This window comes from Hippoglossus stenolepis, chromosome 5 (assembly GCF_022539355.2).
Source record: "Hippoglossus stenolepis isolate QCI-W04-F060 chromosome 5, HSTE1.2, whole genome shotgun sequence".
Taxonomy (NCBI): Eukaryota; Metazoa; Chordata; class Actinopteri; order Pleuronectiformes; family Pleuronectidae; genus Hippoglossus; species Hippoglossus stenolepis.
The window spans coordinates 2,067,149-2,211,327 of NC_061487.1; the positions used below are offsets into that span (position 1 = coordinate 2,067,149).

Genomic DNA, 144,179 nt, shown 5'->3' on the forward strand with positions numbered 1-144,179 from the left:
CAACTCAGGAATATCATTACTGTTTACACCAAAACTAAAAATCGTAATACATTTTATCAAAAGATTTACCACATTCAGGAATGAGTTCAACATTCCTAATTTCATTTATCACTATGGAAAATCGTTTGCGATTAACCTTTAACCCTCTTTTAAAATATCTTTTGGTATTAAATGTCTTTTCCCCTCCAGTAGTATTTTAATCAAAAGTTGATATTTTAACAAATCTTTTAGCCAATGAGTCTATCAAAACTACTAAGACAACACAGTGTTTACTATCTCAATACAACCAACTTACTTTATCCTTTCTTTACTTCACATCCTCTATAACCTTCTTAAACTTAGATTGCTCTTACTTAAAAGTCCGCTTCTCTGAGTAAATAACATCTATGTTCACATTTGTCTGAAGTCTCTCTGCCTTTGCCTTTCGCAAGAGGGTGTTACTTCCAGAGAGTAGAAAAGAGTCTAGACCTCCCATTGATATGCTAGTGTCAAATCCCCCTTTCTCTATCTAACAAATGCAGATGTTATTTAGACTCCAGTTACCTCTAATGCCCTGCGGTGTTTAAATTTAACATACCACTCAATGAACACATCAAATCTTTACCCATAAGATTTATCAGGCAGTGTGGTGACAACAAAAATGAATCTTAAAAAATCTCCTTCAACCACATCATGAAAAATAGCAATTGTACAGTGCATCTCTCTATCACTGTTGATAGACCTGTTGCTCCAATCATTATGAGATATCCAACATTCATTTTAGGAGTAATATCACACTCTTCACATCTATTAACTGATTCCGGTTCCTGAATCTACAAATATATGTGATGTCTCTACCACTCACTGTGATTTGTGTGTTCGGGCATTAGTTTATACACATCATTTTGAAAATATTTAGCATAAGGCACAATAGGCCTCTCTCTACTGATCTTCTGATCAAGCTCACAATGGTCAATAGCAATCTTAATCATCTGTTCTATGTCTAACATTAATTCACATGGTGTGTGTGTAACCGTGTTCTACTTTAGTGACGTGTGAAATCTCTCCATCTCAGTGTCCTCACCAGATGAATTCCTTCCTGTCCCAGCTCACGCTAATCAATGCCTGTGCCTGCTCCAGGCATTTCTTGCCCCCTCTTGGTGGAGCTGCAGATCAGAATCTAGTGAAACACTGAGACTGGAGATTATTTCAGTTCCATATTCACTTCAGTTAAACAACATCCATACCTCTTCAATCAGCACAAATATCCTCTTTCATTTCCTTTTCTTGTCTCTATTCTTATTCTTTTTATTTTCTTTCACCGAGTTTATTTACCAAGATAATTTAAACTCAAACTATGCTCCAAAAAGTCATCCTCTTTTTAAACCTATTTTCAAATAGGTTGTCTCAGCAATTGAACCCACTTTATTTTATAAATTTAACTCTGGTTTGTTCAGCAGAATAAATTTGGAAAATAAAGTTCTGCTTATATGGGAAAAGAACTTAAAAGTCTCTTAATTTAATTTTTAACCAAATCGTTTCTATCTCTTAAAAATTTATTTTAAGATTTGTTATGAGGTTGTTTATTTTTCCTTTTACTATTAGCCTTTAAAACGCAATTATACCCCAAATATATTTAAACATATACTCACCTTTTTCTCCAGTTCGAGGATTCTCACACTCCTCTCTTTTTCTTTTCTCCTCTGCTTTCTCAGCTGAAATCCTCAGCTTAAATACTCAGTTTAGTTTCATCAAATTCTACATGTTTCTTCTTTCACAGTCACACATATCCATCAACAAAATTTGTTAAGTTTAGTTTATTAGTGTTTTAGTGTTAGTAACCTTAAACCTTCAACCAACACCAAAATGCTTTTAACCTTCAACCAACCTTCAAAAAATGCTTTTGTAAGGAACAATAAAACCCATCTCCAATATAATGTTGTCAATTGTAATTACCTCTTGTAATTCCTGATCACTTGGCAAATTTCTCCATTATTGTTCCTACGTTTTTGATTCCTTAATACATTTTAAATACTCTGCCTGATATAATGCCTTAGAGAAATCTCATTTCACACTTCTCTTTAGCACCTCGCATGCAGGTATAAAATGTACTGGAATTATCAGATTTTCAACAGATTGCTGTACTGAGACGATCCGGACCTGGCCTTGGTCCTTCTGTCCCAGCTACACCTCTATTGCAAAATAATAATAATATTACTATATATTAATAATAACTACTAGTCATGAGCCCGACATCAGAGCCCAATCTTATTTATAATATTTGACCTTTTCCTAAAGATCGAAACGAAGCTTCATGGATCCTACACCGATTTCCAAAACCTTGCCATGCAGACACGTCTGTCCCTCAATACAATGAATGAGTGAATCTCTTTTTCCTGGACCTTTTCCTAAAGGTCATAACAAATGTGGATCTTTTCCTAATAGATCACAACATTGGACCTTTTCCTAAAGATCGAAACGTTTTAATTTTACTTACCCGAGAGACAATGCTTGTTTTCCAAACCAGGTCCGTTGGATCACCTCAGTGAGTGCACTCCTGGCTCTCAAGCATTCGGCCCTCATTTGTTGAGGTATGAGTCCCAGACTTTCCCCAGCATTGAGATCCAGAGTGTCTGCTCACACGAGTGATCCTGCCGACAACGCCAAAATTGTGGTGGCAGTTTCAGTTTAATAATGATACTCTATTGTATAATAATACACACATAACATTGTCTCTAGGAAAGTTCAACTAAAACACCTGCAGGTGGGCTCACCCCACACAGCCACCTAGTGTGACGTGTACAGAATGAGCACAGAGCACAGGAGAATCACTTCACTTATACAATCAGAAGCCCTCCCCGCGAGGAGCAAAAGGTATTCTTCAGTCTCTTGATGTCTGACCAGGTTGGGCAGAGTTCCTGTCTCAGATCTCCGTCCCTCACCCCCTGGTGTGCCTTTCTGGTGTGAGACAATCTGTCTCGAGATCCCCTATCTAGATTTACAACATCAAAAGACCCCAGTCCTGTATACAATGCAGAGTCCCCTCACCCATCTCTATCAGACACACTAAGTAACCCCTGCAGTGAAGCATTTGCTAAGACACACATGTGGGGGCCATAAACACTTATAGTCCCCTCTGCAACTTTTGTAAGTCACAGAAACACATTTGTTATCTACTTCTTCTAAATACATATCTGTTCTTCTATTAAACATTACACAAATGCAAAATCTGCCATTACATACCACATTGGTGTTACATCCAGATTGGTGTTGGAGAATCTACCCCCTCCTGCTTTCATGAATCCATTTACTAACATCCTCATCACACCTTACAGTGCCCCTTACCCTGAAACTCCTTCCTGACTTTTGGTTTTAAGCTCTGTGCATGTAAATCACAATGTCTGTACCTTTTGATCACGGTTACAATTTACATGCAAGCTGCTCCCCCTCTCCCCCCCATTATAACTGTCCCTGTATCTTTCACTCTGCTTAGTCTGCTGTCTCAGGTTCACTCTGTGCAGCAGGCTCATCGTATTCTAGAATACCAATAAAACTCACAACACTACAACACTTTGAGACTGGACTCTGGTTGAATATTTTTTCAACACTAGTAATAAGAAGCAATACTGGGCCCTGAGCTTTTATGATTCATGGGCTTGTAGGGATTCAATTTTGTCAGCAAAAGAAAGAAAAAAGAAGATTAGGAAGTTCGCCAGTTGCTAGAGAAATAGACAAACAATAATTTTTGTTGAAGTAAGATACAAATCAATGTTGGGGGGATGGGGGGTGTAGTCACAGGGATGACTGCTGCTGACACTGATTTGACCCTCTTGTTTGGATTTAAAGCTTTTAAAAGTAATGTTGTTTGATGTTTGTAGTTTCTTGATGTGTATCCTTATTGTCACATGCTTTGTTTAACCTGATGAAATAAAACCAAGACAAATTTCTAACATTATGGACAATGTTAAAGCTCCTGCCTTCAGGAGTTGTACAGGCAACTGTGCTTGTTTGAGCTTCTTAAAGCTCCTTTTGTCTTTACTCAACCAGGTGAGTAAGAGCATTTCATGGACATTATATTAGCAACTGTATCTAAATGTGTGAATTGAAATCAGCACACACACATTCGAAGTTATGGTCTCACGACAGTCCCACGTGACAAAAGACAAGGGTAGATTCTGAAGTAGCCACACAGCTACAAGCATCGTCTGTGTTGATGTGCTGCCATCTAGGCTTAAATACTAGCTACTACAGTTGACTCATGTCTGTGTGATAACAAAGCCATTAGAGGTACTAATAATAAATAATACTATTTTAACATTATTATTTGATTCTGTGTTTGTGTAGTATAATCAGTATGGCATCCAATGAAAGATACAATAAATGGTAGAAGGTCTATTTATTTATCTCGCTTTTCAAGTCCTGATGACTACTCAAAGCGCTGCACAGTACTGTTCTACATTCACCCATTTAGACAAACACATTTATACAGTGCATCTATGTGCAGCACTTTCTTTATGAGAATACAAACAAAGCTGTGTCTTCAGAAGTTGTATAAGTGTACGTATAGGCAACTGGACTTGCTTGTGTTTCTTGAAGACATTTCACCTCTCATCCAAGAGGCTTATTCAGTTGTAACTGACTAATGGGAGGTTTTGGGTATAATGAGTGGCTATGTTAAAGAGGCAGGTTGTTGACCTCCCACCAGCTAGTGGGTTGTTGGTGTCCTCTGAGTCAATGTTGATACCTGTACGTTTTAGAACCACCCGGCTTTTATGTGAGTCATTAGGGTCACTGGAGTTGGAAATCTGTTCTGTATGTTGCTGTCTGTCAGTTTTGTTTCTTTTGGAGGTTTGGATAAAAGCCCATTTTGGGTAGCCACAGGTTTTTAAGAGCTCCCTTGATGTGTTGTTCCTTCACTATGCGCTCAGTCCTTGTGGGTATGTTTTGTGCTTTGTGATGTGAAGTTCTGATGAACCCCAGCTTGTATTGTGAGTGATGAGTCAAAGAGTGAATACTGATCTGAGTTTTGATTTCCTATATATTTAGATGTTGAGGCTTCTGTCCTCATCAAGGTGCACTGCACAATCCCAAAAGGCCAGACTGTTTCTTTCCAGGTGAACTTTTTCAACACAGTGGATAAATAGGTGATTACCCATAATTCCTTGTTTTTAAAAAATGGCTGTAAAATAAGGTTTTGGTGGATTTGGAGGCTTTTGTTTGGAATAGAGAGAAAGTAAATACATCTCTTGAATCGGGGGGAGGGGTGGCTTCTCTTCAACGGGGTTATAAACCATGATGAGATCTTCCAAAGATCGCTGTCCCAAGAGGCACCATACCAAGTGTTTTTCTATACGATACTCTTACCTTTTCTCTTAGTGAAAAAACTCTGTCTTATCACCACCTGTGGATGTTGGTGGAGTTTTGCCTTCTGTCGTGTTTTTCATGACAAGGATCTCTACAAAGGTGGTGTGGGTTGAGGCTCTTGACCTTGCGGAGGAACTGTTTGTCTGAAGGCTCTGGCTGGGTTATGGAAAGGGGTATTGGGGTATATATCACTAAGATAGATAGATAGATAAATAGATAGATAGATAGATAGATAGATAGATAGATAGTAAATGTAATGGAAATGTACTTAATAACTACTTACTTTACTTAATAATTACTTAGGTTATGCTTATGGCTGACATTTCCATCTAGGGTACAGCTCGACATAAACTTTATGACAGTATGTGCACCCACTGTATAGCCTCTCCAACACCTTTAGGATTCAGCCTATAAGTCACACCTTTACAGAATATGCTCCAGACACAGAACAACCCATTCACCCCCCTGCCCTGCGTGTTTGGGGTCAGGAGGTAACCCGCACAGAGACACTTAAATATGAGCACAGACAACTTACAAAAACTACTGTTCTCAGAACCTCGTTTGTTGACCAATTTCCTGCACAATAGATAAATAGATGGTGTAGTGGAAAATTCAACTGACCAGTGTCTAAGGTATTGGAAATCCCCCTATCCAGGTGTTAACTGCTGTGATACTGTCTACCTGACAGGATGGAACCCTTATTTGGCGGTGTCTCACTGCTATGACCTTGATCAACAGGGTGCATGCCCTTATTTGGTGATGTTTTCCTTCCAACTGCTACAGCGGACGGACAGACACAGATGATCTCATGTCTTTCATGTTTTTTTTCATATTATGTTTTATGAAACGCCTCTTTGTATAAGTTCTGGCTTTTGTGAACTTGCGGCCAGTTCCATTTTGAGCACCCGTGCTTGTTGTGTAACCTCTGCAGAGTTTACTATTATAAAGACTCAAAGGCAACTCCAGTCTGAGAATTTCATTATTTCAAATCTCAAGATGAATTTCCATCACAATGGATAGGTGGATGATATATATAGATAAATATATATATAGATAGATAGATAGGTGGATGCTATATATATCTATATATAGATATATATATAGATATACTGTATATATATATAGATATACTGTATATATGGATAGATAGATAGATAGATAGATAGATAGATAGATAGATAGATAGATAGATAGATAGATAGATAGATAGATAGTGAAAAACTAGTCCACGCCTTTGTTACATCCAGACTTGATTATTGTAATTCCTTATTATCAGGCTCCAGCAGTAAGTCGTTAAAGACTCTGCAGCTTGTCCAAAATGCTGCAGCACGTGTCCTGACAAGAACCAGGAAAAGAGACCACATTTCTCCTGTATTAGCTTCACTACACTGGCTTCCAGTTAAATCTAAATAGCATTTAAATTCTCCTCCTCACCTTCAAGGCCCTTAACAATATGGCACCATTATACCTCAAAGAGCTGATAGTACCTTATCAACCCACTAGAGCACTGCGCTCCCAGAATTCAGGCTTACTTGTCGTCCCTAAAGTCTCTGGAAGTAGAGTAGGAGCCAGAGCTTTCAGCTATCAAGCTCCTCTCCTGTGGAATCATCTCCCACTTTCAGTTCGGGAGGCAGACACCATCTGTACGTTTAAGAGTAGGCTTAAAATGACACACAGAGCTTCTCTTTCCAGCTTCTCCTTCCTCTTCTCACTCCTTATCACATCAAAGAAATGAATATCTCATCAATACATGTTACTGACTTGACTTCTTCCCCGGAGTCCCTTTGCCTTATCGTCCGCAGATCCAGGGCTGCAGCTGTGGCCACATTGTGGCTTATGATCTGTGGATCGCGAATATCAGAGGTCGTGATCGTAATGGTGGATCCTGTATCGTGTTGGCATCTGATAATGGTGGTGGACCACGATCGAGGTGGCAGCTGATGGTGGATCCTGATGCCGGCAGTGGACAATGACTGTGGACTATAGTGGCATCCGATCTTGATGGTGGATCATGATCTTGGTGGCTGCTGACCATGGACTATGATTACAACAAGACTGCTTGATATACAATATTTCTCCTCAGATACTCGACCATTACTGACAATAATCCATCAGTTCATTGACCTTCAGTTATGCTTCAAAATGTTTACCCTTATCAATGCTGCTAAAACCCTTATCTCTCTGATGTTCTCCATTACACGTGGCATCTATTGCACTTCTGTCCGTCCTGGGAGAGGGATCCCTCACATGTGGCTCTCTGAGGTTTCTACCTTCTTTTTACCTTGTTAAAAGTTTTTTTTTGTAGTTTTTCCTTTTTCGGGTTAAGGGCAGATGATGTCACACCTTGTTAAATCCCTATGAGACAAATTGTGATTTGTGAATATGGGCTATACAAATAAAATTTGACTGATTGATAGATAGATAGATAGATAGATAGATAGATAGATAGATAGATAGGTGTGTGCCTGCGTATGTGCGCGTGCGTGTGGGGGAGGTCAGAAGGGGGGGCAGCACAGCAGTGATGGATAGAGTCATAGGGACCTGAATAGCATCTACTAGCTTGTGGTACCAGAGTCCTGTTGACGTGACTGGTAGATCCTGAGCGTTGGGTTTCGTTTGTGTTATTGTCTCCTGTCCGCAGCGTCATGTCCTCACCCTCCGTGTGCGGCTCGCAGAAAGACGCAGGCTGCTGCCTGCACCAGCGGCGGAGGCTCACAGCAGCAGCAGCAGCATCAGCATCATGTCTCCGCATCCAGCCCGCCGCCTCCCGCTGACGGCCAGAACACGGAGAAGAGGAAAGTGAGGTAAGGCCAGTGGCCTCTGTCTGCGGTGTGTGGGGACTGGGGAGAATGACGGCTCCACAACAGGCTAGAGGAGAGGCAGCGTGCTCTCCTATTCACCGAGTGAGGAGAGATCAGCGGTGTGATGCAGGGGCACAGTGGTTAGCTCCTGCGATGTTGTGCTAATATGTAGCCCTCCCTGATGGATGGATGGATGGATAGATATTTGGTGGTGGAGGTTTTGGAGTGTGTGTGTGTGTGTGTGTGAGAAGCATCGTTTTTATGAAGTGAGAAAGTGATAACATTTTGCTTGTTTGTGGGTTAATAATTATTGGGTTAGTGTTAGAATTAGGTTTTTGGCAAGGTTTAGAATGAGGTTTGGGTTCGTATTAGAATTAGGTTTTGGCGAGGGTTGGAATGAGGTTTGGGTGAGGGTTAGATTAAGGCTTGGGTGAGGGTTAGATTAAGGTTTGGGTGAGGGTTAGAATTAGAATTGGAGGTTTGGGTGAGGGTTAGATTAAGGTTTGGGTGAGGGTTAGAATTAGGTTTGGGTGAGGGTTAGATTAAGGTTTGGGTGAGGGTTAGATTAAGGTTTGGGTGAGGGTTAGATTAAGGTTTGGGTGAGGGTTAGATTAAGGTTTGGGTGAGGGTTAGATTAAGGTTTGGGTGAGGGTTAGATTAAGGTTTGGGTGAGGGTTAGATTAAGGTTTGGGTGAGGGTTAGATTAAGGTTTGGGTGAGGGTTAGAGTAAGGTTTGGGTGAGGGTTAGATTAAGGTTTGGGTGAGGGTTGGAATAAGGTTTGGGTGTGGGTTGGAATAAGGTTTGGGTGAGGGTTAGAATAAGGTTTGGGTGAGGGTTACAAAGGTTAGATTTGGGTGAGGCGTTGGAATGAGGTTTGGGTGAGGGTTGTTAGAATGAGGTTTGGGTGAGGGTTAGATTAGGTTTGGGTGTGGGTTGGAATAAGGTTTGGGTGAGGGTTAGAATAAGGTTTGGGTGAGGGTTAGAATGAGATTTGGGTGAGGTTTACTGTTAGAATGAGGTTTGGGTGAGGGTTACTGTTAAAATTAGGTTTGGGTGAGGTTACTGTTAGAATTAGGTTTGGTTAAGGTTTGGGTGAGGGTTAGTGTTAGAATGAGGTTTGGGTGAGGGTTAGTGTTAGATTTAGGTTTGGGTGAGGGTTAGTGTTAGAATGAGTTTGAGGTTAGTGTTAGAATGAGGTTTGGGTGAGGTTAGTGTGAGGTTTGGGTGAGGTTAGTGTTAGATTTAGGTTTGGGTGAGGGTTAGTGTTAGAATGAGGTTTGGGTGAGGGTGAGTGTTAGATTAGGTTTGAGTGAGGGTTAGTGTTAGAATGAGGTTTGGGTGAGGTAATGAGGTGGTGGGTTAGTGTTATAATGAGGTTTGGGTGAGGGTTAGTGTTAGAATGAGGTTTGGGTGAGGTTTACTGTTAGAATGAGGTTTGGGTGAGGGTTAGTGTTAGAATAAGGTTTGGGTGAGAGTTACAGAGAGGTTTAGGGTTAGAATGGGGCTTTGGTGAGGGTGAGGGTTGGAATGAGGTTTGGGTTAGGGTTGGTGTTATAATGAGGTTTGGGTGCGGGCTAGTGTTATAATGAGGTTCGGGTGGGGGTTAGTGTTAGAATGAGGTTTGGGTGAGATTTGGAAATATGTTTTGGGTTAGAATGAGGTTTTGGTGAGGTTTAGGGTTAGAACGAGGTTTGGGTTAGGGTTAGTGCTAGAGTTATTTTTGTTTTCTAAGAATAAAACAATAACAGCAGTCTTAATAGTATTTACTTTCCTCCTCATGTCTGTCTGTGTCTGACAGAGAGCGCTGTGGCTCACTGATCCATCGGTTTAGCCATCATGCAGTGTTCGTGGAAATCCATGGTCCTGCTAGCATTAGCCTCCATAGCTATCCAGTACACGGCCATCCGCACTTTCTCCACCAAGCCCTTAAGCCTACTGTGCTCTGTGGGTCTGGCATCCACTGGCCAAGCTGTCAACTGCAGCCTCAAAGATCTGACACTGGAGGGCTCGGACCCAGAGTGTGATGAGGTCCTCTCCAACACCCCATCTTCCCCTACCTCCTCTCCCCCCACGTATGATGCCAACAAGAGAACCCACATCCTCATCCTGGCGACCACACGGAGCGGATCCTCCTTTGTGGGTCAGCTGTTCAACCAGCATCCAGAGGTCAGAATGTAATATACATTTATTATCATCAACAATAAAAGAATACAATCATACTAGGGCTGCACGATATATCGAAAATCCAATCATTGCGATATCAACGTGCGCAATAGGCCTATTGCAAAAGACGGCAAAAACTGCATAAATGTTTTTTCATGCGCCACGCATTCACGCTCTGCATGTCAATATATTTTGCCAATCAGATGGAGACATGTGGATGACTATTTATCCCGGAACCTGACGGAAAAGTAACAGCACCCAGACACCCATTCCGCTGCTGTGTGTGTGTGTGTGTGTCTCTCTCTCTCTCTCTTTCTCTCCATCTCAGCTGACGTCTCTGACTCGCTACAGTTCAAAAGTTGATTTGTTTGTCTCCACAATATTAATACTAATCATCACATAATGGTCAATACTTTTATTAATAGGATAAACTTTCTTCAGAGCAGCGCATTCATCAGCCGCTTGCTTGCTCTTTTCCTCTCGCACACACACACACACACACACACACACACACACACACACACACACACACACACACACACACACACACACACACACACACACACAGATCGGACCCACGTGTAAACTAACTCTGATTAAAAACAGCAGACTTTACAAACTTAGTAAATGTATGGAGCTGGAGGAGATGGTGTCGTACTGGGTTTGGTTTTGACGCAGTCGGCGCAGCGCACAGCATGAATGATAGAACACAGAGGATCAGTAAAGGACTGACAGAGAACCTAAAAACTGTAAAAAAAATACTTTTCACCGTCCAAACGTGTCTGATAATACCCAAATTAACACTGTAAGTGGAATCAGTGGAGCTGTGTATGGCTCCCTGGTGTCTGCCCCCGACTTGGTGGCACTGCGGCCGGCCTGTGCGCCTTCTCCCGGCTGTGGAGCTGTCCTTGGTCTCTGTGTCCGTAGCCAGGGACTGTTTATGTTTATGTATCGCAAGTCATATCGTCATTGCGATATTAAACAACGTTATTTCATATCGCATGTTTTCCTGATATCGTGCAGCTCTAAATCATACACTCATTCAAAGATGCTTAACTTGAACATGTTTTTTCTATTACTTGCTAATGAATTCTGGTTTAAGTAATCAATGTATTTATAACGAGTAAATAAACTGAAATATTCCATATTTGAACTGAATAGTATAGAAAAGACTGCCTTTGTATGTCATTGTACTGCTATGCAACACAGTTTAGTGCATCTCCGTGGTGCAGACACAGAACAAATACTAAGTAAATATGAAAGATAAAAAAATCAACACGTAGCATTCTACACATAAATAATGTGCACAACAAAACCAAATGCATTAGAAGCCATGGGGGAGAGGGGGACTGGCTGAATGCCGCTAGCTTATATAGGACAGCCAGGCAATTTCCCTGATGACCAAACTCCTCCCATCAGGCTTACGCAGCAAGAGGCCTGCTTTGATAGGGTCGTCCCATCCCCCCTCATAAAAAAAGTGGTTCCACCATGAACCCTAAACATAAAACAATGTCCATTCCCATTTTAAACAGGCATTCTTTGTTGATATGGTTGTTGTGTCTTTCTCCCTTTGGAGTCAAGGGATTGAAATGTTCACCATCTCATCACTCTCTGAAACAAACACTGCACTGCCTATTTATTTGGCTCAGCAACCACTGAAGCAGTGGGTTACTGGCATTGATCAGTGAGACATGGGAAAGCGATACCCAATGGAATATAATTGTGTCCGAGGAGGCACTAAAATCTTATTGATTGCACCTAGAAAATTCTATTCTTCACTTCCACAGACTATTATATATTATTATCTTTGATTTTTTTTTATATACATCCCAGGTCTTCTACCTGTTTGAACCCCTGTTCCATGTCCAGTCGGCACTGCTTCCTCGGCTTGTGCAGAGTCGGAACCTGGCTGAGAGGAGGGTAATGATGGGTGCAGCCAGAGACCTGTTGAGGTCTCTGTACCACTGTCATCTCAACAGTTTGGAGAATTACATCCGACCTCATCCTACCAACCACTCCACTGACAAGCTGTTCCGAAGAGGAGCTAGTAAGGGACATGCATCTTTACATCTCCATTCACACCGGGCATTAATATATGCCTCATAACTAGATTGTATTTAGATGTTCTTTTATCCTGATTACATTTAAAATTGGTATTAATGTGTCTCCAGTGTCCACATTGAGATCTAATTTAGATCTGATTGCTCTGTCTAGCACAAGTTAACATCTTCCTCATTGTTGTTGCAGGTTTATGAAAAAAGAAACAAAAAGGATAGAAGAAGATGGTAGCCATCTTTGACACTGTTTTATTGTGTTTCACTATCCCTCCTCATGGTGCATCTATACCTGTGCTTTCATTTGGTCAAGCTCTTTCTGATTATAATCCATAATCCAAAACATATTTTATTGCAGGTTTAAATAGAGTATTTGTCTTTGCACTTTGTCACCTTGTCCTGCTTCTATTCACATATTTGAGCTACAGTAATATTTGATTGATGTTGCTGGGGTTTTATTTATTTTAAACATTTGTTGTTAGAGTTGGTTGTATTGTTTGCGTCCTTTCTTTAGGCCGGTCTCTGTGCTCCCCTCCTGTATGTGAGGTTCCTCTGGGCCCGGATGAGCAGAGCCTGGTTCTGACTGATGAGGGGGAGTGTGGGAAGAGATGTGGGCCGCTTAACGTGTCACTGGCTGCTGATGCCTGCAGGGGGAAGCGCCACATAGCCATCAAGACAGTGCGCATTCCCCAAATCAGTGACCTTAGAGCACTGATTGAAGACCCGAGACTCAACCTGAAGGTAGAGAAATAGTAATAACTTTGTAATAAAAAATGTATGTCAATATTACAGTATTTGTCCATTCACATTACAGCTGTATTCTTGAGACTTAGACTTGAGTAAGACTTTATAGAAAGTAGTAGTTACAGGTTCGGACCTAGGTTTTTGTTTTCGAGAGTGGGTGTCATGGGTGCGTAAAAAAAGCAGACGTCTGGACTGCAGTTTTGGTTTTGGTTTGATAATCATTATGGCCCTGGTCAGCACTACTTTTTTGAGATTCTCCAATTTGTTTAGTAATATTTTTTTTTATCTCTTTATAATTATTAACTAGTGCAGTGCTCATTCTAAGACTGCTTGTGTGGAATCGTCTGTTTGCTTTGCCTGTGGTCAGGGGCTGACTGGGACAATAATTCAGGTCTGGAATTTGACTCATCTCCAGGCCACCCTTTTCACGCAAAGCACTAGACCTCTAATTTTATAGGCTAACCCTATTTGTAGATGTAACGTTTATCAGACTAACAAACAAGTAGGTGGTGCAGTAACTCACTGCCCATTGCCATCTTTTCAATGAAGTCATCTTTGCCAAGTGCCGTAAGAATCTCATTCTCTGTTGCCACAACCAAAACAGTAAAAATATGATATTTCCAAGGGCTGTTACTTTGAAATCTTAGATCAGATTGTCCTGATATTTACTGGGGGACAATCTGAGGTGGGGTACCTGTCATTGTGAAGTAAAATTAGTCTGGGGAAACAGGTAGTTTCTCAATGACAGCCTTGTATTTTGTTGCTTAAATTTAAGTTTTTCTTCATTATAAAGATCGACTAATTATTCACACAGTGGTAATAAAAAATCATTCATTTTTTAATTCTAAATTTTGCCTGAAATAGTTTCACACGCAGTCGTGATTTTTTATCATTAATTTGATCTATTATTCATCATACTTCATTCAGTTCAATTAATTTGTGTAATTTAATTAATTACTTAATTTATTGCCTCATCAATTGTGAAAATCTGGTCATGCCAGCCGCACTTTGAAAATTGGTGCGTGTCTAATTGTGGTCTTACGGTAAAGGTCCTTGGAGCAAAAAAAAGGCCAAAGACAAACGTTGACAGTTTAATGACACTTATTATGGACATTTTATTTGATTTCCACACAAGACATAACAACTATAATGAAATGGAATATTCCTTATATCATTTTTATGAAAATTAAAGGCAAAGTTGACTACTTTTTCATTATGGCATTCATAACTTGCTCATTTTGAATATAATTTTTGGGGCCTTTTTTAATGGCATTAGAGGATGTCCCTGAAAAATATTGGGAAATAGGATTTATATAATCATAATCAAGTAGCCAACTTTCCATTCAATCATCTCTGTTGATTGACCATTCTACTGTAAAATCTTCTAAACCTTGACATACTGACGGTGGCGGTCACCAGGAACAGGAGTGAGGTGAAATATTTGTGTCACTTCTCAAGGATTGTTTCTTGATAATGTTTAATATGAGCAAGTAATGAGAACCCTGAAGCTGCACCCCCGCTGCTGCACAAGGAGCTGTTGACCTGTTTATTCAAAGTTCAGTGAAGCTGGACTCAGTACGCAGAACCTGAAATGAGATGTCAGCATATTATTTCTCTGTGAATGTATTGACTGGTCCGCCTGGTACTATTGAGTCTGGAGGTTGCATTTAACAACTCTTTACTAGTTCAAAACATAGTGGACTAGATGATGGAAGGTTAGATAACCAATCAATGCAACTCTGAATTGGTATGGATTGAAAATGTGGTAAAAACAACTGCAGCCCCTTAGAGATACTCCGGGCACATGTACATAGACACATGGACGTGGAATATGCCCGACACAGGCTCGCAGAGCAGAGGTAGTGTTGGGCCAGTAGCCTTTGCTACTCTCACTCTGATGTGACAGACAGAATTATGTAATGAGTGCGACTGCATTTGCCTGGCTAACTGAGCATCAAAGAAGGGGCTGTATATTAAGGAGACAGCTTATATCAATAAATGAAGGCCAACAAACTGAAGCAGGTAAAGGCAGGAAGGCAGGCCACCAACTGGTAGCAGGTCAAAACAAGGGGGGGCAGGTCACAAAAGCACAGGATGGTATGAGCGTAAGATATGAAAATGTCTTGCATTTGTTGTAACTCTTTGTCGAAGACACAATGTGAGCCATTTATCTGGTATGACAGCAGGTTTGGTTCACCTTTGTTTAATCACGTTTTGTATTTTTTTTGTTGCAATAATGATACAAACAGGGTTTTGAGACATGATGAAATGAGCAAGGTGTACTCAACAAGTTTAATGTAAGGCTGTGCAATGGGGTCATTTCACATTCAGATTGTTACTCGTTACCATGCTCAAATTGTGTCCATGTCTTTACAGATGTTTGTAACAGCAGCTCTTGTCTCCTTCCATCTTTATGATTCTTTGTCAAATGTTCTGCACAAGTAAAAGCTTATTGTAACATCTGAGTCTGCATAATATGAAATATTCTCATGTAATGGCAAAAGTTAAGAAATAAGCTAACAAATGAGTCAAGAACATGCAAGCAAAAGAACATCAAGATGCCTTAGCACAAATGGGAGAAGAAAGTTAATGTAACAGCAGGCATATTAAAGATTCCTTGATTGATATAGATTTTCTAAAACAATGGAATTGGAAATGGCAAATATTACATAAAATTTAACACTTTAGTTTTGGAATAACGGGACTAAAAGTCTCTTTTTGAATCCCCCATGTCCTTTATTTAGATGGAGCCAACATTCAGAGGAAGCTTAAAACAACTGGTTTCAGCTCAAAAAGTAAAATCTAATAGAGCAGCTGTGGCTGGGGGGGTAAAGCAGTCCTCTTCTAACCAGAAGGTCGGTGGTTCAATCCCAGTCTTCCCCAGGCCAAAGTTGCAAGATACTGAACCCCAAATTGGTTCTGTTTTCTCAACTGGAATGTCCCTCAATTGAAACCTTCTTATTACTTTTGTCACTGTAGCACTACTGCTGCTATTTCCTCTGCCACTGCTGTCACTATTAGTAACACACTCAAACCTCTAATCACATGCTGTTATATCATCCTCATCAGGTGGTCCAGCTTGTGCGAGATCCGCGAGGTATCCTGGCATCTCGTGTCGAGACGTTTCGAGATACTTACCGGCTGTGGCGTCTGTGGAGAGCGACTGGACGCCGACCCCACAATCTGGACCTGGGACAGATTAACACAGTGTGTGAAGACTTTCTCAGGTCTGTGTCCATGGGCCTGGCAAAACCCGCCTGGCTCAGAGGGAGGTACATGCTGCTCAGGTGAGAAGGACAGGAATAACCTCTAAAGCAGAAGGCACTGAAGCAAAATTCTTAAACAGATCTTTTGCTTTGTTTTTATTTTCTTAGCCATCTCGGAAAAAATATGACAGAATGATCTTCAAAATTGATGCATTAGATATTTGGATTAACTCTAAAATTTTGTTTTTATGCTTGTGGTTGTAGCGTCATGACAGAATTTAATACGTACTTCTTAAATGGGGCCCCAGCTAGATTGGAGCAAATATAGATAATTTCATTAAGTCAATCAGAAGATTATTTATGACAGAGAATGAACTATTTCAATAGATCTTAATTCTCAGCTTCAAAGCAACACACAGGCAAAAACTGGATCCATATAAAGGCAATAATGGTGTCAGATACAATGCTCATGCAGGGTGGTATATAATGCTAACAGATGCTTATGTCTATGAATGCAATGATATCAACCCAGTCATTAATAGCAGGATGAGAATAATTGGACTTAACCTACTTAATTTATTGCTGATGTGCTGTTGACTTTCTTAGCTTGAACCCAATTTACCCGATAAGGAAGTATAAGCAGCGAAAAGCAGTCGTGGCTAAAAGCAGTGAGTTCTTTTAAACATATGAAAACTATAAGTTGCCACTCCAGAAAAAGAAAACCGGATCAGTACCAAGTTATAACTTCTATTATAAAATTAGATTGTTATAACAAGTTATTCATGTTATGACGATATACTAACTTATCAATAAAAATCCTTAAATTTTTTTAACATTAAGGTTATGTTTGAATGCAGAGAACAGATTAATCAATCACTATGGCTCATTAACTCATTCTGATTGAATTCAATTTCATTTTTGGTCAGAGACATGGCACCATTCTGCTGATACTGAGTATGTTGGATATCATTGTGATAAGCAGGAAGAATGAGTCCGACCCTCTGGAGGTTTTGTCATTTCTCACACATCAGCTGGAGGGGACTCACATGTTTAAATTAAAAAAACGTACTAATTCAGGGTTATATGAACCAAGAAATACCAAAGATATTGGTCATTAAAGACAAAATACATACTTTCTGTTTAACCAAACAGTTTCTCTCCTCCTGTGATTCCAACACAACAACAATCTCACCAAGCAGTCATCTCTCCATCATTACACCATTCAATGACCTAATTAGGATGAGGAGAGATCTGCCCAATTTTCACATTTTATTTCTGAATTGTTATTTTGCAAATAAGTTCAAATCATCACCTTGAACTATTATATAATAGATTTCAATCAAATGAAAACACACTGAATATAAACCATGTTGCGCCCATGACCCGATACCTTCTGAGCTCCAGCTGACACCATTTCCACAAATATGTCCTAACATGGCAGTAATACTTGCTCATAGTTCATCATAGTTAATGGCTCCAAAATATGAAGAACTCCAACTTTAGTTCAACTCACAATAATGATATGAAAGACCTAAATAACCTGGGGAAATCATCATTGGGGCTTGGGAGTGCAATTTGACATTTGCAATATTCTGTAACTACAATATATATAGATAATTACTTTTTTAAAGGTTGTAAAGTTATTTATTTTCACTCAAAATGATACTGAAAATGTACTTGATTAAATATTTTGTAAAAAATGTTTTTCTCTGTATGCGGCAAATGTGACTGTAGGGAGATTTTTTTGAACAACTATGAAACGTTGGACACTGCTGTGAGTCGTGTGTGAATGTTAAAGGGATAGTTCATCCAAAAATGAAAATTCACTCATTATCTACTCACCCCTATGCCGATGGAGGGGTGGGTGAAGTGTTTGAGTCCACAAAACACTTCTGGAGTCTCAGGGGTAAACTTGGTTAGAGCAGAATCCAATAAAATTAAAGTCAATGGTGAGTCCTTCTACAGACGTAATTAAACAACAGAAAAACCTTAACATGCCTCCAGAGGTGGTGTCCTGTGGTGTCATCCAAGTGTCCACAAGCCCCGACATTCAAATTCGACTCAAAACGAGGTCATTTACACCAAGTTTTTAGCCTAAAAGTCTGCGGATATCTTCCAACGAAGTGCTTTCAGGCACCATCGGAAATGCTAACGTCTGCTAGCTTAGCCCCTTCTGTTGGATTTTAAGGCTTAAGCTACAGTGGAAATGAATGTCGGGGCTTCCGGACACTTTGATGACACCACACGAGCAGTATGGAGGCATGTTATGGTTTTTATGTTGTTTTATTACGTCTGAAGATAGGTCACTAATCAGCAACACTGTTTACCCCTGAAACTCCAAAAGTGTTTTGTGGACTCAAACACTTCACCCACCCCTCCATCGGTATAGTGGTGAATAGATAATGAGTGAATTTAAATTTCTGGGTGAACTATCCCTTTAAGTTGTTTTCTTGTTAACCTCAACAATATTTTAGCTGCCTTCAGCATGCATTTTCAGTTGTCTAAACCCTGTGAGTCTTATTTATATAATGGTCATAGGTATTGATAAACAACTCAATGATCCTTCCTCTCTACCTCCCCCTGGGTCAGGTATGAAGATATTGCCAGGTTTCCTGTACAGAAGACCAGAGAGCTCTACAGTTTCCTTGGTATGGTTCTGGACCAGAGTGTGGAGGATTGGATCATCAACAATACTCGGGGTAGCAGTGATCTGTCGTCCCGGCATAAGTTCACCACAGTTCGGGACTCTGCTGCTAATGCAGAGAACTGGAGGGTGAAGCTATCCTTCGAAATGGTAGTTTACACCCAGACGGTGTGTCAACCACTTCTGGACATCCTTGGATACAAGAAAGTCTTCCACCCAAAAGAACTGAGGAACTTCTCTCACTCGTTGGTGGAGGACAGGATGTTCCTCCCATTTTTCTAAACAGCTGAAGACAGGCATACACTACATCCAATGAGTGTTCAAGAAACCATGAAAACAAGACAGAACTGAAGTCAATGGAGCTGAGATGACGTGGTCCAAACTGTTTTGCTGATCTGAATATCCTCACTATGTCTGGTGGAGGATGAGAATAAGATGCGTCCTTTCCAGTGTTATCAGTGTTACTTGGAGATCTGGGCCGCTCTGTCAACCTTTACTATTTATTTATTTATTTATTTTACCCTCTGAGCAATCAACTACCTCAGTTTGTGCCATTTTCCCCTTAAAGAACCATTTGACATATTCAAGCCATTTCATGGTAAATCAAATGTTACAGCTAATCATGTTTAAAATTCTGTATTTAGAATAACTGATGAGCCAAAACATTAGGACCACAGATAGAGGAAGCAAGTAAAGTTGATTATCTTGGAACAATGGCAGACATCAGGGTAAAGAAAATATTCGAGAGTAAGTGAACAATTGGTTGTCGTAGTCAACATGTTGGATGTGGAAGAAATGTGCAGCTGACCTGAGCAACCTTGTTAAGGGCCAAATCAACTTGGCAAGACCACCGGATCGGACATTCTCTAAAATTGCCAGGCTTGCGGCGTGCTCCAGGTCAGCAGTGGTGACAGTGATCTGAAGAAGAGGGAGGGAAAAACCACAAACCTGCCTATCAACGATGAGTGAAGTCAGCAAAGGCTGCCCTGTCAGGGCGACTGTGGCACAAGTCCCAGAAAGTTTCAGTGAAGGTTATGGAAGAGATGTGTTGCTAAAAATAAATAATTTTCTAATAATTGGCTCCTGAAAGGGATAGTTCACCGAAAAGTTTAAATTCACTCATTATCTACACCCCCCCCCCCTATGCGGATGGAGGGGTGGGTGAAGTGTTTGAGTCCACAAAACACTTCTGGAGTTTCAGGGATAAACTTTGTTGCAACAGAATACAATACATTATAAGTCAATGGTGAGTCCTTCTTCAGACGTAATAGAACCACAGAAAAAACCTAACATGCCTCCATACTGCTCCTGTGGTATCACCCAAGTGTCTGCAAGCCCCGACATTCATATTCGACTCGAAACGAGGTCATTTACACCGTGTTTTAAGCCCACTGGAAGTGGCTAAGCTAGCGGCCATAGCCAAACAATGGTGTGTCCGAGGGTCTGTGAACGCACCTTGTAGGAAGATATCAGAGGAAATTTAGGCCTAAAACATGGTGTAAATGACGCCGTTTCGAGTCGAAGATGAATGTCGGGGATTGGATGACACCACATGAGCAGTATGGAGGCATGTTAGGTTTTTTCTACATAGTGGTGAGTAGATAATGAGGGAATTTTCATTTTTAAGTGAACTATCCCTTTAAGTGTGGGTTCTAGATTGATCATGCTTTACCATTGACAGACATGTATGACAGTGTGTTGGTGCCACCATGACTGTACACCATTTTCTCAGTTTGTTGTTATAGTAAGGAGAGAAAAGCTAATTAAATATAATTTTCATAATATGATGGTTTATCCATTATTTTCTCATTAAAAGATAGAAAGATAAAAGATATTGTTATTACAAGCAATGTTTATACATATCACTTTCATACTCACTTTATTACACAATATCAGATAAAAGAACCATTTGCAGCAGCAGTTTGTCCCAAACAGAGAATCGAATTTCCTCAGAATGGGACGTATAGTTTACAGGACTGGACCAGAGGGAGGTAGGTACTCGACTGTTTTGCAGTTCAATAATTTCATGTTGTAGATCATCAGGTTGCATCAAAGCACATCAGGGGGCGACTGTGCTCAGGAGAAACAGAAGGTGGATGGTTCGATCCCCGGCCCCTCCAGTCAGCATTCTGAAGTGTATCTGTATCAATGCATGTGTGAATGGGTGAGTGTGTCTTATACTGTAAAGTGCCATATAAACAGTCCATTTACCATCAGCTGGTTTCACATTGAACAGCTTAAGTAAATATTTTAATTCCAATAAATTGTCTCTTCTGTCAAACTCAGGAGTAATCACACACATAGAAATATCTAGTTGGTCTTTACTTGTTAATCAGTTGTTTCATGACAGGCCAGAGAGAAAAACCCAAAATGTTATGTAATGTCCTTCAATTATTTTCACTCTATTGTACCACCTCAGTTATTAGTCTGGTTCCAGCAGCTCCACAACAACAAACAAAGCTCCTTTATAAATTATCCTTATAAGTGAGAGAACTATTAGCTCACTCACCACAGAACTTGTGTAACATTGTCTCTGTCAGAATGTGGTATTGTGGGAGCTGCTTGTTGGGCACCTTTCACAGTCTTGCTTGTAAGGCCTTGACAATAGCAAGACTCAAGCAGGACTTGTTTGTGGGTAGTGTCAATGAACTCCACCAAACGGTGTTTTCAGTCTTTATCCAAGTGATTGGATTGCAATTTGTCTTTGCAACGCATCCAAAAGCTTCATGTTTCCAGCCATAATGATGATCAAGCATCACTGTTACTGGGCCTGTGTAAACTTGACACACTAGCTTGTCTTGACAGTCACCATCATCGTTTGTAGTAATGATAGGTAACAAAATCTGCGTTTACTTCACCCTGACCTGAAGGGCATACAGCCCAAGGCCCCACCATGAAGGACATTTTAGACGACTGCTTTATGTAAATTTTCTTTTATCACATGAAGAAATTTAAAAAACATCTATTTTTGTCATGAGAGTTTTTCGTGTGTATTAACTCATCTGCTAGACCTAACCAAGGCTGGGGCCTGTACTATAAAGCAAGTTAACATACCCAGGATATCTTTCCGAGATCCAGCTGAACTTAACAATTAACAATTGCAGTCAGGCTAAGTGGTCACATGAAGCTGCTTATTAACTCCATAAGTCAACCAAGGTTTTCCTCATCAGGATCTGAACGCGTGCACATAAAAGAGGCGTGTTTACTGCAAATGACCAATCACAGACATGGACAAGTTTGACTGACAGCAGAGCAGCACATTTCACAACAAGGATAACTGTTATTTTACAAAAATTACAAGTACAAACACATTATCCAGACTAAAAGAAACCGTTACAGCTGCTAAATGCAGGAAGAACAGCTGGTAAAACATCTGATTGTGTGAATGTGTAAGTTACGGAGCCACTGATAATATATTATGTGACAACGATAAAATAATGTGTGGGAACGAGTTAAATAACTCTGGCCACGAGATGTGAATCAGTTCTTTACTAAAAACACGTGTGGAACTGAGATGAAGAAGCCTCTTGGATGAGAGATGAAACGTTCCACTGAATCACATGATGTACGTAGCCTCTATAATGTGCTTTAGTTTGTCACACACTGTCTGCACTGACTCTGAGGACACACTGTGGTGGACACGTCTACAATTACTCAAACATCTGGTATTTTGGGATGCCCCTGGCACATCTGAGACAGGAAGAGATTGAGATGTACTGGGTGTGTTTGCGGCGAAGATTATAACCAACCAGACATTGATTTAAACTTTCCTTATCCTTCCCTTTAAGGAGAGTGCAACATGAAGTTACGAGCGTGTCGAAGTGATTCCAAAAGGACTGCGGTTGTGGTCCGTCGTTTGTGAAAACCCAGTTCCACCAGCTGTACTACTAAAAAATGGATGGGCGTCGAATTGTGGTGTTACGGTAAATGTCATTGGTGTGGAAACAAAGGTTCAAAGTTTAATGACACTTAATATGGACGTTTTATTTGATTTCCACACAAGACGATAACAAGTATAATGAAATGGAATATTATGTTAATGATTTTTATGAAAATGAAAGGCAAATTTGACAACTTTTTCAATATGGCATTTATTAACTTGCTCATATTAAATATTATTAAAAAAAATTCTTGAAAGTTAACAGATATTTCACCTCACTCTTCTTCATGGTGACCCCCACTGTCAGTATGTCAAGTTTCAAGTGATATTACTCTAGAATGTTGTGGAAAGTTGGCTACCTTTTGATTATGTAAATCGTATTTACCTTCACAAGTGAAAACCCAGGGCATGGGCATTGAGATCGTTGGGGATTCCAGATACCTGGGTGTATAACAACAGACTGGGCTGGTCCACTAACACAGACGTCCTGTACAGGAGGGGCTGTCAGACTCTACAACAGCATCCAGATTGTAAAATAAATGCTGCACTGTTTTTTCTCAGGTCAAGACTACTTAGAATTACATACACTATTTTTCATCTTCTTCGTCTTTTTAGTTTTCCTAAGAGCTGTACAGACTAAAAATCCCCTTGATACAACTTTGTGATTTCTGGCATTGGGCTATGCAATATAAATAAAATGGACTTGACGTTACTTGAAAGAAAACACTGCTGTTTTTATTTGACAGAATACAGTCTTATCACATCTGCAAAAATAATTCTATAATACATAAAATTGCTTGGTCTGAAAAGTCGCAGGGTTACAAACCATCAGAAAGAGGAAGGGAGGAGTCAGGCTAAAAGTAAAAGAGAGAACAGACGATTGTGTAAAACACTGTTTTTAGGCATGCAGCAAATGTAAAAGGATTTTCACTCACTTATAAAAATGTAGCTTCACAGTAACAGTGCAATTACAAAATTCAAACAAATGCCAACAGTTCGTTCTTCATACTTAATTCTGCAGATGTGGTATGTCTTCTTCATAACTCCTCTGTTGACTAAATGGGACATATGTTTCAGATTGTTTGACCTATAGGTGGCAGACAGACAAAACAAAATAGCAAAAATACAGCTGTGATATTCTGTGAGCTCATTAAACTGTTGAGGCTCTAGTGTAAACAAACACCCAGAAGATACAGAGCCACATCAACACACCGAAGTGTTGCTTCAAGCCAACTGACCAATAGTAGTTCAACATTCACTTGTCTCTCAGTGCTGGAAGCAGTGCTTCAGTTTGTTTTCTGTATTCTGGAAAGTAAATATAGGGAAATAGTAATGTCCAGGAAAGACATAATTTCAAACCTAAACAAATATTAATTATTCATTTACAACTGAAATGCTTTCCCCCTACATGAAGAATCGTTGTACTGACAAGTTTCTGTTTTGCATGTTCAGTGGAGCCGCTATGTATTCGTTTTAAGATTTTCAGTTACACAAACAAATGGAATTAATGAATTGGGGCTTTATGAAATGAGCACTGACTCATAACTGACACTAACTAATCAAAGCTCCAGAAAACCACGGACACATAAATGAAGTGTTATTGCTCAGGTCCACAAAGTCCACACAAATTTACATTTCAAATGTACATATTGCATTTACACTTTGAGATGTGATATTGCTGTTTTTTTCGGGCAAATATTATTAATTATTATTGTTGTTTGCATTACAAAATTACATTTATAATGTGGAGAGCAACAAAATGGTTAAACATATTCAGCAGTAGCATGTTTTTTTCAGATTCAGTAGTAAACTGTAGCATACAATTCACCTGAAGCCAGTTTCATTACATTTGCAAGCTGATATTTCTGTGTTCTCTTTCTGTAGATACTTTTCACTAATTAACTGTAAAGGCAATTTACCAAATGTGATTGAAACATTTGTAATCTCCCTGTAAGAATAAGGAAACATAAATGTTGTGAAATTGGCTCCAGTCAACCCATAGGATGGCAACAAAGACAATGTTGAAGAAATATGCTGTAAAAATACACATCATGGAAATAAATACTGTCAATACTAAATATGAACATAAAGTCACTTTGAAAAACAAAAACTTACAGTTGAGGTAAGAAAATGTTCATCAGCAGACAATGGCTCCTGAAAATAAGGTCCATGTACATGTAATGTTCTGCAATGGAAAGTGACACAAACTTCTTCCATTATCTGCTTTGTCTGTATTCGTCACTGATAGTCCTCCAAGTGAGAGACTGCTGGCTGCATGTTACACTGCAAACAGTGAAAACAAAGGGTGGAAGCCAAACAGTAAGCTAGGCCGAAATTACCCTGACACTCAAGAGCAGAGTTTTAGTTTTAACATTGGTGGGGGTATTTTTTATTAAATAAGTACGTGTGCGTGTGTGTGTGTGCGTGCACTTATCAAAAACACAACAACATTGCTACATTGTGCAACATACATTTGATTTTATATTTAGCCCAAATGATGCTTTATCTTTTTACCACCACCAGGTAGTTTCGATTTTCATCAGCATTTGTTTGTGGAGGGGTGGGGCATGAACCAAGGAAGAACCCAGTACATTTTGGTGTGGATCCAGATATACAAATTTAATTAAAAAACATTTTTTGTCTATGACTTAAAATGTACTTCTGATATAGAGTCTAACTTTACTTCATGGTATTCTGTTATAACTAAGTGTCTGCTGTTGGATACTTTCAAACCTCATTTTAAAAAGTGTTGCTGTTCTTTTTTTCAGTTTGTTGATGTAATGACACAACTCAAGAGTTTCCAGCAGATAACGTTATTCTTCAATCTATCTTTAAAGGTGCTAAATATAAGAGCTTCAGCCAGAATTGTGTTGACAGGACAAAATGTTATGGTACGCCCTCAGAGTAGAGCTACTTCTTCAAAGCAGACTGGATGTTTTGTTTGTTTGCCTGTTTGTTAGCAGGATTATAACAAAACTACATAACCGATTTCCATGAAACTTGGTAGAAGGATGGGACATTGGCCAAGAAAAAAATCTATTACATTTTGTTGCAAACACAGACTAAGAGGCAGATTTTTTTCTTCACTTTCTGTAACATTGTGAGACTGCGATATGGACTCTACTGAGTGCCACTCTTGTTGCTCCAGTATTATTTACCCATCAAACTGTCCCTGATGAACCATGTATTTTCAAAAGACATATGCTAACTGGATGCTGGCAAGTCAAAATACATTTCTAAAGGGAACATAAACAGGATTCATCAGATTCAACAAAGAAAATTGAAAATTAAAAAATATATAATTTATTTAAACACCGATAAAAACTCAAAATAGAAGTGAAACATTTAAGGAATTGGTCCATTTGTTAGGATTTAGACTCAAGTTGATTTTCTTTGTAAATCATTAAATAAATCTCCGAAGTTATACCTGTCTCTAATTCTCAGGGGCCCTGTTCACACCTGATATTAACATCGGTTTCTGGTGGTTTCAATCACAAGTGGACAGCTCTATATTTCCGTTCAGTTCACATCTTGAATGTGTCTCCTGTGATCAGATCTCACTTCACCGCTCTATATGCAAGTAAACACTAAATGCTTAATTTGCGAATACCTAATTGTGTTGTAATCAGCCAGTCTGACGATGACAGGAAGATCGGTTGTCAGTGTCCTTATATTTGTGGGAGAGAGAGATGGAGAAAAGCGACGAGCAAGGAGGCGCTGAGAAAATCAGTGAGCAATGAAATGAGTCATGCATTGTGAAACTTTAGTGGGTCAAATGACGCCCGCTGAGCAGGCAGTCTTTCAATTTGGCCTCCACACATTTGCGTACATACTGCTCAAACAATGTGGCCACCTTCGAATGAGGTCTGAGTGATCAATTTAAAATGCGTCCTCAGTGAGTGTTGGGTGTTTTGACACTTGTACTCACAGCTGTCCACTTTGATTGTCAGAGGGTTAGGGTTAGGGTAGTGATGTTAATACCAGTCCTGAACAGGGTCATTATGTCTGATTAATGGATGATGGTAACACTCCCCCCCCCCCTTTTTTTTTTTTTTACATGTTTGTGCTCTTGGTTGTGCACAGTATAGGTAAATGTGTTCAGACCATGTAACAGCAAGTAAAAGCAAAGTAAAACTGAGCTGTACTCAAACTCCTTAGTAACATACGTGCAACACTGTACTTGGATCCTATCGAGTTGAGGGAAAATGTTACGGCTGTGTGAGGCCTCTCACTTAATCATGTGTCGATGTCATGCACTATGGCACATTTACATGAAGTTATACCTTTCCCTACTCTCCAGTATTGAATACTTGTTTCACTTGATTTGTATCTTTGTAGCAGCATGTATGAATGCACAGCTTAAATACGTAATTTGATTATTTGTAACTGCTCTTGTCATCCTACCTAAAGCTAACTTGTCCTCTGCTTGTTGCCAGGGTTGTCTGTCGTTTGTGTTGGTATTTGTTGAAGTTGTATCACTGTATTCATGTTTTGTGGTTTTGTACAGTTGTGGATGAGTTGTATCTTGTCAAATCTCACTTTGTGCTATTTCTGTCATTTATGGCGTTTTTTGTTGTTGTTGTCTTTGTTATTTGGATTCATCACCAAAGTAGCACTCGTGGCAACATCTGGACAAAGAAGGTACTGGTTATCCGAACATCTGCAGTCAAAACCACATTTGAAAATTTGTCAAAATTTGAAAACTGGCAAATACTGGTATATTTACACTAATATGGATTAATGTGTGTTGTCCTCATGAATAAATAAATGAAATGAGAAAATGAATGATGACATGAAGATCCATTCAAAGCTTCCGAGGTATTTTGTTTGCATTATACACACACACACACACACACACACACACACAACCCATCACACATCAGTCAGCTTTGTCCTTCTTCCTTGGTGTGACTTTACTTGCAACCGCAGATCCCACTGCTCCAACACCTCCTGTAACCACAGAGACACTTCCTTTGACCAGTCCTACACTGGCTGCTGGCACACTGGTCACAGCTGTCTTGGTGATCTCAAAACTTTTAGTTCCTACCCATGCAACACCCCCCAGGGTTGCACCAACAACGTTTCGAGTCATGCTGAACAATCCGCCGCCCACTCTCCAAATGACTCCTGCCTCTGGCCTGGGGTGGTCCTTATCTGGGTCTGAGATAGATGAAGACAAAGACAGAGATGAGCGAGACGGACAGAGGATGTCTTATAAAACTGGTGTACTTCTAGCAGATCAGATAAAGATCATTGTATCTAGCTGTCACTACATAAGACATACAGGGTTGTTCCTACATAGAGAATTGCCAGGCAGCAGCCTCAGCCTCCCGGCAAAAAAATGTTCACTGAAAACATTACAGTGGAAATCAGATATAGGGACCACAGATATAGTTATCAACCATTCATATGAATCAAAAAGCTTGGGGCAGAATTGTTGCTAAACAAATGCAAATACTGCCAACCCAATCGAGCCAAACTGAGCGCCCCTCCATCTCCTCATTCATTGTCTAAGTTTACAAATTCTGTGGTTTTTACCTACTCTGAGTTTACACCGATAACACTTTGTGTGTGTGTGTGTGTGTGTGTGTGTGTGTGTGTGTGTGTGTGTGTGTGTGTGTGTGTGTGTGTGTGTGTGTGTGTGTGTCAGCATGAGAAAAGACAGAAAGAGAGCGAGCAGAGTCAGGACGAGCTGAATTAGGAATGAATGAGCGCAGCTAAGAAGAAAGATTTTACTAATTTAATAAAAGTATCAATCATGATGTGGTGATCAGTGTTGATATTGTGGCATCATTTCAAACCATTCAACATTTAAACTGTAGCAGGTCAGAGACATCAGCTGAGTCGGAGATAGAGAGAGAGAGAGAAAGACAGAGATAGAGAGAGAGAAGTGAGTGTGTTTGTGTGTGTTTACACGAGTGCGCAATGTGATATCGCCCTTATCTCTAAAAACCTTTTCGGTTATAGTAATCAACTGCTTATTCATATTTTTCATATTGTATATAATTTTGGCCCAGACAAACGTGATCACTGTTAATGGTTTCCACTTCATTAGAAAAACTTTAATGATGTTTGTTGTGTTTTAAAGAATACACCATGAAGTGTCTGTACTAGTTTGTTTGATAATTGTTGTTTGACGGCTCAGCACAACCCCACCCTAATTTTCGTCCAGGAAGAACCCTGACATAGCACTGCAACTGGCATTACTGGACCTTTTCAATCCAGTTAAACCACCATTGAAACAGCAAAATTACAGAGCAACATCAAGTCATTTGAAGAGAATTATCATGACCCCTGATCTGCTCACAAAGGCAAAGTAAACTTGCAGTTAATATCTTGTGTCAAGCCTGCATGTTTGGCGAACTGGCCTAGCATGGAATTTCTCGTTTGCACATAAATGGATTTTCATAAAAGATTGACCCAATCCTAAAAGGAACCTGAGGTCAATCAGACCTCAGAGACACAACATATGTTAGACCTCATCCAGAAAGCAGTGAACCTGGACTGAGAGAGAGCAGCAACACTGTCAGCAGCATGTTGCTGATTCACTTAACAAAAAGAGCAGCAATAAAGATCATTCGTCCTGTACTTAGCAGTTCACATTTTCATCTTCCCCAGAAAGCATGTTCATCAGCCAGTGATGATGATGAAAACAACGCATTGTGTGTTAAGAGCTGATATTGACTCAATTGGATTCATTGGTATTAGACATTTTGAAACACAACTCAACCTGAGATCAGCTATACTATGGGACAACTGTAATTTGGAGCCAGTGCGACTCTGTTCCCTGACCGGACTGAAACCTGTGAGTGTGACTGGACACATGATGTGGTTCCTCACCATGTGTATGTTCCTCTTTGAGATTGGGGAGAACTTCCTCCTGCTCTCTGTCCTCCCAGCTGTGATGGTTGTTGGATTCAACAGAAGGCGAGCAGCTCTCCTCATCTACCTCCTGCTGTGAAGTCAGCACCTGAAAGACAGCATGAACTGTTGATATTACAGAGCAAATAGCTCTACAGAAATGAGCAGAACACCAAAGCAGATATGGCCATAAAGTATTGTCCTGACAAGCTCATCCAAACACGGGAACAAATACCCTCACTCAATGTACATCATAGAGTATGACACACATGAATAATATCTGGAATAGAATAGATTATAAATAAATCCTAAAACCAATATTAAAAATAAATAAAACCAATGTTAAAACAAATAAAACATCAACCCTTAAGTGTATGATAAGAAAATACCATCTGTAGACCAGAGGAGGGAAGTAATATACTGCAGTATAAATAATTCACTGTACTTAAGTACATTTTTCTGTTATCTGTACTTTACTCTACTTACATTCCTAAATTTTACCACAAATATCTGTACTTTGTACTCCTTTTATTTTTTTAAACAGACTTGTACCTTTTGTTTTAATGCATTTGGGGGGAATTATCCGTTATCTATTTTGAATCACAGAGCGTTGCCTTCAACATCCACACAGATTTCAACCTAAATGGACCATAGCATTGCCAAGACGATTCTATGTTGCATATCTATAGCTGCTTTCAGACATACACTAAACTCCTGAGATTCTCCAAAGTTTCCCTGGAGGAGGTGTATGTGTAAAAGCAAATGTCCAAGTGAGAGCCTCCAGTTTCTGTGGACTTTCTCTGCCTGTGTACCTTATATAGACCCTTGTGTGAACGCTTATGTTTAACACTGGTATATACTGTGTATATACAGACATTGTGATAGTAATGGCCGATCCTGTATCGTGGTGGCTGCTGACCATGGACTATGATTACAACAAGACTGCTTGATATACAATATTTCTCCTCAGATACTCGAACATTACTGACAATAATCCATAAATTAATTGACCTTCCATTATGCTACAATGTGTTTATTCTAATCAATGCTGCAAATACCCTTATCTTTCTGATGTTCTCCATCACACGTGGCATCTATTGCACTTCTGTCCGCCCTGGGAGAGGGATCCCTCACATGTGGCTCTCTCTGAGGTTTCTACCTTCTTTTTACCCTGTTAAAAGGGTTTTTTAGTAGTTTTTCCTTACTCTTGTTGAAGGTTAAGAGCAGAGGATGTCACACCATGTTAAAGCACTATGAGACAAATTGTGATTTGTGAATATGGGCTATACAAATAAAATTTGATTGATTGATGTTTAATTATTGATATATTTTTAGAAAGTGGAGATTAATTTTATTATTAGACTATTTGTCTAATGAACCGTATGCTTTCAGTTAACCTGTTTTATGATTCTATACGGCGCAGCCATACTGCATCACAATATCACACACATCTGTTTGTCACATAACCAGAGATATGAGCAGGGAGTCTGGAGCCTGGCAGTTTGTTCTGCATGAATTTGAATGCGTAACACACACACACACACACACACACACACACACACACACACACACACACACACACACACACACACACACACACAGAGAGAGAGAGAGAGAGAGAGAGAGAGAGAGAATATAAACAATAATGAATACATAAATAAGCAGTTGACAAAGACACGGAGGTGCGTTGTGTGCAGAACACACTGTGACAGCTGCTGCGTTGACCTGACGCACTGTTACGTTGCTGAGCATCGGTGGCTCTCCAGCTCCAGCTGTGGCCTGTAGCTCCAGCTGTGGCCTGTAGCTCCAGCTGTGGCCTGTAGCTCCAGCTGTGGCTCACATCAAACCAGGCGCTCTCTCTTACCTTCATCCCGTCCCCGTGGCTGCTGCTGTTCACAGACGTGTCTCCGCTGTGCGCCTTGGACGATGCTTCTTCTGTTGTTGTGCTGTCAACCTCAGAGCGGAAGTGACGTCGTGTTGTTTACTAAGTGCTGGCAGCTGTAAGGACGGCCCACGGCCACACAGCGTCAGTAGTGAGTTACATTGGGTGGCTACTTGGTTATATTGTTACAACGATAGACCGTATAAAATGTTACTGTGCTGAATATTAGAGGCTTCAGTTATGAGTGTGTATGAAAAGCGTCATCAAGCTGCTCAGGAACCCGTTCAATAAATGAACAGCCATCTGCTTATATTCTGAAAGTACATGGTTTAAGAATTCAGATTCTTTCTTCCGCGTGAGCAGAGGTGGCAAAAGCACTCACATTCTTCACTCAAGAAGAAGTACAGAAATTCGTGTTGAAAACGATTCAAGTAAAAGTATTAGTACTGATTCAACCTCTTTGCTCAAGTAAATGTATAAAAGTACAGGCTCTGAAATGTAGTAGAAGTAGAAGTGTCAAAGTAAAAGGTTCCCCTCTGAGGGCTGTCCTTGAGCAAAGCAAAATACGACTCATGTCACAATACTAAAAGACTATGTAACTTAAACCACTTTTACTTAAAAATATACTAAAAACAGAAAAAAGCTGTTAAAGCAAGAAAATATTTTTTGAGCATTAAACACTGTCCAAGATGACATGTGTAAAATGTATTGAATGAATTATTCTTCGTTTAAATAAGGCCATGGATGGGGAATGTTTAGTTTTTCTGCATCATTGTTGACTTTGTCGACGTCAGATATGTTGGCTGATTCTTCTCTTTCTTCCATGTTCAATAATTTCCCAAATTGGGATCAGTAAAGTACATCTATCTATCTATGTTGTTACTCCTTGTCATGAACATATGTCCTGCTCCTCTTCTCAGTGGTTGAGCCTCCCTCTCTTGGCTGTTTCATCCTGATATGTCTCATCTTGGCTGTTTTACCTTTACTTGTATGTATTCAAAGGGACAGCGTACATTAATTAATATGAGCACAATGGTTCATATAAATGTACCAGAGTTGGTCTCTTAGACACATTTTCATCTGCAGTTCTTGGCAGGTTGATGTTACAATTTTCTTTTTGAAACAAAACAACAAACACAAGCTGAGGCAAAGGCCACAATATACAACAGTTAGTAAAATGTCATCCTGATATGAATTATCTTGGCTGTGTTCTTGTCAAAACTGTACTGTAAAATGTTTGAGTCAGGCAGCTAGTCTGGCCCAGGGGTTACTTTGTCACACATAATTCATTCAACAAAAAGTGACAAAACTGTATATACATATACTGTAAATACTTTGCCTACTGAGGGAGAGCCAAACAAGACAAGACAATACTCAAACACTTGCTTGCTAAAAGTTTGGCTACAGAAGGGCTGAACTGGCCAGCAAAATGTTCCCCCTGTCCTTGAGAGGGCCCATTGACAGCCTTGACTCCCACTCTGAGGATCCATGGCCCAAGACGGGCCCTCAAATTTACACCTGCCAACTGGGACATTGACAAAACGCCTCTCCTTTCCATATGAGGACAAAGAAGAAAAACAAACACAAAGTGAGTTCAACCTACCCAGGATATAATTTATCTGGCTGAACTTAACCTAACAAATCCAATCAGGCTAAGCAGTGACACATCTTTGGTTACAAAGTTGGTAAATCATTGGTAAGTCAACCCAGGTTTTCCTAATCAAGATATTACCCCGCGCACATAAAAGGGGTCACCGACATGGACCAGTTTACTGGCAGCAGAGCCACATATTTCATAACAAGGAGCAAATTATAATATTATAATTATAATATTATTATATAGTACAAACATATTATCCAGACTAAAATAAAGACAGTTACAGCTGCTATATGCAGGGGGGCAGCTGAAAAAAAAAAATCACTGATTGTGTGATTGTGTAAGTCAATATTTTTAAAGTAAAACTGTCGTCTCATTTGGGCAAGAGAAGATCTGACTATAATTTCACATATCCATCACATTAGAGTGTAACTAACATGTATTCTCATTGTGTATGACAGTTTTAGCCTTATTCCTTCAGCTGTAACCCTGGTGGGTTCAAGCTGAACTGGGAGTCAATACTGTAAAAAGTATTTTTAATATTAATATAATTAATATACATAAAAAGATACCTCAAAGCGGTAAGTGAGCTGATGTTCATATCTTTAGAATACAACAGTTACAGCATTTTTGTTCAATTCCTACTGTAGATTGATATCAGCATATACATGTACAATGATGTTTGTAAACAAGTCAGATATTAAAGGACCAATATTTTACACCTTTCTGGGATTTAATTTGAGGTATTGGTCCCCCTAAGATGATATATCAGTGGTTTAAAGTCGAAATAACTGCTGCAATGTGTATTTCCATGTCCTCATTTTCGTTCATTGTTTTTGCTGAGCTTCTATGCAGCACATGTGAACAGGTAACAAGCAAAGAAACGACACAGGGCCAACCCTGGCAATGTTGGAGCCCTAGGCGAGATTTGGCGCGCAAACCAGCAAGCACCCCAACAGCATTCCTTCCTTCACTCCAGAGGTTACATTCATTAGTTAATAAAACAAGTTAACAAAACAATTATTTTAAAAATGAAATATTGGATGTGTAGAAAATGCACATCAGAATCCATTTGTTGTCTGCATTTTAATGCAATATGAACAAGGTTTGACATATGGATATGTAAAACATGAGGAAATGCTATACATTATTTATTTCACATGCTCTCAAATAGCCTGTCATAAATCAGCCACTTGTGGCGGCCTATCGGCATTTTGCGCCTTAGGCAACCGCCTATGTCGCCTATGCCAGGGATCGCCCCTGATATGACGTAATGCATTTAGTCTGTGGTACTTTGAGCGCATTGCTTCTATGTGTCGGGTTGCTTATGTTCGACTCCAGCAGCTGACAGGTTTATCATTCCTTCCAATGAGAATCTATATCTTTCATAACTCATCAGAGTTGGCAAAATAATTTTGTCGGTCTCTGAAGACCCTTGCCCTTCTCAGAGACCCTCTAACAACAATCCACGCTCCATGGGATCTAGCTAAGCTAACTGCAGCTAAACTGCATGTCTGGATGGACATTATTTTGGTTTTGTAATGACAACATATTAAATCCAGACTATAATGTGAATGTAACTACACAGTTAGTCAAGAATGGTCTCCATGATAAAAGTGGACACATTTCTTTATCCATGATCAAGAGAAGGGTGGAAAAGGTTCACCTCCCTTAATTCCTTCGTCATATAAAAATGACCAGGTTTACTCTTTTTTTTTAATATTCAAGATATAGTAGTGTATGAAACGGCTGTTCTTCAAATACCCAGGTGTAAATGATATCAGCTTCTGAGGAATGAGGACACCACTAATTATCAGAGAAAAGCTACTCATGTGGAAAAAATGAAATGATAGAGTTTAGGTAAGGTCAAAGAAGAGTAGTAGACTTAGTAGTTGACTATCATTTCGACCCAAAGCAGGATGAGTGATCGATTTTATAAAAATGAATGTACTACAAAGACCACTCAGCCTCAAGGTCTTGAGTCTTGAAGGCCAGCTCAGATTTATTGACTCACAGTAAATCCTGTATATTGCTTTGAATTCACAAAACAGTTTTGTTTATTTAAGGATCTGTGCTTATTTTCCCCAGTTAGTGATTCCAGCTTGTATTCCTGATATAGCCTGCAACAGCAGAGCAGTACTGAAACCAAACACCTCAGCTGGAGAGGGGTACATAGAGTAAACATGAAATTGAGTATCATGATCATTGGTAGTAAACAACTCAGTATGCCAAGCTTGTGATTACTGGCCTCCACCTTCTTTTGTGGCCAAGCACTGAACATACAAGGGTGAGTCTCATACCTGTTAAATTGGCAAGCAACAGATACACGTAAGGTAATGAAATGTTGTTGGGACATGGGTGTGCCTGAACATGCACGTATGTGGGTGTGTTAGGGACAAACCAATTAAAGTAATTATGGAACATGACCTCGTAGGTCTATGGGGGGGGGCTTTCACATGTAAATGACAGAACTGTGATCTTTACAAATGCAAATCAGGATAGTTTCACTCAGTGGTGCAGAGGTTACACCTTTTTCTAAAAGGTACTAACTCCCTTTTAAGAAAATCTCTCCTATAATTACATCAGGCTTAGTATAATTATAGAATCATAAGTTGTAGCTTGAATAGATTTGCCTTATATAAGTAATTATGCTATAATGAGTGTAATCAGTGATACAATTTTCAGGGTACATCTGATGATACATCTAAGAGAAGTCTTTCTGCACTGTGCTTCACATAAAGCATATCAGCTGTGTCATCGCGTGACAAAGTCCCAAACATTTGTCCTCCCAAACTACTGGGAAAAACTCAGCACCATATTCACATGTCCATTACTCTACCTTAAACGTGGTACCATTCCTTTGGGTATTCAATAAATGTGGCTATCAGAAAAATATTTAATATTACTATGAAAGAATAACTTTAATTGACATCAAAGTTACCTCGGGCACCACGCTTCAAAGAAAGGGAAAAGATTTTTAGAATTACTAACCACAAAGTGCTGACCTCACTTATTACTAAGTTCTAATTGTTCCCTAGAATTTCCGTAGTGCGGTTGTATTCCTCCGCCAACCAGTTTCCGTGTTCATATACACACATGAATTATTCAAGTTGAAAATCTTTACTGATGTACATTGTATAATTTGTTGAGAACAAAATGACATCACAACGGTCAATGGAAATCAAAATCATAAACCCACTGAGGGCTGGATTCAAAACCACAGTGAAAACCACAGTAAAAATGTTTAATCACAGGCTGATCCAACTTGCATGAATTTCATCACAGCAACACATAATGTGACTCAGTAGTGTGTATGGACTCTGTGTGCCTGTATTCACGTTGCTACACTGATACATAACGTCCCATAGGTGCTCAATTGGATTGAGGTCAGGGGAACCAGAGGACCAGTCAATGGCATCAAGGCCTTCATCATGTAGGATCTGCCTACACACTCTGGCCACATGAGGCCAGAAATTGTCCAGCACCAGGAGGAATCCAGGGCCCACTGCACCAGCATAAGGTCTCACAATCGCTCTGAGGATTTGATCCTGGTACTTAACAGCACTCAGGTACATTTGGCTATGACATGGAGGTCTGTGTGACCCTCCAAGCATATGCCTCCCCAGACCATCACTGACCCACTGCCAAACCGATCATGCTGGATGATGTTACAGGCAACATAACTTTCACCACGGTGTCTCCAGACTCTTTCACACGCCAGTGATGGACCTGCCAATTCTGGTGTTCCCTGGCGAATGCCATGCGAGCTGCAGTGCTGGGCTGTGAGCACAGGTTCCACCAGAGGACGATGTGCCATCCTGGTGGAGCTGTACTACCTGTGCAACCTGCCACAGGTACCGCCTCATGCCACCAATAGTCAATCAATCAATCAATCAAATTTTATTTGTATTGCCCATATTCACAAATCACAATTTGTCTCATAGGGCTTTAACAAGGTGTGACATCCTCTGCCCTTAACCCTCAACAAGAGTAAGGAAAAACTACTAAAAAACCCTTTTAACAAGGTAAAAAGAAGGTAGAAACCTCAGAGAGAGCCACATGTGAGGGATCCCTCTCCCTCAATAGTGACAAGGACACGAGCAGAACACAAAACTAGAAAAGATTCAGACAGGAATCATAAGGAGAGGGTAACTGTCTGTGGCCACCACATATATAACTGTTCTTTTTTTAGGGGTTGACTTGATTTTGCTTCTCCATTGCACCTGTTGTTACTTTTATTTGTGTCAAAGAACTGAAATTGATTAACAATCACTCGTGCTTCCTAAATGGACAGATTGATGTTCCTGAAGTTTAACTCACTTGGTGTTATACTGTGACGATTAAGTGTTCCCTCAATTTTTTTGAACAGTGTGTATTATATATATATATATTTTACCAGATTAATATAAGGTCACTGTGACCTTTGACCACTGAAATGTAATCACTTTATCTTTGAGTCCAAGTGACAACTGATGAAAGGTTGAAGAAATTCCCTCAAGCAGTCTGAAGATATCACATTCAAGAAGCAAAAAACATGGTTCTTGAGGCCACCATGACCTTGACGATAACTAAAATTGACTAACGAAATTGAGCCGCCTAACGTTAAGACCAGCTGCGGGATCACCTGTTTATTCAATGTTCAGAGAAGCTCAATTCAGTACGCAGAACCCCAAAGAGAAGAATCAGATGTCTTGCTGTTGTCGTGAAAGTGCCCATTGTTGTGAACCAGACCATTGTTGTCAATGCACTGTTGTCGTAACTGACGTTTTTGTGATGAGGACCAGCCACCACTACTAATGAGCCCCAGCCTGCACTGCTTACAGAGTGCTGGTCGCCTCTTTAAAAGATTTTAGTATTGAACATAGTTCCTGTAGATTTATTCCGCACAACATCAGGAGAATACGCCCCCTTCTCACTCAGAAGGCGGTGCAGGTTCTGGTCCAGGCTCTGGTCATCTCACGCCTAAACTATTGTAACTCCCTCCTGGCAGGTCTACCTGCTAGTGCCATCCGACCTCTGCAGCTCATACAGAATGCAGCAGCTCGACTGGTCTTTAACCTACCTATAATTCACTCACACTGCTCCGCTCCTCCGCTCCCTTCACTGGTTACCAGTGGCTGCCCGCATCCGTTTCAAAACATTAGTACTTGCGCACTAGTAAGTCGCTTTGGATAAAAGCATCAGCTAAATGAAATGTAATGTAATATAATAATGCAAGTCCAAATTGCCATATTCGATACTTCCTTGGGCCCATGACAATACACTTGCCAATTTAAAAGTGGTAACTTCAAATATTTTCTGAAAATGCCTTCCACATACAGACAGACAAGCAGACAGGTGTTATTTATAGTAAGTAAAAACCTGTTTCTTTAGGCTATTTGAGTCCGAAGAAGAGGGCGAGTTAAACTCAGTCCACAGCCTGACCTTTAAGGCAAGCTGCCCTGCACCCTCTACTGCACAGACAACAAGGTGCTGTTTGCCTGTTAATTCAACCTGCATCAGGCATCATAGTGGTTGAGATGAGCAGACACATTACTGAAAGGGCTGAAATGTATCTGTAGTAACTCCAGAGGAGCAGTTACCAAAGAGTGTAAGATCACACAGACCAACCTGTACACCACCTGTATTGACAACAAGAAATCTTATGACTTGATGCCACACGCAGATGGATACTGGAATGCTTGAAACTGTACATGATGTGGAGCAACCATCACTCATCTCCTCACCACTGATGAGAGTGGTGATGGGTTTGCTTTTATTACATTTATTATTATTATTATTGTTATTGTTATTGTTTGTGAGTTTCAAATTGTTTGTTGTAAAGCACTTGTGAATTGTATTGAAAAGTGCTTTGTAAATAAAGTTATTATTGTTGTTATATGAATGTAACTGCTCATGTTTTGGGGTGCTTGTGTTTGCTCAGTCAGAGATCTTCTCTTCTTGTTGAAGATTTAAAATGTATGAAATGAGCAGTTCATTTTCTATTTATTATTCTTGTAAAAATAGGCTACGTTTATGGCACATTTGTAGTTGCAGCCAAAGTTTGAATTGCATAATTTAAATTCACTGAATGTTTTACCATGACACGTCGGAATAGTGTGTGCAGAGGCTGCTGTGATGACAAAGAAAAGCCACAGCTGCCTGCTGTATCACTTCCATTGTACATTTCAGTAATTGCCCGCAACAAGGAAGAGAACATTGTTAGAATGGCTGTAAGATTACACCATAGATTACAATCTGGGTGTGTACTTAAACACCAACTATAAAATGTGTGGGTGTTTAATTATTGTCTTGAACATATATATATCCCCATTTCTCATTGGGACCAAAAGGGAATCGCAGCGTAAGATTATTTTCTACTGACAACAATGGTGAGTGCCTTGCGTTCTTTAGCATCTTGATGTCACTCAACTTAATTTTTTGAAATAATGTATTATTCTTCAAATCTATCAATCAAAGTACATTTTAAATTCAATTAAGCAGTTATGTTACATTCAAAAAACAAGAGGAAGAATATACATTTTTTATTTAATACTTACATGTCAGTAGTGTGCAAAATTTTGTTGTATTCTGCTTCTTATTTGTTTACATTAATAATAAATTACATCCTTGCAGGTTGAGTGATTCAGCCTGCACTCCAACAATGATGAACAGGGTATTGTACTTCTTTCTTTTCAAAATTATCAATATAAATTATTTACTGTGTTGATAATGGAAATGCTGATAGTTTAGCATTGTCTTCTTATACTGAGTTTGTGTTTTATTAACTTCAACAGTTAAGTATTACCCTGATTGCTGTCCTGCTTTGTGGTAAGTTTATTTCCAGATAAGGAGTGATGATGATTAGAAGTATTATCTTCTATCACTAACTTCATCATTAGCAAAATTACTTTCTTTTGACAAAATAATCTGAACTCAAGGTTTGTGGTTTCCAATACACTGCAGTCCTCCTTTGAGACAAGGTTGGGGTCTTTAGGGTGGACCAGCAGAGCTCTAAATCAATGGTAAATGGTAAATTTCTAGCTCCACTCAAAGCACTTTACATTACAGTTTGCCATTCACCCAATCACACACACATTCATACAGCAGCACTTTTTTTGTATGAGGGGCAATTCGGGGTTCAGCATCTTGCCCAAGGACACTTCGGCATGCAGATGGGGATGGGGAAGACTGGGATCGAACTGCCGACCTTCTGGGTGGAGGACGACCACTCTACCCCTCAGCCACAGCTACCCGTTTGTAGCCGGTGTAGCTCCTTGTGTCAAAGAGCTTTGTATAGATGTCCTGACAGTCCAGCCTATAAAGAGAGCTCTCCTGGGAGGTGCCTGGTCCACATTTAAATTCACTAGATCCCCATTTTTATTTGGATCTGCACCAATTTACACACACATATATATCAGTCCCGAAAACATGCCAGATTTTTTTTTGGTAAAGATTCATCGCCAATTCCCTGAGAACTCTATGTTGAAAATGCCCTATGTCAAAGAAAGTAAAGAAAAATATGTGGATCTACCCCCTGATCTGTATCTATCCTTGTGTAATCCTGCTAACAAACAAACAAACAAACAGACCAAAAACAAACTCCATGTTCTTCCCTTGGATGTACTGTTTCATGCTATAAGACCACCCTAGCTCTAGTACGTTTTTGGTATTATTTTCCTTTCGTACCTAAAAGTTTATAGCATCTATGTCACATAGTGTCACAATGATGTACGGAATTCGTGTGAACCTTTCTGTAATAAGCTATTTATAGAGGTCCTAATCAACTGGTGATATCCGAGATAGCTCCTGTGAGTGTTGTATGAGAAATGTGGAATTCTACACCACCAGGATTTATGTCTGATGATGTCAAGTCTTAACTGACGGTATTGACAGATATTGAGAACTGAAACTGCCAAAATTAAATATGAATAAAGACAGAATAATTAATTTATGTAACATTAAATAAAAATAAATGTAGATATTAACACCAAAAAACAACTTATGGCCTGGGGGATGAAACTGTCTCTGAGCCTGGTGGTGTGGGCCCGGATGCTGCGGTACCGTCGGCCAGATGGCAGCAGGCAAAACAATTTATGGCTGGGGGGATAGGGGTCTTTAATGATCCGGTTGGTCTTCTTCCTACACCGCTGGGTGTAGAGGTCCTCCATGGATGGCAGCTCCATCCTGGTGATGTGCTGGGCAGACTTCACCACCCTCTATAAAGCCTTACGGTTCAGGGCGGTGCAGCTGGCATACCAGGCGGTGATGCAGCCAGTCAGATACTCTCTACGGTGCACCTGTAGAAATTGCAGAGAATCCTGGAATCCATGTTGAGCCTCTGCAGCCTGCGGAGGAAGAAGAGCCTCTGTCTGGCCGTCTTCCTGATGGAGTCTGTGTGGTGAGTCCAGGTCAGGTCATCATTGATTCGAACACTGAGGAACCTGAAGCTGCTGACTCTCTCCACCGTAGTCCCATTGATGGAGAGGGGGGCGTGTTCTACTCCTTGTCTCTTCCTGTAGTCCACGATCAGCTCCTTTGTTTTGCCGATGTTGAGATAGAGGTTGTTGTCCTGGCACCAAGATGTCAGGGCTCTGACCTCCTCTCTGTAGGCCTTCTCATCGTCGCCGGTGATCAGGCCTATGACGGTCGTGTCATCAGCAAATTTGATGATGGTGTTAGAGCTGTGGGTGGCCACGCAGTCATGCGTGAACAGGGAGTACAGGAGAGGAGTGAGCACGCAGCCCTGGGGGGCACCGGTGTTGAGAGTCAGGGTGGAGGATGTGGTGCTGCACCACATCCTCCAACACTCTCAACACAGAGGGCGATGTTGAGCCCAAGGTCTCTGAGCTTGGTGACGAACTTCAGGGGCACGATGGTATTGAACGCTGAACTGTAGTCAATGAACAGCATTCTCACATATGTTTCCCTCTGGTCCAGGTGGGAGAAGGCAGTGTGTAGGGTGAGGGAGATGGCATCTGCAGTCGACCTATTTGGCCTGTAGGCAAACTGAAGTGGGTCCAGTGAGTCAGGGAGGGAGGAGGTGATGAAGGATTTGACTAACCGCTCAAAACACTTCATGATGGTGGAGGTGATTGCTACTGGGCGGTAGTCATTCAGGCAGAGGGTTTTTGTTTTCTTGGGAACAGGGACAATGATGGTCTCCTTGAAACATGTGGGGACTACAGACTGGAGCAGTGACAGGTTGAAAATGTCTGTGAACACATCTGCCAGCTGATCTGCACACACCTTGAGAGCTCTACCAGGGATGCCATCAGGTCCAGGTGCCTTGCGTGTGTTAATCCACTTAAGTGATCTCCACACATCTGCCCTGGATATTACAGGGGGGCAGCGGCCCTCCTGGGCCTCTTGTATCTCCACAGCCGGGGAGTTGCTCTCAAAGTGAGCATAAAAGGTGTTCAGATTCTCTGGGAGAGATGCAGACACTACATCAGCACTGCTGGTCTTTACTTTGTAGTCTGAGATGGTTTTTAGTCCAGCCCACATGTTCCTTGTGTTGGAGCCCTGGTAGTGAGACTCCACCTTGTCCCTGTAATGTCTCTTGGCACTGCTAATAGCACTCCGGAGCGCGTACCTGGACTTCCTGTACTCCTCCAGATCACCTGAGATGTAGGCATCAGTCCGAGCTTTGAGTTTGGCATGGACGTCACTATTAATCCAGGCCTTCTGGTTTGGGAATGTTCGTACAGTAATCCTCGGTATGACGTCATTGATGCATTTGCTAATGTAGCAGATGACCGTGTATGTGTTGATGTTGTCATCCTGGAACACACACCACTCCATAATGCTGAAGCAGTCCCGTAGAGCCGAGTCTGATAGGTCGGACCACCGCTGAATGGTCCGAGTCACCGGTCTGTCACGTTTGAGTTTCTGCCAATAGGAAGGCAGCAGCAGAACTGAGACGTGATCTGATTTGCTGAATGGGGGACAAGGGAGGGCCTTATATACATCCCGGAAGGGAGTGTAAACATGGTCGAGTGTGTTCTCACCACAGGTAGGATAGCTGATGTGTTGATGATAAGATGATAATAAGTGTGCAAGGAAGGGAAAACCAAGGTTTATTGATAAACTCTGAAAACCAAGACAGAAAAATGTAAATTGTCCAAGTTATTAGTGGTATGGTTAGGTCATAGCCCATTAATCCCTCCTTTTCTTGAGAGAACTGAGGGTTGCACATTATCTTGATGTCGCAGCTTACAATTCATTGAGTTCACAGAAACAATGGCTGCCACAATAGAAATCTGCAAGAGAGGCTAAATATATGGTGCTCCCTTTCCAGTAAATGACCTGTAATCAATATGGACACCTGATAAGAGGCTTTAGTCCATTATGAAAACAGTCAACAAAAACATCAGGTGACTGTTGTCTGTTTCTGATGTTCATTCAGTCTCATATAGAGTGTCCTTGCAGTTTGATTGGCGTTAGTAAACCTTGAATTCATATTGTTTTGTCAAAATAGTATTCCCAAGGTCAATAATTAGCTTTCATAGATAGTTTGATCATGCATATAATAATTTGATTCTTTGTGACCCTATAGAGACCCATGTACTGGTCGCACAGCGACATACACTTAGAGGAGCTCGTAAGTATGCTACAATATGTTTTCATCATATTTGCATTGTGTCTTTGTGTTTAAACATACAAATCACCACTGAACACAATTCTCTGTTTCAAAAGAGTATTGCTGGCAACTGGCTGCCCATGCTCTCTGGATAAAGTAATATCAGATCACGTTTGCAAAAGAATTTGTATTGTGGTCCAACCTGCGGTCCTCTGCAGAAATGGGGAAACCTGCTGAATGAATTAGCATCTCGGCAGTACAATAATCAGACCTGTAGGATAGAGTGTTGAGACATAAACCTCTTTGAGTTAAAGGTATTTGACAGCTAGTTTGCAAAACAGTTCTAAAAGCACTCAAAGAGCATGCGGAAAGAGATTCTTAGATCTGATGAGAATTTTTTTTGCACTTTAGGCATAAAGAATAAAGTATGTCTGGCAACAATCAGGCACTGCTGCTCATCACCTGGCTAATACCATGGCTATGGTAAACCATGGTGGTGGAAGCAGCATAAAGCTGTTTGGGGCTTCTCATAGGCAGTTACTGCTCCAATGTGTACCTGGCCTCCCACTGCCATAATGCTTCACTTATCAGCACATCAATGACCCAAGGCAAACAACCAAAACAGCACTGTAATGTTTGCAAGACAAGTCTGTGACGGTCCTTGAATAGACCAGCCCACCCAGACAAAATTAAGAGAGAACGAGTCAAATTTATTTTTCATTAGTATTTGTATCTACTTTATTGTACTCAAATGGAATACCATAATTAAGGATTTTCTTATCTGATCTTCACATACATGTACCTTTCTGGATGATAGCTCCAAAATGCTTGACACCATGGTTGGATCGAGATAACCCCTCTGGAACCGGAGACTGGGAGACCCTCACTGATCTGCGAAGAGAAAACCCAGGAAAGATCTGCAAAAATCCACTTCAAATCCAGGTCCAAACTACATCTGGGGCCAGTGTAGCTTCTACAGGAAATGTTATTGCTGTGTAAGTTTTATACTTAAATTTAAAGCACACACAAACACAGGAGCAGAGATAGTGTTTTTAAATTTGTCACAGGAATTTTGAATATGTTGACAATGAGATAATTCAGTTTCTAAAATCCAAATAAATGTCCAAAGATCACAGTCCAGGAGTCCAACAGGCTTTTAACTGAGGGTAAGATATGATGGCGTGGTATTGTGTGCTGGCTGAGTAATGCAGACCAGAGAACATGTAGATAATCCCTATGAAGAACAATAACTGAGCAGCATAGTTGAAGGGGTGGTGCAAAGAAATAGAACCAGTCATTATTAAGAGTTAGGAGAAGGTGGCATTTCGATGATGAGTTAAAGGTGCATGGATGAATGGGTAAGAGAGGAGTCAACCACAAGCCATGGCCAGCCAGCAACAATATGGTCAGGAAGAGGACCCAAATGAGGACAGGCAGCAGCAAACAAAGATCGCAAAAGACAATAAAGTAGATTACAGGGCGACAAACCCAATTCTTAGATTAAGCACAGGATATGCCCTTAAAATATGCCATGATTACTGACAATGTATCTGATGAATCAATGCTCATTGTTTGGATGTTGTTCACCTGGAAGGTTTGATGTCTCTCACTCATCACCATCTACCTCTTCCTTACATTATAACTATTACTAACTAATATAACTAACAAAACATTTATATCAGTGTGAGTTGTCCTGATTGAACGTCTATGTCTCCTTGTGCAGATCTGACACAAACACTGGATTCGTCTGTAAGAATAAAGACCAGACTAAGGGCAGTTGCAAAGATTTCCGTGTTCGTTTCCTGTGCCCTGACACATTCTGTACAGTGACACGTAAGTGTTGACCCATCCTGTAACTTTACAACATACGTCTTAAGAATCTGTACCTGTATCCTCTCTTTCTGATTGTTGTCATTATTGAATTTGACCTAATATCCCTTTAAGTTGAAGGGATATTAGGTCAAATGTCCTTTTCCTTAGCATTTCTATCTACTGTATTGTAAGTATTTTCTCAAATGGCACATCTTCACTTATGTGCTCCTTCCTGGATGATAGCTCCAAAATGCTGGACACCATGGTTGGATCGAGATAACCCCTCTGGAACCGGAGACTGGGAGACCCTCACTGATCTGCGAAGAGAAAACCCAGGAAAGATCTGCAAAAATCCACTTCAAATCCAGGTCCAAACTACATCTGGGGCCAGTGTAGCTTCTACAGGAAATGTTATTGCTGTGTAAGTTGTTATGATAAAACACAGCAACAGAGACATAAATGGTTTTCTTATGTTTTCTGCTAAATTTGTGACAGGAATTCTGAATGTGTTGACAACGAGATAATTCACAGTTTCTAGAATCCAAAGAAATGTCCAAAGATCCAGGTCTAGAGTCCAACAGGCTTTTAACAGCAGGTCAGATATGGTTGCATGTTATTGTGTGCTGACTGAGAGATGCAGACCAGAGACCATGTAGATAATCCCCTATGAAGAACGACAGTATAGCATTTTCTAGATGAATGAACCAGTCATTATTAAGAGTTAGGAGAAGGTGGCATTTCGATGATGAGTTAAAGGTGCATGGATGAATGGGTAAGAGAGGAGTCAACCACAAGCCATGGCCAGCCAGCAACAATATGGTCAGGAAGAGGACCCAAATGAGGACAGGCAGCAGCAAACAAAGATCGCAAAAGACAATAAAGTAGATTACAGGGCGACAAACCCAATTCTTATATTAAGCACAGGATATGCCCTTAAAATATGCCATGATTACTGACAATGTATCTGATGAATCAATGCTCATTGTTTGGATGTTGTTCACCTGGAAGGTTTGATGTCTCTCACTCATCACCATCTACCTCTTCCTTACATTATAACTATTACTAACTAATATAACTAACAAAACATTTATATCAGTGTGAGTTGTCCTGATTGAACGTCTATGTCTCCTTGTGCAGATCTGACACAAACACTGGATTTCTGTAAGAATAAAGACCAGACTAAGGGCAGTTGCAAAGATTTCCGTGTTCGTTTCCTGTGCCCTGACACATTCTGTACAGTGACACGTAAGTGTTGACCCATCCTGTAACTTTACAACATACGTCTTAAGAATCTGTACCTGTATCCCTGTTTCTGATTGTTGTCATTATTGGGAATTTGACCTAATATCCCTTTAAGTTTAAGGGATATTAGGTCAAATGTCCTTTTCCTTAGCATTTCTATCTACTGTATTGTAAGTATTTTCTCAAATGGCACATCTTCACTTATGTGCTTCTTGGATGATAGCTCCAAAATGCTGGACACCATGGTTGGATCGAGATAACCCCTCTGGAACCGGAGACTGGGAGACCCTCACTGATCTGCGAAGAGAAAACCCAGGAAAGATCTGCAAAAATCCACTTCAAATCCAGGTCCAAACTACATCTGGGGCCAGTGTAGCTTCTACAGGAAATGTTATTGCTGTGTAAGTTGTTATGGTAGAACACAGGAGCAGAGACATAAATGGTTTTCTTATGTTTTCTGCTAAATTTGTGACAGGAATTTTGAATATGTTGACAATGAGATAATTCCAGTTTCTAAAATCCAAAGAAATGTCCAAAGATCCAGGTCCAGAGTCCAACAGGCTTTTAACAGAAGGTCAGATATGATTGCATGTTATTGTGTGCTGACTAGAGATGCAGACCAGAGAACATGTAGATAATCCCTATGAAGAATAACTGAGCAGCTTATAGATGAAGGTGAACCGGTCCTAATTATTAGAGTTAGGAGAAGGTGGCATTTGATGATGAGTTAAAGGTGCATGGATGAATGGGTAAGAGAGGAGTCAACCACAAGCCATGGCCAGCCAGCAACAATATGGTCAGGAAGAGGACCCAAATGAGGACAGGCAGCAGCAAACAAAGATCGCAAAAGACAATAAAGTAGATTACAGGGAGACAAACCCAATTCTTAGATTAAGCACAGGATATGCCCTTAAAATATGCCATGATTACTGACAATGTATCTGATGAATCAATGCTCATTGTTTGGATGTTGTTCACCTGGAAGGTTTGATGTCTCTCACTCATCACCATCTACCTCTTCCTTACATTATAACTATTACTAACTAATATAACTAACAAAACATTTATATCAGTGTGAGTTGTCCTGATTGAACGTCTATGTCTCCTTGTGCAGATCTGACACAAACACTGGATTCGTCTGTAAGAATAAAGACCAGACTAAGGGCAGTTGCAAAGATTTCCGTGTTCGTTTCCTGTGCCCTGACACATTCTGTACAGTGACACGTAAGTGTTGACCCATCCTGTAACTTTACAACATACGTCTTAAGAATCTGTACCTGTATCCCCTGTTTCTGATTGTTGTCATTATTGGGAATTTGACCTAATATCCCTTTAAGTTGAAGGGATATTAGGTCAAATGTCCTTTTCCTTAGCATTTCTATCTACTGTATTGTAAGTATTTTCTCAAATGGCACATCTTCACTTATGTGCTCCTTCTTGGATGATAGCTCCAAAATGCTGGACACCATGGTTGGATCGAGATAATCCCTCTGGAACCGGAGACTGGGAGACCCTCACTGATCTGCGAAGAGAAAACCCAGGAAAGATCTGCAAAAATCCACTTCAAATCCAGGTCCAAACTACATCTGGGGCCAGTGTAGCTTCTACAGGAAATGTTATTGCTGTGTAAGTTGTTATGATAAAACACAGCAACAGAGACATAAATGGTTTTCTTATGTTTTCTGCTAAATTTGTGACAGGAATTCTGAATGTGTTGACAACGAGATAATTCACAGTTTCTAGAATCCAAAGAAATGTCCAAAGATCCAGGTCTAGAGTCCAACAGGCTTTTAACAGCAGGTCAGATATGGTTGCATGTTATTGTGTGCTGACTGAGAGATGCAGACCAGAGACCATGTAGATAATCCCCTATGAAGAACGACAATATAGCATTTTCTAGATGAATGAACCAGTCGTTATTAAGAGTTAGGAGAAGGTGGCATTTCGATGATGAGTTAAAGGTGCATGGATGAATGGGTAAGAGAGGAGTCAACCACAAGCCATGGCCAGCCAGCAACAATATGGTCAGGAAGAGGACCCAAATGAGGACAGGCAGCAGCAAACAAAGATCGCGAAAAGACAATAAAGTAGATTACAGGGCAACAAACCCAATTCTTAGATTAAGCACAGGATATGCCCTTAAAATATGCCATGATTACTGACAATGTATCTGATGAATCAATGCTCATTGTTTGGATGTTGTTCACTTGGAAGGTTTGATGTCTCTCACTCATCACCATCTACCTCTTCCTTACATTATAACTATTACTAACTAATATAACTAACAAAACATTTATATCAGTGTGAGTTGTCCTGATTAAACGTCTATGTCTCCTTGTGCAGATCTGACACAAACACTGGATTCGTCTGTAAGAATAAAGACCAGACTAAGGGCAGTTGCAAAGATTTCCGTGTTCTTCCTGTGCCCTGACACATTCTGTACAGTGACACGTAAGTGTTGACCCATCCTGTAACTTTACAACATACGTCTTAAGAATCTGTACCTGTATCCTCTCTTTCTGATTGTTGTCATTATTGGGAATTTGACCTAATATCCCTTTAAGTTGAAGGGATATTAGGTCAAATGTCCTTTTCCTTAGCATTTCTATCTACTGTATTGTAAGTATTTTCTCAAATGGCACATCTTCACTTATGTGCTCCTTCCTGGATGATAGCTCCAAAATGCTGGACACCATGGTTGGATCGAGATAACCCCTCTGGAACCGGAGACTGGGAGACCCTCACTGATCTGCGAAGAGAAAACCCAGGAAAGATCTGCAAAAATCCACTTCAAATCCAGGTCCAAACTACATCTGGGGCCAGCGTAGCTTCTACAGGAAATGTTATTGCTGTGTAAGTTGTTATGATAAAACACAGCAACAGAGACATAAATGGTTTTCTTATGTTTTCTGCTAAATTTGTCACAGGAATTCTGAATGTGTTGACAACGAGATAATTCACAGTTTCTAGAATCCAAAGAAATGTCCAAAGATCCAGGTCCAGAGTCCAACAGGCTTTTAACAGCAGGTCAGATATGGTTGCGTGGTATTGTGTGCTGACTGAGAGATGCAGACCAGAGACCATGTAGATAATCCCCTATGAAGAACGACAATATAGCATTTTCTAGATGAATGAACCAGTCGTTATTAAGAGTTAGGAGAAGGTGGCATTTCGATGATGAGTTAAAGGTGCATGGATGAATGGGTAAGAGAGGAGTCAACCACAAGCCATGGCCAGCCAGCAACAATATGGTCAGGAAGAGGACCCAAATGAGGACAGGCAGCAGCAAACAAAGATCGCAAAAGACAATAAAGTAGATTACAGGGCGACAAACCCAATTCTTAGATTAAGCACAGGATATGCCCTTAAAATATGCCATGATTACTGACAATGTATCTGATGAATCAATGCTCATTGTTTGGATGTTGTTCACCTGGAAGGTTTGATGTCTCTCACTCATCACCATCTACCTCTTCCTTACATTATAACTATTACTAACTAATATAACTAACAAAACATTTATATCAGTGTGAGTTGTCCTGATTGAATGTCTATGTCTCCTTGTGCAGATCTGACACAAACACTGGATTCGTCTGTAAGAATAAAGACCAGACTAAGGGCAGTTGCAAAGATTTCCGTGTTCGTTTCCTGTGCCCTGACACATTCTGTACAGTGACACGTAAGTGTTGACCCATCCTGTAACTTTACAACATACGTCTTAAGAATCTGTACCTGTATCCCCTGTTTCTGATTGTTGTCATTATTGGGAATTTGACCTAATATCCCTTTAAGTTTAAGGGATATTAGGTCAAATGTCCTTTTCCTTAGCATTTCTATCTACTGTATTGTAAGTATTTTCTCAAATGGCACATCTTCACTTATGTGCTCCTTCCTGGATGATAGCTCCAAAATGCTGGACACCATGGTTGGATCGAGATAACCCCTCTGGAACCGGAGACTGGGAGACCCTCACTGATCTGCGAAGAGAAAACCCAGGAAAGATCTGCAAAAATCCACTTCAAATCCAGGTCCAAACTACATCTGGGGCCAGTGTAGCTTCTACAGGAAATGTTATTGCTGTGTAAGTTGTTATGATAAAACACAGCAACAGAGACATAAATGGTTTTCTTATGTTTTCTGCTAAATTTGTGACAGGAATTCTGAATGTGTTGACAACGAGATAATTCACAGTTTCTAGAATCCAAAGAAATGTCCAAAGATCCAGGTCTAGAGTCCAACAGGCTTTTAACAGCAGGTCAGATATGGTTGCATGTTATTGTGTGCTGACTGAGAGATGCAGACCAGAGACCATGTAGATAATCCCCTATGAAGAACGACAATATAGCATTTTCTAGATGAATGAACCAGTCGTTATTAAGAGTTAGGAGAAGGTGGCATTTCGATGATGAGTTAAAGGTGCATGGATGAATGGGTAAGAGAGGAGTCAACCACAAGCCATGGCCAGCCAGCAACAATATGGTCAGGAAGAGGACCCAAATGAGGACAGGCAGCAGCAAACAAAGATCGCAAAAGACAATAAAGTAGATTACAGGGCGACAAACCCAATTCTTATATTAAGCACAGGATATGCCCTTAAAATATGCCATGATTACTGACAATGTATCTGATGAATCAATGCTCATTGTTTGGATGTTGTTCACCTGGAAGGTTTGATGTCTCTCACTCATCACCATCTACCTCTTCCTTACATTATAACTATTACTAACTAATATAACTAACAAAACATTTATATCAGTGTGAGTTGTCCTGATTGAACGTCTATGTCTCCTTGTGCAGATCTGACACAAACACTGGATTCGTCTGTAAGAATAAAGACCAGACTAAGGGCAGTTGCAAAGATTTCCGTGTTCGTTTCCTGTGCCCTGACACATTCTGTACAGTGACACGTAAGTGTTGACCCATCCTGTAACTTTACAACATACGTCTTAAGAATCTGTACCTGTATCCCCTGTTTCTGATTGTTGTCATTATTGGGAATTTGACCTAATATCCCTTTAAGTTTAAGGGATATTAGGTCAAATGTCCTTTTCCTTAGCATTTCTATCTACTGTATTGTAAGTATTTTCTCAAATGGCACATCTTCACTTATGTGCTCCTTCTTGGATGATAGCTCCAAAATGCTGGACACCATGGTTGGATCGAGATAATCCCTCTGGAACCGGAGACTGGGAGACCCTCACTGATCTGCGAAGAGAAAACCCAGGAAAGATCTGCAAAAATCCACTTCAAATCCAGGTCCAAACTACATCTGGGGCCAGTGTAGCTTCTACAGGAAATGTTATTGCTGTGTAAGTTGTTATGATAAAACACAGCAACAGAGACATAAATGGTTTTCTTATGTTTTCTGCTAAATTTGTGACAGGAATTCTGAATGTGTTGACAACGAGATAATTCACAGTTTCTAGAATCCAAAGAAATGTCCAAAGATCCAGGTCTAGAGTCCAACAGGCTTTTAACAGCAGGTCAGATATGGTTGCATGTTATTGTGTGCTGACTGAGAGATGCAGACCAGAGACCATGTAGATAATCCCCTATGAAGAACGACAATATAGCATTTTCTAGATGAATGAACCAGTCGTTATTAAGAGTTAGGAGAAGGTGGCATTTCGATGATGAGTTAAAGGTGCATGGATGAATGGGTAAGAGAGGAGTCAACCACAAGCCATGGCCAGCCAGCAACAATATGGTCAGGAAGAGGACCCAAATGAGGACAGGCAGCAGCAAACAAAGATCGCAAAAGACAATAAAGTAGATTACAGGGCGACAAACCCAATTCTTAGATTAAGCACAGGATATGCCCTTAAAATATGCCATGATTACTGACAATGTATCTGATGAATCAATGCTCATTGTTTGGATGTTGTTCACCTGGAAGGTTTGATGTCTCTCACTCATCACCATCTACCTCTTCCTTACATTATAACTATTACTAACTAATATAACTAACAAAACATTTATATCAGTGTGAGTTGTCCTGATTGAACGTCTATGTCTCCTTGTGCAGATCTGACACAAACACTGGATTCGTCTGTAAGAATAAAGACCAGACTAAGGGCAGTTGCAAAGATTTCCGTGTTCGTTTCCTGTGCCCTGACACATTCTGTACAGTGACACGTAAGTGTTGACCCATCCTGTAACTTTACAACATACGTCTTAAGAATCTGTACCTGTATCCCCTGTTTCTGATTGTTGTCATTATTGGGAATTTGACCTAATATCCCTTTAAGTTTAAGGGATATTAGGTCAAATGTCCTTTTCCTTAGCATTTCTATCTACTGTATTGTAAGTATTTTCTCAAATGGCACATCTTCACTTATGTGCTCCTTCTTGGATGATAGCTCCAAAATGCTGGACACCATGGTTGGATCGAGATAATCCCTCTGGAACCGGAGACTGGGAGACCCTCACTGATCTGCGAAGAGAAAACCCAGGAAAGATCTGCAAAAATCCACTTCAAATCCAGGTCCAAACTACATCTGGGGCCAGTGTAGCTTCTACAGGAAATGTTATTGCTGTGTAAGTTTTATACTTAAATTTAAATGGGCACACATAGGTAGAACACAGGAGCAGAGACAATGTTTTTTTTAAGAGAAATTTGTCACAGGAATTTTGAATATGTTGACAATGAGATAATTCAGTTTCTAAAATCCAAATAAATGTCCAAAGATCACAGTCCAGGGTCCAACAGGCTTCTAACTGAGGGTAAGATATGATGGCGTGGTATTGTGTGCTGGCTGAGTAATGCAGACCAGAGAACATGTAGATAATCCCCTATGAAGAACAATAACTGAGCAGCGTATAGATGAAGGGGGTGGCAGGCAGAGGAGATTCGAAGGTGCTGGCAAGCTGAGGCCGGAGCAGATGAAGGTGAACAAACAGGTGAATGCTGTGCAGCTGGTTCTGTGACAAAAAAGGCAGCACAGGGTAAATATGCAGCAAAAAGCAAGTGACCAAAAACTTAGTCAGAAGTTAAATCACTAAACTGATGATATGTTAGCACACTGGTGAATGGACGATCTGGCGAAGACAGGAGAGATTAGCTGGGGTTTTGTAGACTGAGAAGAGGTGGAGTTGATGAGGACATGAAACTCAGCTGCACAGCCAGGCTGAAAACAGGAGGCCCCGACCAGCTCAAGGTAGACACACAGGGAAAGAAAAGGGAGGTACAAAACCGGGTCCTAATAGAACCAGTCATTATTAAGAGTTAGGAGAAGGTGGCATTTCGATGATGAGTTAAAGGTGCATGGATGAATGGGTAAGAGAGGAGTCAACCACAAGCCATGGCCAGCCAGCAACAATATGGTCAGGAAGAGGACCCAAATGAGGACAGGCAGCAGCAAACAAAGATCGCAAAAGACAATAAAGTAGATTACAGGGAGACAAACCCAATTCTTAGATTAAGCACAGGATATGCCCTTAAAATATGCCATGATTACTGACAATGTATCTGATGAATCAATGCTCATTGTTTGGATGTTGTTCACCTGGAAGGTTTGATGTCTCTCACTCATCACCATCTACCTCTTCCTTACATTATAACTATTACTAACTAATATAACGAACAAAACATTTATATCAGTGTGAGTTGTCCTGATTGAATGTCTATGTCTCCTTGTGCAGATCTGACACAAACACTGGATTCGTCTGTAAGAATAAAGACCAGACTAAGGGCAGTTGCAAAGATTTCCGTGTTCGTTTCCTGTGCCCTGACACATTCTGTACAGTGACACGTAAGTGTTGACCCATCCTGTAACTTTACAACATACGTCTTAAGAATCTGTACCTGTATCCTCTCTTTCTGATTGTTGTCATTATTGGGAATTTGACCTAATATCCCTTTAAGTTGAAGGGATATTAGGTCAAATGTCCTTTTCCTTAGCATTTCTATCTACTGTATTGTAAGTATTTTCTCAAATGGCACATCTTCACTTATGTGCTCCTTCCTGGATGATAGCTCCAAAATGCTGGACACCATGGTTGGATCGAGATAACCCCTCTGGAACCGGAGACTGGGAGACCCTAACTGATCTGCGAAGAGAAAACCCAGGAAAGATCTGCAAAAATCCACTTCAAATCCAGGTCCAAACTACATCTGGGGCCAGTGTAGCTTCTACAGGAAATGTTATTGCTGTGTGAGTACTCGATTCACCCATTCTTTATGCAATTTTTTCCGAACAATATATTTGATTAATTTGGACTTCTCTTTTATTTTTTTGTTGTACACCTGGTAGATTATATTGTCTTTCACTCATGTCCATCCAACTCCAACACATAATCTTCTACATTTAGTCGCAAGCTATAAAAGTAAATTGGCTTCTATTGGCATATCCTAATCAACATAAACATTGTATCAGGGTGTGAGTTGTCCTAAATGAACACCCATGTCTCTTGTGTAGATCTGACACAAACACTGGATTCATCTGTAAGAACTCAGACCAGGCTGGAGGCAGTTGTAAAGATTATCGTGTTCGCTTCCAGTGCCCCTCAGACTTCTGCACTCAAACAGGTTTGAAAAATGCTGTAATGCTTGTATAAATCTTTAAACTTCTTTTCTTTAACTGGTCCACTGGCTGGTGCAATAGTTGATTTTGTCATCTTCTCTTTCGTGGTGTCTTTGCCAGTTTGCTGGACGAAGTGGTATGATCGCGACAATCCCTGTGGAACTGGGGACTGGGAATATCTGAGTGACATGAGAAAACAGGATCCAAAAGGAATCTGTGACAACCCACTCTACATAGATGTTGTTACAACTGACACAAATACCCCATTTACCTCTACAGGCCAGACCCACTATGTGTAAGTTGACTTGAGGAAAACTATAACTTCTGACTAAGACACTGAGGTACAGTGCTTTGAGTGGTGAGCACTGTTGCTTCTTGGTGCAAACCTGCTGTATATGACTCACACACACTCACAAACGCACAATGACCTGTCTTTAACCATCAGAACGACCATCAGCAGCACAAAAGAGTAGGTGTTTCATTAAAACATCCATAAAAAGTCTTGAGCAGAATTTGGCCTGAACTTGGTAGATACTGCTGTTGTTGTGCATGTTCACGCGGTAAGCATTCTGTCCTCAGGATTCCTGCTGGTTACAATTTTATAAGACTTTTTTTAAGACCATAATTAATGAAATTTAAGACCCATGTCTAGATTTGGGTACTTTCGAATTTTATTGATTCTGATTCTGCTTATCACTTCCAGTTTTGATTGACTCTGATTTTCGATTCCAATATGGTGAAGATTGGTAAAATGCCTAGATAATAAAGCATCTAAATACTTTTACAATTGCTGCATCAGGGACTTTGAAGGAGCAGAAATTGCGACTGTTTCTTAGAGGTTCATTACCACCTCAACATTCAAATATAGTTTTTGCAACAAATTGAATTAACATTTAACTTAAAAAATATCGTTCCACACATGTTGTATTTCTTTGAACACATTATCCAGTGGTCTCACTGATCACTAAGAAGAAATCAGTGATATGACGTCAGTTCAGATAAGCAATGATATCTCAGCAACAAATCAAAAACCAAAGATCAAACTTTCTGAAGGGCTCGGTGACATTATAAACTAATTTCAAAATCAAATTTAATATACAGGTATTTTTGCTATTGACTTTTAATTGATATAAACCCATATAATGTTGTTATTTTTTATATTGATATTAATGATTATACTGTTACGATAAATAAGGAGCTGGAAAAGACCTTTAAAACAATATGAAAACCTTTTCTCAGATAGTCCCCCCAAACATTTAAAACTTTCTAAGACCATATCTTCCTAGGATCACAGATACAGTACAGGACATTTGTGTTCCATGGGATTCTTATGTGTAACTGCTGTCTTATGACTCACTTTCCTGGCTCTACTTGACTGGAGGTGCTTGCATGGTCTCAGCATCTTTCAGACCCTGTTTTGTGTATTGACAATGGTTAAAATGAGGCCCTGAGAGATACCCTCCCAAGTTATAGTGTCACCAAGTTTGGTGAAAATGTGTTGAAGTGTTATTTGGCACACACATGCACGAGTGCACACTCACACACACACTCTCACACACACACACACACACACACACACACACACTCACACACACACGCACACACACACACACACACACGCTCACGCACACACACACACGCACACACACACACACACACACACACACACACACACACACACACACACACACACACACACACAGGGAAGACAACAAACTGAATTTCCCTTTGAGCACTGCAAGTGTATATCTTCATTAGTTTTGAGTAACTTACTGATTTACTAACTGCCTTGATTAATTTTTCAGCTACAGTCCAACTCAAGGATTTGTCTGTCGCAATCAAGACCAGGCAGGATATCGGTGCCACGACTACAAAGTTCGCTTTGGATGCCCCTGCAACGGTTTCTCGCCATAAACTACATGATAGAAGCAAAATATAGTGCATTTACTCAGGATTATTTTTGCTGTCATCATGTTCATTTAAAAGCATACACGTTAGGGTTATGGGTTTCATGTAAGGGTACCTTTCCAAAACGAGCAGTTCTTGAGGTTATCACTGGAAGTATTGTGAGTTTTTCTTTTAACCTTAATTGTTGCACTTCCAACTGGCTTTGTTTCAGAACCTTTCTTGGAATATATGCATTTATTCTTCTATATTCACCTAAGCTCCTTTTGATTGTAAATGTGAATGTGTAGTTCCTCAGAAACAATATACATTGTTGTGTACTGTCACTAGCATAGAGCATTTAGTGACTGTACTCAAGATCTTACACGACATGTATGCGCAACATCTACAACCTTTGAGTGTCAAATTTCTTCACAATTCAGGCTGCTTTTGCTGAAGTTTGGAAAATAAATGCCTGAGGGACAAGTATGTCTATTCTTTCTTCATATCATAACATACACAGTTAGAGCCATTAAAAGATGGAGGGAAGGAATGGAGCGAATAAAATAATGTCAATAAAAATATGAATTTATCATGATATCTCTTTATGTTTCTTTGTATTATGCTGTGTTATTAGTTAAAATGCTATTCATACTATATATATATATAGTTATAGTTATCCAAAATTTTGGAATGAACTCCTACTTTTTTAAAAACTGCTTAAAACGTATTTGACCTTGCTTGTATTTATATCAACCATGTTTATTTTATTGTAATCTTAGTACTAACTCTGCCGTCAACCCAATGTTCAATCCAATATTACGCCCCTGGCATTTGCTGATATTAAAGTAGTGTGTGCAGCGGAATATCCTGAAATTTATATGTAATTTCATCCCTAAACTTTAGCTGAAGTGCCTCTCCCTCTATACCAGAGGTCTTCAACAGGGGGTCAAATTTTTGTCAGGATAGCTTAGTATTGAATGCACAATAACAGGGTAGCTATGTTTATACATGGCACTAGGCCCAGTTTAATATAAAACACTATTTTATACAACATATATAGTAGGGGGTCCCTGCTCCATCTCTCCATCAGTTTGGGGGTCCTTGGCCTCAAAAACGTTGAAGACCCCTGCTCTATACACACACAAACACACACACACATACAAAATGCATTTTGGCTTTATTATCTAGCTATGAGTGACTCCATTAGCAGCTGTCTCAGTCAGCTCATGCTTTTAATGTCATAAAAAAGAAATGATACAGAGCTATCTGATATCACATGTCAGCACATCCATGTTTTCTATTCTGAATTTGAATTGGGTAAACAGCGCAGGTATGTTGGAGTTATACAGTCGATGAGTTGCTTGTTATCTGTCTCCACCTTGTGAGCTGCCCCATGTAGTGTGTTTCCAGAGCTGGGTTAGGGTTTCCTGACTTGACTTATTCAATCAACCTCACATAAGGCTGCAGTGTTTAAGGAAAAGCTTGGACACCACCACTCTGCTAGATTGTTGTCCATCACTTTGGTGGTTACACTTTGGTCTTTGGATCAGATTTTTTGTTACATGCCTGCCTACCTGAACTGAACTGTCACCTCTTTGTGTCTGTCAGCCACTCTCAGCCAGCTGAGAAGTGTTCTTAGTCAACACACTTAATAAACTCTTACATGTGCCTCAGCTCATGCGTTCTACAACTTGTGTCCTGTCTAAAAATGCAAACAAAGTGTTGCTTAAAATAGATGAAATGGTGAGTAATTTGGTGCAATTAGTGTCTATTGGCCCTGACTGGATCCAATTCAAAGATGATGTTGCTGTTGGATATGTTTATTCACTGCTAGTGAAGAGGTATATTATTTGAGTCGGCTTCCACTGCAGAGCTTTTAATTACTTCAGTGACCAGTTCTGCCAAAATCAGTAAGAAATATTTTCAGAATATTAAATACATTTCAATTCAAATTCAGTCGTCCAGAGAGAACATGTCTTCAATCAAAGGTCCAGAACATCATGATGACTTACTAGCGCAATGATTGAGTGCAACATATGTTTAAATATCAGATGTTATGTCTGTATCTAGTCAACAACTGACCGTCACAGCAAAAATAGTATAAGGCAATGTTGGGACATGGTTATTTGTGGACTACACTTCGGCCTACATGGGTCGTCAAAAGCCTGAAGCCGCATGTCCTTTGTTCCAGAGAAAACCAGAGCAAGGAACTCAGTCTCCCAGGGGCCTCAACGTCACACAGAGGTGTGAAAAAAAACCCAGGGACACAGGTTTCAACTCCTATTGGTCACTCTGGGCCCCATGACCTGTGAGGTCACCGGGCCAATATAAGGCCTGTTCCCCCTTTCTTCTATCTCTTTCTACAATCCTTCGAGAGGAGAAGGGTGCTCAGCCTCTTTTCCTGCATCGCCGAGGGGAGAAGCCTGGCTTCTCCAGCTCACATCTTCTCTTTCCATCCAACTCTTCGAGAGGAGCTCCAGCTCATCTCACCAAGGAAACCTCCTCGCAATCCAAGCTCTACCAACCTCCTAGCAGCAACGCGATGTCCTGCAGGAGAACTTCAACCAGCAACTGAGCTGCACAGCCCAACAGAACTACGAAGGCAGTAGCCACACAACAAGCAAGACAACATCACCGAACTGCGAACTGCACAGCAACCTCTTTTCCCTTTCCACGGATGGGTAACACTACTGGGCTTAATAATTATACTAGGCTAAGCAAAGACTGTTTATTCGATTCCTTGTGATGTTTATAAGTTTGATTTGTGGTGTTGTGATATTTTGGTTATAAGTTCTTTGAAAGTTAATGCTAGTTTGTTATGCTCTTCACAGTCTTTCGTTGCATTCACTCTACACTCTTTCTCTAACTTGGCACCAACACACACAGACACACGCATATCTCTTCACCTAATTACCTCTGAACCCCGCTACATGTCGTAAACATTCCAAAAAGGGGGGAGGGTGTTATCTTCAAAGTGGCCAGCCGCCATTTTGGAAGCACACAGACACACACATGCATACTCACATACCTAAGTACACCGTTAGTAATTTGTGTTTTTACACTTTATTATATTCATAATAAATGTTTTTCTTTCACAAATGTTTTTTTATTAATGTTGCATAAGTGAATTTTGCCAACCTCTACACTGTCAAGAACTCTATATCCTTCAACTTAGCTAACTATCTATACGGTAATTTTGGTCATAGTTATTAATTTAATTGTTAATCAGAGTTCCAAATTTGTAGTTAGTACTTTTATGAGACTTAATCAATAAATTGGCTATCTTTTCCTTTCCTTTGAAGGGTGGTGCCCCGAGGTAACTTTAATCAATTAAAGTTATTATATAATATTAATATTTTTAATATTAATATTCAATATTTAATATAATATATATAATATATATATATATATATATTCAATATTTTGATAACCAAATTTATTGAATGCCGAAAGGCACACCATTTTATGGTATCACGTTTAATGCATTATTGCACAACACAACTAAACACAAGGAAACAAAAGATGTGGTCACTGTTGGACAGGTGAGGTTAAGATGCAAACCACTAAATTAAATCAGGGGCATTTACTTAATTCAAATGAACAATTCTGCCTTTCGGTGACGTAAATTATATCTCAGGATTAAAGATACTCTGAGGAAAATGAGACAGGTGAAATCTTACTGCCCAATATGTATCAACACACACACACACACAGTGTTTGATAGTTTTTAACAGAAAATCTGAGTCTTGCTGCCAATTGTTTGCCAACAGAAAACTAAAATTGAATTTGCAAGTAAAAACTCGGTGGCTGCTTGTCAGTTATATGATGATGCTTTCACTTATGTTGGGGGGAGGGGTAAATTATGAACAGATAAAGATAAGGGATTATGCACTAACCATGATGTACGTTTTAACTTGGGGTTCACACAAATCTATATGGTAATCACTAAAGCAGCTTTCGGACATTCACTCCAGAGAACCCCCTCGTAAAATATCTGCAGGAAGTCAAGACACAGCAGGAGAGCCTCCGCAGGATTTACTGCGAGCAAGTGGAAGGGTTGATGACGTGACAAATGCAAAAAAACTAAAACTAACAAAAGGAATACAAATATCTCACAGACAAAGAAAAAGATGTCAAGACAATTTGTGATGATAAGGGCTGATGCCGGTGTTGATATGTTTTAAACCAACACATCATGATCTCTGCAGCAGAATTAATATGTTACTTCCTGGATCTTCCTGCAGCACCACCCCTCACCTGAATGCTCTGTTGTGAACACGTTTGATTCCTCTGCTGTGTTGTTCATGTGTGTAAGGCAAACTCTGGAGAAAATCTGCACCCAATCACTAAGTGGTTGGTAAAGTAATTCATAGGTAAGTAAGTCATTAGTCTAGTGCTGTTAACTCAACGATCATGAAGAAAGTCAGTTTGTTGACAATTATTTATGAACTAATCATTACCGTATTATTCCTAAATCATTAGTCTGTTCTTATCTGCTCAACTCATGATTATCTAATATATCATACACGATATAAATATTAAATAGTCAATATATATTAGGACCTTCCTGATTACATCCTCACTTGCTCCTTGGTCACTACTCACATTCCTGAGTACTCTGTAGTTAAGTGTACCCACTTCTCTATAGACAGTTTCATTGTGAGGCTCAGTGAACAGCTGAAGTGGTGAAAGCCACGATTAGTCGAAACTCATGTTGACTGATGTCTAAGGTTTAAGCCATTGCATTGGAAATCTGAATCACAGCATGTGAACACAAACACCACTTCCTTCTATTTCCTGTGAGAACTGACCTTTAACCCCTACATCTTGCTCCCATGCATCCAGTCAGACACATGCTGTCCCCTGGGAGCCTCTGCTCAAGGTCCCTGCTTTCCTTTGCTTGATTCTCTGTATATTTTTTAACTCTTAAAATCTAAAAATATCCTTGAGTGCGGATGTTGCTGCCGTGTTACATAAGCTTGTAGGATTGAAGTGTCAGGAATGAGAGGTTGTACAGAAAGTTTCTGGATCTCAGTTCTCACAAAGTAAACAATTGAGGAAGAAAGAACAGTTTCCTGGAGTGGCTTCACAGAGAAAAATCTACACAGAATTAACTTCAAGCTCAATGTTTTGGACAGTTTTTATTGCTTGAGGAAAAACGTCACAGGTTTCCTAAGCTCCACTTTAAAACCAAATACTAACAGTAATGAAGTCAATTACTCAAACTATATTTAGTCTATATTCCAGAGTTATATGAACAAAAGCAGTATGACCATGCCTACTTTCAAAAAGAATGTCCCCTCATCCCCAGAAATGTATCATGGATCATGTCAGCTTCATTTTTTTACACACAATATTCTCTTTGCAACTGTTGTGACTGAGGTGTCATTTATTGAAGTATTTCTTCAGCTAATTAAAATACTGTAGATAATACATGTATTTTTTCTAGTAAAAGGAATTACAAGTTAAAGAATTCACCATCTTTTTAGAAAAAACTGCTCAGGATTATTTGTGTTTTTAAACAGACTTATTCAGTAACTTTTTTTTCTGTCCTGCGGCCTCATTTCTACAACTTACTGTAGGATTGCTTCCAAAAAATATCTACACACAATAGACAAAAATAGCCCCAAGTCAAAACAGAATCAGATTTATGAAACTGTGCACATGGACATTTGTGTCCAAATGTCTCTTCATAGATCACAATCAACTTGAAAGTGTGCACAGTTGTAATCTCAAAAATACCGACACTGTGAAGGTGAAAGTGGCTGCAGGCTGTATGCATTACTTTTCATGTTCAATCAATAACATTTTTGTAGAGCCAATATTCACATTTCACAGTTTGTCTCATGGTTCTTAAGAAGGTGCAACATCCTCTGTCCTTAACCCTTAAAAAGAGTAAGAAAAAAACTACCAAAAAACTCTTTTAACAAGGGGTAAAAAACATAGAAACCTCAGAGAGCCACATGTAAGGGATCCCACTACCAGCATGGACAGAAGTGTAATAGATGCTGAGTAACAGAGCACATCAACAAAGAAACAATATTTACAAGAGACAGTGTCTAACATAAATGGAGAGGTGTATCAATGTTTAAAGTATTTGTACGTAAGAAAATGTCTGACAGAGATGAAGGAAGCAGAAATGACAGTTGAAATGATAGAGGTGACAGTAATGCTAGAATATGTGAGGAGGTTATATTGTACAAGGAATATAGTTGTTATCATAATCTATGATCAGGTGCCACCACGATGGGGTGGCTGTGGCTGAGGGGTAGAGCGGTCGTCCTCCAACCTGAAGGTCAGCAGTTCGATCCCCAGTCTTCCCCATCTGCATGCCGAAGTGTCCTTGGGCAAGATGCTGAACCCCGAATTGCCCCTCATAGAACAACAAAGTGCTGCTAATAGATGCACTGTGTGAATGTGTGTGTGAATGGGTGAATGTAAAACTGTACTGTAAAGAGCTTTGAGTGGTCATCAAGAATAGAAAAGCGCTATATAACTACAAAACCATTTACGATCACGATCCAGTGATCAGTACTGGCGACTGAACAAACCAATTAATATCTGCAACAATTACCTTCATAACTTTGTGTTTTTACTGGACACATACATATGCTCAATGAAAGAGCTCTGACATCTGTTTGTCTGCCTTTAGCTAGTTTAAATCACGTAAGCTGTGTTTCTTATTAATTTGTACTTTACAGTTTTTCAGAACTCTTGTCTATCAAATCCTTCAGACAACAAGCTAGCCAGAGTAATGTTAGCAGTTTGTTTATTTTAACCTCACGCTATATTTATTTGTTCTGGCTCAAGATACACTGCATCAAGGACTTGTGCATTGGTTTGTCGGTGGTGGTCAGAGTTTGTGACTTTGCAGTGTGTGTCAAAGAATGACACATGGGGAGGTTGAATGTATTATATTGATTGTTTTTTCAGCAGCGGATGCAGTAAACAGAATGTCCAAGACAAATTTCCTTTGGGAGGAATGTTGTTATCTTTTGACTGCATTAATCTGTTACTCAAGCTGCACTTCCTGGATTTTATTTCAAGTCTCATTAGCACCTAAAATATTGATATTTAAACCTGTGTTTCAGCAACCTGAAGCAACACATTTAACATATTTTCAGTCTGCATAACTGCAAACAGCTTCTTCAACACCTGGCTTTCTTTTTCTTTCTCCTGTTGTTTTGTATTTGAAATGGTTTTGCACCTGTTTTCTTTTGTTTTGACCTCAGATATTGTACCTTGTGCCTTATGTGTTTTTTGCTCCTTGACTGCTTTCTCTGTACTGCTTAAATGTTAAATGTAACAACATTGTTCCTTGATAAATGAATTGACTCTTTACTGCATAGTTATGGTGCATTCTATTTGAAACTGGTTCTGTCCATATAACTTCATAATGTTCTCTTGAAGCTATTAATGTCACTCAGTTGTGTTTATTTTAATGACCCAAACAGAAAACATAACTGATTATCTTTTCACTCAACTGTAATGTGAGCTGATGTGGGAGACCATGATAACAAATTTCTATTTTCACACATCGTGCCAAAAAGGAAACCTGGCCACTAGAAGGAAATGTCAGTAGTTCACTAGTGCAAACCTAGAATCTTTTTTAATGCTGACATTTTTAATATCCTTTTTCAACTCATAGACACAGTTAGTGCCAAACGAGTAGAGGTAGGTTACTGCTGCAAACTTAGACACAAAAGTGACTTCAAGGTATGTTTACATTTAAAATTATGTCTTTACTTATTTTATTTTGTTGAAAAAGTTGCCCAAAGTGCGGATGTGAGCTCCAAACCTTGTAACTGTGACCTACTACATATTGCATCTGCTATTACAAAATAAGATACTGTAAAATACAAACAATAACAATATTTATGAGAAGGATTCAACAGGTCCAGTTTCCATTAATATGCCCAAAATTGCTATGTGTCCCACATTATCCTGGCCAACTTAAAGGAACATAAACACTTAGACTTAAACACACCATGCATTGTACTGTATTTAAGTGATTAGGGACATTAGTCTAGCCTTAAATAGTTAAATATGAAAAATGGTTACACCTCAAAACTCAACATATAGTATGTATTTTGTTTAGGTGTTTATGATGGTGGAAACCCATGGAGACGACTCTCATGCCACTGTCAGGATTCCCTCTGTTCATGCCAATTTTGGTGCATTATGCTGTTGTGACCCTGTTTAACACAGGTAAGGCACAACCCATAGAAGATTGGAAGCTTAAAGGGATACTTCACTGATGGAGGGGTGGGTGAGGTGTTTGAGTCCACAAAACACTTTTGGAGTCTCAGGGTTAAACAGTGTTGCAGCCAAAGCCAATACAACCGAAGTCGATGGTGACCTAAACCTCAGACGTAATAAAACAACAGAAAAAACATAACATGCCTCCATACTGGTCGTGTGGTGCATTCCAAGTGTTCACAAGCCCCGACATTCATATTCGACTCGAAACAGGGTCATTTAGGTCACAAGGTCATCAAGTGACTTATAGGCTCAAAACACGGTGTAAATGACCTCGTTTCGAGTCACATATGAATGTCTGGGCTTGCGAACAATTGGGGGACACCACACAAGCAGTATGGAGGCATGTTATGTTTTGAATCAGTGCCTACGTTTTGAATCAGCACCCTAATGTCGCATGGTCCTTTTCTTTTAGACTCAGACTACTGTTGTCCCAGGATTGTCAGGTGTAACTAAAGCTGCCTGTTCTTCAGCACATACAGGTTTCTTTTCAGTCTTTCCTTTTCTTAAAACGTGCTGTCACCACATTTATGACAGATGTAGTAATATTTAAATTTTGAGCATTAATCAACTGTTTGCTAGATATACAAATGAAGTCATACAGAGTATGTGTAGCTACACGCAAGCTGCTGAGTGGAGAGAGAGGTGAATGCAAGTTGCACCACTTGCCGATCCACTGAACACTGGGGCACATTAACTGGTGGTGGTCCAGCGGTCTTGTCCCCTTCTTTGTCAAACTGTGATGTGTTCTACAGGGTGTCCACTGTAGCAGAGGCTAAAGTTGTTGTCGTTAAAGTTGTAGTACTACCGCTGCTACTGCATTCACGTCATGACCATTAATTGATTCAGTCTGCGGCACACACACACACACACACACACACACACACACACACACACACACACACACACACACACACACACACACACACACACACACACACACACACACACTCAAATACACATATAAAAGCTCCTGTTGACTTATGAATGTTGTTTGGACATGTTTTTAGGTTGTGAGCCATGTAATGCATGACATTTGACCTTGCATGGATTAGTAGCAACTGGCAAAGTGCCAAACAGAGAGAGAGAGAGATGTTGGCTGTGTATTGGGATGGTTGATCTTGTCATGATTGCAGTTGAGCAGAGACAGAGAGTGAGGGAGTTTCATCAGAGTTTTATCGTTGTCTAAGTTTAGATCTTGGCTCACAGACCGCTTCTCAAGTAACAGGGGCTGCAGGCTCACTTCAGCCACTCCACACTGAGACAGCAACAGAACTCCTCACAGAGCTGTAAAGGGAGGCGAGCAAAGCCCCAGACGAGTGGCAACTCAGAAGAAAATCAGAGGAGAAGCAGGGGAGGGGAGGGGTTCCTCAACACCAAACACTGTCATATAACGAGACATTTCAAACAGGAGACACAGACGTAGAGAGAGGAAGAGCACAAAGTGGACTATTAGGCTTGCAAACAATTCCTCACCACATCGGTTTATCTCCGTTTTCGACCTGCAGGGATTGGACAATGACCGAGGACGCAGAAGTGGAAGTCAACCTGTCTCCGACCTCCAAGTCTGAGCAACAGGCTCCACATTTTCTACGAGATGTTATCTTCCATGGCAAGTTTAAGGTGAGCCTCTCCATGAGAGAGAGAGACAGAGCATGCGGAGGCTGACAGGCAGAGATAAGGCAAGACAGACAGAGTAACTGAATTAATTCTGCTGTGCACAGTATGGACAATCCTGAGACACTTGTCACATGAAGTATGCTGTGATTTTGGATACCTTAATTGTAACAAGTTTCAAAATATGTATATCAGATTAAGCTAAGGGCCACAACAACCAGTTTAATTATTGTTGTGTCAGTCCGATGTTTGGCCACTAATCCAAAAATCACAGGGATTTTACAGAAGATCTAAAAGTCTGGGAAAAAAATATAAATGGATGAACATAAAACATAACAATAGCCACCAAGATAAACAATCCTCAATACAGCACCTAACCTTTGTTCTTATTAAAAGTGATAGAAGACTTTCATTATTGTCTGTGCTCATCGTCCATTTGTGATTCCACCAGCAAAACAGAGTTGTAAAAGTGAAGTCATACGACCACATTGATGACATTCCCCCCTGCACCATCACTGCTAATTCAGTCCAATAGGAAGATCAAAACAAAGTTCATTCTGCTGATCGCACTTTACTGCTCTTTGTTGTCCAGACCTCCACTGTACTGTATGTCCCTTCACTGGTGGTCTGGGCAGCAAAGAGCCCAGAGAAGAGCTGGATTAAAACTGCCAGAAGGGAATGAACATGGGGCCTTCTTAATGAACCTTCTGTAAGCAAAGATGTTGCAGCGGCCTTAAAATGAGTTGTGGTCAGGTGCAATGTTGAAACATTGCTATCTTGAAGCAGTAGGAGCAATGGTTAAAAATCATTGTCTCAAGTCAGTGGTCATATTAGCAACAAGTAATATGCATCTACATAAACACAAAGATCTGCTTGTGCACGAGTACTGTCGCTTAATACCTGACAAATCTGCCATTAAAATAGCAATCAGCAAAGGTGCTGTTATACTTGTATTTTAAAGAGCATGTTAGATAACACTATGTTTGGTTTATTGCATGTTATGTCTAAGCACACCCATGATTTATTTAGAGACTAGGGAGGACTCTTTTGAACCATGTATCTAGCGCACCAAACTTTTTCTGCCAATAAACTAAAAAAATTGATTTTCACATGTCCAAATGTGCTCCACAAACTTTATACTGTGAGCTTAGATTGAGAGTCCTTAAAATTTTGATAAGAAATTACATGTGTGTAATAATCAGTTCTATATACCACAGATCTCAAAAGGTTTTGGTCGAAATTACCAAGGGACTGAAGGCATCAGAGCTACTCTCAGAAACATGGCCATGTGGCACCCATGTTTAGGGGTGTGGTAGTAATTAATTATTGTTATTACGTAAAGTTGGGTTACTACAAAGGATCAGATTAAAACAGAAGATTTAAACAAAAGAATGGTCATAATCAAAACGGCAGAAGCTGATGCTCAACTCTTAAAGGTCCAGTGTATAATATTTAGGTGAAAGGGATCTATTGGAAGAAATTGAATATAAATCATCCTAGTGATGTTTTCATGTGTGTAATCATCTAAATTGTTCGAATTGTTGTTGTCTTTACCCGAGAATGGTCCCTTTAACTTTAAAAAACGTTTATATATTTACATCGGCAGCCGGTTATCTCTAGGGAGGCGGCCATGTTTTTTACAGTGTCCAAACTGGACAAACTAAACACCTCAATGTTTTTAAGACAACTGAGGGCTGACACAGGTTCTCTTTCATGTTTGGAAGGGTAGGTTGAGGTGAGGGGTATTCAACATGCAAATTCACCACTAGATGTGGTCACTAAATTATACACACTGAACCTTTAAGTCAAAGTCTAAAAATGCTAGAATTATACAATATCATCATTTTAAGCCACAATAACCAAATGTTTTCTAGATTACTCTTTGCTCTGCAAGGTCTGTTGGGGTAAGATATTGGGTAATTCAGGTATTTCTCCAATTGCAAACTGGAACCAACTATAACAAACCCAGTCTATTCATGACTAGTAAACTGATCTTCAAGTGTAAATTGGTGGAGTGAGTTCCCTTTAAAATACCAGTGTAGTTTGATCTGTAGATATTTTCCCTCTTATCTGCAGCCAGATGCTATAAGTAGACTTCAGAAGGAGAAATACTGCAATAGGCTCAGCTCATGACACTCGTGACAGATCATAATTCATACACTATTTCTTTCTTTTATAAAATTTACTCAAAAGTGCCATAGTAGCCATAGCAGCTGCCACCAATGCTATGGCACCCAACAAACACCCCCCGCTGCCTCTTTGTGACCTACAACACAATTACCACCAATGAGATTACACAAATCGATTTACTGCAAGATGAATTGAAAAGTTTCAAAGCCTGAGGAAAGAAACTGCTCTTTAGTATGCTTTATTGCTTTCTATGGAGGGTTTTATGGGCCAAAACTATATGTATAAATACATAAATTATTATATAAATACATAAATAAAAGGATAAATACATGTATAAATAAATACATAATTATATAATTAAATGCCTAAATAATTGACTAAATGTGTATTTATACATTTATTTATACATTTATTTATGTATTCATTTATACATATACTTTTTAATTTTTTTATTTATACATTTATTTATATATTTCGAATTTTATATATTTATTTATTTATTTATCCTTTTATTTATCCTTTGCGTAACCTGCTGGACAGAACAATAAAACTGTCAACTTCAGTCATTAAAAAACATATTTGACGGAGCCGAGTCACTCTGTCAAATCTCGCTCTGCCTCCTTCAACTAAATTCTGCTGTGGAAACTTCTAGAGATCACGTTTGTCCCGGGTCGGCTTCATCAATATGAGCTGTTGATTATATATAGAATTATGAAGCTTATTTATGATCCCAGAACCTGAGGGAAGTAACAGCGCGAACACATGCTTGCGCTCTCTCTCTCTCTCTCTCTCTCTCTCTCTCTCTCTCTCTCTCTCTCTCTCTCTCTCTTTCAGCTGACGTATCTGACTTGCTACAGTTTAAAAGTTGATTTGTTTGTCGTCACAATATCAATACTGATCATCACATAAAGATCGATACTTTTATTAATGAATTAAATCTTTATTCAGAGCAGCGCATTCACCCGTCGCTTGCTAGCTCCCTCTTTTCCTCTCTCTCTCTCTCTCTCTCTCTCTCTCTCTCTCTCTCTCTCTCTCTCTCTCTCTCTCTCTCTCTCTCTTACTTTCTCACACACACACACACGTGGCGCTGCGGCCGGGCTGTGCGCCTTCTCCCGGCCACGGAGCTGTCGTGGTCTCTGCGTCCGGAGCCAGGGACCATTTATGTTTATTTATCCCAAATCATATCGTCATCGCGATATTAAACAATGTTATCTCATATCGCATGTTTTCCTAATATCGTGCATCAGAAGCTTTAACCCGCCCCCTGACTATTGATGACTGAAGTTGACAGTTTTATTTTGTTCTGTCCGGCAGGTTACGCAAAGTATAAATGGAAGTATAAATAAATAGATAAAACTCGAAATATGTAAATACATGTATAAATAAATGTATAAATACACATTTAGTCATTTATTCAGGCATTTAATTATATAATTATGTATTTACTTATACATTTATTTATTTATTTATCCTTTTATGTATGTATTTATATAATTATTTATGTATACTTTCCAGTCAGCAGCAGTTGGCTTATAACTTAACATTTTCTGTTGGCCTTGCCAGCGATTTATATCTGCTGTTGGCATAATGAAGACAAAATATTACGAGGGAATGTTGGTTACTTTCGCTTTTACAATGAATTTACATGTAACCAAAGTGTATAAACGGTTGTCATATTACAGTTATCAATCATACAGCAACATAAAGATACATTATCTCATAGCTATCCTGCAAACAGCTGAGTGACTTTTTTCCACTCCATCCTAAAGAAATGCGCACGCTGACTAGACCAAAGTTGTTACCACAGGAGACTGTGGAAACACTACCACTTTTATCCACAGAGGCGCCAAAATCAATGAACATAAGAAGTTCCTTGTAGTAATTAACTCAAGAGATTTTAATTAAAAATTTGGATAAAAAATATTTATATGTATGCAAGCAACTTGGCATCTGTTTTATTAAGGGTCCAAGGAAGGGTAGTGTCGAATGTGATGTGATTTGAACACACAATTTGTTCAATATTAATAAAATGTCAATAAACAGGCAAACAGTGCCTTGTAATCAGTGGGGGCGGTGCAGCGTCTCTTAACAGGCAGTTTGCCAAACGAGTTGAACACGCCCTTTTCTACAGTCTCAGATAACCTATGGCAGCAGGTGGCAACCAAAAAAAAATTTAAAATTCATAGTTCATAATTTTCTTTTACCATTACACAGATCATCATGGGTGCTGATGTCTATCGTGGCAACAACATAAATAATAATGATAATAATAATAATATCGATGATGATGATAATAATAATCATAATATTTATAAACATAATAATGTAATAATGGTTGAGTAGTCATTGTAGAAAGAAACAATGAGCTGAGACATAGAGAGCCCAGCTGGAATGTCTACATTTTAAATAAATTAATCTTATATAAGCATTGATTATACTTGTTTAATTGAACATTAATAAGACTCCTGATGGGAGCAGGGGTGCTGTGCCTTGTGGAGTTTTCTTTCTGTCTTTGTTAGGTTTATTGGCGGGAGGCAACCAATGTCAAGGTGCATTACTGCCATCTACTGTGTTGGTGTACCGTCTTGTTCCCTGCCTTTGCTGATTTATTGCAGTACATGTTGATATGTCACCACCATCTGCTGATCAGTGAAATAGTTTAACACCATGACCTGTGTATTGATCAGAATGTGGAAACACTGGAAAAAATGAGCTTCACAGAGTCTGAAACTTTAAAGGGAAACTAATAAATTGACCTGTTTTGCAAAGTCATTTGAAATGTTTTGCTTTGTCTTCTGGATTTGTTCTTATCAACAGACAAAAACACAAGAAATCTTGCATTCATAAATCAGTGTTCATAAGAGTGCATTTGAAATCCTCACCCCTCCCTGTTTATACTCCTGTGCATTCTGCCAGCTGCTGAAGGCTCTAACCCCAGAGGAGAACACCCATTGTCAGCACGGCCTCTACTTCCAGGACGGTCAGCGGCGTGTTGACTACGTCCTCACCTACCATGTGAAGAAGCCAGGTGGGGGCCGCTCCTGTCGACACTCAGCACACCTGCTGACTGAAAATGCTGTTGCCCGCAGCCTACGACGTGTCCCCCACGGCCGAGACGAACGTCTTCGACGTCCCCAAGTGCCAAGGCCGAAAGACTCGACATCAGCAGGAGCCGACGTGGAGCTTGGCTGTCCTGGAGAGACATTTAATGGCCACGAGGATCACAAGGCCTTCAGGAGGGAGGAGTTTGAGGGGAAACTGAGAGATATGGGGCTGGAGCTGGAGAAAGATGATGTGAGTTTATATCTTTATCCATTTACCCTCTCCAGAAACACTCCACATAACATCTAGCTCTAACGGCATCTACTCTATTGACATGTTTCTTTATTCTGTTCGCAAAGCAATATCACAATAATACAAGTTACTGTCATAAAGTAGGAAATAACATGTCAAAATTATTACATTTATTAATGACATATTGGAAATTAAATAAATGAGAAACACCTAACACGATGTAAGTTAAGTAAAGAGAAGGAGATTAGCGGAAAAGTGTTCAAAGTTCAACTTTGTGTCACAGGTCACAGTGTGTGCAGTCCTGCTTCAGCCCACAGCTGCAGGGCTGAGTCTCTCACACTGACTCGGTATCTGTACCCACGAGTACCTGTTCACACAAACCTATCATCTGTAAAACTCTTTCTTACTCAATTGATTGGATTCGGTCATGTCTGAAAATGGTTCATGAAACTCTACGTCATGATGCGTTCTTAAACTGCACAGAAATAACTAGTGCATGAATTATGATCTGTCCCAAGTGTCATGAGCTGAGCCTGTTGCAGTATTTCTCCTTCTGAAGTCTACTTATAACGTCTGGCTGCAGATAAGAGGGAAAATATCTACAGATCAAACTACACTGGTATTTAAAAGGGAACTCACTCCACCAATTTACACTTGAAGATCAGTTTACCAGTCATGAATAGGTTTGTTATAGCTGGTTCCAGTTTGCAATTACCAGAATTACCCAATATCTTACCCCAACAGACCTTGCAGAGCAAAGCGTAATCTCGAAAACTATTTGTTATTGTGGCTTAAAATTATGATATTTTACAATTCTAGCATTTTTAGACTTTGACTTAAGGCACAGTATGTCCGTAAGCCCATGAGCAACAGATACAGTATCTCCACTCTTATAATAGAAAATAATGTGACGTCTTCTGTCGTTGCCAGTGAAGTGGCATAAATACTCTAGTAACACACAAATTTATCAAAATATACTAACTATTCATTAGAAATGGGTTTTTTTGAAGTCAACAGACTCTCTGCACGTTACATTCGGTACTCTCTCATTTATACAGTATTTTTAAATGGGCCAATATAAAGTAGATTCAACAAATCTTTAAAAAGTCGTACTATTTCATAAACTATTGAAATCAAATTATTTACAAACAATTTCTTATAAACACTGTGTTAAATCCATGCAAGCGTATTTGTGCCACTTCAGGGGTGGATGTGTGTAAAAAAAATTGTTATATTTGGTATTTGTCAGTAGTTTGCATAAAATACAACAAAAAACTATACGTGGAATGCAGTGAAAGCTGTATCAGGTGAAAGTGGAATAATTGAAGTAAAAAAAGTTGTTTGGTCTTAGATTTGAAGTCAAAATATATATTGTCAAACACATAAGAGTAGGATGTAAAAGAAAATGGAGGCGCACAGAGTTATCTGAGCTGCAGCAGCACATCATTGGAAACACGGCACTGGAGGTGAACCCTCAGCTGGGCATCTGTGGAGAGACCTGAGGACCGGACCGGACATGCTGGACCGGACATGCTGGACCGGACATGCTGGGCCAGGTTCAATTCAATTCAGTTTTCTTTGTATAGCGCTAAATCATTACAAGCATTATCTCAAGGCACTTTACATAGAATGTCGAGCGAGACCTTAAGGTTCAGACAAAAATGTTTTGAACAATATTTGGGTTCAGGTCCTGCCAGAGCCAACCTGGGTGCAGGGCTCCCTGTGTGGTGGAGTTGCATCTCCTGAAACATCTCTTGTCTCAGAACGGAAATTTAACTTTTTTTTCAAAATTAACGGGCTACACCTAATTTTAGAAAAGATTTTAACTAAAAGCTGCAGCAATTAAACATCAGTGTGTAAAACCTAAAGATGGGTGACTAATTTTGTGACTAAATATTCTACTCTTCAACATGTTCATGAGTTTAAAAAGTTTTATCTTTTGCAGTATAGAACACATTTGTGTGTGTGTACTTTCCTCTTCAATATTTGCATGCGTTTAAAACAATTATAATATACACTGAAACTTTCTAAAGATAAAAATTATCAAATATTATGGCAATTTAAATGGTATTAAACAACTGTAGAATTAAACGAAAAAAACATAATAACTGATGTCAGGATCTTCGTAAAAACTGCTTAAGTTGGTTTTGAGAAAAGATTTCTTTCCATCTTGTGATCGGGAGTTTTGCTGGGTTTTGTATGTTGGGTGGAAATCAGGCTGAAACTTTTTTTTTGTGTACTAGGCATTAAAGTTCTCACGTGTAAATTTGCTCTGCACTCAGATAAACTGTTGCTGCACAAATGTCCTGAGTTTCAAAAACTTCTGCTCACACATTTCTGCTCCTGCGCTTGCATTTTTGTGAGACGACCCTGTCAAAATTCCCCAAACAATAAAATGCCAGGTATGACATTTGTGATTGTTTCTGAAACAAACGCAGTGAGGTCAACATTGGCTCATAACAGGAAGCCATTTGTTCATATTTAGCATGTCTTTACAATCTTAATAAACCCAGTGAAATGATGAGCAGCTAAATGTGTATCTTACTGTAGCAAGAACTAAAATGTTCTAAATTGTAATAATATTTTGTGACAACTTAACGATTTCCTCAGTTTTAATATATGCATATGCCTGGCCTCACCAGTTTCCTAAAATGTTACTATTGTCTTCTGCTGTCTTCATGTGTTAGATAGCAACCACTAAGACTTAAAACGAATGTTTGCATAATTAAGCATAACACCATGGATGTATTCCCATGCTCTAAATATGACAACCAATTAAAATAAAAACAACGAGGCATGCTGGTGAGTGATCTGCTAAACCTGTCAAACAGTAAGAACCCATGAGGGACTCTGTAAGAATGAAAAGGGAATGCATCTGCGATGAAGTAGTAGACTATTTCATTGCTCAACATCACACCAGGCATTCTATTGGTTGGGGAATTTTGACAGGGTCATTTCACATAAATCTGAGAGCAGACACTTTATGAACACCTGAGTATGGGTGAGGAAAAGTGCCCAAAGTGAAGCAGGGACAGTCGAGCAACAGTCAAATCAGAGTCCACACAGTCCACACATGTTCAGTTTGCACATGAACATGGATCATTAGAGAGGGCTGGGTTGTTAGAGCGAGCATTACCAAATCTGAACACGATATAAAGAAACAGTTCTCTTTCAAATTAAAGTTTGATGCCTGCTAATGATGTTGGAGGAAGGTGAACAAATTCTAATGGTTTAGTAGAAAACTCTAACTGGGTGTAAGTTATTTCTATCGTAACTTATGTGAAGAGTTCGGACATTAGTATAGAAGTCTGGGACAGACGTCTTTGAGTACTGTAATGGACGGGTGTGATCTTAATATCCCAATTGATTAGCATAGCACTTTGTACATTCTTCATTTATTTGGACTTGGTCTTGTGTTGCATATTGAAAACTTGGAGCTAAAAGCTGTTCCCATTATGTTACCTATTATTGTACCTGCTTTAGCAATTTTAGGTTTGAGAAGGTATGTAAGTCTGAGTATAACGTATGTTTAGTTCTTATTTTACAACCGATTTGTGTAGACTGAAGTTGTTTTCACGAGTAAACAGCACTGTCAGATAAGTTTAGGCTTGTCTTTGGCTTTGTTTCTATTCATCTATAAGAAGTTAGGAGGCAGCCACTTCTCAATTTGGAGGCAGGCTGATTCTGTAAAACTATTTGCATGGTTGCAGATTAGAAATATCTGAGTATCTGCCATGTAAAAGTGTAAACTGATATTCTGCATATGTATAAGATGACCTAATGCCAGTGTATAAATAGAAAATAAGACTGTCTACAGCAGTGTCTTGAAATGGCTGACCTGAGGTTACCACTACTTCAAAGAAGGTCTTAATACCTGTTTCACTAAAGCTGGACACAAGAGTGCCAAATCCAAAACTCCCATTGCGTATGTTTAATTATTAATGTTTTGATCATTTCATAACTTACACTTTTTGTGTAATCCTGCTAACTAACAGACAGACAACCTTGCTAATTAAAGTGCCAATAGTCTGCTTTTTGGTTGCTTCCATTCCTATAGTGTGTGAGGCTGGAGTGTAGAACCCCAAATTAAAATTACAAACCTGCAAATGGGAACTTTAAGGTTTTCATGGTTTTGCTAATTGTGTGTCAAGATTTTCAAGAGAGAAAGGAAAAACCCTTACTTTGGAAGATATCCACTTAACATGCACACAACAATACTTTTGTATTTACTCCCTAGGGACCAACTGACTTTGTCTATTTGAGTGTCTGCAACTGCAAAGTCTAGTCACATTTGAGCTATTTGGCAATTTACATTGATATAACGCCCAGTTACTCTTTATGAGCCCTGATTTTTGTGTTTTCTCTAGAAGATGGAGAACTGCATATTGGATTGTTCCAATGTGCCATTTAATGCACTGTTTTCTAGCAGAAAGCTTTTGGGGATTCAGATGAGGTGACATAAAGAGAGACAGAGTCTGAAGTGAAAGAAGTTGTGGTGGAGGAATGGGTCAAGAACAGCGCTTTCAGCCAGGGGAAAAGGGTTTGCGTGAAATCAGTTAATATTTAATTATTTTTTGAGTTATTTACTTATTATTTGCATTTTTATCTTCATTTTTCAAACATAGTTTGATTAGATTTTCAACAAGGACCAAATATACCCATAACACTTCTCCAATGTGACTCATTGAAGTGATCCAGCAGAACCTAAAAGCCTGGCACAAATTACATTGTTAGCTTTATACACCAGAGTGCAAACAACATCTGTCATATTTGAATGGGCATTATGGACATGAAGTGTAAATATAGAAAGTAAAACATTTTTCAGTATACATATGGGCACATATTTGGAGACAGATTTAAATCATTGTGAAGCTTTCTTTTAAACTACTTAATCTAATCCTTAATTGGTCAAGTCAAATTATAAACAAATTATTTTCCTCACAACAAGCAGAAATCAGATCAGGAGGGAAACCATTAGTCTCTATGCACAGCAGGCAGTACTGATGTACAGTGTTGAGTCCCTCAAATCAATACACACATAGATGGTTTCCTCCTGGTCAGACTACAGCCCTCACTTTAGAAACATTATAAACATTATGAACCTAACATGTTATAACTAGGCCAATAAAAGAAGTCAACAAAAGGTAACTATACTTAAAGGAACAAAATACTGTGTTAACTGAACAAACTGACCCCCCACAATGAGACATGAGGCGACATATATAGCAAATAACAAACAAGGGGTAAACAAGCACATGGTTTGGCCCGATGAGCTGGCTCCAGGTTTTAAGAGTCCTTAGCACTGAGCCACGCCTTTTGCCAGCAGGAAGGGACCTCCCCCAACAGCCACGGTAACTCAAAGACCAAGAAGCAAATGATTAATATAACAAACAATTTCCTGTGTAACCCTACAGTGTTAAAATGTGTGCACTTCATCTAAACATTGTAAGGTTAAAAGCAATTAAACCGATTCCAAATAAGCAAACTGTGAAGTTAATTGTTTGGTGTGGCTGAGTACAAATTAAATGTGTGTAGCAAACTGATGAGGAGAGAGAGTGTGAATTTGGAGCATATTACCATGTGTGGGCGTGGTCATCACACAGAGGAAGATATTCCCACACAACTTTTTTGGGGATCATCCAAAGCTGGAGATCATCCAAAGCTGGAGTACCAAGAGAAAAAACACGCAGACATGAGGAGAACATGCAAACTCCACACAAATTTGTCTTCGTCCAGCCATTACATTCAAACTCCGAACCCTCTTAATGCTAACCACTGCACCGTGTTTCCCCCTGTACTGATGTTCCCTATCGATTGTAAATGTGTATCTATTGTTAAATACTATTGTATTATATAAGGATTCATTCATGAAAGATGTAGTTTGATACCAACTAAACTAAATTTGAACAAAACCAAACTCATGCAAAGTACAAATTATGATCAACAATGTCATTATTGAAAATGTAAAAGTAGCAGAGAGCATTGCAGTTTTGCGAAAAAGTTAGACACATTCTGGATCATAAATCAATGTACACTCTGTATTTTATACTGGTATTACCATAATTGAATTATCTTGATGAGGTACGGGCAACATAAAGACATAAGGGATCTTACAAGATGCCGGATATTGGGAACACACCAATAATCTGTCACATGAATTGAAACTCGTGAATCTAGTGGAATTGAATCTACTTCCTGGTAACTTACAAAATTATATATGGACAAAGCGGGCTACAACCTGAGAAGGACATCCTATAAGAAACATTGTTATATTTGCACCAAAAAGTATGTGCATATCAACCTGTGGGCGGATTATGAATAAACATAACTGAGCTATATCTGTATGTTATTTGTCTCAGACCAAGATTCCAGGGGTGGGTTTTGTGAAGATTCATGCTCCCTGGAAGATTCTCTGTCGAGAGGCTGAGTTCATGAAGCTAAAGATGCCCACTAAGAAGGTGAGATTTCTGCCTGCATGCACTCTTATGAGACTTCACATCGACTTATGTTCATTTCCTAGACACATTCCCTTCCCATAACACACACACACACACACACACAAACACACACACACACACACACACACACACACACACACACACACACACACACACACACACACACACACACACACACACACACACACACACTTGTGTTGTTGGACTTGAGTTTCAACTGACATATCTTAAAGGGGACATAGCATGCCCATTTTACCACAAGTTGATATGGTTCCTTGGGGTCTTAATGAAATGTCTGTAACATACTTTGGTCAAAATACCACAAGGATCATTTCAAACAGCACCCTTTTTACCCTGTATAAAACAGCCCTCCACAGAGTGACCTGTTTTGAGTGCCTGTTCCTTTAAATGCTAATGAGCCAGCTCCCCCCTCCCCCCTCTCCCCCATGATTTTAAACGATATAAATTACATATTTTATATGATATAAATTATCAAATATGCATCCCATACTTTGTATTCCCCTTCTGTTGTCCTGGAGTTTTAATTTTCCCAATCACATAATTAAATGTCCCCCTCTGCCCATCCACTACAAGCACACAAGCAGACAGACAGAGAGAGAAAGAGAGGGGTGGGGGGGGGCTATGAAGACCATCATTTACCCCCGAACCCCGACATTCAACGGGTACAACAACAAGCGGAGAAAGCAGAATCGCGGGCTGACCTTATATATACAGTCTATGGGGCTGACCAGCGGAGAAATGCACGTCCCGTGTGAACAGCCAGGCGGCTGCGTGCTGGAGACGGCGCGCTGCGCTCGAGCGGCGCTTCCGCGTCTGTGGTAACCCGGCGTAACTACTGTACCCGGGCGTAACTACTGTAACCCGGCGGAACTACTGTAACCCGGCGTACAGTAGAGCTGAACACTGCGGAAGTCTTCCACACAGCTGGCAGTGTGGAAGACCGCTGCAAGGCAGCGCAGCGCCGTTCTCAAGCGCGCAGCCGCCTGGCTGTTCACACGGGACGAGCTTTTCTCTGCGCTGGTCAGCCCCATAGACTGTATATATAAGGTCAGCCCGCGATTCTGCTTTCTCCGCTTGTTGTTGTACCCGTTGAATGTCGGGGTTCGGGGGTTACAGTAGCGCTGAACACTGCGGAAGTCTTCCACACTACTGGCTGTGTGGCGCTGACACAAATTCCAGCTCACGCATGGGAGAGCGAGCGGTCGCTCCCGAGCAACTGCTGCAGCCTCCCAGTCCCAACGATCCAGACAAATGCCACATGTGAGTGAATCGCGGGCTGACCAGCGGAGAAATGCTCGTCCCGTGTGAACAGCCAGGCGGCTGCGTGCTTGGGAACGGCGCTGCGCTGCCTCGCAGCCTCGCAGCCTCGCTGCCTCCGGTGTAAACCCGGCGTAGCGAGTGTGGGGGGACGGGTGGGCCAAGACCACGTAGGGAGACTTCCAGTTCCTTGTTACGACACAAAACCCAGGAAGCGCAATCGAGTCGCTCAAGCATGACGTTTCTGACTTAGAGGAACCATAACAAAACGCGCAAGTGTTTTTTCCCCAGAGTTTTTGGGTTGGTAGACATGCCAGATACCCACATTAACCTGTAGAAGCACTAACAAAGTGGAATTTGCATGCTATGTCCCCTTTAAGACCAAGAAAGCACCAGTGCAACTATCCTTGGTGACTGTGGAGGTCATTGAAGTTCATTGAATTCACTCACATGTTCAGGAAACCAGATTAAGACTTTTACTTTGTGACATGAAGCGTCATCCTGCTGGAAGTAGCCATTACAGTTTTTCTCGATTGCTTAAGCACGATTTTTAAAACAGGGCCCGGTGTTTCAAAACACTACACACAGTTAGCACAACCACACACCCAATTAGCAGAACACCTCAGATCCTTTGCAAAATGAAACACTCTTGTAAAAACTATACACTAATTTATCAAAACCATATTTTGTTACCATATGAAACACACGTTTCATATGACTTAATTCTGTTTGAACCAGTTACACACTGCTGTTGCTATCCTAAAACACTTTTAGCAATTCTACTTCTCAGTGATTAGAGTACTGTAAGTGAAGTACACAGAGAAAGTGCAAATATACAATAAATTAACCAAACACTACACAAGACCAATGCTGCAGACTGATATCCATATTCCCAAATCAGTCAACATGTCAACATGGAGAATCACAACAAAACATGTCCCAGTTTTCATGCTACTACAGTAGTGTGCAACACTATAAGCTCAGCAAATATCAGACCAACAGAACACTCTGTATCCAGTACAGGTTACAATGACAGATGCCACTGTATATCTGCTAAGATCTGAACTCTTAGTCCAGACTCCTTCAGCGTCAATCCGTGGTTCACGACATGGTCAACTAGTGTTGCGCGAATTTCATTTGATAAATTTGGTCCTCTTCTTCTTTGAGCACGTTCTCCTCCTGCTTCATGTCTTCCTCTTCCTCTTCCTCTTCCTCTTCCTCTACCTCCACCTCGACCTCTACCTCTGGCACGGCCTCCGCCTCTTCCTTTTCCTCCTTCTCCTCCTCCGTGGATTCCCCCTCTCACCCTCACTCTTCTTCTTCTTCTGACTCCTTCCATTTTAGTTGAAGACAGGTGAACTCACCTGCTGCATTTTTATAGTGCTTAAACCTGATTGGTGTGTCTACAATTTAGCAATCATGTGTTTGCGCACCTGATGGCTGTGTTGAACCAACTGGCTCATGGGGGTGGTAATTTGAGTGAGTGCTTTGGAATTGCAAGGAAGTGACATCTTGATATACTTCTGTGTCTAATGTATACAAGTGTGTTTAGTGTTTTGCAAATCACTGTGTGTATTGTTTTGCAAAATGTGTGAGGGTGACATTGTGCTTATAGTGGTGCAAATCTGGGCTGATGTTTTGCTCCTTGAGTGTAAGGTCTTGATAATTGTGTAATACTTTTGATTTTAATGTTTATGCAATCGAAAAAAACTGTAAAAGATGGTAAACTGTGGCCAAAAATCGATGAGCATGGTCAGAAAGAACCCTCACATAGGCTGTGACATTCAACCCATGACCTGATGAACCCTATGTGCTGTTGACGGTTTTCTGTCAGCTCCAACCAGTCTGTGACCTCTCTTGTGACCTCTCTCATCAACACAGAATTGCTGCTCACTGGCGCTCCTGACTTTTACCTGAATGATTTTACACACTGCACTGCTGCCACATTTGGATGGATGGATGGATAAATGCATAAACATGTGTACAGGTGTGAATATACAACTTAACCTTGAGTGCGTGTTCTGTGGTGATTTCTAGGTGTATGAAGTCAAGCAGTCGAGTGGTGTCATGGAGAAGATCAGCTCTCTGGTCAGTAAAGCTCTGGAGCCTCTCCACCCTCATGTTGAGGAACATAAACCCAAGAACATCAAACATCTGTCACACACTTTCTCCAGAGAAAAACAACACCTGTAAGTGCAATTTTATTTCTTTCACACTTTGATGGAAAAAAAGTGGACCCATGTTGCCTTGTAACACAATTGCCTCGCAATTAAATAGACAAATAGTGTTGCCTGACGGGTGTTTCATTAGGGAGGCTTACTCTGAGTAGGATTTACTATGGAAAAGTCTTAGTTAACTTAGAAAAACTGAACCAGGATACAGTTGTTTCTAAAAACTGACCAGCATCAATGTGATCTGTTCCTTTGTTACCCTCCTGGTCAGGGGAGGTGGAGGAGGACCTGTAGTAAGAAATGTCCTACTTCAGAGCAGCCAAAGAGCTAACTGAGAGAGCACATGTGGCACCTCACAGTTAAACAGCATGACATTGTAAAAGGAATCAATAGGTATTCTCTCTCCTCATGGGCCATTTAACACTAGCTTCCTTCTGATCATCTCTCCTTCTACAGTGGCGTCATAATGTAGTCAGACCCGTTAGCTTTTGCATAGTGTTATAGATTTATTGTATATTAGTGAAATTGCCAATTTGTCAGTATAAGCTTAGTAGCAAATAATAAAAAAAAGGAAATCAAAAACTAAATCATCTCATTTAGCATAGTGTGCTTTAGCCTTATGCTCCAAGTCCAAGGAACTTGCATATTAATTCCTTAAGCTCTGAGTTTTCTCAGAAACACAGTGACCACAGAAATTGTGAAATGGAGTCACAAGGACTCTTCCTAGTGTCAGATCACCAGGTAAACTGAGTAACTGGGTGAGAGCTAAACACTGAATGAGTGTGAACACCGGACACTGCACAACGCTAGGCTAATTCCATTTCATTCTATTTAATTTGTATAGCAGAAATGGTTAGAGGTTGAAAGAGGTTGAAAACCTGCTCCTGAGTGTACATGGCCCGGGACTAGGCCGACGTTCACTTCCCGTAACCCTTACATACTGTTCGGGTCAAATTTGATCAGTTTTGACATTTGACAACAGTAAAAATACCCTAAATGTCATTCTTTTAGCCTGAAATTTGACGACTTTTCCTAAAGTGACCCAAAATACAAAATACACAAAAATGTAAATATTTTACATGCTACAAATTTTTGTACATTGAGAGGGGAATCTATATCAATATAGAAAAACAATGCTGTCAGTTGGTCCTCACTTCCACATCAAGTTGCAGGCAGGATGGCAGCCGTGTCATTCAAGTGACTTGGTTTTAACGGTTATAATGGTTACACATGGTTATACATGGTTACATAATAAATGCCAACAGTTCCAGAATGTTCTCGCCATTATCACTTTCAAATCATTACGGCTGTTGTGTTTTCATGTCTTAGGTACAACAGGACATGATATTGTGTGATAGTAAAAAAAAAAAATATTGGTGTAAAAAACCTCAAAATTACACTCTCCCTGCTCTCTGAAACATTAATTAAAGATTAATCATCCATTTATTAATGTCAGATTGGCTATTTATACATTCTAAATAGACCTGTAGTTCAAAATTCGGCATATAGACTTATTATAAGGGAATTCGTGGCCATACTGTGAAGACATGAAATATGAACAGTATGTAAGGGTTAAAAGACTAAGTTCACAGACACCGATGGAGCTGACATCAGGAGGAATGAGAGAAACGGGTGAAATTAAGGTGTGCAAAGCTTGCAGAGACTTACCTTGGAATTCTTAAAACTTTGCTTACTAAAGGGTAAGGGCAAATATTTTGAATGCAGGGTCTGGCTCATTTTGTAAATTACATTAGTTTCTCAAAAAAGCTAATCTATATATATATATATATATTATTGTCTCACTCCATTATTGTATTTTATTGATTTAAAATAAATTCAACAACACAAAGTGCAATAAGTGAAAGGGTGTGAATACTTTCTGTAGCCACTGTAAATCAGAGAAATGGGTGGGAGGAAGGCACAGAAGCATCCTACAGACAGATAAGAATGGCATTCATGAGTGAATGAGTAGCCATTTATGATTTCACACAAGAAAACCATAACTCCAGGTTATGATGCAGAGACTTTTAGTTATTAGCTATATTCCACTCAAAATGAAGGATTAGGTCTTAATAGTTGTGAGATCCAGCTGATTTCAGATGTGAACCGGGCATTCTCCAGAGGGGCTGTATGTGAGAATACAAATGTCCAAGAGAGAGCCCCTAGACTTCCTGCGGAGTTTCACCAATCAGCCCCCTGTTAAAAACTGGAGAATCTAGAGGAGAATTTATACCATACATTCTGCCTGTGCCCGTTGCGTCACCCCTCACCCCTCTGAATGCTCAAGAGATATGTGTTGTTGGTCATGTGTGAACGGCAAACTCTGGAGAAAGTCTGGACACAATTCTGTGGACAACCTCTAAAGTTCATGTATGCAAACGGTTTATGTGGTGCAAAAATTGTGGCAGTTTGAGCTAGGACATCTGTTTACATGTAACAACTGTGTGACAACCTCAGCAGGACCAACTTACTGTGCATGTAGCCACAACATCAGCTGTCAGGTCCACTGGTGAAATCCAGCAGAGGGCGGCAATGTAATAAAAAGCAGAAGTCAATATAAGAACGATATGGCAAGCTAAATGTAGCCACTTTAACCCAACGCTCTGTTTGTGCAGCTGTCATAATGTCATCTGAGGTTCCAGTCCAGTGTGAGTCATTTGAGTTTCCTCTGTGACGTGAGGGTTGAAAATACACATACAAAATGTCCTATATGAAACTTGACTTGAAGTAAAACCTCAGCAAGGTAATTAAATGTATCTCACTGTGTGTGTGTGTGTGTGTGTGTGTGTGTGTGTGTGTGTGTGTGTGTGTGTGTGTGTGTGTAAACTAACCGCTTCTATATTCTGTTGAAGTATCTTGTGATCAGAGATCAAAATAAGAATTGTCAGTGTCCACAACTGTTGTGTTTAAATTAGACTTTACATCAACTGAATAAATACCATCCACAGTCCAGGAGAACAAGCACTCCTCTACCTCTGATAAAATGTCAGCTTCAACTTTTGTGTGTGTGTGTGTGTTAACAGGTTTGACCTTTCAGACAAAGATTCCTTCTTTGACAGCAAAACCAGGAGTTCAATAGTGAGTCCACTGAAGCTTTGTTGTGATTTATCCAGATGATGGAAAAGAAGTATTCATTCTTTTCTGACATTACTTCAGTTAATGAACAAATGTAAAAACATACATTTATAGTGGACAGTATAGTGGTGGGCAGGTAATTCTCTTTTGTAAAATATTTACTTTTTCAAGCTGTTTTATGTAAATTTGAAAAGAAACAATTGGTAGTTTGGTCGTGGCCATTATTGAAGATTAGAGCTATACCATTCTTGATTACGAAAAATAACACTTGAATATTTTTTGGTAATTATTTTTCTTCGACAGCACAGAGAATTTAATACACTTCTCATGTTTTCATTCACATTCAGGTTTTTGAAATACTAAAAAGAACAAAATGCAAGGCCAAGTACAGCATGGGTAAGTGTGGATGTCTCTGACATCTCGACAAAATGTGTGTCAAGTATTATAGTAGAGATGTAAAAACATATTATATATGATCTATTGCAGCTTTTGTAGCCGAATGAATTCAAAAACAAAAAATAAATGAATAAACTACAATTAGCTACTAACTAACTAACTTCCACTAAAATACAATCATTTCTTCCACTTTTATAGCTTGGTGGAGAGCAAACTAAATCACTGAATCGTCACTAACCTAACTAACCAACCAACAAATGTAAGTTCACCACAAATTGTCAAAACCCTGACATCAAGTCTTACAACACACCTATTGAGCTCAAATGAGCTGGGAATGGGAGGTGGTATGATGGTGATGAAGATGATGATGATGATGATGGCAGGGGTGCTTATTACAGTACACTCTGAATCCCAGTGGACAAGCTCCCTCCCCCTGGGTCTGGGGACTGCTCATTGTGGAGCCCCCAACTGGTCAGTCCCATCCCAGGGATCAATTTAGGATGCCTCAGTCTATAGTGTGTCTAAGCTGGAAGTAGCACTAAATGGATCTTGCACCGCTGCATGTTGGGCGGCAGTGCATATGCCATGCTGTTACCACAGTTACATGATTGACAAACTGGATAATCTGTTGATTCTGCATAAAGGAGCAAACTGGCCTGTTGTCTAAATGGATCATGCACATGCATCAGGTTGACGTGGATTCACTTTTTTAAATATTAACCGTTAAACAAAAACTTAAAATTTTTTCTCTTGTCTCTTGGGTCCAATCTTGTCATTGGTATTGTATAGAGATTTGGTCAGAGATTTAATTGAATGGATATTTAAGCACTGACTATTATGTAAGAAAAGGAGATCTACTCTGGTCACATTCACCGAGCTAGGATCCAAAGATGTGAAATGCATGTAACATGTGCCTCTGTTTTTCCTTGGCAGGTATCACCAGTCTTCTTGGTAGCGGTGTCTATACAGCAGCTTACCCTCTTCATGATGTGAGTAGTAACAATGCTACTATATAATTACAGATGATAGTTCAACAGTATGGTAATATACTCAAGCTTTAGAGCTGTTCAGCAGATGATAAGATAAAAAGACAGTGGCAATTGACCACTATGGCCTCACCTATTTATAATAATAATAATAATACATTGCATTTATATCTCGCTTTTCAAAGCTCTAAAAGATGCTTTACATAGTGAAGGATAAAATAAGGAAGCAATCAATATACTCTTTAATACAAATAAAAAGAAAGTGGTAAGAATGAGGTATACTAAGAAAATAAAAAAAACATCTGGGGTGGGGGGGTTTAGCTGGGGAAGGCAAGTCTGAAGAGGTGGGTTTTGAGGGCCTTTTTAAATGATAGCAGTGTAGGGGCATTTTTGATGTGTGGTGGTAATGAGTTCCACAGAGAGGAGGGGGTGACTGAAAACGTCCTGTCACCCCAGGTTCGGCACTTGGTCCTAGGGACCTGAAGGAGGCTGCCATCAGAAGATCTGAGGTGTCGGGTGGGGGTGTGCTGGTGGAGGAGGTCGGAGAGGTTGGGGGGGGCGAGGTTGTTGAGGGTTTTGTAGGTGGTGAGTAGAATCTGGAAGTTTATCCTGTATTTTATCAGGAGCCAGTGGAGGTCATGGAGGACTGGGGTGATGTGATCAGTTGAGCAGGTACTGGTAAGTAGGCGGGCGGGAGAGTTCTGAACATACTGGAGTTTGCGAAGGACTTTGTTTGTGGCAGCAAAGAGTAAACTGTTGCAGTAGTCGAGTCTGGATGAAAACCTGGCATGCAGTCTCCACCCCTTGTGTACAGCATCTAGTACTGTCTGTCCTTTCCTGTGGAAGTGTAATCCATTTGCGCTGGGAAAAAAAATGCTAATTATCGGAGAATTCCACAAAAGATCTTCCAAACTGATTCTTTACTTTCCACTTACAGGGGGAAATAAATCAGGAGAGTGCAGAGTCCAATGACAGAAAGGTAAGAGAGTTTTTTCGAGCTTTATACAGACGTGTTCATGGTTCATATTCGGTTCAGGTTCACAAATGTCCGGGTGTTTTGTGTCACTACCACCCTAAAACCAGACCTGATACTCTGGTCAAACACCCTGCGTGTCGTCCTCTTCGATGCAGGATGCAGACATGGCATTTGAGGCGGAGCAACGGGGCTGAATAGCATTAGTTTGTCCTGTGGAGGTTGGCTGCATCCACCATCAGGTTGCTCAAAGATCTGGGGATCCACGGACAAGCCCTGCGCCAGACCATAAATGTGAAGGAGTTGCTCATAATCATGAACCTACAGAGAATTAGCACCTGAATATGCAGCTCAGCTATATGGAGCCTGACAGGGTTTCAGCTCATCCGTCAGCTGTCTGCTCTGTACGTTTCTTTTTCTGACCCATTCTTCTTATTTCCTGCTCTCATTATGTAACTTTTGATTGAAGCAGGCAGCTCTTAAAAACTCAATAAACCAACTGAACACTACCCCCCCATCTGCATTCAGCAGCTAAAGAGCCACAGGAGGAGACCAAAAACAGAGCTGAAAGCAGGATGAACTTTGGCCTTGTAGCAAGAAAAAAATAGTCCAACTGAAATGTTGTGGTTCTGTTTGTTTTACTGAGCCTCTGTTGTTGAATACATTTGAAAAAATAATATAAAAAGGGGACACTGCCAGGAAATACGAAGAGTAACGCTAACAAACTTTTGTAATAATAAAAGTTATGTCAATAGAAAGGCTAGAAGTGTGATACAAGACAATTAATGTAAAGAAATTGTCTTCTTCAGCTTTTGTATGAGGAGTGGGCAAACTACGGTGTCTTCTACAAGTATCAGCCTATCGGACTTGTGCGGTAAGTACCTATTTCTGTAGGTGATTATGATTATTGTCAATCATCCTTTGAAGGTAATAACTGAGTGTTATAATACAATAAGGCTTATATTTTGAAGAACTGCTGTTCCAGCTCATCAGTTTGTAATATTACAATTGTATATCATAGGATTTTACATAAATGTATTGTCTAAACTCTCCAATGGGTAAAATCTGTTAAGTTGGGTTTTTGAATATAAGATGATTAGGTCATCTATGTGTTTTATTAGAAATTGTAGTGCTTGCATGATGTTCCAGAACTATGCATTTACATATTCACAACAGATTCATCTTTGTTTGAAGAACATACAACGAATGTCATCTTGTATCCAGGCCAATACAGTTTTAACCTAGCGTTGCCATGAGGGCTGGTTAATAATACAATATGGACGATGTTCATAACTCCTCTGTCTTCTTTATTAATGGCCTGGGTTGTATAGTTGGTGATGAGGATAGACAGTAATTCAGGGAGTGATGAGGACAACATAAAACCCATTCATTGTCTGCTGGTTTGTTTTTATGCTTTCTCACCTCCTAAACATGACAAGTACCAGAAGTTATACAAGGAAATGGGAGCTTAAGTATGTCCCCTGTAACTCACATGTTAAAGCTTATGTTCCTTACAGTGAGGCCTGAGTTTGCCATAATGCAGACTGTGCCTGAAAGTTTATACATACACAAAACCCTTTTAAGTTAGTGGCCAAAACAACAGAAATAGTACACATATAATAAAATAAAACCCATGCATTTTACAATTTTAACATGAATCTTTAAATTTCAAATGAAAACCATAAAATTAAGTAGCATTTCACCACACAACTTAATAGTACAGAACGACATTGAGAGGGGCAGCGAGGCTCAGTAATGGCAAATGTTCATGAATGTAACAAAAAATGACTGATTTTTCTCATATGCCGTAAATTTTATTTCCCGTTATATTTAAGTCTTATAAACATGTCGTTTCTTCCTCTACCTGGATTGTATCACTTATCTCACTAGGACCGGAAATAACACCACGGGTCAGCCCCTCCCGTTTTACTGCACAGCTCTTTTTGTCCGAACAAATTAAACCCTTTGCATCTCTATGCGTGTGTGTGTTTGTGTGTGTGTAGAAAGTACTTTGGCGAGAAGATTGGTCTGTACTTTGCCTGGTTAGGCCTGTATACCCAGATGCTGATTCCTGCCTCTCTAGTCGGGGTCATTGTCTTTCTCTATGGATGTGCCACAGTTGATGACAACATACCAAGGTAACTGTGCAGACTTGCACACACACACACACACACACACACACACACACACACACACACACACACACACACACACACACACACACACACACACACACACACACACACACACACTTTGTTTAACAAGCACAGGAATGAAGAGAGCTGACATATGATGTGATGTGTGTTGATTGTCACAGCAAACTGAATATGTGATGCTTCTGCTTAATGTGCAGGAAACTGTTTTGGGCCTTAGTCTTATGGTTAATACAATGTTTTCTTAACAATCCTCAGATCTGCAGAGAAATCAAACACAAAATGCGGTGACATCACTAGAGTGGTTCTACAGCTTGTAGAATGATTTATTGTCATAAAGGAACAACATTATGTACTGTATATTGTTAGAATCAATACTGTTTTAAGTGACTTGATATTCTTAATGACATACAAAATAAGTCAGTGTTGTAAACTTTAAGAGAAAATGAAATCAACGTGAATGAAGAAATGAAAATCTGAAATACAAAGGGGGAGACAAAGGAAGCACATTGATGAATGAGTTGAGAAAATAGAGGGGCCTCCGCTCCTTCCTCTACCTGCTTCTCATCATCCACAGGATATTATGACACACACTGCCGGTACATATTTGCACTCACTGCAGACATGCACCACACACGCTGAGCAGAAGTGTGAGGATCAGAGTGTCACCATGGCACGGAACCACACAGTAAGACAAAGCAGAACCCCAAAGCAGTCAGGAAGTTGTCCATCTAATGGAACTCATTCTGTGGAAAGAAACACTTCAGGAGGAACTGCAGGTGATATAAATCATCCAATATTTCAGATCTAAAAGAAAGCAAAGAGAAAATGGAGATTAGAAGGATTTGTGTGTATATAAATGTATGTATATATATATACACACAAACCACACACACATATTGTATATATGCATATACATATATGTGTGACTGCCAATTTGACAAATATTGCGAGACCACTATGGTTACGACTTTGTAGGGTTTAGCATTTGGTTTCGGTTAACCATCACAGCTAAACCATCATTTAGCTGTGATGGTTAAGTTTAGGGTTAGGGGCTTTTAAATGCATCCCCTTGGGGATAGTAAAACAGGTGTTGGTCTGTATCTTGTTTTCCAGCATGGAGATCTGCCATCCAAAGAACAACATCACCATGTGTCCTCTGTGTGACAGAGTGTGCAGCTACTGGAAACTGAGCACAGCCTGTGGGACAGCTCGGGCCAGCCACCTGTTTGACAACCCTGCCACTGTTTTCTTCTCTATATTCATGGCTCTGTGGGGTGAGGCAACACCAAACAATTCACTTTGCTAATATAATCAGTGTCCACCTTGTGAGGTCCAACTAGCTATACACATTTTCAGCTGAACTGACTCATATAGCATGGACCCTTAAATTTCAATGGGCACTTCATAGATTTTATATATAGAGTTTAAACACACGTTGAACGTCTTAGTCTTGAACTATGTGTTTTCAAATGTAACATGTAAAATAATTACCAAAGACAAGTCACAAAGAGATATATGAACTAAATAAACTCAACAATGGCTGCAGCCTAATAAAACATTTATTGAAGCACAGTTTTAAAAATGGAGTGTGATTAAACACCATTTCAACAATTAAAATTGAGGAAACCTACAGTATTTCTCTTTTATTCTTCTATTTGTTTGGGAAATTTGCAATATGAAACAAATTGGAGTCACTAAGCAGTGATATTGGTGAAGGGATCCACTCACTTCCTTTCACTGCTCATGGCCTTCTTTCACATCCCCTCATTAGGCTCTGTTGCTCACAGTATATAACACTACGTAGGCTCCGTTTATGTTAGGAAGAGGTGTAACGCTGATAGAGAGCCTTTGTGTTTCACTTGTGACTTTCACCATTTCCAGATTTGAACACGTCCTGTTATCTTGTTACCCTATTTTGTTATCTCGGTCATCTTGTTATCGTGCAGCAGTCTTTACATTCACATTACAGTATATAAGTGAACCATCTGTCTCTTTTTATCAGCACACCTAAGTAACTATTCAACATGTTTCTTACCTAGGGTAGGCTACCTTTTATTAATCAACCCATTTCAGTGTACATGGTAGATGACATTAACTTCACCCAACCAGTCCCCCCCCCCATATTACCTGAGATGTACCTGTTATAATTACTAATACCAGTCTGCCCTAATGCACTCACTCAGGTGTCAGCATGTATAGTTGAGTGTCTGAGCCTGATCTTTATCTGTGCCTCAAAGCTGCCATGTTCATGGAGCACTGGAAGAGGCTGCAGATGAGACTGAACTATGAATGGGACCTGACGGGGTTTGAAGATGAGGAGGTGAGTGGCGCTGAAATCATAGACAGGTATAGATAACATAGAGTATATACTGTATATTGATGTTTGATTCTATTACAATATTTAGCATTTTAAGATTTGCAAACTGATGATACTGGTTTTAATTTTAAGCATTTATTTTTAAAGGATGTGAAATTCCATGTTTTGATAAGTGAATACATTATTATAAGTATAAGCTAATAATGGAATTGAATCAGGTTTCATCTCACGTATGCATCTCCTTTCAGATTATAGAAAAAATACATTAACCAAAAATATTTTCACTAACTATTCTTTACAATTTATACCTGAGGAAACACATTTGGCCAGAACCAGGAAAATTTCAGGAGGATAAGTGGGGATGCCATCTATAGCAGCAACCAAACTCAATGTGTGCAGCCATCTGCCTCCACCAGTTAGGGCCCCTGTCCCCTATGAGAGAAAAGGCTGCGTATGCAGATAGAGAATGTGTGCAGGATAGTATAGTTAATGCTGAATAATTCACGTACCAGCAGTTTATATGTATATTTTATATGGGCTTTTGTGGCCTTAATTTGATAGGACAGAGAGAGTTACTGGTGAAAGGGGGATGACATGTAGGGTCACAGACTGGAATTGAACCCGGGCTGTTACGGGTGAGGCCTAGCCTCAATGGGGTCGCAGCTCTACCAGGTGAGCTATACGCCGCCCCTCATCATGCTATTTTCAATTTAATTATCAGTATTAACTAAGTGATGATCAACTGCACACTCAAATTCTCCATGTGCTCTCATAGTGGATGAAAGGGGATTAGAAACTGACAGGTAGTTTAGGGGTTGTTTTGGGGGGGTAATTTTGATGGCTGGCATCCCCCTCATCCCCAAACAAACCACGGGTTGTATTTGTGGTATTTCCTGAAGTGCATAATATTCGCGCAGTAACTTTCTTATCATGGAGCACATAACTGGAACACAATACCCAAAGAACTGAGCAACATCTAGAACTTCCCTCTTCATTCTTTAAAACAGTTGTTATTGGACATATGTCATCATCTGGAGTAGTGCTTTTGTTTTACTACTCATTTTACTAAATATTGTGTGTTTTGCTCTATTGTTTATGTGCCTTTCTTGTTACACCTGTGTCTTTATGTTGTTTTACTAATAATTGTACTGTTGTGCCTTTCGTGTGCTATGAGCTTTTGTCCATGCGTATATCATACAGTCATGTCATTGATTAATTATTAATTATGTAAGTGTCTGTGCCTGTACTTCTTTGTTCTTACACATGTGACTATAATACTGTAAGTTTTTGTATGTCTTTAACATCAACCTGCATATTGGGATGGCACATTTACATGATGGACTTAAGTGTGCATCTTCATTAATGTGCACATTCCCTTTTAAAAAATTAACATGTAATATACACATACGTGTGTACTTTATACAGTATTTATTACATATATAATATTTTGTTGTGAGTGTTTTTGGTTTTGTTGTGTTTCTCTCATTGTTGGTGTTTTTCCTCCTCTTTTGCTGCAATGTTTTGTGGAGCACATTTTCAACATCAGCAGAGTATTCAAGTCCTCTTCAACACATTCAAAACATGCCATGTTATTTGCAATGGTATTATCTGACTTATTTTTACTAACTCTGGAATCCCCTTACCCCACCCCCTTTGTCTCTGTCTCTCTGGGTTATTTTTCACAGGAAGCTCTCAAGGTTTGGATACATTCCTGTTTCTAGATTAAGTTCTCTCTTTTCTCTCTGTAGCCTTTCTGCTGCTGCTGCTGCCAATCTCTCATAACATATCACAAAAAAAACACTGTAAACTGTAAATGATATTTGCAAATGTAGTCTGCATCTACAACACATTGTGGCTGCAGTTTTCCTCCTTCAGCATTTCACTATATTTTCTTACTTTAGATGTATGTAAACTAAACAATTACACTAAACAAACGGTCACACCTAATGCCTGCAAAACAAGTACAAGTGATCACGAATCAAAGCTCAGGAAAGCAGTGGTCCACTTATTTTATTTCCACTTATTTCTCAGGAGAGTGAACAAAGATAAAGAACTTGGACACAAAGAGCACAAAAACCTGCCCTATCCAGGTCATTTGGTATGAAAAGTAATCATTGACCATGTTTCCTTCCATGGATATACCTAAGTGCCCATTCAACATTAAAAGTCTGTGTATGTGAGATAGAAATTACCAGCACAGTCCATAAATATTTGGACAGTTGTACATTTTTGTTCTTCAGATTCCAAGCTTCACTACATTCAGTTTGAGATAATGGCTACTGAAGTGTAGAGGCTCTGCTTTGATTTGAGTAGGTTTACCTCAGTGTCAAAGAACCGTGTAGGGTATACAGTGTCTCCCTTTTAACACATAGTGCCCAAACTGCAAGGGTCCAAAGGTAATTGGACACTTGGCCACTGTCTTGAGCAGCTGGGTGTTGTTTCAGCGTGAGTTCATTCACATGAATAACTGACTGGCAGAACTTAAGTTTTTTAGAAAAATCTTTTGCAGAATATGTGGTCACAGAATGTTTCCTCCCATCACATATATTCCCCCTGACCCTCAGGACACAGAGGTCATCTCCATGTGCCTGGAGACAATGGCTGATTAGTGTAGCAACAATCAAAGTCACATGTTTCATGATTCAAAAAGCAACAATTAGTCTCTGTATTCTTACAGGCGCGAGTGGACGAAAGAGCTTAACATACTGCAACTTAAACTCAACAACTAATTCACAAAAAATTACGAGTAAGATTCAGCAGTTTGATATGTTCAGTGTGAAGGAAGCGTTCCCACATGTGTTTCTAGTATGATCTCAGTGTTTCTGCAACTCCTTCCATCTGCATTCTTTCACACACACGTGTACACATGGTTCTCTGTTATAAATATGTGCTCCAGCTCTAAGCTCATTTTCACTCCCACTCTTTAACACTGAAAGGATAAATATGTCCATGATCAGCTCTTTGCTCATCCAACACTACTAGGGAAGTGTATTTGTATAGTAAGTACTTTGCATCAAATAAAAGAGGCATCGTGACAAATTGTGGAAGCAAAATGAGACACCACAATAAAGAATAAAAAAATCTAAGAAGAGTTACAGTGAACATTACTTTTTTGTTTTTTTACTTGAAGCAATAGACACTAGAGTAATGTAAAGCCACTGAAAGAACTTATACCAACTAATCTGGCAAGGAGTATCAGGAGCACTGTATTTGTATTACTGGGTTGATAAGCAGATGAAATACAGATGTGCCCACAACACACACACATAGAACACACAGGGTAGGAATGGACACAGGGAGACACAGGAAGAACACAGGAAAACACGGGAAACACTGTGGCCACAGCAGGAGAATAAAACCTGAATGCTGCTTTTCTATGTTTAGTTTTGACTCTGCAGACAAAGAGCAGACCTGTTCCAGACGACCTGAGGGGTCCGGATGGTTGATAAGATATAGTAAATCAGAAATGTATATAACTACTCAGTGCTGTTTAAACCAACAGCAGGATTTGTAAGTCATGTCTTTGGCTGGTAGAAGGTCAGTGTCAAGATCTGAGAACTTTGTTCACTAACAGCTTTGTACAATGTTTGATAAGAGAACTGTAAAGAATAAGTGCAGTTGAATTTTACTGTTTACCCTTATCAATGCTGCTAAAACCTTTATCTTTCTGATGTTCTCCTTTACACTTGACATCTATTGCACTTCTGTCCGCCCTGGGAGAGGGATCCCTCACATGTGGCTCTCTCTGAGGTTTCTACCTTCTTTTTACCCTGTTAAAAGGGTTTTTTAGTAGTTTTTCCTTACTCTTGTTGAGGGTTAAGGGCAGAGGAGGTCACACCTTGTTAAAGCCCTATGAGACAAATTGTGATTTGTGAATATGGGCTACACAAATAAAATTTGATTGATTGATTGATTGAATTCAGCAGTGGTCGTTATACACCACTGCAGCACACAGCTGTGATCGCTTTTAAATATTAGGATTATTATTAATTATTTACATATACATGGATTAATTCAACATGTTTACCTGTAACAATCATTTGCAGTGATGCTGACAGAAAGTCAGTTATAATATCAGTAATTTAGTTTATATGACTGATATAGTTTCATTAAGTGCTTCATGTTGCGATCACAGGTTGTTATTTATCAGTTTTGATTGGTTGTTCTTGTAAGGAGGTTGGGTCTTATCTAATATGAGCATTCCAGATGGGAGACATCAGAGAGGAGAGAGAAGAGGAAGAAGACTGGTGTATGGTTTATTTTCTGTCTGCATTTATTTGTTAAAGACAGGGTGAACACCATGGCTTGGTGCATAATTCTTCATGTAAGAAGATAGGAGCTTGGACCAGTGCAGACTGAGTCGACCACACAGAGTGGAGCTCTGGCAGAAAACTAGCTGAGCTCACCTCTGTTGTGGGTAATGCCTTCATTATTTCTGCTGTTGGCAGCAAAGCCATGTCTCCTGTCAGTAGCTGGTGAGGCTTGGTGGTAATTCAATTCTGTTGTCCAGCAGCAAATCATTTTCTCCGCCACAGTTTACAGTCAGGAATCAGCTAAATGATCAGAAACTTCTCTTTTATTATCGCCCCATCTGTACCAAGAGCATCGTGCTCAGATCAATCTAGAAAACCATGTGTACACATGTGTTTATGTGAGAGGTGAACAAACATGGCAGATCTTTCTTTTGTAAAACAGGGAATGAGAGGCTTTTTGCTTCTGCCGGGCTCCTTGACTGTAATCTTCTTATAGCAAGATTTAAATTAAAAAATGAAAATACACATGGCTACAACATGATGTTAAACGCAGTTTTTCATTGACATGACATGACATAAGAGCCCAGGGACCACACTAATAAACTATATGTACACACCATTTGCCACACACAAACACAAAGGTCTGACTAGAGCATCTGACGCATATAGCAGTCGCCAGTTCACAAATGCAAATCCTCCCAAAACATTGTGAGCTCATGTTTTACATTGAGATCAGACTGGGAACAAGGTGCTTTCTGATTGTTTCATATCTGAGTCACTCTGCTCTCTTGATCGCTGCTGCTTCTCTCTCTCTCTCTCTCTCTCAGCCACACAGACTGGAGCCTGGGAAAGATGCAAGCACACCACATACTACAACAGGGGACAGGCAACATACAGTAAATAGGATCATTTGATAATGCAGCTGATTATATTCTGACGTACTCTGTTGATTTTTTAATCGGATGGATTTTAATAGAATCCATGCAGCAAACAGACTCTTAACAAGTTTTCTTCAAATGTTAATGCACTGTTACTTTTTATTTCATGTAATTGTGGCAGGTGCAAAAGTTTGAGCACTCTACTTTTTTGGAAAATAGTTAGAACTTCATCAGCTCATTCGGCCGGTTAGGACATGAAATGCAGGACTAAAACAATCATTAGAAACTGTCAGCTGATGGCATTTCCAAAACTGATTAATTCTCTGATTCTCCAAACATTGTCCGAGGGTAGTTAAAGGGCTAACCCAACTGTGGAAGACAAGACAAGATGTGGAAGACAAGGATCAAACTGCAGGTCCAGGACTGGACAGAAAGGCAAAGACGAGCCTGTGTGACAGCAGAAACCTTGACTGCAAACACTGCACAAAAGCCATCTGATAAACGGGAGGACTGACCTAGTAGGGTGGCCAAACTTTTGCACATGCTATAATTATTATTTTTTTCACCATTTTAACTTCATGAAATAACAATTTAACAAAGCATTAACATGTGCTGCAGGGGTTTAAATTACCGATTCTGCTTCTTAAATAAAATCACCAAAAGCTATAATTTGTCCTTAGACATTTGCAGACGTTTTATATACATATATGTGTGTATGTATGTCCAGTACTACAGCACACAAACTGCAGTGCCAGTGGCAAGTGTGAAATCAACACATTCTTACTGTCATAAAAAGAAAAAAAAATGTTATTGATTAATGTCAGAAATTGTGCAAAAATGTTCATATTTACCGACATATTTAACATATATTGATTAACTAACATTTTCCAGGGTAAGACAATCCCTCTCCCAGGCTCCACAAACTGCAGCTTCTACAATTACCATCAACCTTTATAATATCATAACATGCACTCTATTAAAGTGCTTTCACCTCAAGCTTTTACTCTGTTCACTTTAACTCTAGCTCAGTGCTCCCTTCACGTTTATGTTTCTTTTAAAATCTGTTTGATATTTAAACACTTGCAATGTTTAAGTGGTGAGTATAACTGGACTCTACATGTGTCCCCCGGCCCCCCTGAAGCTGTTGGTGAAAACAGCTGCCACTTGCCAGGGGTAGGAAGGGTTGTTGGGTGATGTGGGGGTTGAGAGGTGTTATCTGGGTTTGTGGGGGTGGAGGGAAAGGAGAAGTTGTTGGTTTATGGGGGGTGAGAGGTTAAAGGTCCAGTGTGTGAGATTTAACTGAAAGGGATATATTGAGAGAAATTTTATATGAAATAATCCTAGTGATGTTTTCACTAGTGTGTTTCATCTAAATTATACAAATTCTTGTTTTCTTTACCCTAGAATGGGCCTTTATATTGAAATACTTTATATTTACAACAGGGGGGGTCCTCTCTTCGGAGGCCACCATGTTTCTTGTAGTAGCCCAGACTGGACAAATTAAACACCCTTTGAGTTTTTATGAAAACTGAAGGTTACCAAAGGTTCTCTTTCTTGTTTGGGGGTATTCAGCTGCAACACTTCACCACTTTATGTCACTAAATTCTACACACTGCAACTCTAAGGGGTTTTGGTGAATTAACTGTAACTAACTACTACATTTACCATAATCACCTGGACTTGGCCTCAGGTGCACTGCAGCTGAAAGTAACTTCTCAGCAACCCATAATGCAGTAGTGGTGTAGCGACACTAAGCACAAGGCTCGCAAATTTTAAAGGGATTTTGCTTGTTTCATTTGAAGTTTGGACCAATAAATGTTATATGATAAATGTTGGATCAATACATAAGGATCCTTCTTGTTTGACACGTATGATTGTTGTTTCTAAGGAAATAATGACACCTCATCTACAACATAACACATATACATGTGCCCCCCATCATCATCACATTAATATCAAGGCAATGTGTATGTGTCAAATAAGCATAAATATTCCAATGAATACAGATGATTTTATTTGTTGGATGTTAAACAAATCAGCCTCCTACACATTTTCATTCCATGTTAGGCAAATACAAACAGAGAAAAGGGACTGTCACCCTAACAGTAGGACCTACTGATCACACCAGACCACATTTATGAGAGCAATAAAAACGTTCCTCAAAACTAGCTTCAAGACCCCTTGAAAATACTCACACAGCATTGAAATATTTTAAATCCACTAGTTTTTAGAGCGTATATGACACTGCGCTTATCAAACTTCCCACCTGTACAATACACATATCCAGCTGGTGATTCCACTTCAATTCAGCAGCTTTTCTATGTGTTTCACTTTCATGTCATTTCCCTTTGTGTCACTGTTACAGGACCACCCCAGGGCTGAATATGAATTCAAGGTGATGCAGAAGTCTATGTGCAAAGATCAGAAAGCCCCGCACAAGGTAATAACATATAGGCTCTGCATATTTGTATCTCTCAAGTTGTATGTGTTAATTCAAAACATCACATACATTATTTTGCCATACTCTTTAAACCAGGTTACTTGGTTGTATGTCATTGACTTTTATTTGCACTTTATATATATTGTGTCAATAGCTGGGACAGGGTTCAGCACATCATTGCGTTTTAAAAGCTGGTATAGATAAAAAACTTATTGATATATATTCTTTTAAATGCACAGTGGTTTGTGTTTTGCTATTTGTGTTTTAAAGGCATGGTTACAGATATTTTTTCAAAGATCTATTTAAAGACGCAGTTCCAAATCCACTCCTGCAACTTAAACGACAAACAGAAGGTCACTGCACCAGATGCAGGGTTAAAGGGTTGTACTTAGTCTCTTAATAAATATTTATGTTTTTGGTGTAACATGTCATAAACCAATCAGAGTACCATCTTCTATTTCCATTAAATAGTTAGATAGATAATGTACAATGCCAAGTCAGTTCATTCCACTTCATCCCATCAGCACTTTTTGCAGCCCCGCCACAAATCAAAGTAGCTGCTGCCAACATGGTGACAACCTTTCCCTCCCTGAGTTGTGGAGTAAGATGAACTCTTTCTGCAGGAAATCACATGTGTGAAGTTAGTCCAATATAAAATGTCATCACCTCATCATTGTATTTTATGTCATGAGAGTGCTTTTGGACCTTTGAACTTGAAGTTCAGACTGTACGACTCCTTTTCTCCATGTTCTATGGTGACAAATCAGCTGAGCTGTTTCTGTTGTAATCGTCCTTGCTTTGTTCAACATGTCACATAGCTCATTGTCAACAGCCTCTCAATGTTGGAATATCTGTATTTACAACCCACTTCACTAAATCTGGATGTTGCAGTCTTACTGAACATTTTTGTGTTTCTACTTTAGGTGGAAAAGCTCACCTTTCGAGACCGCCTTCCTGCCTACATGACTAATATTGTCATGATGCTGTTGATGGTGAGGAAAACGTCTTGACGTACTGTGCGGGTAATGGTGAGTGTGGTGTTGACACCAGGCCCACCCTCACCCTCACGCGTATGTTGTAAATCACTGATGAGCGGTTATTCCTTTTCTCTCAAAGTCCACGTATCCTGTGTTTAATTCTGCAAACCTTTGCCTTGTCAGATTGGTGTTACATTTGCCATTGTGTTTGGTGTAATCCTCTACCGGATCTCCACCAAAGCTGCTCTCCACATGAGTTCCAATCCCATTACACGAAACCATGTACAACTGACGGTTAAAACCACTGCAGCCATCATCAACCTGGTGGTCATCCTCATACTGGATGAGGTGTATGGTGCTGTGGCACGATGGCTCACTGTGTTAGGTAAGTTCAGTGAAAAACTGGCATAGGCAGTTAACTGTGTGAAAACAGGCCGCATGTCATCACAATGAGACCTTTGAACCTTTTTAAATTGTTTTGCACGTTTATTTGTAAAACCTGATCATGGTTTTCATTGATAAAGGTGTGACATAATTATTTGTTTGTTGTTGCATTTAAAACGGTTATTGTTGTAAAGGCCATTTTAGGATTGTGGCTCTCAGATGTGAAGTGAACATTAGGTACAGCAGTTGACGTTTGATGTGATGCATTTAAATAGAGTATGGCTTTTATTGCAAGAAAAGCTTTTATAAGCATTAATAAATCAAGAGAGATCATTTCAAGACCATATTTATTTACACCAAATCTTTGCTTTTCAAAGGTGTCTAAGTGCAAAGGTGTAAATCTATGATGGCCGAGATGTTTCACCCAAGGGTATTGTAACACTAGCTGATTACCACAGTGGATTTTCTCAGCACAGAGCACACAGGACACTTGTGTGTGCTTCTTCTCAGTCAGCACCTCTCTGACATGCTGCCATCTTTAAACAAGGGAGTCATAAGCCAATGGCAATCAGCAACACGAATTACCTTTTTACAAAGGTCTAGTAAACTGTTTATATTAATTTAAGAACAAATTCCAGATGTGCAATTCTGTCATTCGAATCCTGGCCAAGAAGAAAAGCATGCATCTAAGTTGCATGCTCTCCATGGTGAGCTATTTGTATTAGGAGGAGCTAAAGATTACATTTTATTTAACACATTCATGGTCTTGACTAGAGAAAAGGCTGATCACCATTACACTTTTAACATACCCGATACATTGCAGTTGTCATGGAGACAAGCCAAGCCCAAGCCCGTTCCACCATTGCACATGTTACAGTGTCCTCTGTGGGGGCTTGTTTTCAGCTGAATTTCTTTGTCCTGTTCCTTTTTTTTGTTTTTGTTTTCGTATGAAAATTTAACCGTTGAGATTGGTTGCTGTTTGTGCCGTGTTTAAAGGTGCAATTTGAATTTAAATGACCATTTAATACCAGATAAAACCCTGTCTGAACAAATGTAAAGAATGTAGGATATGGCAATTTAGTGACTGTGTGTGAGAATAGCAAAAGCTATTGTTCTGCAAACACTATCATTTAATAAGTTTATTGTGTTTACATAAATAGCATAGGAATAGTTTGATAAGAGACTTTATTTGTTCAAACATTTAAATCCACTGGTGGTTGCCCAAAACTGATCCAGTGGAACCAGCTATACTCAAACATCCATACAGTGGACAGGGAATCTACATAGAAGAGAAAATAAATGACATATATGGCAGTGCGAAAAAAGATGTAAAAAGTGCTTAAAACATGCCTTAACCATTGCATATGTTTGTCGTCTTCACCACAAACCAGACATAAACCAAACAAATCATCTGTTGATAACAGATAGTCATGTTATCTTTGCAAATAGCTCTTGCTATATAATATGAACAAAAACAAAGCGGAAACCAACCTGTTTCTGTGATGAGCTTTTGGGCTATCTGCAGTTGGAAAGAGGTGAAGCTGCCCATTTGAGGGCCATCACAATAGTATCTTGTTGAATTGACATGGCCTACTATTTACCCTTAAAGGTATAATTTTTTACATCTCCTCTTTATAATACAGTGGTCCTTGGATGCAGAGCCTACAGGATGGACATTATACCTCAGGATGTCTCTTACAATTTTTTGATCCATTTTAAATAAATTCTTTATGTCCACAACTACACTATTATCTAATCAAACCAAATATATGCTTATTTATGCCTATTGCTATGTAATTACCATAGATGTTTCAAGCATGGACCAAAGGGGCTTTTTTGTATCTTTTGTATATTTCTGTGTTTAATTTCCGTGTGGTTTCCTTACTGTGATGTCAACTGTTCAACTTTAAAGTATTTTATTGAGAGTGTTTAGCCTTTTTGAGTTTGGAAAGTTTGGAAAATGAATGACATTCAATCTGATACAGAGCAAAATAGTGAGCTTGCCTTTTTTGGCACACACTATAATAATAAACAAATACCACATATTTATAACAAATCACAGGAAAGTATAACTCATTCAGTTCCTACTAATAGCTATATTGTTTATGTCAGAGGGGACACAACAGTATAAACAATTGAGAAAAACTGTAAAAATAATAAAACTATACAATGTAAAAAAGGTAACATGGCCAATGGTGTAAATATGTAACCTTAAAATAGGGTTAGGCTAAATACATGTATTTTGTGCTCTTTATGTAAACTTTTTTTTTATTATAGTATCAGTAGGTCACATTAATGAGACACTGATGGGCTGTGGATACAAAGGAGAGACTTCCAGCCCCAAACTAACCTCTGTGACTAACTAATTGTGCATATGGTCCAACAGACACACATAGTATTTTTCAACAATTTATTATATATTTTTTATGATGTTGTTGAACAATTTTTCATGAATAATGAGATACTTTTGGGCATTTGTATTACATTTGAGAACTCCAGCCTTATGTTGAAGATGTAACTATGCCCAGTTAACATGCGTGTTCTCTGAAAAAAACCTGTGGTAAGCGACTGAAAGGCTAAACAGGACTTTTGGTGTAAAGGTGGTTAATTTGACCAAGCTGATCTTTGGTTTAGCGAGTAGCATTACCGACACATAGTTTTGGATTTTACACACATTTGTAAATTATTGTGGAAATGTGAACTAATATTATCCATGAACTGGAACACCAACACGGCTCACTTGACCGCAGCAAGCAATTCAGTTTGTTTCATTTTCAACATCAGTTGTTGCTCACTTCCATTGTGGTTGTGTTTCCATTGTGTTGATTTTGCAGTTGGGTTGTGGCTTTTGCATTCACATTTTCTATTCATGCACTTGTGTGAACCATCTCTGCTCACAGTTAGCCATTAACGTAACAAAATATTAAGCTTTACTCAGCTTTTCACAAAACATGTCCTGTATGATAGAGAAGCACAATATTTAGAAGTTCTGTATGAATGGGTGTGAATGGGTGAAAGTAACTTGTGGTGTAAGGATGACCAGAGAAGTTGCTGTATAAATACATTCCATTTACCATTGTCTGTTTGCTAACTTGGCTTGTGAAAGGCCTATCCTATTCTTTTTTTGTTACTTATTGAGAGAGAGAAAAAAAAACTGTTGCAAATGTTAGAAGGGTTACTTTAGTTAGACACCGATGGACAGCTACATATGTTGCTTTATGTCCCGTACCCACTGACTTCCTTGAAATTTAACTCAAATTTCTTGCTGCTGTATGTACCACATAGTGTGCTTGTTATGTGTCATTTATTTCAATCTATTTATTTTATTCTATTAATTTAATTTAAGCTGGGAAATATTTATGCCAGAGAGACTTGGTGCAATTCAGTATTACAAAAAATAAATGACCCTGGCCGAAATATATAACAAAATCTCACTTGCCTGTAATGGCTTGTAATGGAGGGTCTGTGCTCAGAAGTACTGTTGGTCTATTTTTCATTTCAAGTTAAAATGAAAGAATCTCATGTTCCCTTTTAGAGGTTCCTAAATCAGACAAGAGTTTTGAAGAACGACTCATCTTCAAGACCTTCATCCTGAAGTTTTTCAACGCTTTCACCCCCATCATCTACATTGCTTTCTTCAGGGGAAGGTTAGTAACATCGTAATGTACTCACATGAGTAGTAATATTTGTATAATATTTAGTAAAATGCATTTTATTGATGGAATTTTTTTTATTTAAATAATTGCAATGAAAATAGTTTAGGGTTAAGACAAGGTTATATCCTTTTAATGCCTTTTATTGATTTTCTCCTCTAGACTGGTAGGCAGGCCAGGCAGCTACCTGTATGTGTTTGAGTCCTACAGAATGGAAGAGGTAAGGTTTACACATTTGAAAATTAATGGCAAACTAAATGCTTCCTAATCAGACACTAGGATTAGAGTTGAGATAAACATCCTTGTTGTGTTGACAGTATAATTCTCTGGATATAAACTAAAGGTAAAAAGTTGATATAGTTATTATGATATAATCTTAAACATATACCTAGATTGATACATTTTACATAAAAATAAACTGCGCGCTGGGACAAAAGTCACTAAAGGGGCACACTTGTGACCCTTCACTTTAGCCTTCTTATTTAAATTTATGGAAAAGAGTAATTTATCAATATTTTTTTCATTAGACTTCAAATATACACAGCTTAATACCAGAGGCTATATCATCATATAAGAAACTCCAAGTGACATATATATATATATATACCATCTAAAAACAGATGGTCAGCAGGATGAAACCAAAAGAACCCATTTATGGCAACCATGTTAGCCTAAACATATCTGGAGTTTGTACAGAATTTTAAATGCCACCTACATGTGAATGCGAAAAAATATGCTCCAGTTTGATGCTAGACTGCATTTTTTTGTATTGTGCATTTGAAATAAATTAAAAAGAAACAGAAGCAATCCTGATTGGTCCTGATTGCGTAAATACTCCCTTTGTGTATGGCACTTATAGTGTAGTATGTTTAGGCATTAACATTATAACTATACACCCCTTATTACTCCACACATCACAACCAAATGACACTGGTGCCGCAGCCTGTGGGTCTTGTTTCTGTAACTACTGCAACAACACACACAGTGCTGCTGTATGTTTTGTGACAGGTGTCTACAGAATCATGCAATTGATTTTGGAGCACACACTTAAACACAGGACATGGAATGTTTTGCAGTGTGCTCATGGAGGCTGTCTGATGGAGCTGTGTATCCAGCTGAGTATCACCATGTTGGGAAAGCAGCTAATTCAGAACAACCTTTTTGAAATTGGAGTACCGTAAGTATGCCAAACTTGCACGTAATGAAGCTTGAAAAAATAGAAAACATGCTGTTTATACAAATAACAGTTTCCCTATTATTACTATATTTGTGCAAGAGCAGTTGCTTCTTTTTCACAAGAACTGCAACTAAATTACACATCCACATCTGTCAGTAATTACGAAGACATAAACACATCAGGGAAATGATAATAAAGAATAGTGTTCTTTATTGTAGACATTAAAAAAGTAAGTATTCATACTTTCCCCCTTTTCTTAATAAATTCATGACATTATGCAATTTAATGATAAGAGAAAATGATGATAAAGTACTCGATAGTCCCTTTAACAGAGCTGCAGAGGTCCTCGGCTGGGATGGGAGAACCTGCTGCAACCATGACTGTCTCAATCAGTCAGAACTTTCCGGTGGAAAGGGTTGGCGCTATTTTAAGTGAAAGACATAGAACTGCTTGGATTTTTCCAAACAGTATTTAAAGACCTCATGGAGCATGGGGAGAAAGATTATCTGCTCTGATGAGACACAAATTAGACCCTTTAAACAAAACTTCATACACAGTGTCTGGTTAACAGGCATCATCATCTGGATAATACCTTGGTCAGAAATGAGAACTGCTCCACAGTGCCCGCAACCTGAGACTAAGGCGAACCGAGGCATTAGGCCAAAACAACACTGGAGTGACTTTGGGACAAGTCTCTGATTTAAGTGGCCCAGCCAAACTGCAGTCTTCATCCTTGTCTTAAATCATTTTAAGATGTGAAGATCAAAGGTCACAGGTTTACAGACACTATCTGCCAAGATGAATGAGATCCCTAATCCAGGTAGAGACTGCAGACCCAGAGAACTCAACACTGCTTCCAAAGAGTCTTCTACGAAATAGCCTACTGAAATAATGTCATAAATCTGTACTGAAAAGGGCTTTGAGTGGTCATCAAGACTAGAGAATTGCTATATAAATACAGATCATTTGTATAAAAACAGACTATTTAGTGACATCTAGTGGTGAAGTTGCATGTTGCAGCTGAATACCCCTCACCTCACCCTCCCCTTCCAAACATGAAAGAGAACCTGTGGAAACCTTCCGTTGTCATAAAAACTCAAAAGGTGTTTAGTTTGTCCAGTCTGGGCTACTGTAAAAACATGGCAGCCTCTGTAAAGAGGCCCCATTCTAGGGTAAGAAAACAACAATTCAGACAATTTAGATGAAACACTCGTGAGAACATCACTAGAATTACTTTGTATAAAATTTATGCCAATAGATCCCTTTCATCTAAATCTTACACACTGAAGCTTTAATGAGTGTAGATCAGTGGTCACCAACCTTTTCGAGCCCAAGATCCCTCTTTTATTCCAAACGTAAGCCGGGATCTACCACCCGGATATCTTCCGAAAAACTTCATCATCATGATCATATTTATTATTTCTGTTAAAGGCTTTATAAATATACACAAAGAAAGGCAGATATGCAACTTTATCTATTTAATGCTCAATATTGACATTATTATCAATTCATATTTACAGCATCTGTTCAATGCACAATATTTTGGTTCTCAGTTCAACAAGATGTTTTGCAGAGGAGCTGCTACTGCAGCACAATGTTTTTACATAGGCTTTGCCTTGAATATGGCCGTAAATATGACTATTTCCTTGCATAAAAGTTGTCCTGTGTACTCAAATAAATACAAGTACTATACAGTATGAAGCAGTGCATCTTTCGCTCCTGCAAATATGTCACAATAAAACTGCTTTTTTTAAACAAAAGAATGGATTCGGTCAACAGAAACGCTGGATTGCTTTTATTTTGAAATGCATACAGGAACTGTTGTGATAAACATTTAAACTCAGGTGAAAGATCATTTTCTCTGTTTATTCTGCTGTGAACCACAGTGTTTATCTGTCTATGTCACATACATACGTATGTTTAACACATTCCGAACTGGTTTTAAAGTAAAAGCACTCCAGCGTTTCACTTTCTGAATACATTCATTTGTTCCAACGGGGCTTTGATCGTTATCACAAGACCAGAAGATGCACGTCTTCATACCGTAGAGTTCTTACATTTAGTTTAGTACATAATTGGACTTGTATTGAAGGAAATGCAGTTGATAAACCAGCAGCCCCACAGCCAGTAGCGGGCACACTGCCAGTGTGATCAACAGACAACCGACACACAGCTGATCTGGGATCGCCGGTTGGCGACCACTGGGGTATATTCGTGACAAAAACAGAAATGTGCAAGTAATCATTGCTGCATACCACTAAGTCAATAATATGTCTGCATGCTTGTCTGTTCATGTGTGTGTGTGTGTGTGTGTGTGTGTGCAAATGTGCATATTCCTCAGCAAGCTGAAGAAGTTGATTCGCTACATTCGGTCAAAGCGAGGTGCTTTTCAGGAGGAAGAGAGAAAGAAGAAGCTGATGAGATATGAAACAGACCACTTTCTGGAACCATTTGCTGGGTTAACACCAGAATATATGGAAATGAGTCAGTATCACACCACATACATTCACACACAAACACACACACACACACACACACACACACACACACACACACACACACACACACACACACACACACACACACACACACACACTCACAGTCATAACACATTAAAATGTTTCAATGTTTTCCTCAATGCTGCATTTGGATCTTCATGCATTTACCAGTGTCATAGGCCTGTGGAATAGATGGAGCATGACAAAAAGTAAACTGAATGAATTGCTTACTCCACTTTTAAAGAATACAATTGCAATCAGTGAGAAAATAAATTGAACCTTAAAAGGGGATGATCATGGACAGTGTAACTATTTTGTGTTGCGTGGTGCTATGAAGAGGAGAACCAATGCTGAACTAAATTCAAAATAAAGGATTTAGCTATTTGTGGCAGGAATCCTGTTAACCCCTTCATCCAGTATTAATCCAATGTTCTTCTCATGTGCATAATATACTATAATATAGTTTAATGTATAGGGCTTCTGTTGTCCAATCGAGGCTGGATTTAAACACAGATATGGCTGACAGTTGGTTGTGATAACCTAATATTTTTGTCTGTCGTCCTCTATGTCCAGTCATCCAGTTTGGTTTTGTTACCTTGTTCGTGGCGTCCTTCCCGCTGGCTCCACTCTTTGCTCTGCTCAACAACATCATTGAAATACGACTTGATGCCAAGAAATTTGTGGCAGAGTTGCGGAGACCAGTGGCAGCAAGAGCCAAAGACATTGGTGGGTTACATTAATTTTACTGCAGATATTATAAAAAGGCATGAAATACACAGACACATACCCAATATTAAAGGAATACAGTGAAATCTTGGGGAAATGTTGTTAATGTTGTCCTATAAGCTTGCTCTTCAAGACCAACAAGCTTTGAGGACATATCCTTTCACTGTCTTAACGCTGAAATCCAGTAATCTATGCATATTGTTATATCTACAGGTATATGGTACAACATACTTAGAGGAGTGGCAAAAGTGGCTGTCATCATCAATGTAAGTAACATATTAATGTATTGACTTATCCTAATGCATATCTGTATGTAGTCTGGCTATATTTTGGCTCAGTACTCCGTCACTCTGGATTTAAAATGATGCAGGGACGGACAGACAAAATGGGCCACTGTTTAAACATGGAGATGAAAGCCCTATAACACTGAGGATGCAGAATATCAACAGTTTGGCATCAATGCCACAGTGAAATGTTTCATTTGAAAACTACGTAATATTGTCGACAAAGTAGACATCTACCCGAGTGACTGTAATGTAATGATGAACGTTTCCACATTCACCCACTGTACAAAAGTAAGGCCAAAATATCCTGGATATGGGAGCTGCCTTCTTGCGCTGGTAAGGTCATTTCGAGCCTGAAATATCTGCCCAGCATTAGTCATGGAGCCCAGCTGGGATATTGATGTCCTGCCAATACACCTGCCTGACCGATCACCAGTCAATGACATTTCACTCCATTTAAATAGCGCCAAGTAAGTTTATCAGAAATAAACTAGTAGTTTGATTCTTTTAGTTTGTAGGATGTCCAAGGGACAAGACTTATGACCTCTTCGGCAGCCACCCCTGCAGCGATCCACATTATTTATTATATACAGTCATTGGTCAAATCAAGGCAGAGAAATGTTGTCACAATGTTACTTAAAGCCAATGGAGAACTGCAATGGTTGAGGGGAAAAATGTCCTGCCCCATTTTAATTACACTTCTTTTCCTTTCCCTATTAACTGTTCAGATTTATTTTTGATTCAGCTCCTCTGCTTAGTCTTTCTGTGACACTTTGAGCCTTGTGCTGGTTAAACAAGGTCAAACAAAACAAATTAGCCAAATCATCTTCAGATTACAAGTGTATGTGATTAAATTACATTTAGCTATATGATCAACATCTGTTGTCTATATTCAATTCATTTTAATTTTATTTGTAAAGCACCAAATCATACCATACATTATCTCAAGGCACTTAAAGGGATAGTTCACAGAAAAATGAAAATTCACTCATTCTCTACTCACCACTACGTTACATAAGCAGGGCACACAGGAATTGGGCACGTATAGAGGCGGGCTTCACAGCCACCATGTTGCCAAATTAACAGCCTCGACCAGAGATCAATGACAGAGCCACATGACTGTCTGCCTCTCCTAAACATGTTGTGACTGAATCAAAGCTGCAAAGTTAAAAAGCTGTGTAGTACGCAGTGAATGGAGCTTCTCTCCCTCATGAAAATACTGCTCCTGAAGCTCCAGAAACACCTTGTCAGTAGTCTTGCCCATACTACCACACCATCTTGATGCCTTGCAATACAACCAGTAGAAGCCTCTGTATGAGTGATAGAACAACTTCAACTCAAACACTATAGTCCAGTGTATTGTTTCATTTCAACTTGACACTATACTATGTCCCATTTCAGGGGCTGCATCCTTCACACTGCAGAGGCCGAACCAAATGAAATGGTCTGGTCTGATTTTATTTTCTTACTTATGTCTGAAAACAGATATATTTTTTATTTTATTTGTACGAATAGCTATTCGAGTGAGTTAAAACCTGATATTCAAAAATCCTATTTGTCACTGGGGTGCAATGAATCCTGGAATAGGTTGGCCATAGAAGGACACACTCATTGGATCCTTTGTTGGCCAGGAATGAAAGCATGCATTTGTTAACCACATTTGAAGGAGCCTTCAAAATGGGATGTCCAAGTTGACCGAGCCGCCAATCAGTCTTCAAAATCCAAAGGATTCAGCCCCTGAATTGTGACTTAGTTTTTTTTGTTTCATTCCACACAGTTTTGATTGTACAAGGTATATGAAATATATATTCACATTAGCTTAACTCGTATTCATGTCTTTGACCTTTGAACCCCCACCCTACCACTCCATCCCCTACTCCAATTCCAGGCATTTGTCATCTCCTTCACCTCAGACTTCATACCTCGGATGGTCTACCAGTACATGTACAGTCCAGATGGCTCCATGCATGGATTTGTCAACAACACCCTGTCCCATTTTAATGTCAGCCACTTCCAGGACGGCAAAGAACCTATGGATCCATTGCAACTTGGCTACCCTGTTGAGATTTGCAGGTGGGAAATCCATTTCAGTTCACAGTTGTCAATTTCTTGATGAAACATGTAAGAGACATGAAATGTAAGAGGACTATAGATAACCTTTATTTAGACAGGATATTAACCAATTGAGAGCAGAGCTCTCGTTTACGATGGTGCCCTGCATTTACATAAACAAGTAGAAATTACAATCGGAGGAGTAAAATGTCTTAAAAAAGGGATAAGATAGCCACATCAAGAAAAACAGGAGCATTCATCAACTAAAACTTCCTTTAACAAAAACTTAAACTGTTCTTAAATGGACAGCACCCAACTTTTCTCATGAATTTTGTAAATATTGTTATTTTGTTGAGGTGTTCTGCTGAGGTGAATGTGATATCTCTGGGATGCCTTGAGGGAATCCTTTCACATTTGGGACAAACAGGCAATTGGATTCATAGATTAAATGATTATTTTTGATGATCAGAGATCAGAGGGAAAGGTTTTTGGCCTCTTGAATGTGATTTTTCAAGACCACCTTGAGGGAATTTCTTCTACTTCTTATCAGTTGTCACTTGGAAATAATTAATTGATTATATTTCAGTGATCAAAGGTAGGTCATGGACCTTATAATTATCTGGAAGAAAACATTTTTAGATAGAAACTCCACTGGTTGATCGAGGCATACAACCGCACTGTGGTATTTGGGGTTTTGGTTGTTTTGAGTTTTTCATTTGTCTCACTGAGGGTTAAGAGCAGAGCATTTGACACAATGTTCAACCCTATGAGAAAAATTTGATATGGGAATATGGGCTATACAAGTATAATGATTGATTGATCTTCACTAAAGGTATAAGGACTACAGAGAACCTCCTTGGTCAGCCACTCCATATGAGATCTCCAAGGAGTTCTGGGCGGTGCTGGCCGTGCGACTGGCCTTTGTCATTGTTTTCCAGGTAAGTTGACACACGCAAAAAGTCATAGAGATTTATGTATTTATTATATAATTAAATAAAGGCAGCTTGCCCCTGGCCAGTTTGCCTTTAATGGGTGAAACAATGCTGATCTGGCTTTTTATCTGGATGGATTTGCTGTCAGATCAGTTATCCTCACCAGTCCAGGCACTATTGGGTACTGGACTGTACCACCTGACAGCACATTCAGCTCAGTATCAACTGTGAACTCTGATAGCAGTAAGTTAAGACTTCAAAACAGAGTGAAGGAAACACCCTCCCATAATGACATAGAAGCTGGCCAAAATTTGACCATAAATGACACAATATTTTCAAGTCAGCAGAAACCAGCTGCCAGTCTGACTTGATATCACCATACAGAAAATCAGGCTACTGGCACTATGGTGATGTCATGCTGCCATCTAGTGACGCTCCCTTCAAAACAAAGTGTGTGTTGTAGCAGTAAAATAGAGCGCAAACCTTCCCATCATGATGAAAGATTAAGCAACCAACTGACAATCTTCCTACTTACACTAACCCACACATGCTCGGTGTACATGAATGGTCATGTGGTATGTGTTCTCAGGTGTGTTAATATGTGTGGAGATTACTTCTGATAATCTGAAACCCTGGATTCAGATTATCTAGATGGAGATTGTATTCATTTTAGAATGAAAACATATTAGTGTGGATGTAGCTTCACTCAAACAAGTCTTTGTCAACTTTTGGAATTTTGTATTATCATGTTGTCTCTGCAGTCTTCCTAATTTCTTTTGCCTCCAAATTTGACACAGGCTTTAGTGATTTAATGTTTCTTTAACTTCACGTTTTAATATATCACATATGTTCCTATATACACAGTGCAGGATTGGAAGATTCTGCATTTGAAATCACATTTCAGTTGTAACAACTAGTTCTTTAATAATTCATTAGAGATAACACAAACAAATACAAAAGAACTGATTCTCTTCCATTTATCACCACCAGAATGTTGTGCTGCTGATGAATGATGTTGTGGACTGGCTAATTCCAGACATCCCTAAAGACATCAGCCTTCAGATCCACAAGGAGAAGATTCTATTGGTAGACCTCTTCATGAAGGAAGAGCAGGGCAAGGTCCTTATCCTTGAGAGCAGATCCTCTACAGGAGGCAAGGAGAACTGCAGCGGTAGCAACAACAACAACTGCACAATGGCCCACCCGCGCTCCGGACTCCAAAACAACAACACTAAGAGCTTCTAATGCTCGTAACAGTGATTTCTTGGTACAGTCTTAGTTAGCAAGTCAAAGCTTGCTAGCAGCCTGCTTGCTCAGGCCAACCTAAACTCTTTGTTTTTGTTCTTGTTCAGAACATTCCTTCAACTGGGAGATTTGCTGGCTGATGAGGTGTGAGGAAAATGGGGCCAAATGTGTTGCAGTGTGTGTAGACAGCTATCGAACTGAAAACTACTTCGTACATATACATTTGTGAAAGTGTACAACAATCTCTAAAAGTGTAGTCAGTTTTGTGAACGTGTACGGGAATCGTTAAATGTGTACGCAATCATTTTTATTGCAAAATATTTTTTATTGTAAACAGTATTAGACAACATAGCATGTGGATATATAATTTAACATAGAAGGGCAGTAAGGCATACCATTTCTGTTTTGACAGATTTTCATCAACCTCACTCAAAGGCCAATCAGAATTGTTGGACAAGGTTGTTGATGTTATACCCATCATGATAGAAAATACATATAATATATATCCATCACAGGGCTGACACAAACAACCAATTACACTCACATACACATTTACAAATAACCTGCATTTCTTTGGTGTACTGGTATGGTTATGTAAGGAACTGAGTGTTAAATGAGTGTTGGAACGGAATGGGTATTTGGCTTTAAGAGCTGGAAAAAAGAATACTTCACCTCCATCTCAGTTACACTTGTCACTTGACTGTTTTCTGAAATAATACTACGCTCCTGCTGTATCTGAAAATGTAAGGTTTTCTTAGACCTGACACAAAGCTCACAGGCTCACAGTGCCAGCACCATTCTTTTCATGTAGTGTAGAGAACTGCACCATGGGAAGCATCCGAAACAATGATGCTGTGATGGTGCTGTAGAGCTACGGAAGCCACTGCACTGTACCCAACACCTCTGGCACAAAGAAACAGGGCTGAGCCAGGTTTTCTCTACTTTCCATCCGTCAAGGAACTGCCAGCTTGATAGGATTGTTAACTTTGTACCTGAAATCTAAAAATGACTAAAGCAAAATAGCATCAACAGTGTTTCTTCTAAGTAAATCAGATTTTTATTACTTATTACAGTAGCTTCCCATGTTTTGTATTTTATTGTTGAAGGCAAGCTAGCACTTTTCTGGTTTCTGTAAGCAAATGTATATGAAACATTAAAGCCTGATTTATTATTATTTTGAAAATGCTATACCAACGGTTATGGAACTGGTAGCTATGTAAGGATAAGGATAATAACCTGCCCTGGATTAATCTTAATTTACTGCATGTTGTGACCGTTTATTTCTACGTCAGTGGTCATCTCAGTTCCATTTGTAACAGTAAGCCATATGTTACACTGTGATTCAGTCACTGTGTTCCTAATGCCAGTTGTGATGGGGTCACAAAGTAACATGCTGAAGTTAGTGGGACTAAAGACATCTGATGAATAATGGGAAATAATACATTTTCATATATAAATAGAATTTTGCATTTGGAGCATTGTAGCTGAAACATAGCATTGTACTACTGCAGTGGGGTAATAAAGATTAAAGTTGCATGCATTTAGCCCCCGAAAAAATGTAATGAACACATCACTTAATCTTTTTTCTGTGCTGTATTCAGAGGCAACAAACATACAAACAGCCGCAGTGTGACCCACCATTCCCTTACACAGCATGTGAGGATATTGCTGTCACAACAGCCTTCAGAAATTAATACCTCATATCTGATAGAAAATGATCAAGGACAAACTTGACACTATGGTCACTGGGCAGAACAAGGCTTAAAGGGCCCATATTGTGTAAAATACATGTTCTGGGCTTTTATTATCTTTAATTACTTGAAGGGGAAGAGTAGGGACCCTCAAAGTATGGAAACAGTCACTCCGCAGACTTTTTCACTCAGTTCATTCTAAGAAATATGTTATCGAAACGTCTCGTTTCGTACTTCCTCCCCCGTATGATGTCATTCGGGATCGCACTCGTCTCTCAGCCCCACCCAGCCGGTACCAGTCCAGCCACCGAACCCACCACCCCCGCTCCACACCACCACCCCTCCATACCAAACTCGACACTAAGCAGACATGTTAGTCCGTATTGAAACTCCGTTGTGAAACTCCATACTGTAACTCGGGATGTTACTCCTACATTGGCCGACTGTCCTGCTAAAATTTGAACAAACAGAGGACGGTGTAACTTACCGTTCAGAAACATCCTGTTGTAACCGACTGTAAATATGTGGCTGGTCTTCTATAGCGATATCCAAACATACCAACGTGAGTTTCAGCTGTGTTTACCAGAGTGAATGCGCCAGAATGAGACTGGTGATGGCCTGGTCGCATGTCACTCAAAGTGCAGTCAGCCAATCAGAGGAGAGGCTCAAGAGGCAGGCGAAAACAGCCTGTTCTTACTGCAGCTCCAGAGAGAGGCAGAAGAGACGATATGGAAATACACATTGCAGCAGCTTTTTCGACTTTAAACCACTGATATATCATCTTAGGGGACCAATACCTCAAATAAAATCCCAGAAAGGTGTAAAATATGGGCCCTTTAATATATCTTGCTGTAGACAAGCTAACATTACTGCTACTGGTACAGGTAGACAACAACAAAACCTACCTACCTACCTACCTACCTACCTAACACTAAACTTAACCCTAACCCATTGTTAAGTAAGACTACCCATCTGTTTGCACTGCAAATATGAGGTGCCATATGTTTATTTCACAATGGAGATTCTCAGCAAAAGGAGGTTTCAATCAAATTTGCATTTTCAAACTTGAATGCCATACCAAAGCAGCACTGTATCAACTGCCTAATACATTTCTAAACTCCTAAATTTGTGAAGACGATTATAATCTGTCTGACATCAGCCAATTTGATAGATAATATATATATATATATATATATATATATATATCAGTTTAAAACCTTCTGACTTATGTAAAAGGTCCTACAAGGAACTTTTAATTTTCGTTGATTTTGCGCCTCTGTCGACAGAAGCGGGAGTGTTTCCACTGTTACCTGTTGTATAAACCTTGGTCCAGACAGAGTGTATAAAATAAAATTAAACAGGTATGAGAAATCCATACTTCCTCCTCCTCTTGTGGGCAAATGAAACATCCTAAATGAGACAATACCAAGTCACTCAATGTATAGGGGCCTAAAGTAGGCTGGAATATAAAACCACACCATTACACAGCTGTTTCCAGGATGTATAGCGGTGAGGTAATGTATCATAATTCTCATTCTGATCTCATCCATCTTGTTTGTAAGAGACATGGAGTTGGCGAGGAACAGAATCAGGAGCGCTGGTCTGTATGATTTAGCCTTTAGCCTAGCACGTAGCCCAGCTCACATCCCCCGCTTCCGTTTCCTCTCCCTCTGTCTAAACATAGGCATTTCCAGCCTGACTGTCGTAAATTGCTGCTGTGGTAATCTCTTTTCTCCCTGATTGTCTCATTGGCTGTTGTAGGTCATAAAGACGCAGCAATATTAAAATAAGACCATTTCATAACCAGCTAAAAACACCTGGTAGGGGCTTTAAATACCAAATTGAAAAATATGTATTAGTTTTTACTAGGTGTTCTTCATAAAATGACAGCTGATTGTAAATACAATGTCTTATTTTAACTACCCAAAAAATGTGTCAGATTTCAGTCACCATGATAGCTGGAATGGGTCAGTTGCCCTTCACAGGTCACGATTATTATGTTGTAAACAAGTATGTCATCCAGTTCTTAAAGGTAAGCAGAGGTACAGCACTAAAATTGGGGCACATAGGCAATCTTAGTGGTTCCCTCTCCTTTTTAATATACCAATTGCCAGGCATGTATTAATAATTAAATCAGGAAGTGGAAACACATTCATCTGTTGTGGTTATTTGAGAAAATAGACCCACAGGGACATGCTGAAAAAGACTCCATTGTGCCGTTAGCGGAGAGGCTGCAGGAATGGTGGGAAAGAAGACAGACCATAGTCAAATGCTGAAGTCATCTTGGGCTGCATGCATCTGGAGAACAGTCCAGTTTGGTTCACAAATAGGCTACAAAGCTGCGCAGCCTGTGAGTCGCGCCGAACCTACGCTGCCAAAACGCTAGTGGTGGTAGAGTTTCTATGCTGGTGTTGAGGGTCTTCCTGTTTCTGGTCCGCCTATTTACAAATTCTCTGGCGTTTCTGTTTGCTTCAGAACAATGGCGAGTGTTACTAAGCAGATCATGTTGTTGTTGGAGGTGATAGATGTTGAAGACCAATTACTTTTTCTTGAAGAACTGCAACGAAGAAGAGAAAGATGCTGTCCGTGTTCGTTCCTTCAACTCAATTCAAAAATGGCTGTCAAAGTCTGCCAGAGATGTGATGCTACCAATCACAGCTCTTGCAGTCTGCGTCGCAGGGTACGGCAGGGTACGGCAGGGTACGGCAGGGTACGGCATAGGGCTCTGCGTAGGGTACACATCTACGCATAGGTTTGATGCAGAAGCATGAATTAGGCTATTGTAGCTTTTATGGACTCCAGATCATGTGTAATTTATGTTATTGTCATGATACAGTATACATAGAGGTTTTGCTGATAACTTGTAAAAATAATAGCCAAGATGATGCATAAGATACTTCCACTCCATATAATATCTTATTGCTGTGCCTTGTGGCCTGATAGATGTACAATGCTTAATTCAGGAAGACTGCACTAGCATGAAGACATGTACCAAGGAATCAATACTCAAACATCCCAGCACCATATGAGAAGGATAATCACCATACACATTAACAAGGGTAAACATTCAGAGGCTCTTGTACACTTTCATACATTTGACTACACATCTGGAAAGAGGAGCAGTTTTACAACTCGTCACAATAGTTATTTTGCTCCACATTTAGTTCCAAACAGATGTTCCCCTACATGCTGCTAGTGTCACAGCAGGGGCACATAAACATAAAGAAAATAGTCATGGTGTAGTCAAGAGTCTTAGCTACTTACAGTGTCTCATTATTGGAAGCATTACTTAATTTGTTAGTTTTGAAATACATTGCATTATCAATCTTTAAACTATAGAGTTTTGTTAATGTAACCAGGTATTTTTAGAAAGAAAAAACTTGCTTCACTCTCCAGAAATGTTCATAACTGTTTTTATATTGTACTTGCTCTGATGTTGCTTGTAGTGCAACATCTTGTACTAAGAGCATAGCTACGATGCTGTCTCTACTGCTTAGTGAAATTTGAAGATAATTTTTCCATGTTACTGAATAAATATATTTCTATAGCATCTTATCTGTGGATATTGTGATTACTATGCATGGCTTACCACAAATACACTGAATGTTGTGGGTCAGACTTATTACACATGAGACTGACACTGAAACCTAAAGTGGCCTTGAGCGCTCAACTCACTGCAACATAAGAACACATGCAAATGGAGAAAATATCTACATCAATTTGGTAACACACATAAAGCGTTAAGAAGATGGGCTGCAAATACTCACAACACAACCAAATCCCTACAACACAACAGAACTGTTTCCAGGGGATATCCTAAAAATGGGGTGAACATTACTGGGACATGCCTGTGTTGCCATTGTTCATGAGTCATTAAGCTTCTATTTTAAGTTGGCTATTCCTCACTGTTGTTGGAAACTGAGATAAAATAAACGCTTTTATACTCATTTTAACATTTTGATTGAAGTATTAAAAAATGTTTTAATGCTGTTGTAGACAGCCCTTGTGCATATTATCAGCCTGCCAATTCAAGTACAATATCCAATTACTTAATTGGGAAAAAGCCAACTGTTATGTTAGTTAGCTATACAACATGCTAGCTTCATCTTTTTCCGATCAAGAACTTCTAAGTAAATACCTGTTAATCTGAAAAAGACGAATCATGTTATATTTGTCAGATTACTTGAATTCTCAGTGTGTTTCACCCCGTGTTCATCACTTTTCAGCATTTAACATCTTAAATAGATGTTTTAGGTACCTGTCCTTTACTTAGCGGCTGTGGCTAAGGGGTAAATCGGTCGTTCTCCAACCAGAAGGCCGGCAGCTTGATCCCAGCCTTCTCCATTTGTATGCCGAAGTGTCCTTGGGCAAGATCCTGATTGCCAAATAGGTGAATGGCAAAACTGTACTGTAAAGCACTTTGAGTGGTCATCCAGACTAGAAAAGCGCTATATAAATACAGACCATTTCCCATTTTACTTGAGTATTTGTTTTCTGAAGACTTCTTACTTTTACTTACATTTAACACAAATATCTGTACTTTCGACTTCTTACAATTTTAAAACAGGCTTGTTACTTTCATTTAATGTATTTGAGGGGAATACTTTTTTTTTTATAATCCGAGCCGCCTTCCCAACATCAAGACAGGCTTCAACCTAAATGAATGGGACCATAACACAGAAAAGACAATTCTTTGTATAAATCACACACACAAACATACATGGCATAAAAGACGTATCAAGACGAAACAGACAAGAGAGGGAGACTCAACCACCAAGAGGAGCAGCACCTATGTCTGTGACAAGGAGTAACAACATAGAAAAACATGGAGTATCAACAAAGCAGAGCAAAAAAAAAAAAAAGTTCTTAATCCATGATATCATTTAAATAAATAAAAATCCATTCAATACATTGTACACATTTTATCCTGAAAAATTTGTCATGCTCACAAATCTTTTCTTGCTTTACAAGCTGGTAATTAGTATCTTTATTTTATTTGAAGTAAGAGGGGTTTAAATTAAATAGTCTTTAAATTATATCAATGTGACACAAATCTCTGTTTGCTTTGCACAGATGCATCCCACAGAAGGGACATTTCTACAACTTATACTTTGAGTACATTTCAGTGATTGTACCTTATTACTTTTTCCTTGAGCAAAGAAGTTGAATTAATACTTACACATTTACTTGAGTCATTAACACAAGTCTCTGTTTAGTTTAGCTTTGAAACTTAAATATTTCAGAAGATGAAGAATAGTTTATGTAGCGTTCTGATGAATTTCATAAAAAAGGGGCACCAGCTACTATCCAGCAAATTTTGATAGTTTAATTAATAATCAGTCTCAGTTCTGTACTCCAAACGAACACAGATACATCAAAAGTAAAATATGAGACTTATTGACTAATATGTACTAGGTAAGACATGTAATATGCAAATGGTATAAATGAACCATATGGATTTATAGCAATGGAATTGAAAGGTGATTATTTGGGTGATAGTGAAAGATGAAATCTTAAAGAGGATTTTGTAGTGATAACGTAAATGGCAAATAATCTATTAGTGAATGAGTGAGGGATTCTATGAAGGTAGATGTAGAGATTACAATTCGGTTAACGACATCAACCTATAGTCAGTTATAGCACAATGGAATGATTTGACTAGCCTACTAGAATGATGCTGTACAACCATGGTTCAGTGGGTGGTAACCTCACGTTAGGTCCAGATGGTTTCTCCTTGCGACAACGTAGTTGTTCAGCAGGTAGTTCTGCCAATAGTCGCAGCTGCAGTGAGGCCTCTTCTCCAAGCTCTCTCCTCGGGCACTGGGTCTCTGAATGAGACTTTGATCAGCTAAGATTAACAAAAAATTAGCATTTGATGCAGTATTCTTCTGATCAGCTGGCTGTTGATATGGCTTAAAGACAAAAACAAAAAGCACACATTAAAGTTACTTAAACAAGCAGATAAAGTAATTCTATAGGTACATTTTAAAGGCGAGACACTTAAAAGAAATAAGTGTGTAAAGTAAAAATTGAAGTGGAAACACAAGTGAGTGAGTCTTTGTCTGAATACTGTTTTTGTCAGTCACACTTAAGACTCTTCACTTTTGGAGGAGATGTAATTATTTGGTATTATTTAGTTGTGTAAGCTAATGTATGAAGGGTGCAATCACATCTAGTATCTCCACAATAACCCAATAAACATTTGTTGTATGTAAAACCAAATAAACAATGTTAGGCAGAAAGTGATTTCAACAAATGTGGTTTATAGGGAATCATGTATGGATCAATAAAATTTGTCATTGTTAATTGTACAGTATAATGAACAACTATCATAACATTAATAAATAAAGCATGTATTTATGACAAAGGGAAATTAAACAAAATATGACTAGTTGCAGTCTATTTATATGGTAAATGTATTGTTCTATGTGAGATGAATATCAGAATATCAGACCTCTAAATCAATTCAGCTATCATTAAGACTTAAAACAGCGTACATTTGTGTACAGTGTAAATTAATTAGAAAATAATAGTAAACAAATCTCAGAAAGGTCGAACATTATTCTCACATTGTTTTAGACATTCAATAAAATTGGCTGTTTTTTAGTTCAGAGTGGAAGGTGTTATGACCTTAAGTCCTTAAGTGATATCTGCTCATGGTGAGCCTCCACTGAGTGGGAAGAGAAACACTGATAATGAACTGACCACAAAAAACTGGTTAAAATCAATTTGTTTGGAAGAACAGCAACCCCTTCTTTTTGGTTTCCTGGCAGAAATCAAGTTTTATGGTATGGAGATATGGTAGAGGTCAACTTGCATGTCATAGTATCTGTTTCCTCCATCTTGGCTCAGTGACAGCTGAAACCAGGCCAGGAATGTCACTACATTTCATTACCAGTGATTCTTAAGAACTTTATGAGAGCTTCTGACAGCTGTCCTACATAAAGAGGGGGTGGGTAACCAAGGTCTTGGATTGGATTATTTACTGGCTTGTTTAGATTTCTTTTCTGCTTTTTGATTTTGGAAACACTGGATTACATGTGACCAAAATAAAACACTTTCTTATGAATTTACATAGTCTGTAATGTGTTGCCAACACATAGTTAAATTGTTATATATATAGCTAAATGGATTCCTGGGGCCAGAGCATGTGACTTTACATGATATTTCAAACTGCCGGCTAAGGATAAAAGTAGATATGGTATAATTGTTATTCACGTCTGTGATAATGACACACGATTAGATCAGTTGGAGGTCCCAAAAATATAATAATATTTAGTTTGTAGTTGCAAAAATAATGTCGGACTCTGCCTAATCTCACCAGTGATTAAATGTACAGGGCTACACATCATCCGTCGTCCTTCCACTGCCGGCTGTCGAGGTTGTGTCCAGAAAACTGAAATTGTGCCGGGCCTATCTAGTCCACTTCTGTCCATCCTTCATCCATCTCTCACTTGCGGCTCCCTCCTTCACCAGAACAACCTTCTTGATCCTCACCAGTCCGGTTTCAAGGCAGGCCACTCAACTGAGACTGCCCTCATTGCTGTCTCTGAGCTACTTCCCACTGCTAGAGCAGCCTCTCTCTCCTCTGTCCTCATCCTTCTTTTTGCTGCATTTGACACAGTGAACCACTAGATTTCCTCCCTTCAGGATCTGGGTATCTCAGGCTCTGCACTCTCCCTGCTCTCATCCTACCTCAAAGACCGCACTTACTGGGTAACTTGGAGAGGACCTGTGTCAGAACCTTGTTCTCTCACTGGGGTCCCTCAAGGTTCCATCCTGGGTACCCTCCTCTTCTCTCTGTACACCAACTCTCTTGGCTCTGTCATTCACTCACATGGCTTTTCATACCATAGCTATGCTGATGACACCCAACTAATTCTCTCTTTTCCCGAATCTGAAGCACAGGTAGCAGCACGAATCTCTGCCTGTTACTCAGTGGACACCACCTGAAAAAAATATCTTGACAAGACCAAACTACTTTTCCTTCCAGGGAAAGGCTTTCACAAACCTGACCTCACTATTACCATTGACAACTCCGTGGTAGCCCCCACCCAGACTGCTAGGAACCTGGGTGTGACACTCGACTGTCAACTCTCCCTTACTTCCAACATTACTGCAACAACACGTTCCTGTAGATTCATGCTGCACAACATCAGGAGAATACGTCCCCTTCTCACTCAGAAGGCGGCGCAGGTTCTGGTCCAGGCTCTGGTCATCTCACGCCTAGACTATTGTAACTCCCTCCTGGCAGGTCTACCTGCTAGTGCTATCCGACCTCTGCAGCTCATCCAGAATGCAGCAGCTCGACTGGTCTTTAACCTACCTAAGTTCACTCACACTACACTCCTCTGTTCCCTTCACTGGTTACAGGGGCTGCTGGCATTTTTTTCAAGACACTAGTACTTGCGTACTGTAGTGTGAACGGATCGGGCCCAGTCTACATCCAGGACATGGTCAAACGTTACACCCCAGCCCATCCACTCCGCTCTGCATCTGCCAATCAGCTTATTGCTCCCTCACTGCGAGCTAAACACTCATCAAAATCACGACTGTTTGCTGTCCTGGCTCCTAAATGGTGGAACTAGCTCCCCTTTGACATTAGGACAGCAGCAAGTCTACACATCTCCCGCCGCAGACTAAAGACATGTCTCTTCTGACTACAGCTTGGTTAACCCTCGTGTTGTTCCTGGGTCGGATTGACCCAGAGTGTGTGTGTGTCTGTATGTGTGTGTGTGCGTGCGTGCGTGCGTGCGTGCGTGCGTGCGTGCGTGCGTGCGTGTGTGCGTGCGTGTGACCATCCGCAAGCCCTGGCCAGTCAGGGTTAGGGTTAGGGTGACCCAAGGATTGTCATTATCCAATTCTCCTGGGGTAATTGAGACCAATGGATTGTCATTCTCGATTCTCCTGGGGGGTCATTTAGACCCCCAGAGAGGGCGCTGTGGTGCTCTGTGGGGTCATTTAGACCCACACCTGATTCCAATTGTAATCTCGGGGGGTACATTAGACCCACAGAGAAGCCGGTGTGCCATTCTCCCTGACCATGTCACAATGTCACGTCAGGTGCGTTTCACCAGAGAACAGGTTCTCCAACAGCTATTCTCCCAGCAACCATCCTCTGAACCCGAAGAGGACGCGAAAGAGCAAGACCGAGAAGTGGACGGAGAAGCAGATAGAGAAGCAGACGGAGAAGCAGATGGAGAAGAAGACAGAGATGACGAAGACAGCGACGAAGACGAAGACGAAGACGAAGACGACGACGACGACGAAGACGAAGACGAAGACGAAGACGAAGACGAAGACGACGACGACGACCCAGTGGGTGATGCTGCTGCAGATTCGTCATCCTTGGAAGAAGAAGAAGAAGAAGGACAAGACCACGGCACCACCACCACCACCACCACCACCGGACTCGTGGAAAGAGAGACCTTCCTGTCAAGAAACGGGGAAATAACATGGTCCTCGAGGGCGTTTACCGCGGGTGTAACAAATACATCTGCAAGGGCTGCTCACTTGTCTATTGCCCTACGTGTGCGTGCTAATATGTGGTGGGCTATGTGAGGGGGCCAACAGCCGGGGGAAGCAGGGACAACAGCCGGGGGAAGCAGGGACAACACAAGGGTTAAGAAGATGATGTCTTATAAACTTTTGTCTATTCTGGTGTTTATGTTAAAGAAAGAAAAAAAATATTCAGTTTAGTAGCACTTATATGGCACTTACATATAGCACTTTGTAGTTTGGCTTTTTTGAAGCAAATTGTACTTTCTTGATTCTTGCTGTTCTGGGTTTGTACCCTCATGGTTGAATGCACTTCTTGTAAGACGCTTTGGATAAAAGCGTCAGCTAAATGAAATGTAATGTAATATAAAAAGTGAAATGACCACATTACATTGCCCTTACCAAAACAACAATCTACTAGCTAATTCATGCTTTAAATTGATATGGTTCAAATTATACATTCTATTTTATTACATTATGATTAGCTATATTTGCCTTTTAGTTGACAGCACCCAGAGGGAGAGAGGTGGATAGAGTCAGAGAGAAGGAGTGACAGCAGGATGAGTGGACAGAAAGGGAGCAAGAACCAGGTGAAAGATTGGACAGTCAGCTTCTATTGAATTCACATAACTAAGCAGTGTAAAGATTGTAAATGTAAATCCTCCCCAACCTCTTACATTAACATTACTCATAGTCTCAGGAGTACGTCACTTTCTAGTTGAAAACAACTCATTTGGTTATGTCACCCAATTGAATTCAGTGAAATGGTTGAATACTTTTGCAGAAAGAACTTTTAATTTTAAAATGTATTTGACAAAAAAATAATTATTGCGAGAGAGTCATGTTACAGGTAATTACTTTAGCAAATAGCTACAGGTCTTTTTTTCTCAAACCATTTTTTCTTCCGTTTTTCTACATAATACATACTTACATTTGTATGTATACATATATTTTGTATTTCTCTAGTGTTAAGTAAATGCCAATACAATTTACACTTCATATAGCAAATTAGTAGAAAATCTTAGTCATTAGTCAAATCTACATTATTGGGACATGCATAGCACAGGTAAGCTTTACTTGATCCATTATGCAAATACAGAAGTATGCAAAATGTATATTTCATTCAAACAAAACCTTATAGGAGACCATGATGGAGTCACAGTATGCATGTAACATCTGGTCCACAGGGCTATAGTTCAGGGAATACATGTTGGGAGACATCTTCCTGATGAAGATTCCAATGTTGAATTTCTCCACCCCTGTCACGGTGTTGAACGAGTAGAAGATCTCTTCCATTTCTTTGTCGATGTACCGTGTGGCATAGAGCACACCGCAGGCCATAAAGGTATTGGTCACCCCCAGCTTGTAGACCGAGGTATGCCAGGTTTGGCCAAGTGTCATATTTTCATTGTTCTCCACCTTGGACAGCACCAGGTTTCCACAGTCCTGGGTGGTGGTGTAGATAACCCAGACCCCGGACTCATCTGTTGCCAGGTCCAGGTCGGTGAACGGGTAGCATTCATCAAGGTAGCAGAAGTTTCCCTTTGAGTTAAATCTGACAAAACAGACGACAGAAGTGATAGGTGGGTGATCTTTACTTTTTTGTTTCTCTCCACACATAGACATACAAATATGAACTGTATGGAGTTTTAAATGGGAAATGGGCCCTATTTATATTGCGCATTTCTAGTCTTATCAACTTCTCAAAGCGCTTTATGGTACAAGTCGCATTCACCCATTCACACACACATACAGTGCTTGTATACACAGCACTTTTTCTGTCACACACCATTTACTACTTCCATTGTGACATCATCATTTGTTTTTTGAATTCCTAGCTACTTGCTCTTTATTACAATCGAAATATCATATGCAATATCCCATTTTACTTACTCCTTTATCATTTAATTTCTACTCACTGCTACTTGTCTTTTTCTCAATTCTATTGATATATACTAATTGGCCGTTTATTACTCGGTATACACTTTTTTTCATTTACAATACATTTTAATTTTTATCTTCAATTATATTTTAGATTTAATTCTTTATTCATTGTTTTCCTCTGTATTCTATTCTACTATGTATTGTTTTGTACTGTAATATTGCATATGTATATTATTGTTTAAAATATGTGGTCTGTAATGAATAAAATATTGACTTAAACACTGTCTGTCCACATGAGCTGAAAGAAAAAGGTGAGCAGCGAACCTGGTGCCTTTGGGTAGCTGTAATGTGGTAATGGTTTTAGCGGTGAGGTTGAATCGACAAACAGCATCTTGGTTGTAACAGTTGTAGTATAAGGCCCCACTAAACAGAACAACATTTGGACCCTGGATGGTGTTGGTGGTTGGGTTACTGGTGTGGATCACGATATTCCCTGAAAGAAGGGGAAAGAGGAGTTATCAGTACATCAAAATAATCAATAATATATGTGCCTTAGCTTTTGAAACAAATGCAATTGAATGATCAAAATCAACAATGAATTCATCCTTCTGAGTATGTGTGAGCCTAAGGCCTGATTATTGTCTTCCTTTGTGGCAGCTCTATTTAAACATGAATCATTTATATGGGCTTATTATCTCACAATTTGATCCTATCAATACTTTCACAAAACTTGGAAACAGATTCAATATGTGTTGGGAGTTTTAAATAATGTTATTTTACAAATATTGTAATTTGATTTTAAGACTAGACCGTGAGAGAAAGTTGAATTGTTATTCCTAGAGACTATGTATATCATTAATCATATTTCCCAATGGGTTTGGGGAAATGTTTTGAAGTTTTATTCCAGCAGCATCATTGCTTTAAACCACTTGAAGCTTTCAGTGAACACATATTCTGGAATTAGCTTTCTGATTTAAAAACTGTAAGAAAGAATGAAAAAATACAGTGATAGTGAAGTTGTTTCCAAGGTTATTATTACCAGTGATGCTTTAATGTTTGTCTATTAGAAATGTCTAGTGAGCTGATATTACAACCAGAACATTCTTTACCTGGGACGCTCACCCCAACGATGAGAGAACTCAGGCTTGAGTACAGACGAACATAGTTGGAGTATCTGTTGCTGGTTATCATCATTACCAGCCAGTGCCAGTTCTCTTTCCCCACCTCTGGTTGGGGATCCCGACCCCAAGCGCCATACTTGTGGGTGCCAGGATACTCTCCTACTGTGTTCACCCTGGGCCCAGTGATGTTCACAAACTGACCATGTGGACAGTTACCTGAGGGGTAAATGTGAAAACAGATAAAGAACCTGTACCAATGTTGGGATACTAAATATGTACAACTGATTGAGAGGTAGAAAGCTACTGGCTATTCACTTTTTAATTGAGGTTATTGATACTGATAGTGCCCCACAATATCCAGTTCATTTCTATCCCACATTAGTTTAGTGAGCATTGGCCTGTCACAGATGTGAGTGACCTCATTTAAAGTGGCACTTTATGGTCTGCTCAAACCTGGTGTCAACATCCTGCTCCTCTGATCCACAAGCGGACAGTTCTAAGTTTGCCTGTTCACACCTGGCATTAGAATGTGTCTCCAGTGACCATTTCTAATCAGATCCCCCTTCCTTGCACTAGACGTAAAAACATGAATGTCAATTTCTGTTTTACAAAAAACAAATGGTGTTTTTTAGTCAGTCTGGCTATACAGTGTCCATTACTTGGTTGAGTTTGAGCACTTGGATATACCATGACCTGGATGACAGAGAATCTTCACAGACATCCATTAAAAGTAGTTACCGAACTGCACATATAAAAAAAAAACTCTCCTCCTAATGATCTACATAGTCCACCTGCTAACTTGACCAGATCTGAGGCCCTAGCATGACATATTTCACCCCAGTCCAAATGCATGGTAAATGGCAAGGTAACTTCTGCACGTGAAACGTTGGAGACTAAGATTGAGCTGCTGACTCTCTGGTTAGGGGACTACCCGCTCTACTTCCTGAGCCACAGCCGCCCCAAATGCATGGGAAGTCTTAAACAGGTCCTCATGATCAACCTTATCAAAAGCCTTCTCCTAAGGAGACCAAAATGAAGCTTAGCGTAAATTCAGTCAGTAAGACTTAACCTGCTTATTGGTCAGCTGATTGTGGGCGTTCCTAAATGGCCAATCAGATCTGCCACAGTCTCTTTCAGCCAATCATTCAGCACCTGTCAACCTTTAAAATCCCCTCTCCTCTCTTCCGCAGTCAGCCGTCATTCATTGACGTGCATAACCCACCTCCACCCCAATCTCCTCCAGTCTTCAGCAGAATCATCTTCACCTCATCCGGATCTCCGACCTCAACTGATCGTGTTCATATGTATAATCCTGTATCGTGTTGGCAGCTGATCATGGATCCAGACGATGGATTGTGGATTATGGCGTTATCTGATCATGGTGGTGGCTGATCGCGGACTAAATTCAACAAGACTGCCTGACACAATATACCTATTACTCGTAGCATCTATTACACTTCTGTCCGTCCTGGAAGAGGGATCCCTCACATGTGGCTCTTCCTGAGGTTTCTACGTTTTTCCCCTGTTAATAAGTTTTTTGTAGTTTTTCCTTACTCTTGTTGAGGGTTAAGGACAGAGGATGTCGCATGATTAATTGAACCACCACCAGTGTCTAGACCCGGGGGGGGGTGGGGGTATTCCTGTTCTGCACTCTGCTTCACCCCCTTTCTAAACCTTATGACATCACACAGGGGTCTAAAATACCAACGACTAAAACATTCACATTACTGTGTGCACTTGTCAAATAAACATTGTTAAATCGTGAATCAAGTCTCTCCTGATTGAACCTCACATTTACAGTTTTGACAAGTCCATTGTGTCATACAAGAGGTGTAGGTTATCATGAATTATACTAATAATATGACTTGTCACAATGTAATATTGTCTCTAACTGCCACTTCAGCGTGGTTTTGAGACTTACCATGTTGGGGCTGAGTGGGTTGGATGATGGGGTGAAGTCCATTCCTGCACTGGTTCAATTCTCTCTTCAAACGCTGGTTAGCTTCTTGTCTCATCACCACCTGCATGGTGTCGTACCTTTTCATATCCTGCATCTCTGCTTTCACGTCTTCCAGCTGAGAGATAGCAGCACAGCAGATGTCACAACATTTTCTTTCTACAAATATAAATGACTTTGAATACAGCATCGCCTGTCATCTGAGAAACTGGGCTGGCTGATACATTAATAATGAGCACAGTGAGTTAAAATACATTAATACTCTCTCTACTTCCATTTTTTTCACTACAAACGAAACATTGACATTTCACATAGTTATTAAAAACTGTTGTTTATAATATTGGTAAGAACAGTTTTAAAAAGGCCATGGAACTGTACTGTGACCGGAAAAGTCATAATATCATAATGACAGATTTGCATGTATGCTGTAGGGACAGTGCAGTAAAAGTTCCAATTAACATTAATAGCATATTAGAGGTTTACACACAGATGTTGCCTTCATTAGTATTAACCCTGGTGAGCAGCATGTTGGGTGAATCTACCTGTTTCGTTACGTCAAGAGCGAGGTGCTGGTCTTCCATGGTGGTGCTATTCAGCCTGTCGATGAGCTGTTCGATGTCCTTCATTTCATTCTCTATTACCTGCAGGCTGACAACTCCATAAAGCTCGCCGTCATCCTCTCTCTCCAGCATCGCCACGTCTTCCTGCAGCTGGGGGAGACGTCGGTCCAAACCCAGCAGCAGACTCTCCAGCTCTAGAATCTTCAGGGAGGACAGGCAGACCCTTTGATCAGACATCACTCAGAGATCCATTTAGTATGACTGTACGCATAAAAAGAGTAGTGTAACTCAATTTTAAGAAGCAGAGGGAGGATCTGTTATACACAGTCTGGTATAAATAAATAGTAGTTACCTTCTGGGAGGTAATCTCCATGTTGCATTTTGATGCATTGTCCTCCACTGTGCTGAGTTTGTCATGAGGGAATGCCTGCTCAGAATTAGTCAACTCACACACACACTTATCTGCTGACCTCACCTGAAATCAAGAATATTGAACATGGCATGTAAAAAAGATATACAAAATATTCCTGTTTCACATGGGCAGTGTTTAGCAATAATAAAAGTGATAATAATCACTATATTAATAGTGTTTTCTTACCTGTTGGCTGAAAGATAACAGAGCACACAGTGGCACAATCATAAACAGCATCATAGTGGAGTGAAGACCAGAACTTAATGAAACTGGCCCTGAGCAGTTTTAATGTGACTGTCTCACTGTAGAAGCAGGTTGTGAGTGTGTGTGTGTGTGTGTGTGTGTGTGTGTGTGTGTGTGTGTGTGTGTGTGTGTGTGTGTGTGTGTGTGTGTGTGTGTGTGTGTGTGTGTTGGAGAGCAAGATGCGTCATGCTCCCTTCAAAATGTGACCATTTCCTTCTTTTGGTGGGGATTGCAAAAACAGGGAATTTTCTTTTACTCAATAAAGGGAAATAGTGTCGATATAAAAAAACCTTTAGGAAGTAACATGTAAACACCAAAATCAGTGCTGTTGGTATTATTCAGATTCTTTACACTCTTATTATGTAAAAACACTCCATTCAGCAAACCTCTTGCATTCAATTTACAGTCCTGCTCACCATTATTGGCACCCCTTCATTTTTTGCATAACCTGTACAATATCTTCAGAAATAAATGGAAATGTACCAAATTTATATCATCAGGATCTTTTAATTGGAGGTCCAAAGTAATTTAACAAAGAAAATTGTTTTTTCAACTTGCATATTGTAATTTCAAAGAAGAAACAGAAAAAACATCATGTGCAGCAATAACGGCACCCCTCTTTAATATTTGGTTGCACACCCTTTGGCAGTGATGACAGCCTCCAAACGTTTCTTGTAGCCATCTATAAGCTTCTTGCACTTCTCAGCTGGTATTTTCTCCCACTCTTCCTTTGCAATTTGTTCAAGCTCTTGAACGTTTGCAGGGTTCTTTTCCCCAATAGCAGATTTCAGCTCACCCCAAAGATTTTCAATCGGATTGAGATCAGGACTCATTGCTGGCCATTTTAAAACAGTCCATTTTTTCCTTTTCAACCATTCCTGCGTGCTTTTGGATGTGTGCTTTGGGTCTTTGTCTTGCTGGAGGACCCATGATCTTCGACTCAAACCAAGTTTTCTTACACTGGGTAGGACATTTCGCTCTAAAATCTCTTGATAATTCTCTGATTTCATGATTCCTGTGATACGGTCAAGGCCTCCAGTACCAGATGCAGCAAAGCAGCCCCACAGCATTATGGATCCTCCACCATGCTTAACTGTTGGTAGGGTGTTCTTTTCCTTGTAGGCTTCATTGCGCCGTCTGTAAACAAACTGTTGGTGTGCATTGCCAAAAAGCTTTATTTTTGTTTCATCTGTCCACAGAACATTTTCCCAGAAGGACTGCGGTTTGTCCAGGTACTCTTTGGCAAAGATCAGTCGTTCCTTTTTATGTCTTTTCCTCAGCAATGGTGTCTTCCTTGGCCTTCGCCCATAAAGCCCTGTTTGGTTTAGTGTGCGGCGTATGGTACTTGTTGAAACCATGACCCCAGACTGTTCCAGGTTGGCCTTCAGGTCTGTTTGACGTGGTGTTTTTTCCACCATTCGCACCAATCTTCGAAGACTTCTCTCATCAATTTTTCTCTTCCCCCCACGTCCAGGGAGGTTCTTGACAGTTCCATGCTTGGCAAACTTCTTAATAACATTACGCACTGTTGAAACAGAGATACCAAGGTCTTTGGAGATGGCCTTATACCCTTTGGAGGTCTTGTGTATGCTAATAATAGCCCTTCTGATGTCCTCAGACAGCTCCTTTGTCTTCACCATTGTGACAAAGGAACAGGGAATAACAGGTGGCTTTTTAAAACACGGAAGTCATCATTCATTGGCTAATTAATGTCACATGGGCACAGACAATTTATCACAGGCGATTCTCATTTGTGATTTACCACAGGTGAGTCATAATGTGTTTCCATACTGATTTACAGCAAAGGGTGCCAATATCAGTGACACAGCAAGCTTTAAGTTTTTCTATCCCCCATTGTTTATTGTTTTAAATTGTTGTTTATCATTTACTCTTTTGTATCAAACACGAATTCTATATAGAAAAAAGTTGTTTCACTTGATTCATTTTTTTCAGGAGATATTCCACATTATGTACTTAAACTTCTTGGGTGCCAATAATGGTGAGCAGGACTGTATTTGCTTGAGTACAGAAATATATTAACAGCACAATGTAGTCAAAGCTGTATATCAGGAGATCAAATGACAATATGCAATGTGAAGGGTATTGATCATAGTGACTAACCCAAAGGGATTTATCACCTAACTTTACTTTTCCTTGCAGCTTTATGGCATGTTTTATTATCTCTAAGGGTTTTGTTTTATTGCCAGCAACTTAACAGTTGTGGGTCACCTTCAGCATACTCATCACACCGCTGCTTTAAGTGATAAAGATTCCACAAGTTTACCAGCAGCAAACAGCAGACAGCTTGTGAACATACCAGAGATATTCTGTTGGTGGAGACCATTACACAGCTAAAAGCATGTCAGGATATCAGATTTAAATTTGCTTGTTAACTTAAAACAAGACTAAATACACAACAGTAATAAATATACATATATACTGTATATATATCAACATTAATGCAATTGCCACTTTTCTTTATTTAAAATTATATAAGTTCTACATATTAGCATCATTATGCTTCTAAACATGAGTTACCGTGTGCAGTATAACTGAAATGTGCAATTACCCAATTCACCAAGAGATTTAGCTCTTTTAACTGTTTCTTTGTTTTATATTAATCGTTTTTTCAGTGTAGAGAACAGAAATTGAAAGAAAAATGTCTTTCTATATACAGTTTATGTCATATTGACATTACCTTTACAACCATTTAGGAAATATTTGTATCTATAATTCTCAAATATCCCTTAAAGTAAAGATGAGAGAATGATTGAAAAAGAATAAAAGCAACAACTGTTACAAATGTATTTCTTATGTTTTGGACTTTGTCCTCATCTTTGCTTGGTTTGTGTAATGTTTAATAATCGAACCTCGTTTGGCTAAACGGAGAGTTTGGAGGGGGATCTCTGAGAGACAGCACAGACAAACATATAAGTCATTCTTACATTGTGTATTTTTTTTTCTGTTAGTGACTACCATTCAAAGTATCTGACCCAACCTTGTACTGCATGCAAAATCTCAGTAGTTATAGTAGTTGTCAGTTAAATGTAGTGGAGTAAAATGTATTACTTGTGATGGTGGAGTTTAGAATAAAGTAACCAGGGAAAATCAAGATAGTGATCATAATATCTGTAACTGTAAAATGAATTGTGCAGTGATATTTGAGATATATTTCAGTATTCTGCTGATATATTAAAACATGTAACTGTATTATAATGTTTTAGAAGTGTTTCTTACATGTCCTTACCAAGATCAGGTCTTTCAAAGCATTTTAAAGAGTAAACAACACTAGGAGGATATTGCAAAGGGGATGGAGGTTATAACCATTTTATGAAGGGTGGGGAAATATGCTGTTGGTGAAGGGGAAACTCCATAACTTCAACTTTTTGGAGTTTCACATCCACGTTTGAAATTTCAAGGCTGCATCAGCAAAAGATGTGTTGTTGATATTAATGTATGAGGAAGAGGAGGGCTGGTCTTTCCAGTGCTAAGAGCTTCTGTCATTGTTCGTCCACGATTCTTTTCTCCAGCTCTAAAGATGCTGCTGCTGCTCCTCCTGCTGCTGTCATTTACTGTGAGTGTGTCTTACTTCTACAAGCTAGCCATAAAAGAAAATACTTTTCTTCTTTTTTGGTTCTTTGTTTTGTTGCAGTCTCTTTTCTGCGGTTCGTCAACTGTAAATGTTGTAACATCTGGTATTACATATTATATGAATTATAATTTCATGTTAAATGCATATGTGAGTGCAGGATGACAGTCAGACTGAGCGTGTGTCGGGTTGGAAGAAGAATGGCTCGTGTGCGTGCGAGGTAAACTCCAACATTTGGTCATTCCCTGCTGTGAAGTACGAGGCTGTGCTGCAGCAGGTTCTTTCCTGTGACGATTCTTTAGACAACCTGCAGGAACAGGTAAGATCAATAACAGTGGTAATTATGATAACTATCAGACCCCTCAATTTACCTGTTTAGCACAGCCATTCCCAAACTTAAGAATGCCGCGGCCCAATTTGAAAACTAAAAATTTGTGCAGCCCACCCACACCTTTAATCAAAACTATATGATCCACACACAGGACTAGAATCAACTATTACCATACATATTGTAAGCTATTTTATTTAGTGGCTTTATTATGGAAGGTTGGTGTGTAGTTCCTGTTATAAGCAGGGTGTTGGTTGGGACTTGTTTTGAAGGGGTTCTAACAGAAGTGGGTTCTGTCGCGGAGAGAAGTTTTGGAAGAGTGAAGGAAAATAAACGGGTGTGTTGTCCCGATTCAATAATCATCTCTCGTGTCCTTTTTCGGCTGATGCCATCTTGCTTGACCCAGCTCACAACAAAGTTCTCCCTCACCTATGATTCCCCCGCTAATGATGCGTTCAAGTGTTAATGTGGCGGTCAGCAAAAACAATGACACCTGCTATATAGGTCAGATAAAATAAGAACAACGTGGAATTTATATCTCATGTCTTTGTTTCATTACCTGTGATGATTCCTTTTTTTTTTTTTAAATCAATCATACATTTTTGTGGTAATCAACGCTTACTTACAAATCTGAAACTTTTTTATCTATTTATTTTCTGATGACCTCTCATGGCCCACCTGCAGTGGCTTCACGGCCCACCAGGGGGCCGCGGCCCACACTTTGGGAATGGCTGGTTTAGCATGTCTGGTGAAAGAGTAAAATGTCAGTTTCCCTCGTGTTTCCTTGCAGGTGGGATTATCCCGTCAGCGTCTCCCTCAGATCCAGGCTCTGTTTGCGAATATGACAGCTCGGCTGGAGCCTTACCAGTACCTGCACTACCAGGGCCTGTACACTGACTTGTCTTTGCGCCTGCTGGGACAGGAGCTCAGCCAGCTGGAGACAGACATCAGTGCCATCCACAACCAGTTAAACAACGACCAAACACAGAAACTCTCTAAAGAGGTACTGCAAACATCATTATAGTACAGCAAAGAAAAAGGCTACCATATTACTGCATTAAGCAGCATGAAGATATATAATGTGTGTGTATGTGTGTAGGTGGGTAAATTGCGCAGAGATATAGACAGGATGACAATGTCAGACACCATTAACGTGAAGACTGTCAAAGACAAATTGCGCCACCTGAAGAACAGTGCTGAGTCCTGCAAGTCAATCCCCCAAGACTTCAGAGGTAAGTGTGTGTGTGTGTGTGTGTGTGTGTGTGTGTGTGTGTGTGTGTGTGTGTGTGTGTGTGTGTGTGTGTGTGTGTGTGTGTGTGTGTGTGTGTGTGTGTGTGCCCTTCTACTTATATCTTTGTGAGGACCATTTTAAGCCTCAATCCTACAGAGTGAGGACATTTCTGGAAAGTGAGGACATTTTGACTTTTTCAATGGGCTATTTGATGTTAAGACTTGGTTTTAGGGGTCAGAATTATCTTAAGGTTAGGTTAAGTTTTCCTGAAATAAGGAGGTAAGGGTTAGGGTCCGGCATTTAGTTTTTACACTTAAGGTTATGGTAAGGGAATAGGGAATGTATTAAGTCAATGAGTGTACTCAATAAGATAGAAGTACAAACATACGTGTGTCTGTGTGTGTGTGTGTGTGTGTGTGTGTGTGTGTGTGTGTGTGTGTGTGTGTGTGTGTGTGTGTGTGTGTGTGTGTGTGTGTGTGTGAGTGTGTGTGTGAGTGTGTGTATTGTAAAGACCTTCATCTTTAGGAGTTAGTCCTAGGCAGATAATAGTTATGTCTCCAGGAAATTAATGCAAGTCAATGTAATGACCTATGTACCATGATTGCAATAAGCAATACAAACAAACAGACCAAATAAATTGACAAAAAAAGTGTAAACATGGCTCTGCTTTATCTCATATGCAGATACATGTCTCAAAGCATGAACTGTACCACAGTCACAATGTGTAACATTGTAGCTACAAAACATAGTGACAATGCAACAAACCTAAATACGAGAGAAACCTATGTTTTTTGAGAACTCCGGCATCTTCGACAATGTTTAATGAAATACAATTCAACTTGGATAAACATTTTCCCAACATATTAAATAGTAAAAAATGAATTAGGTTTGTACTGTAAGTGAGGCAGGGGCAACAATTTTCATTTAGTAATCTTTATCTAACATTTACTCAGCTTTCTTACATGTACAGACAAGGGAATAGTTACCAGTTACTAGTTAACTGTACTTTTAGTTGATTTGATTTGATTTGTCTCTACTGTGTCGTGAGACTGCGCCAGAATCCAGAAAAAAAAGACCTTCCACATTCTCTGTGTGATTAAGAAAATAATTTCATTTATATGTTTATTTAAATTACAACTACAACTTAAAATATCAGTTTAAAAGTATTTATATCAGAGATAAAGCAGTAAAGCACAGTTCTCTTAATGTGAAACCCAGAAATATATAACATAATCATTGATATTAGGTCAAGTTTATCAACACAGAGGTGTCAACAGAATTTGTATTTTTTAATTCCAAGTTTTATCATAAATTATAAATGCCATGCATATACAAACCGTGTATGATATTTTGTAAATAATAATTTCTGAAACCAATCATATACCCTTAGGCATCAAGACAGAGAGACATTTATTCTGTCTGCACTGTACTGTACCTGACCGTGAGACTCCTCTCTACTCTCTATTTCCAGGCCAGGGAAGGTACTGCCTTAAAGGTCTGATCACCAACATCAGTAAACCTGTCACGACTAAGATCAGCCCCAATGGAAAGAGCTACGTCTCTGGTTCATGGGGCAAACAGGCGCAGATGGACAGTGGTGAGCAGAAGACCAGCTATTGGGTTCAGTCTCTGATCAGCAGTCACATCTGGGGAAACACTCTGCGCGTATACCAAACCTTTGACGACTTCATGGCCTCTGTCAACCACAATATCTTTACCTTTGCTCCATCATACAGCCATGCAAATGCTATTGAGGGTCCCAGTGCTGTCCTATATGGTGAAGCACTGTACTATCACTGTTACCGCTCTGTAGATGTTTGCCGCTACGACCTCAAAACAAACGACGTCAAACGTGTTACACTTCCAGGCAACGGAGTGGGTTTCAACAACAAGTTCCCGTATTGTTACTATGACTGCCAGGCCAATAGCGATGTAGATATAGAGGCAGATGAGACAGGACTATGGGCCATCTATGCCACCGTTGGTAACCATGGTAATCTAGTGGTGAGCCGGCTAGTTTGGGACAGTGAAGGTGAAACACTCAATGTCACACAGACATGGGAAACGAGGCTTTTCAAGAAGGCAGTGAGTAATGCTTTTATGGTGTGCGGTGTGCTGTATGCCACCCGTTATGTGGACAACAACTATGAAGAGGTTTTCTACGCCTTCAACCCCGCAACAGGCAGAGAGGACAACACACTTTCACTGTCATTGGAAAAGGTGGATAAAGGAGTATCCAGTCTGAGCTACAACCCCACCAACAGGCAGATCTACATGTACAATAACGGATATCTACTGGCCTACCAGGCCCACTTCTGATCTGATGCACTTGTACTCGCTATTTCTCATGTTAGCCATGTTCATATAACACAGGAAAGGAGCAAAGCTGGAAACATATCATTAGAGACTATTCAAACGGTGTCATGGGTAAGCCAATGTCAGCAATTGTTTAAAAGATAAAAGCATTTCATATACAGCATGTAACTTTGTGTCTTTTCATGTAGTAATTATGGTGTAAATAAATACAAAATACAGCAATTTATTTCATCAAGACTTAAGCAGTGGTTATTTCCATTTGCCTCTTTATTCTTGCCATATATTAAAGGTGTGTTAGGGGAGGTGGTAATATCGTTCTGAACTAAATTCAAAATGAAATACAAAGCATATGGAATAATTGACAACACCATTACACAAATTGAGGGAAATTATACCCCGTTATAATACAGCCAAGTGATGAAAATAGCATATAGCAATTCATAATTAATAAACATCTACTATGTTCCAGATTATACAACCTAGTCACTTATCCATGCACAATATACTAACACACACTGCATGAAAAGAAGAATTTGTGTCAGTTAGTGCCCCTTTAAATTTCTGTGGAATTTCAGGTTAACGACTGTTCACAGGAATCTACAGGCAGCACAGAAAACTACCAGGAACTGCCGGAAATTGACGTGGGGTTCCGGTTTTGGGCAGTTTTACAAGCCTGAGAAGCTTGGCAGTTGACCCCCCTGCTCCTAGGTCTATGGGGGGGGCTTTCACATGTAAATGACAAAACTCTGATCTTTACAAATGCAAATCAGGATGGTTTCACTCAGTGGTGCAGAGGTTACACCTTTTTTCGAAAAGGTACTAACTCCCTTTTAAGAAAATCTCTCCGATAAACACATCAGGCTTAGTATAATTATAGAATCATAAGTTGTAGCTTGAATAGATTTGCCTTATATAAGTAAGTATGCTATAATGAGTGTAATCAGTGATACAATTTTCAGGGTACATCTAATGATACATCTAATAGAAGTCTTTCTGCACTGTGCTTCACATAAAGCATATCAGCTGTGTCATCGCGTGACAAAGTCCCAAACATTTGTCCTCCCAAACTACTGGGAAAAACTCAGCACCATATTCACATGTCCATGGCGTACTAAGCTGTTGACTCTGCTGAAATTGCCTCATAATTTGGACTTCAATTGTCCTATTGTTGTTATTAAACTTTCCCAGTATTCCATTAAAACACTCAACACTTTTATCCAAAGCGACTTACAATAAGTGCATTCAACTATGAGGGTACAAAGCCAGAACAGCAAGAATCATGTAAGTACATAACCTTAATACCAGAAAGAATAAACTGGTCCTCAGTCACATACTCATCCCATATAAATGTAAAGTACCATTTAAAAACTGTTATAATCGCTGCCTCAAAAGTGAAAAGGTCATATGTGAAGTTTTACTCTGAAAACATCACACTCAGCTCGTGAATACGTCCATTCCTGAAGATGCCACGTCAGTCGTTAACGTCATCATGTTAGAGGGCTCGTCCAATCACAGCCTCGTGAATGACAGAGTTTTCGGTGTAAAAAACTTGCTGAAGTCGACCAGACACTGTTTCCCTGGAGGAGAGGATGACTGCGTTGGAAAGCAAAGCCGCGGGCCCAGTGTGGAGGAGTCGAAGTGGAGAAGGCGGGCGGACAATCCCAAAATTACGGTTAGAGCTAAGCTAAAGAGAGAAGCCATTGCTAACTGCTAAGCTAACTAAGTAACTCTTAGATCTGAATAGCGAGTTAACAGCTGTGGGATTAGCGAGAAAGTTGCTAAAAGAAGAAGAGAGCATCAAGTGCTTGAGCAGAACTAGTGCATGTTTAAATATGTACGAACTGCTTAAATTTAAGAGTTTGTTCTCGTTAAGTTTTTTCATAAACGTGACTTTTTGTCCAGTTGTATTTTATAGGAAACTGTCCGTCGTCTGCACACCTCTGAGGCAAATGGCCGGCGCCACGAAGCGGAGCAAGGGTAAGATTAAAGAAGAGACGCGCTGTGCTGTATAAAATACATTCTCTAGGTTTACTTTATCTGATCCATTTCATCATTGTGTTTTCACAGCCTGAGCCCCGCGTCACGGGCGAACGCGGAATTCGCATCCTGTAAACGGGCACTAACTGACAGGAATTAGGCGAGTTTGCAGGCGTTTGCAGGGGCGAAAATTCGGCTTCGCGTGCAGTGATATATTTTGTGGTTTTAGCTAACTACAGACCCATATCCAACCTCCTTGCGGACAATTTATGAAATGATTTGCATAGGAATGGTTTGTTTGAAAACTATCAGTCAGAATTTAGAATCCATCATTGCACAGAGACAGCACTATTAAAAGTGATTAATGTCCTTTGCATGGCCTCAGACAACGGACTTGTCTCAGTATTTGTTCTTCTGAATCTTTTGACACCATAAATCACAGGATCAGCCCCGCGCCGCGCAGCGTCATTCCCATTCTGTTCACACCGGATCCGCATTTCTCCGCGCCGGTCAGCCCGTGATTCTCCGCTTGTTGTTGTATGTAACCCGTTCAATGTCGGTGTCGGGGGTAAATGACGTATTCTCCAAGCAAGCCTTTAGCCCCCCCTCTCTCTCTTTTTATCTATATGACTGCTTGTGTGGCTGTAGTGGATGGGCAGAGGGGGACATTTAATTATGTGATTGGGAAAATTGGGAAAATTAAAACTCCAGGACAACAGAAGGGAATACAAGTATGGGATGCATATTTGATCATTTATATCATATCAAATATGTATTTATATCGTTTAAAATCATTTTCAGTCTGTGTCCTGGCGCGATACGCTGCACGCCGAAACCATCGGTGAAGGGCGCTGCGCGTGCGCGCGCATCGCATGTGAACCGCACAAAGGTTTAACAGAGGGGGAGGCGCCTGGCTTTCCTTGGCGCTGCGCGCGGCCCTTCAGCGCCCGGTGTAAACCCGGCGTCAGTGTACCATAATCTGGATGCCAGATTGGCAGGCTGCAGAAAACATACCAATGAACATCGGCCAATGTTATCGGTGAAAGTCAAGTTTATTACCGATACGCCGATGGCAGTAAACGAGGCGAATATCGGCCGCTCCGATATACGGCCGATACATCGGTGCACCACTACTTTTAAGTGATGTGCTGAGCTATCGTTGCGCTACTTTGCACAGTGTTGATCTATTGTCGATCTTTGAGGCTTATGCAACAATTAGTATCAGCAATAGCCTTGGCAATTATTCTAACATGGAAGCTAGCCTTAGCCAACTGTTTTTATTTTATTTATATTGAATAATAATCTCAACCAGCTCTAAGAAATACCAGCCGAAACACAGTTTAATGCCCAGGTAGCAGAGTGATGTCCCAGAATGCTGTGTTCTAACATGGGCCCAGTCAGACATTATCCTAAATGTTTACCAGGGGGCTGAAGAGAAACTATGGAGAAAGTCTGGAGCCTTTCACTCAAATATTTGGTGATCTCACATACAGCCCCCGGAGAATGTCAAAAGTCAGAGTTCAGGGCATATTTGAAAGCAGCTTTTGTTAATGAGAAACTATTTTTGGAACAACCTGGAATTTAGTCTTGTAGATTAATAAAGTGAGACCTGGAAACATGGCAGCATTACTTCTGATAGGTCCAACAGGTCAGGGGTTAGCCAGTGAAACAGATTTCAAATGATTTTTGAGTTTGCCAGACTTATTTGGAAGAGAAAGCCAGACATTCAAGTTGGACAGCACACACAGTTCACTGGTTGAACAAAAGCCACATCCTTGTTGGAGGCATCTTGACATCTTACCACATGTTCACAAACAGAGTCACAGTCATTCCCACTTTTTAGTACTATTATGCACTACTTTTAAGAGGAAGAAACTGTTTGCACACAGAGTATTTACTTGCCACATGCTATTCATCCTGTGTGTCGTACAATTCATCCTGTGTGTACAGAATGTTCATACTTCTTAATTTTATTTATTTATTTAATTTAATATTTTAACTTTTAAATTCTTTATATTTATTCTATTCTCCTTTTATATTTCTTTATTCTCGTGTCTGCCTCATTCTGGCCTGACTGTTGCTGTAACAAGTGAATTTCCCCGATGTGTGGATATATACAGTTCTAACTAATCTAATCTACACAGTTGCAAAAGTCATCCCAAGGTTCTAACAACTTTATTGTTTTTATTCTATTTTTTTTTAATAAAGCCAAAACACCCACAATCCTGTCCTGTGGGAGAGCGAGTGAGTACCTCCTGATTCCTTCATTGAAACTCAAGGTTTTTAAACTTTAAATTAGTTCCACAATGACCGCACACTGGAGTGTACGTATAGTAAATGACGTAGAGAAACAGTTTGTAGCAGTACTGCTAGTACACAGTAGGAGGCAGTGGATGCTCGGGCTGACTTCAGGAGGACAGATGCTGCTGTGGCCTGGTTTCCAGTTTCTGGATGGCTGCCTCTCAGACACACCCAAAGCGCTGTTCACATAATGACAGACCTGCTGCCCTGCAGATTTATAGACGCCAAACAGCAGTCGGCTGGCCCAGGACAGAACTTAATGGCCTACTCTTTACTGTATGTGGTTAGACTGATTTCATGTTTCTGTACAGGGAAACAGGCTGGGGAGGATCTACATGTTCTGTAATGACATACTGGGATATAGTAAGATTTTGATTGCCTTCAGTCATAATTTAATCTTCAATTCTTCTCTTTCATCATAGCTATTTTTCCCTTCTGTAGGAAAGACCAGTTACAGATCATTTACTCTAAAATTGTCATACAGAAACAAGTCAGAAAGTATGATAATAGATGAAGAAATGCAATAGATCTACTATTAGAGCTCATAACCTCTCCAAAGGAGGTTGTGTTTTCACCCGTCTTTTTGTTTGTGGGTTGGTTTGTATATTTGTTTGTTTGTAAACGAGATATCACAAATACAGCAGAACAGATTTCAACAAAACTTGGTGGAAAGACTTGGTATATGGTTCAGGAATAAAACCAATTCAACTTAGGTGCGGATCCAGATCAGATCATCCACCCATTTTTTTCCACTTTCTATAACATTGCAAGATTTCAATATATTCACAATTTTACCAGAGAATAATTCATGGATCTTGATGAAAAAATGATGAGTGCCATTCTAGTTCTGCAATTGTTTTACTTTAGGTGTCACAAACACAGCAGGTAAACATAAGATAACCATGAAGTGATGAGAGAGCCCTTAGTAACTACTCAGTGTAATGTATGACTTTAGTTGAGGTCAACAAAAAGAATAAGCAATATTAAGTATTTAAGCAATATTACTCAGAAATTACTCAACTAAAGTCATACATTACACTGAGTAGTTACAAAGGGCCCTCTCATCACTTCATGGTTATCTTATCTTTATCTATTTAAACTTTGGTGCTTATCTGGAGGAATTTTCTTCTTCACTATCTTCAGGATTTTGAGTGTTTTTCAACATTTTCCTTGATTTCTCAGGGAGTAAAACAGACATGTGTAGGGGGACTCGTGTTTATGAGTGTGTGCAATTTGTTACAGATCCAAATAAAAATCCAGAT

At 39.7% G+C, this 144,179-nt stretch overlaps 6 protein-coding genes and 2 long non-coding RNA genes across 12 annotated transcripts; 6 read left to right on the forward strand and 2 right to left on the reverse strand.

Moving 5' to 3' along the window:
* The first annotated feature begins 7,854 nt into the window (after positions 1–7,854).
* Positions 7,855–20,298, forward strand: LOC118109111 (carbohydrate sulfotransferase 1-like). Its single transcript, XM_035155953.2, has 6 exons — positions 7,855–8,147; positions 9,944–10,311; positions 12,142–12,355; positions 12,877–13,103; positions 16,176–16,393; positions 18,902–20,298. The coding sequence occupies exons 2-6, from the start codon at positions 9,982–9,984 to the stop codon at positions 19,236–19,238; spliced, it is 1,326 nt and encodes a 441-aa protein (XP_035011844.1). The 5' UTR covers positions 7,855–8,147; positions 9,944–9,981; the 3' UTR covers positions 19,239–20,298.
* A 3,251-nt stretch (positions 20,299–23,549) lies between these two features.
* Positions 23,550–31,668, reverse strand: zgc:101566 (Transmembrane protein 263-B-like). The gene is made up of 3 exons (XM_035156875.2): positions 31,562–31,668; positions 29,677–29,806; positions 23,550–27,996 (listed from the first exon to the last, which is right to left on the reverse strand). Exons 1-3 carry the CDS (start codon positions 31,565–31,567, stop codon positions 27,716–27,718), a joined length of 417 nt encoding a protein of 138 aa, XP_035012766.1. The 5' UTR covers positions 31,568–31,668; the 3' UTR covers positions 23,550–27,715.
* Positions 31,669–44,574: 12,906 nt separating this feature from the next.
* LOC124851888 lies at positions 44,575–45,964 on the forward strand. Its single transcript, XR_007032729.1, has 3 exons — positions 44,575–44,732; positions 45,461–45,570; positions 45,793–45,964. It is a non-coding gene; the product is annotated as an uncharacterized LOC124851888 (long non-coding RNA).
* A 746-nt stretch (positions 45,965–46,710) lies between these two features.
* LOC124851883 lies at positions 46,711–49,208 on the forward strand. The gene is made up of 5 exons (XR_007032720.1): positions 46,711–46,794; positions 47,015–47,192; positions 47,906–48,015; positions 48,240–48,417; positions 49,135–49,208. It is a non-coding gene; the product is annotated as an uncharacterized LOC124851883 (long non-coding RNA).
* Positions 49,209–49,217: 9 nt separating this feature from the next.
* LOC118109364 (mucin-5AC) lies at positions 49,218–57,790 on the forward strand (the record flags this gene model as incomplete). The annotated part of the gene is made up of 13 exons (XM_047339955.1): positions 49,218–49,242; positions 49,467–49,644; positions 50,361–50,470; positions 50,695–50,872; positions 51,589–51,698; positions 51,923–52,100; positions 52,817–52,926; positions 53,151–53,328; positions 54,433–54,542; positions 54,767–54,944; positions 55,209–55,318; positions 55,434–55,608; positions 57,119–57,790. Coding segments are annotated over 13 exons (1,749 nt in total), but the record flags the coding sequence as incomplete, so codon positions are not given.
* An 8,928-nt stretch (positions 57,791–66,718) lies between these two features.
* On the forward strand, positions 66,719–114,983 carry LOC118109494 (anoctamin-1). Of its 4 annotated transcripts, none has more exons than XM_035156645.2 (25): positions 66,719–67,082; positions 72,123–72,500; positions 78,860–78,958; positions 82,274–82,425; positions 85,431–85,485; positions 85,830–85,878; positions 86,812–86,867; positions 87,802–87,843; positions 88,647–88,711; positions 89,841–89,975; positions 91,107–91,267; positions 92,231–92,313; positions 93,996–94,007; positions 99,807–99,881; positions 100,805–100,873; positions 101,042–101,243; positions 104,778–104,889; positions 105,058–105,115; positions 105,972–106,072; positions 108,414–108,556; positions 109,144–109,296; positions 109,510–109,562; positions 111,469–111,653; positions 112,465–112,570; positions 113,555–114,983. In XM_035156645.2, the coding sequence occupies exons 1-25, from the start codon at positions 66,978–66,980 to the stop codon at positions 113,807–113,809; spliced, it is 2,904 nt and encodes a 967-aa protein (XP_035012536.1). In that variant the 5' UTR covers positions 66,719–66,977; the 3' UTR covers positions 113,810–114,983. The 4 variants fall into 4 exon arrangements, with proteins under 4 accessions (XP_035012536.1, XP_035012534.1, XP_035012538.1 ...); XM_035156643.2 differs by lacking the exon at positions 93,996–94,007 and adding an exon at positions 97,391–97,459; XM_035156647.2 differs by lacking the exons at positions 93,996–94,007; positions 109,510–109,562 and adding an exon at positions 97,391–97,459 and having other exon boundaries at positions 111,494–111,653.
* Positions 114,984–125,771: 10,788 nt separating this feature from the next.
* LOC118110161 (olfactomedin-4-like) lies at positions 125,772–131,270 on the reverse strand. Its single transcript, XM_047340064.1, has 7 exons — positions 131,119–131,270; positions 130,873–130,995; positions 130,503–130,721; positions 129,925–130,078; positions 127,992–128,219; positions 127,207–127,375; positions 125,772–126,553 (listed from the first exon to the last, which is right to left on the reverse strand). Exons 1-7 carry the CDS (start codon positions 131,170–131,172, stop codon positions 126,118–126,120), a joined length of 1,383 nt encoding a protein of 460 aa, XP_047196020.1. The 5' UTR covers positions 131,173–131,270; the 3' UTR covers positions 125,772–126,117.
* Positions 131,271–134,607: 3,337 nt separating this feature from the next.
* Positions 134,608–138,870, forward strand: LOC118110148 (olfactomedin). Of its 2 annotated transcripts, XM_035157783.2 has the most exons (5): positions 134,608–134,749; positions 134,925–135,083; positions 135,883–136,095; positions 136,192–136,324; positions 137,795–138,870. In XM_035157783.2, exons 1-5 carry the CDS (start codon positions 134,714–134,716, stop codon positions 138,640–138,642), a joined length of 1,389 nt encoding a protein of 462 aa, XP_035013674.1. In that variant the 5' UTR covers positions 134,608–134,713; the 3' UTR covers positions 138,643–138,870. The 2 variants fall into 2 exon arrangements, with proteins under 2 accessions (XP_035013674.1, XP_047196016.1); XM_047340060.1 differs by lacking the exon at positions 134,925–135,083 and having other exon boundaries at positions 134,638–134,749.
* Positions 138,871–144,179: the final 5,309 nt, after the last annotated feature.

What these genes read in the sequence shown, in the direction of transcription:
- LOC118109494 (XM_035156643.2), top strand. Translation starts at nt 66,978, where the DNA reads ATGACCGAGGACGCAGAAGTGGAAGTCAACCTGTCTCCGACCTCCAAG. An exon ending in CGGGGTTTGAAGATGAGGAG is followed by an intron (nt 92,314 to 97,390) that starts GTGAGTGGCGCT and finishes TCTCTCTCTCAG; the next exon opens with CCACACAGACTGGAGCCTGG. An exon ending in AGCAAGAGCCAAAGACATTG is followed by an intron (nt 109,297 to 109,509) that starts GTGGGTTACATT and finishes TTATATCTACAG; the next exon opens with GTATATGGTACAACATACTT.
- LOC118110148 (XM_035157783.2), top strand. Translation starts at nt 134,714, where the DNA reads ATGCTGCTGCTGCTCCTCCTGCTGCTGTCATTTACT. An exon ending in TCCTGCTGCTGTCATTTACT is followed by an intron (nt 134,750 to 134,924) that starts GTGAGTGTGTCT and finishes ATGTGAGTGCAG; the next exon opens with GATGACAGTCAGACTGAGCG. An exon ending in TAGACAACCTGCAGGAACAG is followed by an intron (nt 135,084 to 135,882) that starts GTAAGATCAATA and finishes GTTTCCTTGCAG; the next exon opens with GTGGGATTATCCCGTCAGCG.
- LOC118110161 (XM_047340064.1), bottom strand. Translation starts at nt 131,172, where the DNA reads ATGATGCTGTTTATGATTGTGCCACTGTGTGCTCTGTTATCTTTCAGC. An exon ending in CTCTTGACGTAACGAAACAG is followed by an intron (nt 130,079 to 130,502) that starts GTAGATTCACCC and finishes GCTATCTCTCAG; the next exon opens with CTGGAAGACGTGAAAGCAGA. An exon ending in CGTTGGGGTGAGCGTCCCAG is followed by an intron (nt 127,376 to 127,991) that starts GTAAAGAATGTT and finishes CCCTTCTTTCAG; the next exon opens with GGAATATCGTGATCCACACC.
- zgc:101566 (XM_035156875.2), bottom strand. An exon ending in CAAAGAGGAACATACACATG is followed by an intron (nt 27,997 to 29,676) that starts GTGAGGAACCAC and finishes CATCTATCTCAG; the next exon opens with ACCCAGATAAGGACCACCCC.
- LOC118109111 (XM_035155953.2), top strand. Translation starts at nt 9,982, where the DNA reads ATGCAGTGTTCGTGGAAATCCATGGTCCTGCTAGCATTAGCCTCCATA. An exon ending in TGTTCAACCAGCATCCAGAG is followed by an intron (nt 10,312 to 12,141) that starts GTCAGAATGTAA and finishes TATACATCCCAG; the next exon opens with GTCTTCTACCTGTTTGAACC. An exon ending in ACCCGAGACTCAACCTGAAG is followed by an intron (nt 13,104 to 16,175) that starts GTAGAGAAATAG and finishes CATCCTCATCAG; the next exon opens with GTGGTCCAGCTTGTGCGAGA.